We start from the raw sequence: 143,759 nt of genomic DNA, 5'->3' as shown, positions 1-143,759 counted from the left end.
CAAAAGCTTGTTTAGGCGTGTTTCGAATAATTTGAATAATTCTCACGAGATCGCTTTATATAAGAAAAACAATTTATTAGTGAAGGTTAAAACTAATTACTTTGGGAGGGACGGAAATTGTTTTTTTGACATGATTTAAATCTAAATAAATGTATATTAATATTAAACTATAGAGGTATTTTTTATATAGATAGATATCCTAATGTCTTCTATAATCTTTAGTACCAACTCCACAATAAAAAAATGTTTTTAGGTCAAATTAAAAATAGCGTATCAGACATAATTATATTTTTTAAATTCTTAATAAAAAAAACCATGTCTAAGCCTGTATTCTAAAAAAAATGGCCCTGAGATTTTGGGTATAAAAGCTTGAGCATGGGTATTGGATTCTCACAATCGATCCAGCCATGAACAAGTACCAAGAGTCTCAATCTATGTTTGAATCTCCACCTTCTTCTCCTAATAATCGACAAGGATCCAGCAACGGTCAACGAACGCTGAGTCAATTTGTAAAACCCGACCCCGTTGAGATCCTCCTCGATTCTGACGACGAGGAGTTTGTCCAGGACGTGTTGCAGAAACACGTTGTCGGCGTCAACGGGGTTGAGGGGTCCTATCGCTTGAGAAGCGACGGGCAATATTTCGAAACTAAAATCCCCCCGCGAAAAGGGGATTTCTACATAGATATCAGTATATATAAATTTAAAGACATAAAAGACGCCCAGGCGGACAAACTGTGGGAGTGTAGACATAAGCGGCTAAAAAGAGTCGTTGACGCTAAAAACAAAGACGCCGTCAAACTTCTAAACGCTTTCCATCGCTTGGTGGACGACGTGAAGAACGACGCAGAAGCCGCTCAGCAGCCGCCAAGCAAAGTAAGTATCTTATTAACAATAAATTTACAAACCAAAAATTTTGTTCCAATTTTTTTTTATTTCTGATAGAGATTCAAAAAATGAGTTCGAGCAGCGGCAGCAGCGGGAGTGACTCGGAGGGTAGTGGCGGAGAGGAACACGCACAGGTAAACCGGTACTACACAATTGAGCGACAGATTGCCAAAACGAGTCGCAAGTGGCATTGTAAACAAATCGATTTGCGTATAGCTTTCAAAAATCTGGAAGACATTCCAACGCGAGATTTTTTTCGAATTTTTCGAAAAATTCTCGACGAAGTTATACGCAAATTAGTAACCGAGAATCCCGGGTATAATCGGGTTCGATTTGTTTTAAGCTCCCCCGGATTGACGACCCCCGTTAATATTAAATTTATAAAAATTGACAAATTCACCAGTAAGCGAATTATGCGCACCATCTATAGAGTAACGCAATCTAGTCGGGACTTTGTCTTTAATGGCGAAGATTTTCAGTTTGATATAATTTTTCTAAACCTCGATGCAAATATAGGAACTTATTATAAATCTATAAAAAATAGAACTTTGGTTAATTTGGATTATTTCGTTAAACAAAATAACCAATTTATTTTTATGGAGAATAATGATAATCTCTGTTTTGCTCGAAGTTTAGTTCTGGGTAAAGAGATGGCCGATCGCAACTTTTATCAACAAAATAAGCAAGGTCCGCCCTTTAACCAGGACAATTTTAACAAACTGAGACGCAATAGCACTCTTCAAGGTAATATTGCGAAAATCTTGCACAGAAAAGCGGGAGTCCCCGAAGGTTTTGTTACTCTAGAAGATATTCAAAAATTTCAAAATTATTTAGCTCCCCATTATCGAATCGTAATCGTTGATGCTGCGAATAATTTTACCATATTTTTCAAAGGACCCCAAGCTCCTAAATTTATCTATTTATTAAAAATTGGCGACCATATCCACCCCGCGAAAACTTGGCATGGCATGATGGGCGGTGTTACCTCTTGCGATTTATGCTTGAGATCGTTTTACAAACGTGAATTGCTAAAAGAGCATAAATGCCCCGAGGATACAAAACCCTATATATGTTTTCGGTGTCAAGGAGAAGCTTTTCATTTAACCAACGAGGATGTTTTAAAACGTTGCGATGAATGCCACCGCTACTTTTTCCCGGGCCCCTGCTACGAAACTCATTTACTTAATGGCACCTGCGCGAGCCAAAAACGATGTTTAGAATGTGGGCGACTGATGGGTGACGACCACGACTGCAATCCCGAATGCTCTCAATGTAAAATAGTCCATCCGCCAGGTGAACATTTTGTTATGCCTTTGGAAACCAAAATGAAAGCCTCACGGTTTATTTATTACGACATTGAGACTATTCTTAGAAATAATATCCACGTCCCCATTTTATTAGTTTGCGATGTAGAGACTGAAGCTGGCTTTGAAACTAAAATTTTTTACGGCGCTAATTGCGTCGAGCAATTTTTAAATTATTTATTTAGCGTCGAGCAGGTAGTTTTGACTGGACAGAAACGTAAAACGTACCAACCGCGCTTTACTAACACTCAAGTCGTAGCTCATTACGCGAAAGCTTTTGATAACTTCTTAATTCTTAACGCTTTAGTCCATAGACACGTCACCCCTGCCGTTATTTTTGACGGCAGTAAAATTTTAATGATTCATCTCGAGGGACCGCAAATTAGATTCCTCGATAGCTTTAATTACATTAGTCAACCTCTGCGTAATTTCACTAGCATGTTTAGCCTCGGCGATGTGGCGAAAGGATTCTTTCCATTTGATTTTCATACCGAAGAAAATCTTAATTACATTGGCGTCATCCCTGAAGCTTCGTACTTTAACGTAGCTCAAATGAAAGCCAATGATTATCGAGATTTTCAAACTTGGTACGCGTCAATGGAAGGATCTATTTACAACATCAAAGAGGAGCTTATTAAATATTGCATTCAAGACGTCAAAGTCCTAAGACAAGGCGTCGAAGCTTTTAGAAAAATTTACGTAGATCTAACCAAATTAGACCCTTTTTGCTTAAAAAATATTACTTTGGCGGGTGCTCTAACCACTATTTATCTTAACAATTACTATAAACCTTACAGCATGGGTATTGTTCCTTCTAACGGCTATAACGCAAAATTTAATCACAGTCAAATTAGCTTAAAATATCTCGCTTGGGTGGAGAAAACTGAAAATATAAAATTGCGCACTGCTTTAAGCTACGGGGGCGAGTACCGCGTGGGTCGCTATTTAGTCGACGGCTATAGCGAAACTCCTCCCAAAATCTACGATTTCCACGGTTGCTACTTTCACGGTTGTCCATGCCAAAAACTTAATGCCTACAATACCCAACTCAAAGCCAGCAACAGATTTCTGTACGAGCGGACCCTAGATAGAGAGCTGTTTATTAAAGAGAAGATGGTCGGGTATGAATATACCTCGATCTTTGAGTGTCAATTTGCTAAGCTTTTAAAAGAAAACGCCGAAGCAAAGGCTTTCTGCAAAAGTTTAACTTTTCGACCTCAAATATCAGCCCGTAGCGCTCTCTATGGGGGACGGACGGAAAATTTTGTTCTTAACTGCCACGTGCAAGGTGAGGAGAAAATTTTCTACAAGGATATTATTTCTTTGTACCCGAAAGTTTGTCGCGATTGTCCGTACCCTAGCGGCCACCCCATAATCTATAGCAGAGATTTTGACAAATCGCCAGGGTGGTATTTTGGCGTTATGAGTTGTCGTCTGCTTCCCCCTCAAGATCTCCACATCCCCTTAATTCCCTTCCGCAGCGGTGGTAAATTAACCTACGCCCTCTGTCGCACGTGTCTAGAATTGCGAGCGGAAATCTGCGATCACACTGTCAACGAAAGGGCTTTCGAATCAGTCTGGCCAACGGTTGAAGTCTATGCCGCTATGGAACATGGTTATAAACTCCTCGATATATTCGAAGTGTACCATTATCCAAAAACGGAATATTTCTTTGCCCAGTACATGACTGATTTTATCGCCCTAAAAGTGAAGAATTCCGGATTTCCCGCTCACGCTCAAACGCCTCTGCAAAAAGAGGCGTATATCGCTGATATAAACAAGAATGAAAAGCTTTCTCTGACCGTGGCGGATATTCAATCAAATCCTTCACTGCGTAATATCGCTAAAATTAATTTAAATTCTCTTTGGGGTCGCATGGCTCTGAATACGGGAAAGATTCGCAGCATCTTTATCAACAATTATTACGAATTGATACGATACGCGAGCGATTACACTCTGGAATTAGTCGACTTACGGCCAGTTACGGAGTCGATCGCTCTTTTATCGTACAAAGCCAAAAGCGATTACGTTTCGGACTACAAACTGGGGTCGGCCATTGTGGGGAGCTTTGTTTCTTGCTACGGGCGACTCGAATTGAACAAGATGCTGCTTCAATTAGACCGCGCAGCCTTGTATTGTGACACCGACTCGATAATCTACCGCCATCTACCGGGAAAGTTTGACATTCCAACTGGCAATCATATTGGTTGCTGGGCGGATGAACTCGGCGGTGATTATATAACTTCCTTTTGTAGTACCGGTGCCAAAAGTTACTCGTTTCGCACTAGCAAAGGAAAAGAAGTCAAGAAAATTAAAGGGTTGACGTTAAATCGAGAAAATCTTGAAAAACTTGACTTTGAAACCTTTGAAAGTGTAGCGATGAATCCGGAAAAGGAAGTTACAGTCAATGTCCCTTTTAATTTTAAACGGGATAAATACAAGCTGCAGCTAGAGGCCGTTAAAATTACCAAAAGATTTCGCCAAACCTCGAATAAGAGATTGTTGAACGCCGATTTGACAACCAGTCGACCCTACGGTTTCAAAGAGGCAACACCCGCTTCAACATCTCTCTCGCATGAATTACGAGGCTAGGCGAAGACATACTTTTGAGGGCTTGTGGGAATCTTGCGTTCCTATCGAAGCCCTGGCCAAAGACGGTTTCTATCTTGCAGATGTAGAAACACAGACGACGCGCTGCGCCTTTTGCGGCATCGCCTTGTACCAGTGGCGTTGCACGGACCATCCATCGAGGGAACATCGGAAACACAGCCCATCGTGTCCGATGGTTTCCAAAAAACCGTGCAACAACAAACCACTGCGTCAGGGGTTTCCCGAATTCCCGACCAGCGAGGGCGAGGATGTTTGCGAGCCTCTAATCCAAACATGCCCAGCCATCAACAAAGAGCGGTCGGGAACCGAAAAAGTGCGCGTGCGCATAAATCCGTCGTGTTTTCTTCTGTAGTGCGTGTGTACCAACTACCCTCCGAGTCTCGCGTCAACTTTAACCTCCTCAACGTGCAACGCTTCCGCCAGCGTTGTCTGGAATTAGAAGAGAAACTTTTTAAAAAAACAATTACTTCATAGGGGAATTTTTTTTGGGTAAAAGGGTTTCGTTTATATTGTTTAAATATTTTTTAATTTGTGTTTATTAAGGGTCTTTGGGTTTTGGGTTAATTGTATTTTTGATTATATATATATAAACTGTCAATTAAAATAAAAATGTTTATTAATCAAGATGAATCCAACCGAGTCAGTCTCGCATTCTTTAAAGTTCCAAACACCCGCCCAGTTTCTAATCGTGGGGCCAACGCAAGCGGGGAAGAGTTTTCTTTTAAGTAACTTATTGCAAAATCATCAGCTTATGTTTGACCCACCGCATAAAAAGGTTATTTATTGCTACGCCGCCTGGCAGCCAAACTATGAAAAATTGAAACAATTGATTCCGGGAATTCAATTTATTCAAGGCTTGCCAACGGCGGATCCGGACTTTTGGGAAATGAATCGCGACTCCTACTTGATACTAGACGACTTAGCTAGCCAATTATTTAAACAAGCTCATATTGCCGATTTGGTGTGCGTGACGTCGCATCATTTAGGGTATACGGTTATTATTATTACTCAACAACTGTTTCCCAAGGGTAGCCAATCGCGGATAATTTCTCAAAACTCTTCCTATTTTATAATAATGAAAAATCCTCGAGATGTCGCCTCTATTAGATATTTGGCGCAACAAATAAGTCCAGATAACCCGAAGCGTATTACGGAGGCGTACAGACTAGCCACTAGAGAACCCTATAGCTATTTGTTAATTGATTTAAAACAAGAAACTCCGGAAAATTTACGATTAAGGTCGCGAGTTCTACCTCACGAATCACCTATGTATGTCTATGTCGATTAAATTTAATTGTCATTTGAATAATGGCCCCACGCGTTAAACGTCGATCAGCAAAACGCTCCCGGCTCGTCGTAGCGCGTCCCTCGACCAAGTTTGCCAAATTTGTCCCTTATTTACAGAGTTTGCGTCAAACTAGCTGTAAACAACGGCGAACCCTCTTAAACAATAGTAGCGCGCCTCAATTAAAGAGCATTCAGACAATTTGTAAGAATTTAAAGGGCGGGGGCATTTATTTGAGTAAAGATCGCAAGAAAAAGCTAGCAAAGTACAAGAAAATTATTAGACAACTCGGATCAAGTACCTTGTCGCAGAAAAGCAAAAAAAAGCTGTTGTTGCAGCAATCAGGTGGTTTTCTTACAACGTTGCTTGCCGCAATCTTGCCTTCAATTGTCCAAGCCATAGCTGCTAAACTATGAAACAAATGGTTCTCGTGCCCGCTAGCGCAGTAACTTCAACAGCTGCCCAAGAGCACTCTGCTTTGGACCGAGAGATTGAGGATATTTTAAAATCGCCATTGAATGCCTACGATAAATTATATAAATATTTAGACGCTTTTAAGAAATATTTAAGTATTGAGAAACAAATTCCTTTACCTAAATTTGAGGTCGTAACACAGGCAATGTCTAATGTCCCCACGCCGCCATTACCGGTCACCCCTAAAATGCCCCCGCGAAAAAAACAATTGTCATGGCCGAGCTATGCCACGTCATCACCGACAACAAGCGCTTCGGGCAGTTCTTTTACTACGCCTAAACGAGCCGAGCCTCGGCAAAAGGTTTTCAAAAGCGAAACGACTGCGGGGACACCAACACCAGAAGATTTTTACCAACAATTTGGGCCGACTTATGTTGGAGATATGGTGAAACGGCAAGCCGAAGTTCTTGCGAATCATTTGCAAAACACATTTTTCACGCCAAAAAGAGAGCTAGAAGAAGGAGCTGTCGGTTATGCAAATCGTGACGACGATTTACAAGAGGAAATTGCCGATGAGCAAGAGAATTTAGCGGAGGAAAACGGGGACAATTTAACGGACTTGGAAAACCTGTTTGAGACGGCCTCCGCTAAACAGAAGAACAAGAAAAAAAAGAAAAAACCTCGGAAAAAGAAAGACGAGCTTCAAAACTTAGGACCGCTGGTTCCATCTAACGAGAGGAGAAAGAGGCATAATAAATGGCGCGATATTGATTAATAAAAAAAAAATGTAATATTTAGACAAATAAAAAATTGTTTTATTGCGAACAATATCTGTGTACATGTTTTTTTAAATGTAAAGATAAATATAATAAAGCGACATAGTCGTTAAGTTTAAGATTCTGGTCATAGATGGCGTCTAATATCGTCTTTCTAGCTACGCCCTTACAGCGGAGTGCTAGGTACAGACAACAATGGACGCCACACAGTTGAAAAAATGGATGTTGAATTTGTTGTTTATTGTAAACAACTCGTTTCCCGTATCGTTTTAAATTAACTTTATAGTATCGCGGCGAATTTCCGTAAGTGCAAAACATTTCCACCGTGTCATTGTTAGAAAAGCACGCTATCCAATGTTCTCCAGCCTCTCCAGCTGCTTCATTATTGAATATAAAGCAAAATTTGGACCTTTTTGGCCGTTCTGGGAGTCTGTTTACTGGGAAGCATCCTAAATAGTAGGGTCGCGTTCTTTTGTCGCAAGTTAAGAGAGCGTTTATTTGCGAAGTGTTCATAATTTAGTCTCGGGTAACGAGACTTTTTGTAGTTCGGCGCCGTAAAAAACACCCAAAATTTGCTCCCCCTTTAAATCCGCTACGCGATAGACGGGCGGTGACCTGGGTATGACGTCAACAACTCGAAATATTTCGTCAGTAAAGGTGCCTCCCGAGCTGGTTTTTCTAAATACTCTACTAGCTATAGAAAGACGCACGTGATCGCCAACTTTAAGCCTCGGTGCGTATCGATTAATTCCGTTTGATTTCCCGTACAGTTTATTCCAAATGATTGATTCGTTATCTATATTAACATGAACCGGTGCAATTCCAGTAGTTGAATGAACCCGTTCATTATAGGCTTGAGTAATTAAAGGTAAATATTTAACGTAATTTTTATTCCCCGTGGCCGTAATAACCCGGGCAATTTGTTCCTTAATTGTTCTAATAAAGCGTTCCGCTAAACTAGCCTTATGCTGACTCCTGGCAAAATGTATTTGCACATTGTTTCGTTTCAAGAAGGAGGCAAAGTTGCGCGAACTAAATTCCCCACCGTAGTCCGTGTATATTTTTAAAGGGATCCTCTCTCGAAATATTTTTTTAAAAGCTTCGATAACCTCGCCAGATGTTTTGTTTCTAAGAGGTACTGTCCATCCGTAGCGGCTTAAGACGTCAATGACGCACAAAACATAGCGAACATTTTTATTAAAACGTTTTAATTTCGGTAGATCCAACAAATCAGCTTGAAAAACGTCATCGATAGTTGAGGCGTACACTTGGTTAGTTTTGAATCGGAAACGTCGAAATCGATGTTTCGTATAGGCGGGCTGTTTCTCGAGAAAGGCGACTAATTGGGCTTTTGGCACGTCCGGTAAGGCCTTTTGTAACCTGGCTAGCGACCCATAAGCGGCCGGATTTGCCACGTCGTAATAAATTTTTCTAATTTTAGCATCCATGTCTTGACAAGTATAAATAACGACTAAATGGTTTCCCAATAAACAACTTTATTTAATACACGCAAAGGTATTTTATAAAAACAATATCAGTTAAACAAATACGATATATCAATACATTTATCTTAATAGCCATAAATCAAGGCATTCTTTAAATCGGCAAAACTGTTGACAAAATAAGCGTAAATATCCTCTTGATCCTCGATCCATCCATGGTCGGTCTCAAATTGATGCAAAATTTTCTCACGATCCAGTTGAGGCAGCGCTTCGTGCAAATTACGCTCGACTCGATCGCTGAAATTTGTGTCAAATTCCGAGCAGCTTTGAGAGTGGCATATTTGTTTTCGACACTCGACGTTGGCGCAAGTGGAAGTGACGTCAAACAAGGTGGTAGTGAGCTCGTTTAAAATTAATTCGCGCATGCGACAGACAGCTATCCCTTTAGCCTTGAGATCCTCGTCAATCAACGGCTTTAAGTCGATCAACGTCTGCCATCCTGTTTTGTTCAGGCTAAATCCTTCGCTGGTGCTAAAGTTGAGGAAATAACGACTGCCGCTGCCTCGTTCATAGTATCGAAGATCGATTAGACGTTCATCTTTCGAGTTGACGAAGCATTCCAGCTTGATGCGCTCTTTGACGGGCAACCAAATATGATAGCGAGGTATTTTTCCGTCAAAAAAGGACGTGAGTTCATTTTGAAACCGAAACAAAGCGTACCAGGCGTTAGGTTTTAATATAGTTTTTGTACGCGTATCCGATCTTTGAATTAATATTTTAGGTTCAATAGATTCAATGACGCAAATATCGAGCTTTGGCGTGACGGTGTGTACTTGGTGCATCTTGGCTCGCGACTGATATTGTATTTATAAAGTTTTAGTCTTTTATACGTTGGGGTGATTATAAATAATTTCTCTGTTTTTAGATATTATTAATTGGTTGTTTGGAAATTCGGCCATGACAATGCACGTGACGTTTTCGGTTAGCGGAGAGCTAAATCTTAACGATAATCGCAAGTTACCAGTCTGGGGCATGGAATTTAGACCTAACGAAGCGAGATGCTCTCTACTCAAATCAAAAACAACGACAAAAAAGCCCTTCTTATATAAATCGTAAGAAATAATATTTCCTCGGTCAAGACCTAATATCTCGAGACCCTCGAATAAAGAATTGTAACATCTAACGTACTGGTCGTCGTCAAAATTGGGCGTAAAGGGGATATCGGGATAATTTTGCGAATTTAAAGAGAATTGCATGAAATCGAGTTTGAAGTGTTGGAGATCCAGGGGGTTGGAAGTTGCTTCCCCTACAAATTTTTTATTAGTAACGAAAGCCACGACAGTTCGCGAGGGTAATTGCCCCGTAAACAAGCTGTCCCTAATAAAATCTTGCGTTCCGGTGGTTATTAAGAAATTTTTCATAACAATAGAGTTTACTTCGTAGCGAGCGTTTATTCCCGAGTTTAACATCTGGGCGTGAGCTAGTTGCAGTTCGGGATTAACCTCAATTTCGCGCGTAAACAAAGTGCATTCCGTTAAATCAATCTTATACTTTTTGCCCTGCTCATTGTGAATAATAGCGAAATCCGTGGAGCTTCGATGAAGTCTAATTCGCACCTCGATATTATCTAGTAAGAATTTGGGCGTTTTGAACATATCCAAAAATAATTCGCCAATTACATCGCACGTCTTTGATTGGGCCACGCGTTTAGCGCGACGACCAATACCATTATCTTCTTTGTTAATATTGGCGTTATCTAAAGCCGTCGCCGGTTCGATAATGGTATCCAAATAATATAACATAGAAGTTAACCAGGAATTGGCCGCCGTTTGTCCATAATTTAAAAGTATTTTAAAATAGGCCATATATGGGTACATATTATTAGGTTGCTGGACAGCGACGCCATTGAGAAATAATTCTACTTGACAAAATAGCGAGGCAATTATTAAATTTGTCACCGAGACTTTCTTTTCCGCATCTGGAACGGCCGTGCCGTCCTCGTGCAAAACGCGAAATTTTACTCTCAAAAGAGTTTTAGTCAAATCATGATAATTGTTAGAGGGGGGAATGATAAATTCTACATATTTAGCATTAGTTAGTGGGGCAATGGGATAATGAGCAGTCGTTTTAGTCCCAACAATATTATTATTCACCACTGGCTTTTCAAATACTTCAAAGTCGGAAAGAACACTTTCGTAGGTCGACATGTTTAGTCTAGAAAATCGCGTTTAGTGCGTCGCTTAACACGTTTGCTCCGGCTTGTTTTAGCAGTCCTCTTTCGTTTTCGGCCCGTCCCGCTTTGAGTGTTGACGAACCGGTCCACGCCTTTATGTAGTAGGGAATTTATAGATTGTTTGACATTTCTTTTAATCGATTCTCGAGGTGATATTCCGGGGTTTTGGGCATCGCTAATTACTCTACTCGTTAACCCAACAGCTTCGGACGCTAAAGTACTAATGGCCGGCCTAATAAAGGGTGTAATTTTGCGCAATAAAGAATTAAAGATACCGCCAACACTAAAACGACCTCCGGATTGGAAAACGTTTGCGTGTAAAGCCGGAAGGGAGGATCCTCTTTGGAAATACAGAGTGTATCTATTAGGTACCATTGCTTCTGGGCTATTGACGTCGACGCCTAAAAAACAGTTTAATATATACTTTGCCCAAATTAAACGGAATATTTTCCCCGTAATCGGATTTCAATTCAATTTCAATTTCTTGTATATCGCTGGTTGAAATTGGATAAAAGTCGATATTATTAAATATTTCCTGGTTCTCCTCGTCTAGCAGCGAAAAAGCCGGCATTTTTATGAAACGTAGCAGAGGAGCTTGACCACCACCCACTACTTGTTGACGGATAATATTGGTATAAACAAACATGGCATCGACGCCTCTCATGATATCAGCGGGATACTCCGAAGTCTCGTTATTGATATACCGATCCAACTGATTACTACTAAAACCTAGCAATCGTCCCAGTCCTCGGCCGGGTGTTGTTTTGGGAAACAAAATGGAAACCGTATCGTTCAGTTTTGAAACCGTCACGGTTCCGTCTACATTCTGCGTAAATTTTAGACTTTTCCTATGCGCCGGGGACATGGCTTCGCCCATGGCACTTAAAACATCGCTAATATGATAATAAACCCCGGGAGGAATTTCACATGCAAAATTGTCAACTCGTTTGCCTTGAGGGTTATCCTGTTGATATCCGGGTAGGGACGGCTGGTCAGCCATATTTGGGTCTTCTGGAAATCTATCCACATCGTATTCGCTAGTCCAAAAATTATTATCCGCTGTCAGGGTCATTATTCTTAATCGAGGATTTACCAGAGCCACTCCCGAATGACTGTGTTGAAAAAATTCTCCCTCTTCGGGAATGTTAAATAACTTGGCCATTGGTCCAGCTACCGAGACGCGAACACCTGGCTCTATTTCGATACGAACATAAAATCTATCTTCCAGAGCATTTTTGAGAATGTACATTTTAAAATACTGGCGAGGCATATATTCTTGAACCCCCAATAACTGGTTTATGATTTTTAAATGTAAAGAGAAGGGAATTACGGCCCCGCTTGCCGTAAAATCGCAAATATAATCGCCCGCGGGTATTTTGATTTTTGCGACACTAGTCTTAGTAAATAGATACATTAGTGAGTCATGAACGCGATAATTTACAAATGTGTCATTAGTTGTTTTGAAATGCGTAAAATTACGCTCTAAAGGTTTAGTGGATAGAAACGTCCCACCAACGTATTCAGCTTCTAAATTTAATATATCACGCAATTCCTTTGGGAAGAGCATTTCAATTTTTGCCGGACAATGGATTCTAAAATAATGCTCCGCTCCTTGCTTAATAACGCTAAATTCGGCCTGATGTAATCTTAAAGGGTCAAAATTGCGCGCAGTTATTTGGAGGTTTTCGGCAATTTCTTCATAAATCTTATAATCATCTGTCGATCTAAACTCGCCTGACACTTTAAAAAAGAAATAAAGCCAGGGTTCTTCCCAGGGGGTATAGCGCTTTATGGTTCTATTGACTCGATATTCTATGTATGCATTGTCTTTGTCTATAGTATATTCTTCTAACGTCATGCTCAAGGGTCCTAGTTGGTGTTTTCCGGAGTAATATCTATCGGGGTCAGCGCCAAGCAATTTAGCTACTTGGGGAGAAAATTTAATTTCCACCCATTCTGGTGTTTTGAAATTATACACGATAGCATACCCCCAATTATCTACTGTGTGGTATGTTACTTGAATTTTTTTAAATACTAATTTTTCTAAAGTGTTGGCTACGGCTCGATAAAGCCCTTCGGCGTTTTTCTCTGGCGTTTTACTGGCTTTAAAAGTTTGAGGTAAGAACAATACTGTGTAATTGTCATAATCTTCAGGGTTAATAGGCTTAGGCTCTTCGGGAATAATTGGTTCAGGCTTTTTTTTCGGCGGATCAACCGGCTGCGGAAACAAGGGTTTTTCATCAACCGGTGGTGGGGAGGGAGTCGGTAATACGGGTAGCTCTGGAGATGAGGGGGGTGTGGGCGAAGGTGTGGGTGTTAATGGTTCAAAGGGGGCGAGGGGTGGAGTGGAGGGTTTTGGGGGTGGTGGCGGAGAAGAGGTTTTCGGGGGCGGTGGTAGGGTTTGTTTCGGGGCTGGTGGTGCTGGTGCCGGTGGAGGAGAGGGAGGTTTTGGGGGTGGTGGCGGAGAAGAGGTTTTCGGGGGCGGTGGTAGGGTTTGTTTCGGGGCTGGTGGTGCTGGTGCCGGTGGAGGAGAGGGAGGTTTCGGGGGTGGTGGAGGAGAGGAGCGTCTCGGGGGTGGTGGTAGGGTTTGTTTCGGGGCTGGTGGTGCTGGTGCCGGTGGAGGAGAGGGAGGTTTTGGGGGTGGTGGCGGAGAAGAGGTTTTCGGGGGCGGTGGTAGGGTTTGTTTCGGGGCTGGTGGTGCTGGTGCCGGTGGAGGAGAGGGAGGTTTTGGGGGTGGTGGCGGAGAAGAGGTTTTCGGGGGCGGTGGTAGGGTTTGTTTCGGGGCTGGTGGTGCTGGTGCCGGTGGAGGAGAGGGAGGTTTTGGGGGTGGTGGCGGAGAAGAGGTTTTCGGGGGCGGTGGTAGGGTTTGTTTCGGGGCTGGTGGTGCTGGTGCCGGTGGAGGAGAGGGAGGTTTCGGGGGTGGTGGAGGAGAGGAGCGTCTCGGGGGTGGTGGAGGAGGGGTTATTTTGGGTGGTGGTGAAGGTTTTCGTTTTGGAGGAGGGGTTATTTTGGGTGGTGGTGAAGGTTTTCGTTTTGGAGGAGGGGTTATTTTGGGTGGCTGTGGTTGTACAAATACTACGGGTTCAGTCGTAGCAATAGGTATCGGAAGAAAAGGCGTAGTTCGCGGTAAAATAGGTATAGATGGCGGTACAGGTCTATATTCTGGCTGGGGCTTTTTTCTTATCGACGGAACCTCGTGGCTTGTTTTACGTTTAATGGCAGCTTTAGGAATGTACTTGTAGTCAAATTTTTTTTTAAAACTATCTCCAACATTATCAATTTCGATTTCCACGTAATTATTAGTGTAATTTAAACTTATATTTTTAGCATGCTTTGATACAGGATATTTGGATATATATGGAACATCTTCGTAATTATTCTCTTTAAATTCAAATAGCGTGGTCAAGGGGGAATCAGCTGGTATTTTGAACCGTATGTTCTCCTCTCCTAAAACTTGCAGGTAAACGGGAAAGTTTGTATCTAACTGTTTTCCCAGGGCCCCGTCCTTATATTTATTGACTAATTTAAAAGATAATTTGCCTTTTAAATACGGATGACTGTTTACATCATCATTTAACAGCTCGACAAAATTTTGGGGTAGTTCGTACTCTTTGGTCTTGATATAACGATTGACAGGTATCTCTATTTTTTGATATTCAACAGGCTCTCTAACAGCTGCATCGTTGCCATGGTTTGGGTCACTTACAACCTGAATTTCAAACTTGTTAAACTCTTCGCTTATATTCACCCAATGATTTGGAAATATGATTTCTGCCAACCCAACTTCATAATCGCTACTCAAGTTAAGAGGTTGATGCAAATAATTTTTAAAACTTGATTGGGTATTGTTTGGGTATATATCTAAACACGTATTAGACGCTAAAGTTAAAAAGAAGTCGTCATTCATGACTAACGCCTGTTTATCAACTAACCCCAACTTCTTAAACAAACCTTATTTTATACATAAATTTCATAAAAAGATCGGCCATAGCTCGGTAGACTGGCCGGGATTTGAACTCGCCACCTTTTTAGGTATTACATTAGTAGACCCTGCCTTTAACCACTGAGCTATGGACGATCTTAAAATACACGCCGTTTATCTTCATCAAAAAAAACTTTAAAAAATTCTTAAACTTTTAAAGTCGTTACCCTTGAAAAAATCTACGTAGCTAGGTAATTGACCTTACCCGATTCCGATAAAAAAGACAACGCCCTGGTTAGATTGAGCCGGTTTCAACCTGTTTTCAAGCGGTTATTATATAAGACGTTGGGCTTTAATAGTACGTTTCAGGGTGTGGTCGACAGGGTGTGGTCGGTAAAAAATAATTTTTTTATCTAGAGAAATTGTTTAATATTAAATCTGCTCTCGGTCATTTAGTATATAAGCTCTGTGTTTCGCGGAGAAAGTTATCAGTTGCCCAGCTATGCTCTTAAAAGTCCAACTAAAGATGTCTTGCTTTAACTCGTGCCGCTTTTGTTGGGTGAGTAAAGACCAAACTCAATTTTCCAACGGAAAAGGGACCAATTTCGATTATGCCAACTGTCTCTTCTCGGGCATTGCCTGAAAAGGGACCAATTTCGATTCATGGGCTAGATTTACGTAGCTTTTCAGTACAATCCCTGCTTTGCCACATTTGATTGCACCGAAAAGCTGCGTAAATTTGTGTGAAGTCGCATTTTTTTTTCGCGTCCCACCACTCAACGTCGGCCATAGTTCGTGACCAAATGCAAGAGATTTACGTCAGAAATCCGGAAAATTTGGTCACGGATGATGTTGAGGAGGTTCATGAATCGCCCTTCATTGCAGTGTGATATGCGTCCATACAACGGACTATTGCAATGAAGGAAAATCGAGTTTAAATTAAGTCCTGCTACTTCTTCCGCCGCAAGACTTAATTTGACGTGTTTTCCATTGGTCTCTTGAAAGTTGCGTAAAATTTGTGTGAAGTCGGCTCAGCCATTAGAATGCACGAGCAAAGCCTTTTGGTTGTGGTTCGATTTCTTTCGCAAGGTCGGGCTGACACTGCAATGAAGGAGAAGTTCTGGCTCAAACAACCAGACCAGAACAAGACGACCAGACCCCACAGTGGCTCGGATGTAACTTCCTTCGGGAGGTAAAGGGTCAACGAAGAATTTTATAGGACATGGCCCGTACAACCCGACAAGCCCTGCCACCGCATAAGGTTCTGCGTACCCTGCACCAAATGGAGCACGTTCTCTTCAGTGAGGCCTTGACTTCGATGTCCTTCTCAAACTTAACAGCTGTTCGCTCGATCAACGTGGATAGGATTCGGAGCCGAAAGGCCCAAGATCTTCATGAATCAATGGAGGCATGTACCACCAGAGTGCCTGAAAAAAAGCTAGTGGCCGACGCCCCGCTAGAGTGAATGCCACGTTGATGTCGTGAAATTGTTAATAAAACGCGGCGCTAATTACGATTTAAAGAGCGGCTTTCAGTTAAGATTTTGACTAAAATATCAAGTTTTGAAAATCAAAATGTCACTTTGAGCAAGATGCTTTTTACGCCAGAGATAAAAACAACTACCTTCAAAATTTCGATTTAAAGACATTAGCGGTAAAAGTAGCGGTAAATATTTCTGGTTTTAATTTAATTTTTGTTTATATTTATATTCTTGTTATTCTCTATTTTATTGTATATATTATTTGGTATTTGTTATTAAAAAATCTTTATTTATATATTTGTCTTTGTTTCTCAGACATACTTTAAAGGTTATTTTTTATGGCGGGAAATTCAAACAAGAATCTTACAAAATAACTAGACTGGTTTATTAAAAGAACTACAGCCTCCGAGGGTTAGCCGAGCTTGTTTTGGGGGGAAAAATGGGTAAAACCCCTCTAAAGAGTCATAGCAGGCTGGAAGGTAGGGTTGATCAGGTAGGAATTTAGCTTAATCTTTGTTTGCAAGTTTGGTGGATGAGGAGAGGTCGGCCATCTTGGGGTGGCGGCCATCTTGGATGTCTGCATATCTAGGTAGTCCCTACTACTAAGATAAACAACAATATTTTGGAAAAGGCGTACTTTCGTACGCTCAAGATATAAACGCTGTAATCAAAATGCGTTAAAACGAGAAATGGCTATAATGGCAAACGCGTTTATGAAAAAGCCGTTTTGGACAATGCTGTTTTGATAACACGCCCAATCGATAACATACCGTTAGTATTATCAGAAGCTAATAGAAAACAAGCTTCTGGTATGATATTCTACGGTTCGGGCTACCTAAATAAATGAGAAATATTATACCATAAAGGACTTAGACCATCGATGGGGATTTCTGGGCAAGGAGTTCAAGGCCTATACTAAGAAAAGATTATAAAATAAATATGGAAAAATTAGAAGCAAATCAAATTAGATAAATATTTTGTCATTTCAACGGAAACTTACAATCCCAGAATTTTATAACAAGTTTACTATAACAAAGATCACTATGTATTAGCAAAACAGTTTTTCAAAATAAAGATCAATTAAATGTTAAAATAAAATACGTGCAATGTATTTAAACGGTTTTGTTTATTTAGTTAATATTAAATCAAAGTTACAAATCAATTGCTATTTCCTGATTTTTGTTTCGTCTTCGAGACTTTATAAATCTTCGCCTAATTAATTTATGTATCGCAGACAACCAGATTTACGTAAAACAATTGATTATTATATCCGTGACAAGAGTATCCATTAATTTCGACGTTGTTTTCTAATCTGCCATAGGGCATGTCCAGGCACCTGTTAGCCCCTTTCCCTTGGATTAGTACAGCTGGACCACTGGGTACTCTTTCTTTTATAACCCATTCTTGATTATCAGAGTTTGCAAAATCATTGAACGACAGGTCAAGTGAATCTCTGTCCCCTGGAAAATTATCGAATACGCATTGAATATAAATCCGCTCACAGAATTTAAAGGAACAATCAAGTAACAAAACATTATAGCTTAAAAAGAACGGCCTTTTTTAAATATGAAAGGAAAAATGTTAAAAAATAAGATCTCTTATTACAAATTAATTAGAATTAAAACGAGGACCTCTGCGTCACCATTGGTTTAGTGGCGTCTACCAAATCGAACCACTTACCCCTACCATACTATCCGCCGGTGAGAATTCAACCAATCTAGTTGAGGTAAGAGGTTAGGTTTTGCAGGCGCCTCTAAACCAATGGCTGCGCAGCAGTCCACGTCTTTAAGACTAATTAGGCCTAAATGTTAATTATTTTGTATTAAGAGATAATTTTTTTGTTATTATTTTTCTTTTTATATTTAGAAGGCCGAAAACGTTTCGTTTAAGTGAAACGACCTTCATGAAATGAAAATCTAACGCGTTGAATCTCGAATTTAAATTCTGATTTATTCCTATCAATTTGCATTTGAATGTTGGCGTTTAAAATATCTTAGTGGACTTTCGCTTTGTTAGCAAAGGCTTTCAGTTATTTTACGAAGGTGGTACTTACAAGATAAGAATTGATCTTTGTCGATGTTCTGAATATTATAGGTGTTTTCGGCTACTTTTAAAAAGCGGAATTTTTGTACAGGTATCCCTAAGTAGTCAAACTGAACTAATTTCGTCAAATCGCTCGCTCGAGTCAGGGCTCTCGAGCTATCTTTACTTATAATGGCATAGCATTTCTCCTGGGTCTCTTTGGCATGAATCGTACTTGCGAGCGTCAAAATCAAAGTCATAATCAACATCATCTGCAAATTATTAAATCCAAACGTTCAATGTCTGAAATTGCCATTCTTAAACCGAGTTATTGTTACTCCATTAATTCATATCAAAAGAATGTTTCGCAAATCTCCGGGAATAAAAACTACGACATCACAGTTTAAAAATTTTTTTTGGAAGTTTCTTTTTATGCTAAACCAAAATAATCAGGCCCGGAAATAAGCACAGTACACTGAGCATTGTCCAATGACAATTTAAAACGTCCCATAATTTTTTTTATGTCTAAGGGGGTCAGTGGGCATTTTGACCAATAACCTTTTCCAAAGTTTTGATAGCTTGACTATGAAGATGCAACATTATTTTTGCACGCTCCAGTGGACAAAGACCTATAAATTTTCCAGTCACTGGACACTTGTCATATTGGAAAGTTTTCTTATTTCCGGCCCTGAGCCAAATTCCACTCTATCTTTTATGTATTTGAACAGGGAGTTGAAAAGGAGAAGAATTGTGGAGCGAACTTGTGGGACGAATGGTATTCTACACCTCGAGTCTAGATTCCCAGGGTTTTTCCCACAGTGGGATAATGAGGGTCGAATGGTGTTAAATTAGTTCCGTCTTATCACGTGTGTTAGTGTTTTTATATTGAGCTTTTCAAAAAGTCTCGTGTTGATTTGCAAAAGCATAGCCGACGGATGTTTTGTCTCCTTATCAAGACTCGTTTTAGGAGACTCTGATGCCGCTTTCCACGAGATAAGCGAAAATTAACTACACTCGGTCAATTTTGCAGTCCATCTTCCTATTTCGGTATGAGACAATTTGGTCTCGCCGTTATGGTCTCGCCGATTTGGTCTCGCCGTTTTGGTCTCGCCGTTTTGGTCTCGCCGTTTTGGTCTCGCCGTTATGGTCTCGCCGATTTGGTCTCGCCGTTTTGGTCTCGCCGATTTGGTCTCGCCGATTTGGTCTCGGAACAAATGGGTCTTGGGACAATTGGGTCTCGGGACAAATGGGTCTCGGGACAAATGGGTCTCGGGACAATTGGGTCTCGGTACAATTGGGTCTCGGTACAATTGGGTCTCGGGACATATGGGTCTCGGGACATATGGGTCTCGGGACAATTGGGTCTCGGGACAAATGGGTCTCGGGACAATTGGGTCTCGGGAAAAATGGGTCTCGGGACAATTGGGTCTCGGGACAATTGGGTCTCGAGAGAAATGGGTCTCGGAACCTAACCCAACCCAACCTTGTTTGGAGGTAAGAATATTATTTATATGAGTATTAAAAGCCCGCCTCTTAATACGAACAATTTATTAGCAATAATAGAAATATTTGGGAAAAGGTGTCAGATAATTAATATGATAATATTTTGGAAAAGGTGGCAGATAATTAATTGGAGAATATTTTGGGAAAGGTGGCAGCTAACTATTAGGAGAATATTTTGGAAAAGGTGGCAGCTAACTATTAGGAGAATATTTTGGAAAAGGTGGCAACTAATTAGCAGGAGAATGTTTTGGAAAAGGTGGCAGCTAATTAGTAGGAGAATGTTTTGGAAAAGGTCGCAGCTAATTAGTAGGAGAATGTTTTGGAAAAGGTGGCAGCTAATTAGTAGGAGAATGTTTTGGAAAAGGTGGCAGCTAATAAATAGGAGAATATTTTGGAAAAGGTGGCAGCTAATTAATTGGAGAATATTTTGGAAAAGGTGGCAGCTAACTATTAGGAGAATATTTTGGAAAAGGTGCAGCTAATTATTAGTCGAATGTTTTGGAAAAGGTGGCAGCTAATAAATAGGAGAATATTTTGGAAAAGGTGGCAGCTAATTAGTAGGAGAATGTTTTGGAAAAGGTGGCAGCTAATAAATAGGAGAATATTTTGGAAAAGGTGGCAGCTAATTAATAGCAGAATATTTTGGAAAAGGTGGCAGCTAATTAATAGCAGAATATTTTGGAAAAGGTGGCAGCTAACTATTAGGAGAATATTTTGGAAAAGGTGGCAGCTAATTAGTAGGAGAATGTATTGGAAAATGTGGCAGCTAATAAATAGGAGAATATTTTGGAAAAGGTGGCAGCTAATTAATAGCAGAATATTTTGGAAAAGGTGGCAGCTAATTAGTAGGAGAATGTTTTGGAAAAGGTGGCAGCTAATAAATAGGAGAATATTTTGGAAAAGGTAGCAGCTAATTAATAGCAGAATATTTTGGAAAAGGTGGCAGCTAATAAATAGGAGAATATTTTGGAAAAGGTAGCAGCTAATTAATAGCAGAATATTTTGGAAAAGGTAGCAGCTAATTAATAGAAGAATATTTTGGAAAAGGTGGCAGCTAATTAATAGGAGAATATTTAGGAAAAGGTGGCAACTAATTATTAGGAGAATATTTTAGAAAAGTTGGTAACGAATTATTGGGACCATTGCTTTTGAAAAGAAGGCAACTAATTAGGTAAGCAAATAATCACGATACCAAATAGTCACGAGACCAAATAATCACCATACCAAATAGTCCCGAGACCAAATAATCACGAAACCAAATAGTCCCGAGACCAAATAATCACGGTACCAAATAGTCCCGAGACCAAATAATCACGGTACCAAATAGTCCCGAGACCAAAAAATGACGAGACCAAATAGTCCCGAGACCAAAAAATCACGAGACCAAATAGTACCGAGACCAAATCGGTGAGACCAATTAGTCCCGCGACCAAATCGGCGAGACCAAAATGGCGAGACCAATTCGGCGAGACCAAATTTTCCTGTTCCGTCCTATTTAGTCAGTACTAAGCGTTTGACAGCGCCTCACCACTGGCGTCGCTTTACCTCGAATCTATGACCTATGTCACTTCATGACAAGCTCTCAGTAATCACTGACAAACTTAGGGAACATATCTAATGAACTTATGATATAACCTAATTGCTTGCACTATGAAATCCTACAAAACAAAATAAATATCCCATTTTTCAATAAGAAATATATTTCTGGTTAGGCTCCCTGTTGTGCGCCGAAGATACGAAAGAACTCCATAATGTACATACCATTTCTTTGGTTTGCTGCATCTTCCTTGTTCTTTTACTTGGATGGATACAGTTCTGACGCTCACCTATTTCATTACATTCCTTTTGTACTATCCGAAATTGCCACTTTTCAATGATTAAAAGCTGATAAATTGAAGGTGACACTTTATCTGTCTGACATATTTTTGAATTTTGTGCAACGATATGCTAATTTTTTAGACAGATGTATATTTTCTCGAGACATCATAGTTTATAGGAACTGATATGAACAATAAATTAATTTGATAATATTTAATTTATTTATCGCAGATTAGAGAGACCTTTCTATTTACTGGTTCCTTGTTCAGGTTACCTACCCTAATCTAAAGGCCCATTCACACAAGACTAAAATCTTACGTTGACGTCGGTGAAGTTGCTTTCCTCGCTTAACACGTCTCAAAGACTAGCTTAGATTGAAAATTTTCAGTCAGTGATCGGGTGAGCGCTGCTTTACCAGACGATTTAAAAAACGTTTTAGGATTCTTGGCGGTATTTTCAACTTTTTTCTCGCCTATTTTAGCATTCAAAAGTCTTTGTTCAAAAATCACCATATTCGCTTTGGTCACAGCGCTTCATTGAATTTTCACTGAACGTTGGAATCACTTTCACATGCACTTGCGAGCAATCTCTCGTAATTTTTGGTGCCCAATCTCATGGAAGTCCTGACGTTAAGGAAAGGAGGCGTTCCACCAAAGACCTACAGATTGGAACTTAAAGAGGATGGTTTGATTATGATTGTTCCTAGAATTGAAAGAGAAATTACAATACTAGAAACAGTTTTAAAATTATTTTTGAGATTATATGGACTGTCACTTTTATCTAGCAAAGTAGGCTGTGAAATTTGGATTTATAATACAACGTTTTCCACTCAAATACCCCGTTTCATTTATACGATATTTTAAATTTCAATTTGAACTGACAGTCTTCTTTGTTTGTTCCGAAAGGACGCTTTTAGGCCTATAGTTCGGCCAAGAAGTGATATCTAGTTTATTAGGGAGAAGGTATAAGATGCCTATGTATTCGCGCGCCATAGCCCCAGTCCCCCTTTAAAAATACAAGGGAGGGACGTAAAAGGAGGTCGCGCTATTTTGCTTCTCCTCGCGTCGGAAAATACGTAATTTTCGTCATTCGTGTCGCGCTGACGTGAGTTTTCAAGAACCAATGAGACGCTGGTTGTAATATAGAGGCGGGGATTAACTCCGGATCTACGTTTCGACTGGAGATGTGGCGAATTTATAGCTTCTCCCTAATAAACTAGATATCACTTCTTGGTTCGAAAGAGAGTCCTTGTTTCACATTGGATTGTTTATAAAAGCTATACGAGGTAAACATGTTTTGTGTAAATGTACTTAGCATGTAATGCAGAGAAACATTATTTTCTGGGTCTCCAATCAATTACTTATTCGTGGAATTATAGGGAAAAAAACACTTCAGACCATGTTTTCTTTCTTTCACGCTATTAAGCGGTAGGCCAATATTACATTTCATTCCCCCCTTTTAGCTTTTGGACTTGTTTACCCCATTATCATTTCACCTGACTGTATACATTCTAAGAACAAAGGAAAGCAACAGGTGCTGTGTGTGGAATCGGTCGGATATCATTAATACGGTTCTGAACGTAAGGAACATTAATGCCAAAACTGTTTTCAACGGAACTAGATTTACCGGTAATATATAGAAATGCCTGTCCATTTATCAGAAAAACTAAAACTAAAACGGTTAAGTTTAACTTGAACAGGGAGCCCAGTCAGGAATTTAAATTCCTTATATAGGAAAAATTGGAACTTTTTTCCGAAATTATAGGGTTTTATAGGAGAAAAAATGTGTTTTTATAGGAAAATATGGGACTAAAATGCGAGGGGCTAGCCACTTACGAAATATGGTGTACAAGCCTTAAGAAATATATTTCAATATTTCGAGAAATATCGTAATATAATTCCTCTAAAGCAAATAAGCTAGTACTTCTACATCATCGGTTTAGAGATTTCAACTCTCTTTCCACAAGCTCGTAGAAAATACCCTGTCGACGTAAACTTATAAAGATTATTAAGGATTTATTTGCGCTCAAGTATCTTTAGTACCATATTTCAAATTAAACGTTTCCAACTTTTATGACTTTTTTGAATGTTTATTCTACATAAATTAGAAACTTTCCACGCTCTCCGGTGCAGTTGCACTAAGAGGTCCAGATAAAAATTAGCCATTAATGTCAATTTTAAAGTGTAAAGCGTATGCGATAGCAGTTTAACAATATTTTTTTTTTTATTTTACACTCTCCAATATAGTCAATAATATCCCATAAAAACCAGTGGTCACAAAATACTAGCACATCTCCATACAAGAGGTATTGCACTGTAAATTGCATTGTTTTGGTGAATTTCCACACCCGTACAACGACTTCACAATTAAACATGGACATATCTGACTGGAAGCGTTATAGCCGAAAATTTGAACTCTGGATCTTTAAGGTGATAAATCTTTTAAATCAAAATGAGAAAAAACATAAGAAATAGAAAAAAACATTTTGTCTCAAGAAATCCGCTTCAAAGTTACGGGTGTACATACCTTGTTTGTAATAGTAGTTTTGGTGTGTTAGTATGGTTCACGGGTAGTTGAGCGGTTTTCAAAAGAGCGTTTTGGAATAAAGCGGTTCCTAAAACAGCGGTTTGCAAAACCGCGTACAAGCAAAACCGCGGTTGCTGTTTCCGCGTTTCTCAATACAGCGCTATTTCCCAAAACAGCGGTTGCTGTTTCCGCCCAAACTGTGATTGATAGGGAGGGAAATATCTATTATAGGACAAAGAACAATATTATGCAAAAAGGAGTAATGTTATATCGGAAGTAAATATAAAATATAATTTTTTGGAAAAGGCATATTATTTTGGGAAGTTAATGAAGATAAACAACAATATTTTGGAAAAGGCGTACTTTCGTACGCTCAAGATATAAACGCTGTAATCAAAATGCGTTAAAACGAGAAATGGCTATAATGGCAAACGCGTTTATGAAAAAGCCGTTTTGGACAATGCTGTTTTGATAACACGCCCAATCGATAACATACCGTTAGTATTATCAGAAGCTAATAGAAAACAAGCTTCTGGTATGATATTCTACGGTTCGGGCTACCTAAATAAATGAGAAATATTATACCATAAAGGACTTAGACCATCGATGGGGATTTCTGGGCAAGGAGTTCAAGGCCTATACTAAGAAAAGATTATAAAATAAATATGGAAAAATTAGAAGCAAATCAAATTAGATAAATATTTTGTCATTTCAACGGAAACTTACAATCCCAGAATTTTATAACAAGTTTACTATAACAAAGATCACTATGTATTAGCAAAACAGTTTTTCAAAATAAAGATCAATTAAATGTTAAAATAAAATACGTGCAATGTATTTAAACGGTTTTGTTTATTTAGTTAATATTAAATCAAAGTTACAAATCAATTGCTATTTCCTGATTTTTGTTTCGTCTTCGAGACTTTATAAATCTTCGCCTAATTAATTTATGTATCGCAGACAACCAGATTTACGTAAAACAATTGATTATTATATCCGTGACAAGAGTATCCATTAATTTCGACGTTGTTTTCTAATCTGCCATAGGGCATGTCCAGGCACCTGTTAGCCCCTTTCCCTTGGATTAGTACAGCTGGACCACTGGGTACTCTTTCTTTTATAACCCATTCTTGATTATCAGAGTTTGCAAAATCATTGAACGACAGGTCAAGTGAATCTCTGTCCCCTGGAAAATTATCGAATACGCATTGAATATAAATCCGCTCACAGAATTTAAAGGAAAAATCAAGTAACAAAACATTATAGCTTAAAAAGAACGGCCTTTTTTAAATATGAAAGGAAAAATGTTAAAAAATAAGATCTCTTATTACAAATTAATTAGAATTTAATTAGTCTTAAAAACGAGGACCTCTGCGTCACCATTGGTTTAGTGGCGTCTACCAAATCGAACCACTTACCCCTACCATACTATCCGCCGGTGAGAATTCAACCAATCTAGTTGAGGTAAGAGGTTAGGTTTTGCAGGCGCCTCTAAACCAATGGCTGCGCAGCAGTCCACGTCTTTAAGACTAATTAGGCCTAAATGTTAATTATTTTGTATTAAGAGATAATTTTTTTGTTATTATTTTTCTTTTTATATTTAGAAGGCCGAAAACGTTTCGTTTAAGTGAAACGACCTTCATGAAATGAAAATCTAACGCGTTGAATCTCGAATTTAAATTCTGATTTATTCCTATCAATTTGCATTTGAATGTTGGCGTTTAAAATATCTTAGTGGACTTTCGCTTTGTTAGCAAAGGCTTTCAGTTATTTTACGAAGGTGGTACTTACAAGATAAGAATTGATCTTTGTCGATGTTCTGAATATTATAGGTGTTTTCGGCTACTTTTAAAAAGCGGAATTTTTGTACAGGTATCCCTAAGTAGTCAAACTGAACTAATTTCGTCAAATCGCTCGCTCGAGTCAGGGCTCTCGAGCTATCTTTACTTATAATGGCATAGCATTTCTCCTGGGTCTCTTTGGCATGAATCGTACTTGCGAGCGTCAAAATCAAAGTCATAATCAACATCATCTGCAAATTATTAAATCCAAACGTTCAATGTCTGAAATTGCCATTCTTAAACCGAGTTATTGTTACTCCATTAATTCATATCAAAAGAATGTTTCGCAAATCTCCGGGAATAAAAACTACGACATCACAGTTTAAAAATTTTATTTGGAAGTTTCTTTTTATGCTAAACCAAAATAATCAGGCCCGGAAATAAGCACAGTACACTGAGCATTGTCCAATGACAATTTAAAACGTCCCATAATTTTTTTTATGTCTAAGGGGGTCAGTGGGCATTTTGACCAATAACCTTTTCCAAAGTTTTGATAGCTTGACTATGAAGATGCAACATTATTTTTGCACGCTCCAGTGGACAAAGACCTATAAATTTTCCAGTCACTGGACACTTGTCATATTGGAAAGTTTTCTTATTTCCGGCCCTGAGCCAAATTCCACTCTATCTTTTATGTATTTGAACAGGGAGTTGAAAAGGAGAAGAATTGTGGAGCGAACTTGTGGGACGAATGGTATTCTACACCTCGAGTCTAGATTCCCAGGGTTTTTCCCACAGTGGGATAATGAGGGTCGAATGGTGTTAAATTAGTTCCGTCTTATCACGTGTGTTAGTGTTTTTATATTGAGCTTTTCAAAAAGTCTCGTGTTGATTTGCAAAAGCATAGCCGACGGATGTTTTGTCTCCTTATCAAGACTCGTTTTAGGAGACTCTGATGCCGCTTTCCACGAGATAAGCGAGAATTAACTACACTCGGTCAATTTTGCAGTCCATCTTCCTATTTCGGTATGAGACAATTTGGTCTCGCCGTTATGGTCTCGCCGATTTGGTCTCGCCGTTTTGGTCTCGCCGTTTTGGTCTCGCCGTTTTGGTCTCGCCGTTATGGTCTCGCCGATTTGGTCTCGCCGTTTTGGTCTCGCCGATTTGGTCTCGCCGATTTGGTCTCGGAACAAATGGGTCTTGGGACAATTGGGTCTCGGGACAAATGGGTCTCGGGACAAATGGGTCTCGGGACAAATGGGTCTCGGGACATATGGGTCTCGGGACAATTGGGTCTCGGGACAAATGGGTCTCGGGACAATTGGGTCTCGGGAAAAATGGGTCTCGGGACAATTGGGTCTCGGGACAATTGGGTCTCGAGAGAAATGGGTCTCGGAACCTAACCCAACCCAACCTTGTTTGGAGGTAAGAATATTATTTATATGAGTATTAAAAGCCCGCCTCTTAATACGAACAATTTATTAGCAATAATAGAAATATTTGGGAAAAGGTGTCAGATAATTAATATGATAATATTTTGGAAAAGGTGGCAGATAATTAATTGGAGAATATTTTGGGAAAGGTGGCAGCTAACTATTAGGAGAATATTTTGGAAAAGGTGGCAGCTAACTATTAGGAGAATATTTTGGAAAAGGTGGCAACTAATTAGCAGGAGAATGTTTTGGAAAAGGTGGCAGCTAATTAGTAGGAGAATGTTTTGGAAAAGGTCGCAGCTAATTAGTAGGAGAATGTTTTGGAAAAGGTGGCAGCTAATTAGTAGGAGAATGTTTTGGAAAAGGTGGCAGCTAATAAATAGGAGAATATTTTGGAAAAGGTGGCAGCTAATTAATTGGAGAATATTTTGGAAAAGGTGGCAGCTAACTATTAGGAGAATATTTTGGAAAAGGTGCAGCTAATTATTAGTCGAATGTTTTGGAAAAGGTGGCAGCTAATAAATAGGAGAATATTTTGGAAAAGGTGGCAGCTAATTAGTAGGAGAATGTTTTGGAAAAGGTGGCAGCTAATAAATAGGAGAATATTTTGGAAAAGGTGGCAGCTAATTAATAGCAGAATATTTTGGAAAAGGTGGCAGCTAATTAATAGCAGAATATTTTGGAAAAGGTGGCAGCTAACTATTAGGAGAATATTTTGGAAAAGGTGGCAGCTAATTAGTAGGAGAATGTATTGGAAAATGTGGCAGCTAATAAATAGGAGAATATTTTGGAAAAGGTGGCAGCTAATTAATAGCAGAATATTTTGGAAAAGGTGGCAGCTAATTAGTAGGAGAATGTTTTGGAAAAGGTGGCAGCTAATAAATAGGAGAATATTTTGGAAAAGGTAGCAGCTAATTAATAGCAGAATATTTTGGAAAAGGTGGCAGCTAATAAATAGGAGAATATTTTGGAAAAGGTAGCAGCTAATTAATAGCAGAATATTTTGGAAAAGGTAGCAGCTAATTAATAGAAGAATATTTTGGAAAAGGTGGCAGCTAATTAATAGGAGAATATTTAGGAAAAGGTGGCAACTAATTATTAGGAGAATATTTTAGAAAGTTGGTAACGAATTATTGGGACCATTGCTTTTGAAAAGAAGGCAACTAATTAGGTAAGCAAATAATCACGATACCAAATAGTCACGAGACCAAATAATCACCATACCAAATAGTCCCGAGACCAAATAATCACGAAACCAAATAGTCCCGAGACCAAATAATCACGGTACCAAATAGTCCCGAGACCAAATAATCACGGTACCAAATAGTCCCGAGACCAAAAAATGACGAGACCAAATAGTCCCGAGACCAAAAAATCACGAGACCAAATAGTACCGAGACCAAATCGGTGAGACCAATTAGTCCCGCGACCAAATCGGCGAGACCAAAATGGCGAGACCAATTCGGCGAGACCAAATTTTCCTGTTCCGTCCTATTTAGTCAGTACTAAGCGTTTGACAGCGCCTCACCACTGGCGTCGCTTTACCTCGAATCTATGACCTATGTCACTTCATGACAAGCTCTCAGTAATCACTGACAAACTTAGGGAACATATCTAATGAACTTATGATATAACCTAATTGCTTGCACTATGAAATCCTACAAAACAAAATAAATATCCCATTTTTCAATAAGAAATATATTTCTGGTTAGGCTCCCTGTTGTGCGCCGAAGATACGAAAGAACTCCATAATGTACATACCATTTCTTTGGTTTGCTGCATCTTCCTTGTTCTTTTACTTGGATGGATACAGTTCTGACGCTCACCTATTTCATTACATTCCTTTTGTACTATCCGAAATTGCCACTTTTCAATGATTAAAAGCTGATAAATTGAAGGTGACACTTTATCTGTCTGACATATTTTTGAATTTTGTGCAACGATATGCTAATTTTTTAGACAGATGTATATTTTCTCGAGACATCATAGTTTATAGGAACTGATATGAACAATAAATTAATTTGATAATATTTAATTTATTTATCGCAGATTAGAGAGACCTTTCTATTTACTGGTTCCTTGTTCAGGTTACCTACCCTAATCTAAAGGCCCATTCACACAAGACTAAAATCTTACGTTGACGTCGGTGAAGTTGCTTTCCTCGCTTAACACGTCTCAAAGACTAGCTTAGATTGAAAATTTTCAGTCAGTGATCGGGTGAGCGCTGCTTTACCAGACGATTTAAAAAACGTTTTAGGATTCTTGGCGGTATTTTCAACTTTTTTCTCGCCTATTTTAGCATTCAAAAGTCTTTGTTCAAAAATCACCATATTCGCTTTGGTCACAGCGCTTCATTGAATTTTCACTGAACGTTGGAATCACTTTCACATGCACTTGCGAGCAATCTCTCGTAATTTTTGGTGCCCAATCTCATGGAAGTCCTGACGTTAAGGAAAGGAGGCGTTCCACCAAAGACCTACAGATTGGAACTTAAAGAGGATGGTTTGATTATGATTGTTCCTAGAATTGAAAGAGAAATTACAATACTAGAAACAGTTTTAAAATTATTTTTGAGATTATATGGACTGTCACTTTTATCTAGCAAAGTAGGCTGTGAAATTTGGATTTATAATACAACGTTTTCCACTCAAATACCCCGTTTCATTTATACGATATTTTAAATTTCAATTTGAACTGACAGTCTTCTTTGTTTGTTCCGAAAGGACGCTTTTAGGCCTATAGTTCGGCCAAGAAGTGATATCTAGTTTATTAGGGAGAAGGTATAAGATGCCTATGTATTCGCGCGCCATAGCCCCAGTCCCCCTTTAAAAATACAAGGGAGGGACGTAAAAGGAGGTCGCGCTATTTTGCTTCTCCTCGCGTCGGAAAATACGTAATTTTCGTCATTCGTGTCGCGCTGACGTGAGTTTTCAAGAACCAATGAGACGCTGGTTGTAATATAGAGGCGGGGATTAACTCCGGATCTACGTTTCGACTGGAGATGTGGCGAATTTATAGCTTCTCCCTAATAAACTAGATATCACTTCTTGGTTCGAAAGAGAGTCCTTGTTTCACATTGGATTGTTTATAAAAGCTATACGAGGTAAACATGTTTTGTGTAAATGTACTTAGCATGTAATGCAGAGAAACATTATTTTCTGGGTCTCCAATCAATTACTTATTCGTGGAATTATAGGGAAAAAAACACTTCAGACCATGTTTTCTTTCTTTCACGCTATTAAGCGGTAGGCCAATATTACATTTCATTCCCCCCTTTTAGCTTTTGGACTTGTTTACCCCATTATCATTTCACCTGACTGTATACATTCTAAGAACAAAGGAAAGCAACAGGTGCTGTGTGTGGAATCGGTCGGATATCATTAATACGGTTCTGAACGTAAGGAACATTAATGCCAAAACTGTTTTCAACGGAACTAGATTTACCGGTAATATATAGAAATGCCTGTCCATTTATCAGAAAAACTAAAACTAAAACGGTTAAGCTTAACTTGAACAGGGAGCCCAGTCAGGAATTTAAATTCCTTATATAGGAAAAATTGGAACTTTTTTCCGAAATTATAGGGTTTTATAGGAGAAAAAATGTGTTTTTATAGGAAAATATGGGACTAAAATGCGAGGGGCTAGCCACTTACGAAATATGGTGTACAAGCCTTAAGAAATATATTTCAATATTTCGAGAAATATCGTAATATTGAGAAATATCGGAAATATAGGGAAATATCTGAAATATAGGGAAATATCTGAAATAATGAGAAATATCGGAAATATTGGGAAATATTGGGAAATAATGAGAAATATCGGAAATATTAGGAAATAATGAGAAATATCGGAAATATTAAGAAATAATGAGAAATATCGGAAATATTGGAAATACGAAGGAATAATGGAAATATTGGAAATTTAAGGGAAATATCGTGAAAATATTGGAAATTTTAGGAGAAATATCGGGAAATAAAGAAATACAAAAATAATAGAAATACTGAGAAATATTAGAAATACGAAGGAATAATCGAAATATTGGAAATTTAAAGGAAATATAGTGAAAATATTGGAAATTTTAGGAGAAATATCGGGAAATAAAAAAATACAAAAATAATAGAAATACTGAGAAATATTAGAAATACGAAGGAATAATCGAAATATTGGAAATTTAAGGGAAATATAGTGAAAATATTGGAAATTTTAGGAGAAATATCGGGAAATAAAGAAATACAAAAATAATAGAAATAAATCGGAAATATTTGGAAATAAGAAATCTGGTGTACATTTTTTGGGGAAGTGAGTAGCCCCTCGCTAAAATGCTCATATATAATACAATTTTGGGGCTTAAACTATGTAGAAAAATCTCAAAAAAGGAAACAAATAACAAATTGGACTTGACTTCGAAAATTCAGAGGAATGTAATTAAAATATTAAAATATTTAAATATAATATTAAATTAGCCTAGCTTGGCTAATTTAATGGACTTCTGATATAATATAAAAATCCTAAGCGAGCTCCGCAATTTCGGTGTCTATTCAAATGTGATCTCGATAAAAACAGCTAAATTTTGATAAATTTGATGCTAAACTATAGACGAAAAATTCGACTAAGTCAAAAATATAGGATATTATAGGACTTTTCATGAAATTATAGGACAATATAGGACTGGTTCAAAAATATAGGATTTTATAGGAATTATAGGACCACTGGACTCCCTGCTTGAAAGACCATTCATTTAGTTGACCACTTTTTCGATTTTTCAAGCGTGAAGCCATGTAGAGGAATCAAAAAAAAAATCTTGATTATTCAAGGAGAACTGTGTATACAGAAGAAGCAAGTAACCTCCTGTTGTGCTTGAAGCTTTGACGAGCGTGTTTAAGAAGTTTACACTTACCCGAACCGAGTTTATTGATTTGAAGACAGCAGTATATAGGCAATACGGCTTTCCTATAGTAATGTTTAAAACCATTACATATTTAACATAATGAAATCGTCAGTGACGTATGTACCAAAACCAAACGTGTACAATTATGGCAAGGCCATAAATGTGCACATTTGGGGAGTGGCAAAACTAGGTCTTACGAAACATTTTTTCCTTTCCTTATTCTCCTCAAATCCAAGGCCAGAAATTTCGCGAATCCAATGACTTATCGTATTTTTTATCGGGGCTAAGACTCAGAGTTAACCAATATATGTTTGAAAACTTTACCTCCTAGCTTCATAGTCATTAAAGGTAAGCTATAATTTTCTGAATTTTTTTAAATAGAAAGACCGTGTAAATAGTGATGAATACTATAAATTTAAAACGTGTATCCATCTATAGAATTACAGAAGAAACGAGAAATAAAGTTGACCTCTACGCGTTTGACTTCTCCCCGAAGAGATCGCCAGACTACCCCCTATAGACCTTTTCACCAGTAGAGCGAGGGTGAAAACGGAGTAAAATTCTCGAGAGATGAGCATGCGCAGAAAGAATTTTTGGGTCAGTGTCGTATTCTGTAACCATTGCTTTTGCCTTCGAATTCGAGTTTATTTTTATAAAACTGTGTTTTATTACCATTTGTAAAAGTATTTATTGAACTTCCGATGTGAAATTTTATCGAATTCAATTGATAGACGTAAAATTGGAGACTTGGAGTAGTTAATGAAATTCTACACAGCAAATTGGGCGCCAAGGCTTACGAGAATGTTATACGTAGCGCTTTCGGCACGGCATCGGCATTCGGCGACGGATATCTCCGATGAAGGGATGATCCCATATCCGGTTAATACGCACGTAAAAATGGGACCTTTAAAACACGTTGCTCAGAAACTATAGCTGAAAGGCATATTGGTCAAAGGTTTCTCTAAGTCGAATACACGAATTCTAGGAAACTTTTCTCAATGGCTGGAGTCAAGCCAACGAGAGGGCCTAATAGGTTGTGGACATCTTGTTTCCGTGTCTTTAGGAGTAAATTCGAATGCTTAAGGTCCTGTAATTAACAGTGTTTCTTTAACGCTGTTTTTGCACGATCTAGATTACCTTTACTTCATTTCCATAATGTTTATCGATCTATCCTTGATAGGTTTAGAAAATACATGGTTGTTTACTTCGCTGCTTGACGTTTATATTCCGTTATCGTACCAAGTTATTAATAAAACAAAGGCAAAGATAATTTAGTTGCACGAAGACTAGAAGCGTTTCTCATCAAGAACCGCATGATAAACTTGTAGCTATATTGTCCAATAACTTTTCAAAATGTAACTGGTAAAATATAATAACGATCAGTTTGAAAATATTGGTATAATCAAAGCTCGTATAGTGATGGTTGTGTCTTGATACCTATATAACGGAAATAGCAAACTTTTTTTAATGTTAAGTAACGTCATTATGAAATTCCTGATTAGTTTATGTTGAAATTAAGTTCAAGATAATTGGATTTTTTTAGATTTTGCTAGATTAAGAATTTCAAATAAATTAACTGCATTTTCTAGGTGTAACTAAATGTTCTTTGGTTAACTGTTATGTTTTTTCCTTCAGGTATGACAAATTAACTGAAACCTAGAAAGGAACCAATCTGAGTTTTAATAATTAACCACATTTGGAAGGTTTTGGGGAAAATTAAGCTTCATTCTTATACCAAGGCTTAAGAAGATGGACCAATCTAAGACGGTTTCGCTATACACGGGATATACTGTGAGTAATCTTATATGAATCTATTACTAATTGAACATGAAGTCAAGAATATTAAAATTAATAAAAGTTAAAGAATGTACATCTGTATATTTGGTTAAAATTTGAGGGAGGAAAATGAAAACTTCCGAATAGTCTCACTTAAATTCAATGAAGTCAAATCTCTTACTAGATATAGTACACTTCCACCATGAAATGTCAACAGGTATGAGACTATGTTTACAAAATCTTAAAATTTAGCGTAAATTAATCAGTAGCTGACAATTGAAGTTGATATTGACGGATGTACGACATTTTCTCCGCACTGTTTGTCAGAAGCCGCTTACTTAACGCGTCGCATAAATTAGATACTGTACAATTTTAAAACCATTGAGATCAATTGGAATTAGTCTAATATTTTCTAATTGAATTAAATACATAAAATTATAGAGGAAAAATATTATATATTTTAAATTTATAAAATAAGTTATACTGGATGTTTCTGATAAGCATGCCATAAATTATAGGGTGTGTTCATTGGGGCAAACTGAGTCAAAAGTGTCAAAGAACATGGGGTCTAAAACGTTTAGTTTCGGAGTTACGGGCCCACAAAAAACGTGAAAAATGTCAAAGATGAGGAGGAAGACATATCAGCTTGCCCATCTTGTTTAGACATTTCCGATAACCTCACATCTAAGAAATATAATGAACCATTTTCCAGTAGAAGTGCATTATAAAAGGTAAAGGTGCAAGGACTTTTCAATAACGACAACGAAAACTTGAAGGGTGTGAAACAATGCGAAACACGCCAGGCATCTTTCAACATGTCCAAGAATCGCAGGCACATGTTTTTATTAATGCTAATGGCGGGAATTTTGAACAATACCTCTAAAACTGCTGCTAACTTGGTACATGTACGAAAAAAGATACATTAACTGGAAACTTGTCACCTTTTAATGACCAGTGACCTGTTCTTGCACACTTCTACCTTTAATAATACACTTCTGCCAGAAAATGGTTCATTATAATTCTTAGATGGGAGGATATTGGAATTGTCTAAATAAGATGAGCAAGCTGATGTATCCTTCTCCTCATTTGTGACATTTTTCACGTTTTTTGTGGGCTCGTACCTCCGAAACTAAACGTTGCAGACCCCATGTTCTTTGAAACTTTTCAATCAGTTTGGGCTCTGCCCCATTGGACCGAATCGCATTCGGCCGAAACCAGTCCCAATCAACCGAAAAACCCGCACTTTTGGCGGATTCGGTCCAATGGGACAGTCCCATTGGAGCGAAAACCCGCACTTCTCCGGGTTTCGGATTCGGTCCATTGGGACAGTCCCATTGGAACGAAAACCCGCACTTCTCCGGGTTTCGGATTCGGTCCATTGGGACAAGTATGCATGCGCATATACACCCGATGGAACTAAAATTAATTTAATTCCCGAGAGCGCAAAGATTGCATCAAGCAAACAATTTCTTTGACTTATAATAAAATAATGGTCAAAGAAATTGAGCACCATACGCGAACATTCTGTAAAATATTGAGCACCTATTTTAGTTTAGAAGAACCAAATACTTTCATATCCCCGAAAATTTACTTTTTAAAGGGAATTGTAGTTTTTTTTATTATTTTAAGTCATATTTATCACGTTATCAGCTAATTAATAGGAGAATATTTTGGAAAAGGTGGCAGCTAACTATTAGGAGAATATTTTGGAAAAGGTGGCAGCTAATTAATAGGAGAATATTTAGGAAAAGGTGGCAGCTAACTATTAGGAGAATATTTTAGAAAAGGTGGCAGCTAATTAGTAGGAGAATGTTCTGGAAAAGGTGGCAGCTAATTAATAGGAGAATATCTTGGAAAAGGTGGCAGCTAATTAATAGCAGAATATTTTGGAAAAGGTGGCAGCTAATTAATAGGAAAATATTTTGGAAAAGGTGGCAACTAATTTATAGGAGAATATTTTGGAAAAGGTGGCAACGAATTATTGGAACCATTGTTTTGGAAAAGGTGGCAGCTAACTATTAGGAGAATATTTTGGAAAAGGTGGTAGCTTATTAGTAGGAGAATGTTTTGGAAAAGGTGGCAGCTAATTAATAGGAGAATATTTTGGAAAAGGTGGCAGCTAACTATTAGGAGAATATTTTGGAAAAGGTGGAAGCTAATTAGTAGGAGAATATTTTGGAAAAGGTGGCAGCTAATTAGTAGGAGAATATTTTGGAAAAGGTGGCAGCTAATTAATAGGAGAATATTTTGGAAAAGGTGGCAACTAATTAATAGGAGAATATTTTGGAAAAGGTGTCAACGAATTATTGGAACGATTGTTTTGGAAAAGGTGGCAGCTAACTATTAGGAGAATATTTTGGAAAAAGTGGTAGCTATTTAAAGGGAGAATATTTTGGAAAAGGTGGTAGCTAATTAATAGGAAAATAACCTAACCGAACCGAACCTAACCTACCCGAAACCAAAATAAAAAAATTTTAATTTAAAACTTAAAAATTGATGGAACTACCATTAAGATTATACTTCATTTTAAGCACAATTTGTTTATTATTTCTAAATATCTCTTGCCTTGAAAGGAATGAAAGTGAGCGTTTTAATTAGTATCACGAAACATTTAATTAATATATTTTAAAACTACACCACCGAATCGCTGACGGCTATCGTGTTTCAAGTTATATTGATGTACTTTTTAGGGCATATTCGGACGATTGGGATTTCGGTCCATCGGGAATATAGCCATTGGGCTAGATTTTGAAATTCTAGCCAAAACTTTTCTGTCGAATGCGATTCTGTCCATTGAGATTCGGTTGAATGGGAACCCCCCTCAGTTTGACCCAAAGAACACACCCTTTAATTTCTGACATGCTTATCAGAAACACGTACCCTGCGCAACATTCAAGTGTAAATTTGATTTCATATTCTTTTTATTTTATGCGTGTCAAGTATTATCCCTTAATTGTTCGTAAACCAGGAAAGGCTTTTGTCAATTCTGTAATTGAGGACTACGAAGGAATTATAGCTGATATCATGATCGCTGCTCGAAAAAATCTGAAGTAAATATTCACGAAAATAATATTTAACAAATTATTTTATTTAACTTTTTATCTAAAATGGATGCCCTATGAATACATATATCGTTCCACGAGGGATCCATGTAATTTTAGAAGCAGGAATAGAGAACGGTTAGCCTTAACTTCAGGCTCTCTTCAACACGTAATGAAAATATTAAATTTATCGATTGTATACCAAAATCCCCCCAGCCAAAATCCCCCCGGCCAAAATCCCCCCAAATCATAAGTAACGGACAAAATCCCCCCAATGTAGGACAAAATCCCCCCAAATCATTAAAACAAGACAAAATCCCCCCAAATCAATATAACAAGACAAAATCCCCCCAAATCATTATAACAGGACAAAATCCCCCCAAATCATTATAACAAGACAAAATCCCCCTAATAATTATAACAAGACGTAACATTGTTAAATGATTTATAAAATATTACTAGCCTAACCAAACCTAACCTAACATAACAGTAACGTTTTGGAAAAGGCGTAACATTGTTAAATGATTTGTAAAATACTACTAACCTAACATAACAGTAATGTTTTGGAAAAGGCATATTATTTGATAAGTCAATGATGCTAAACATTTATATTTTGGAAAAGGCCTAACATTGTTAAATGATTTATAAAATATTATTTGAGAAGTCGGTAGGATTTCGGTATGAGGTCAAAAATCATTTTAGAGCAAAATCAAGCACACCATTCGGTAGGGCGTAAAATTTAGATCTAAAATATTCCCCACTTTTTTCAAATTTCCAAAAAAAAACCAAAAACATTTTTTGCAGTATAGGTGAACAAGGTCAAAAACAGTGTGGAAAACATCAGAGGGCCAATAATTTGGCACCTTTTCCAACCTAACCTAACCTAACCTAACCTAACCTGACCTAACCAAACCTAACTAAACCTAACCTAACCTAACCCAACCCAACGTAACCGGACCTAACCTGACCTAACCAAACCTAACTAAACCTAACCTAACCTAACCTAACCTAACCTAACCTAACCTAACCTAACCCAACCTAACCCAACCTAACCTTACCCAACCTAACCCAACCTAACCTAACCTAACCTAACCCAACCTAACCTAACCTAACCTAACCTATTCGGCCTCTTAAGTGAAAATGAACCCTAACGTTAAACATCAATATTTTGGAAAAGGTGGCAATTCTTATGGGGGATAAGACTTTTTTTTTTTTGGAAATTTGAAAAAAGCGGCGGCCATTTTAAATCTAAATTTTACGCTCTATCGAATGGTGTGCTTGATTTTGCTCTAAAATGATTTTTGACCTTATTCACTCATACCGAAATTGTACCGAGAACTCAATGAAGCATAACATCAATATTTTGGAAAAGGCGTAACGTTGTTAAATGATTTATAAAATATTACTAACCTAACTTAACCAAACCTAACCTAACCTAACATAACAGTAATGTTTTGGAAAAGGCATATTATTGGGGAAGTCAATGAAGCTAAACATCAATATTTTAGAAAAGGCGTAACATTGTTAAATGATTTATAAAATATTACTAGCCTCACCAAACCTAACCTAACATAACAGTAACGTTTTGGAAAAGGCGTAACATTGTTAAATGATTTTTAAAATATTACTAACCTAACTTAACCAAACCTAACCTAACATAACAGTAATGATTTGGAAAAGGCATATTATTTGAGAAGTCAATGAAGCTAAACATCAAAATTTTGGAAAAGGCGTAACATTGTTAAATGATTTATAAAATATTACTAACCTAACCTAACCTATCCTAACCAAACCTAACCGTTAAATATCATTTGGAGGGATTTTGTCTTGTTTTAATTATTTGGGGGGATTTTGTCTTGTTATAATGATTTGGGGGGATTTTGTCTTGTTATAATGATTTGGGGGGATTTTGTCTTGTTATAATGATTTGGGGGGATTTTGTCTTGTTATAATGATTTGGGGGGATTTTGTCCTACATTGGGGGGATTTTGTCCGTTACTTATGATTTGGGGGGATTTTGTCCGGGGGGATTTTGGCTGGGGGGATTTTGGGTCACACCCAAATTTATCCTATTGGCTCACTTAAACTACGTTTTGATGACGTTGCTGACGTTTACGGAGAAAAATACGTGGTTCCCTTTTTACCTCTGTGGCTATGACCCGCCTCTTCTTTCATAACTCCCCCCCCCCAGTCCCCGTGAAGGGGGTCGTGGACTTTGACACGCGCAAAAATTACCATGTTCTCTATTGCTGCTTATAAAATTACATGGATTCCTGGTTCCACTCAAATTTTATCAGATAAAAAAAATAATGGAGAATTTCATAATTTTTAAAAATTCTCTTGAAAAAATTATATACTTTTCATTCTTAATTTTTTTTCTTTATTATAGCCTCACGTTTAAATATTTCTATTCGGTAAGTTAAGATTATAAAATAACCCTTTTTAATATATCTGCACATAATAATAGCAGAGAGTTTTTCTTATGTCTCGGATTTGGCAAAATATTTTGCAATGCAGTTGCTTTAAATTTAAAATTCAGTCATTAAAAAACGGTAAATTTTTATTAATTTGGTTAAATATAATTCTGATATTATTATTAGTTTTTTTATTAAAAACAAAACGACGTCATTAAAAGCAAGGTGAAAATCTAAAACGATGATAGCATTCGAACGTTAAATAAATACAGTTTTTTTGTGAATGACATTCCACTAAAAATTATAATTACTTAAAGTAAGATACATGCCTCGTAAATTATGGCAATATGGCCTATGAACTTAAAGGGTCTGTAAAAATGTCAAATACAATTGGGTCAATGACGGCGCCTTTGTTATTGCTACGGTCGACGGTTCAAGCAAACACTGCAGGGGTCACGGACTTTCGGGAGTGGGGACAACCAATCACAAGAGAGATTAACCTGATGGGAGGAACAGCTTTACAACCACAAAATAATTCCTCTTTGATGCGTTTTACATTAGCTGATGACATCAATAAGAACGGGTCCGTCGACATTTTTACAGTCCCTTTAAAGGTTTCACTATGGCCTCACTAAATTGCCAGAAGTTATAACCAGAAGTGTTTTAAATAAAATTAACTTCAATGGATGTATATAGGTACAGAGTATACATTTTAATACCGCACTTTAAATTTTCAGTATGAAGAAGAGTGGGACATAGAAACCTACCCTCATTCCTTTACGTACGGTGTTCTGCAAAAATATAAAGCATCAGCTGAATTATACTACTCCAAAATAGTCATGTTTTCTGAACTAACATCAACTCAACGTGGGAGCTTTTTAATCAATCTTATAAATATACCGTTATGGGTATGAAAATTCAAGACTAAATCTCATCTATTTTAGAATTCTTTTAACCAGAACAATATTTTTGTGACATTACAGTTCTTGGGACTACTGTTTGTGACAATATTCGTTTTGTCAGCTCTGTCAAAGGGCTTTGAAAAATCAAGCAAATTCGGATCTTTATATTGGATGTACTTCGCTCCAATATTTCAACAAAGTAATGTAGCGATACATTTATGGATAAGTTGAATTTCGTGAGAGCATAAGTTCAAAAGATAAGTTTGTCTTTGTTACTGAGAACTTGTCTTGAAGTGACAAAGGTGAAACGTCATAGATTTCTCGCCTGAAAGATTTGGCCCGAGCAGTTGTCTCTTGAATACAACCCTACCCCTATTTACTGTTCCTGCCCAGATTTTTCATGTCTAAAGAAAGTTCTTGACACTTTACATAATGCAAGGTCATATCAGCCTGAGATAACTCTAACCTCATTTATACTGTATAATGGTTATTTTCCACTCTGCAGAGCTTTCGTAATAGTTTTGAGACTAGCGTAAACAGCTTGACTCATTTCAGGTTTCCCTTTAAGAATCAAACACTTCGTTTCGGCTCACTTGTTAAACATATGGGTCTTCACATCAATAGTGCTGAACATCGTCGTCACATCCTACATCACGGCTGACGTTTTCATTGGACAAAAGACAATTATAAATCATCCGGAAGACATACTTAAAGTCAAAAATCTAAGATACAATGCTCCTGGTCATACATTTAGCGTAAGTTTCTGTTGTTTTTTTTTGGTTTTTTTTTCAGATAGCTCTGAAAAATTTGAATTTCGCAAGGGAAAACATTTGCTTTTTGTTTGTTTCAAAGTTGTACAATGTCGGCAAGATTCCCAAAGGTGGGCGTTTATGGTGGGTCGTTGCATGGCTGCTAATCACAGCTAGTCAACAACGTTCTACACAATCCAGTGTACTTGAACCCCTTCTTGAACATTACTTTCGCGGCCCGAAAAATAGGTTTTTTGAACAATTAAAAGAGGGTGAGGGTAAAGCGTTACAAATTTGCAACTATGACTTTAAAGGAGGGCTGGTTTTGCAAAAAATTATGTCACATTAAATTTAGAAGAGATTTCTACTAGGGATGCACCGATATGGGTACAGCCGATATATCGGAAATTCGTAGCCGATATATCGGCCGATATTATCGGCCCATAAAAAAATAATATTTTTCCCTGAATATCGTTTTCAAGAGTAGAATCAACAGTTTTTTAGGACCATTTACGTTTTTACTTTGTTTTATTAGAGACATGTGTCACATCTATGTCGTTCAATGTGGTACCGCTACATATTTTAGCCTTAACCCCCTTCCTTAAAAAATGGTGTGGTCTAAGTTAAATCCTTCCTTGGTGTTTAGTAAAAATGCAGCTCCTTTCTTTGTTCAACAAGAAGTAGCGTTATAAGCAAAATTATTGACCACAAGTCAAAAATTCAAAGTGTACATTAGTGACACCAAACGCATTAGGGAGCGTCAGTGTCCACTTCGATTGTTTGTGGCAGGTATGGGAAACTAGGGAAATTACTTTCTCATAGTCATGAACAACGGGATAAAACATAGATTGTGGAAAATCTTGCATTTTTAAACGGAAATGTTAAATTATGGGAATGAATTTGTGTGATGTACTTCAATTAGTATTCATTGAGTACCTTATAACTTGTTAAGTTTTTTCTGAAAATATCGGTTCACATGAAGCCGATATTGGCCGATACCGATATGAAAAAGACAGGCCGATATATCGGTAACCGATATATCGGTGCATCCCTAATTTCTACTCTTTTAATCGTTTTACAAAAACCATGCAGTTACGGAGCTAAATAAGAAATAGCTTTGTGTGTAAATATAAATAGCCTATGGAAAATCAAATGTACGTTGAAACGGTACACGACAATATGGTCTCGGACAAATGGGTCCCGGGACAAATTGGTCCCAGGACAATTGGGTCTTGGGGAAAATGAGTCTAGGGACGCTTTGGTCTCAGGACAATTGGGTCTTGGGGCAAATGAGTCTAGGGACACATTGGTCTCAGGACAATTGGGTCTTGGGACAAATGAGTCTAGGGACAAATTGGTCCCAGGACAATTGGGTCTTGGGGAAAATGAGTCTAGGGACGCTTTGGTCTCAGCTCAGACCACCTACCCATGGACAGGCATCCCCGTGTTAAACCGCGGTTTTCGAATTGAAACGCGTAGCACGCGCCCTCATGTGTCGGCGGACCGCAATATATCTCCACAAACACGTGATCATTTAAAGAGACAAAATTCGTTTTTTGGCCAAGGCTTAATATTATATTCGTCTTATAAAGTAACCCAGAGTTATAGTTACTAAACTATTATAAATATAACGTGTATAAATCTTTAATTAGATGAACTAAAAATAAACAAATGATAAGGTTTATTCACTTTGGAACATTAATAAGATTTTTGGCATCTATTGACGCCTATTAGGCCACTGTTCTCGAGGGAGCAAGAATAAAGAATTAATATTTTTCACTTGAGTCTGTTTGTGGAGATGAATTTCCAGTAGCCGCCACCGCGGCGCTTTCGTCAGGCGTTACACTTTGCTAACCTAGCTCCCTATCCTCATGCCTGTCCATGGGTAGGTGGTCTGAGGTCTCAGGACAATTGGGTCTTGGGGCAAATGAGTCTAGGGACACATTGGTCTCAGGACAATTGGGTCTTGGGACAAATGAGTCTAGGGACAAATTGGTCCCAGGACAATTGGGCCTTGGGGCAAATGAGTCTAGGGACACATTGGTCTCTGGACAATTGGGTCTTGGGACAAATGAGTCTAGGGACAAATTGGTCCCAGGACAATTGGGTCTTGGGGCAAATGAGTCTAGGGACAAATTGGTCCCAGGACAATTGGGTCTTGGGGCAAATGAGTCTAGGGACAAATTGGTCCCAGGACAATTGGGTCTTGGGGCAAATGAGTCTAGGGACACATTGGTCTCAGTAAAATTGGTAATTAATAGGAGAATATTTTGGAAAAGGTGGCAGCTTATTAATTGGAGAATATTTTGGAAAAGGTGGCAGCTAATTAATAGAAGGATATTTTGGAAAAGGTGGCGGCTTATTAATTGGAGAATATTTTGGAAAAGGTGGCGGCTAATTAATTGGAGAATATTTTGGAAAAGGTGGCGGCTTATTAATTGGAGAATATTTTGGAAAAGGTGGCGGCTTATTAATTGGAGAATATTTTGGAAAAGGTGGCGGCTTATTAATTGGAGAATATTTTGGAAAAGGTGGCGGCTTATTAATTGGAGAATATTTTGGAAAAGGTGGCAGCTAATTAATAGAAGAATATTTTGGAAAAGGTGGCAGCTTATTAATAAGAGAATATTTTGGAAAAGGTGGCAGCTTATTAATAAGAGAATATTTTGGAAAAGGTGGCAGCTTATTAATAAGAGAATATTTTGGAAAAGGTGGCAGCTTATTAATAAGAGAATATTTTGGAAAAGGTGGCAGCTTATTAATAAAAGAATATTTTGGAAAAGGTGGCAGCTAATTATTGGGACCATTGTTTCGGAAAAGGTGGCAACTAATTAGGGAACCAAATAATCACGAGACTAAATCGTCCCGAGAACAAATAATCACGACACCAAATAGTACCGAGACCGTAAGATCACGAGACCAAATAGTCCCGAGACTAAAAAAATCACGGGAGCAAAAAAATCACGAGACCAAATGGTCCTAAGACCAAATCGTGCGATCAATTAGTACCGCAACCAATTCAGCCAGATCATATTTTCCTGTTCGGGACCGTCCATAAACTACGTCACGCGAAAAAAAGCATTTTCTGACCCCCCCCCCGTCCCCCCATATCACGCTTCGTCACGCTTTTCTCAGACCCCTCCCCTAAAAACCACGTCACATTTCTTTAACCCCCCCCCCCTCCGCACTATGATTTGTCTTAATTTACAATTTTAATTTGATTAATATCTTGAGTGATATGCCGCCCCCTCAGAAATATTTTGCTCGGCTGAAAATTCGAAGTTCTCTTCCGTTTTAAGCTTTTTCCCTCTGATTGACCTTTAGAATTTTAAAGTCTGGATGTGCTTTTTATAAGCTTCAAAAAGTTCCATAAAGCTTAGTTAAAGGGGCACACTTTTTAGGTTTCGACACTGTCACCGAAAACCGACTAATCGAGCTTGAGATTTAGAAAATTTGCCAAAGAAACGAAACCATTTCAATCGGCAGGGGGATTTGATTCATCCTCACAAATAATAGGGGCGAATAAACAGAAACGTAAGAGTGTTTACGCTGTTTATTTTAAATGCGCTATTTAAATTGGCTATAAAAAGGTGTAAATAGTAGATAATTGCTTACATTTTCTATTTAAGCGTTGATGGAATAACAATTTCGGTAAATTACTGTAACGGTGGACTTTGGAATGTTGTGTTTCTTCTTCTATAACATAAGAGAGCCAATCGGCCTCTTACTGACTTCGTAACAAAATCAATGCTAAATGTGACGTCACGCATCGAAGAACCCCTCCCTCCCCCTTGTCACGGACTGTCACAAATTTAGAAACCCCCTCCCCCCATAAGAGTGTGACGTAGTTTATGGACGGTCCCTTCCGACGTTCGAACTAAATGCCTGGGAAATATTTACTGGCATTTCCTTAGATTTTTTTGTGTCACCATGTTTGGTTAGAGCATATACGAGACCACCCCCATAAGCATTAGCATATCATGGACTTAGGAATCAATCAGTGCTTTTCATTAATAAAATTTTAATTTTAAGGGCATATTAATTCCTTCTCACTCTAGCACAGAACATAAAGTGCTCAGAACGAGATATAAACTGATTGTATCTATTTAAAGGGATACCCAGGGGAAATTGGTGAAAGAATACGAAGCCGATATTTCGATTGGTCTGGAGTGTCTTGGGACAAATTTTTCTCAAGAGTTCTGTCTGGCGATATGGTGTATATCACGTGGTATGAAGAAATCCAAAATATCGATGAATATTGTAAAAGAGTGCCGAGCAGTAGTATTCGACCACGTTTTTACATGTCGCCTTTCATCGTTAAATCTGATCTTATTGGATTTTATGTGAACAAAAATCACTCCCTTGATAAAGACGTCTTGGCTGGATTTAACAGGGTGTAAGTCATATTCTATCTCATTCCAAGAAAAACGAAAACCTTTTTATTATGGTCTACTAATTTACTAATAAGGCTTAACACAGAATTCGTTAAGGTGGAACTATCTCCACTCAAACTCCGATATGGCAGTCTGTCTTACTGACACTAACCAAAGGTTCTCTCAAGCAGCTGAATATTGCATTTTCGAGTTATGTAATGCTGCGCTATTTCGACCCACAACAGCGGTTGTCTAAACAGCGGTTTAGCAGTACAATGTTTCATAATCATTAGCAAAAGTAAATAGATATCAAAAAGTTAATAGCTTTAAGTCAATCATACCTTCCCGCCTGCATGCTATGTAAAATGAGTATCGAGTATCACGTGGCTTGCTTGTAACCAATAGGATGTTCGCATGACGTCATAGAAGCGACAAGAGATATTGGAAATTACAAATTACTGAGCATCATGGGAGTAAATTGAGGGAAATATCATTGGTAGCCGCGCTTACGTGATGGAAAATGGCGCCGTAGTAGTGCGGGTAATTGCTGAATTATGGTAAATTATATTAAAACACTAAAGTCTAAAACTGTAATTAGTTTCATAATGCCGCGTAAAAAACGATTTTAGTTTCGCCTTCGGTATCGACCCAGTGCAATTTTTATCTGAAACCTACGAATAATTCCTCATACTCTTCCATCATGTTGCAAAGAAAAGTTTTCAAACGTCCTTGGCTCTCCCAACATTGTAGTATTGTTTTACGTTCATCTTTTTTTCACGAATTCGTCAAAATCATATTTCTTATCCATTTTTCATATTACTATTTTATCACATTCATAGGCAATCACATGTAGTCTTCACAGATTTTGTACTAGGCGTAGGCTATACTGTTACAGTCTCACAGCAGACAGCTGATTGAAATTACCTTTAGAACGCATGCGCGTCGATTAAACCTTCAACAACCCGCACTACTTTGTCTGAGCGGCGTTAGGTACATGTCAAGTGGTTTGCTAGGTGCTACGCCATTTGTGCGGTGCCGCGGAATAGGAGCGGGAATCTCAACTTTCATAACGCGCCCATGCCGGGGAGATATTAACTTCTTGTTTATAATCTATTTACTTCTGTCATTAGTCATACCCGATTTGAGCAGCAGTTCTAGAAACATCTAATTTGAAAAAGAAAAAGCTGTCCCTAGACAACTTTTTCTAAATCTGTAAATTATGCAGTCGTATGACTCTTCACTTATATAACTTGATGATTTCCAATTAACACGCGTTACTTTTAAAGCATTTCTAATTTTCTAAACCTTTTCTTGTTGATTTTAGGATCCGGTACGCTGCTTCTGCTTGTCTCGGAGAAGAGGCGATAAACAGAGCTTACTGGAAGGTGGGATGCGTCACGTCAGAAGATGTGAAAGACAGGAATACAGACGACGAAGAAGAATGTAGAATCTTGATGACCATTTTCGTTATAATCCAAATTCCATCAATCACGATTTTAACCTACGAACTTATCCGAAAACTATGCTGTCATAAGTGTAATAATAATCAGAGCACAAAGCGAAGAATCACTTACCGCTTTTCCAAGTCAACTACATTTTTCCAAAACACAGTTTACATCAAACGTAAACTATAAACTTTGGCCGTGCTGTAACAAAATACGCCTGATATGATATAATATGCTAAGACATACAATGATACCTTAGAGCTGTCTACTCAAAATGTTCAGCGACGTCTTAAGATTTAAAATATGATGGTGAAATTTATCCTGTACCACGACTCGAAAAAATCTAGGAGGATATAGGGGTGAAGGAGTCTTCGACTGCCCAATCTTAGAGCTCAGGCTAGGAAATTAAGGTCCCATCGCAGGGCCCTTCAAGTGAACCAATTTTAGTTTTGAAGGGCACTTTGCTAAAATTAGAATAACTGTGATTACAATAACATGTAAAACGTTCTCACCACGTCGAGAAGTGTAGAGCTCGGCATTATCGAATAAATTATCCGCTTTATTTTATCTTTATCCGAAATCTAGAATTATCCACAGAAGCACCGTGTTAAATCGCATTATAACCGCCAGTTTTGTTTGTAAATAATCGGTTAATCACTAATTTTCGGATAACGGTTAGGTAATGCCGAGCTCTAGAGAAGTGTTAGTAGCTTAATTTATATTTGAATAATAATTTGTGTGTGAGTGAATTTTACAAATAACAATTTGCTCCAAAAATGGTGGTAGAACAGAACTATGGGTAAAATTTAAGATTTTGAAAGCCCATACTATTTAAATTAAATTACTTGATTTGAATTTCGCATGTTTAAAATATAGTCTATTAAAAGGAGAGAGTTTGTTTGATTCAGGCATATTCCTTTTGTACCCTCTCATTTGCATAGAATAAAATCTGAAGTAGAGCTCGGCATTACCTAACCGTTATCCGAAAATTAGTGATTAACCGATTATTTACAAACAAAACTGGCGGTTATAATGCGATTTAACATGGTACTTCTGTGGATAATTCTAGATTTCGGATAAAGATAAAATAAAGCGGATAATTTATTCGATAATGCCGAGCTCTAATCTGAAGTCCCAAACGTATTTATTTACTCCCTATATTAGAAGCCTATAATATAGTTTAGTGACGTCATCCATTGGCAGTATTTTGAAGGAAAGTGGTGGTCTGATCTTTTCCACACTGTTTAGTACAGCTTTACTCAATTCCGACTGAAAATTGTCAGATCATGCCCTAAACAGTTGGTGACATATGCATCCAGAAAAGAAACACCAAGAGAAAAGGTAAACAAGCTGCCCCAGCCGAAAGGACAGTCGTACGGGATATGTAAGATATTAAAAAAGTGAAACAACAGGGGCTGAATAAGCGAGCATGAGGTAAAAATACTAGAAGAATATTTTGGTCGAACCGTTTTAAGAACTTTTCCTTGTGGTCTCCAAAAAGTACTACTCGGATTAAGAAAAGAAAACTCAACTCCACCATCACCTATTCCATAATTTCCATTGTTTGAAGAGATGGATCATACGTTTGTAATGTCCGCCCGATCAAGTGGCCATTCCGAAAAGCCTGTTTGAACCATTCAAATCTCAAAACGTCTGTAATCAAGGAGCCCAAATATCCCGTCGTTCAATTAAAAAGCATCAACAGAAAACAACGCGCTCGGACTTTTTAACCGGCTGATTTCGTAAACGCGATGCCCTTCAGTGTCAATTAATAAAACGGACTTTCAACTAGCCACAAAATTATAGAGCACCGCAGAATTCCGGCAGAGTTCCGAAGAGGCTGTTTGAACCATTCTAATCTCAAAAACCTTCGTATTACAATATGTCAGTATCCCTATCCTTTTTATTTTTCTTACGATAGCTTAAGTTAATTCTGCCCGACCGCACACAGTGTTTCTGATAAGCATGTAGAAACCGTCAGAAAAGTAACTCTAACCCAAGTCCACCCCCGAAAATGCCCAATGATGATACTAGCGTAATTTTAAAGAACTCAAAGCTATCTCTGGCAAAATAGACGATATGCAATGTGACCTAAAATCAATTCGTACTGACTTATCTAACACCCAAAAGAAAGCTGACCAAATAGAAAATAAGCAAACCAGTTTTGAAACTATCCTAAGCAAAGTCCATTTAGAAGACCAAGATATTGCCCCACTTAAAATAAGAGATACCGAACCTGAAGATGACCTAGTAGATGCAAGGAAGCAATCTGTATGCGAGGTCACAATTAGGCGAAAAAACTTGGTAATTAGAGGTGTCAAAGACAGCGATACCGAATCACGCGACCAACAATGCAAAAGCGTTAACAACCTACTCAACAAAAAACTTGGAAGTTGAGGTGCTCGTAACACCAGACAACGTGTTTCGTAGAGGCTCATTTTCTAACGGTCACGATAGGAAAGTAAGCCAAATCATACGATCTTAAAAAGCGCTCAATTTAATTAAGACTCCGATCATATTTCATTCTAATTAAGACCATTAGAAAATAATGTATTATTTTCTTATGTTAAAACTAATAATTACTATAATATTTCAATATAATTGAGATTAATCTAGGCTAATTAACTGGAGAAATTAGAGAATTTACCATTCTGGAAGCAGGCGCAGAAATAAAGAGCACTCATTAAATTTCGTTACGAGAAAACAAGAAATAGCCATAGGGTGACGTTACAAACGCATAATTATCTAATAAAAGTTGTAAAAAATAACTACTTTTAAAAGACGATAAATAGTTAGGTTAATCATTATTTTTATGTAATTTTAGAGCTATAAGTAATATTTTTAATCATAAAAGAATTTAATTTAAAAATTACCTGAGAACTTGCGGCAAAACCAAACGCCGTCAAACTGTGCCCTCTATTCACGGAAAAGTATGCCTAATGGTTATTAATGTAATTACCTGTATCTAATTAAATGATTAAAAACAACAAGACAATATTAATTTAACAAATAATTCGAAATGGATCAAACATTTTACATAAATGAAAGGAAAGAAATTAGTTTCAAAATCACAAACTCTGTTAACTCTCAATATTTAATATTGTGCTTTATTTTGTAAAATTAAATTTGGTTACCTAGAAAAACAGTTGTAATTCGTAATTAATTTGTTCTAATGTTTAATCTTTTATTAATAATAGATACATCTTCACATTAATTAGAAATATATAACGTTGCATATCGTACTAGATATTCATTCCAAAATTTTAAAGATATTATTCAGGCAGGGCAGGATTAAAGGGGGGGCGAGAGGGCACTGGTCCCGGGGCGCAAGGCTTTTTGGGGGCGCATTGAGCCCCCCATCCAACAATACTAAAATCTTGGGATCGAGTAAACTGAAGACAATTAATTGAGAAACGCGTTCACTAACATACTCCCCCATAGGAATATCATTACACCCAATTTTGGAGGCTCATAACTCTGGTTCTACAAGAGATAAGGAGATGCCCTTTGAGTATGTTATAGTCCTATTTGCCCCCCTTCCAACCATAGTAAATACTTGGGGATCCAGTAAAAAGGGGCCGAATAATAGAGAAATAGTTCATAAAGAGACCCTCCATAGGAATAGCATTACACCCAACTTTGGAGGCTGATAACTCTGGTTCTACTAGAGATAGGGAGATGCCCTTTTGAGTATGTTATAGTCCTATTTGCCCCCCCCTTCCAACCATAGTAAATACTTGGCGATCGAGTAAAAAGGGGCCGAGTAATAGAGAAAAAGTTCATAAACAGACCCTCCATAGGAATAGCTTTACACCCAACTTTGGAGGCTGATAACTCTGGTTCTACTAGAGATAGGGAGATACCCTTTGAGTATGTTATAGTCAGGGCCGGATTAAATGGGGACGAGGGGGTACTGGCCCACCTACGTAACGCTTGTTGGGGGCACATTGAAAAAAACTATTCTCCCTTACCAACATTTGGTGTACCTTTTTGTTCGACTTAAGGGGGCGCACATTATCTCGGCCCCCGGGTGCAAAATTGCTTAATCCGGCCCTACATGCAGGGTTCGTACGGAATCGAGATAACCTGGAAAAGCCGGATAAGTCAGGGATTTGGAAAATGAGGGAAAATTCAGGGATTACGTTTGCTTTCGAGCTCTGCTGAATATGGGCTAGGTTGCTTTGGACTCTGGTAAACATCTTAAAATTGGCAGCGATATTGGCAAAAAATAAAGAATAATCTCTTCCCACTCCCATAAAACACCATACCATTACGATGTAGCCTTAAGTTCATAAGATAAGTTCCATAAGTTTGTTACTTGTTACTGAGAGCTTGTCATGAAGTTACGAAAATGAAACGTCATAGATTCACGTGAAGTGACGTGTGGTGAGGCCCTGTCAATGGTCTAGTACAGACTAAATAGGAAAATGGTCTGCAAAACTGCGTGAAGTCAATTCTGGCTTCGGTCTCGTACTATATAGTTCAAGCTTAAGTCTCTATCATTACGAAGTATGGGTAGAGCTCGGCATTACCTAACCGTTATCCGAAAATTAGTGATTAACCGATTATTTACAAACAAAACTGGCGGTTATAATGCGATTTAACACGGTACTTCTGTGGATAATTCTAGATTTCGGATAAAGATAAAATAAAGCGGATAATTTATTCGATAATGCCGAGCTCTAAGTATGGGTAATGTCATACTTCCAGAACATATATTATGATGTAAATAATAGAGCTCGGCATTACCTAACCGTTATCCGAAAATTAGTGATTAACCGATTATTTACAAACAAAACTGGCGGTTATAATGCGATTTAACACGGTACTTCTGTGGATAATTCTAGATTTCGGATAAAGATAAAATAAAGCGGATAATTTATTCGATAATGCCGAGCTCTAAGTATGGGTAATGTCATACTTCCAGAACATATATTATGATGTAAATAATAGAGCTCGGCATTACCTAACCGTTATCCGAAAATTAGTGATTAACCGATTATTTACAAACAAAACTGGCGGTTATAATGCGATTTAACACGGTACTTCTGTGGATAATTCTAGATTTCGGATAAAGATAAAATAAAGCGGATAATTTATTCGATAATGCCGAGCTCTAGTAAATAAGAGGGAAAGTCAAGGGGGTAAATCTACGCCTTCCATCTCGCTATTTGGCGCCAGCACTAAAGTCATTTTACATCATGAGAGTGCACAGAGACGGTATCAACCTGTGTGCCCCGATGCAGAGGGTTGCCTAAATCCCCTTTTTTACGTCGAAAAAGTCTGTGTTGTGTCAACAACTCAACATAGACAGGAAATTCTTCTCGCTTTCCACCGTTTCAACGTTGGAAACATAGTACGTGTTTATAGCGATTTTTACTGGATGCTACATGAGCGCTCTCAGGGTTGAGAAGATTTCATTGCTCTTCGAGATTGTTTCGGAATCAACCTAGATGGCGCTAGGGTTTAAGTAATGTACCTCTCTCTCCATGTATAAGATATACATGTATTTTGTAACGAGTCTGAACTCATTTTGTGAACCATTAAAACGTACTGTGATTTTCTCCAATAAACTTAAATTCATTATAACAAATAAGATAATGAAACATGGTGCCAGAAGTGGTTATTGGCTTTATGTGGCGTTCCTCGTAATCGTTACTTAAAAACTGACTCATTTTACCAGTTCTTGAGGTAAATTTGCTAACTTATCCTAACTGTAGCCGTGTCCAAGGCTTAGCTTCGGTGTGTACGTCGTACGTTCCCACCGTTTAGTTTTGGTTTGCTTTTGTTTCGCGGGTCGCTTGCTAGTTCGTCATGGCTTCGGCCAACATTCCGCCGCCTACTCCGGTGTCTTTAGAAGGGGATGTATATACGAATTGGAAACTTTTTCGAGCGCAATGGACAAATTATTCTACAGCTACAGGTATGGCCACTAAAACTGAAGAAGTACAGAAAGCTACTTTTCTTACGGTCATGGGAACTGCATGCTTCCAAGTTTATCAAGATCTTGAACTAACGGCTGCGCAAACTGCTACACTCGTGTTACTAACAGCAGCTTTAGAAGATCATTTTGCACCTATGAAGAATACTCTTTATGAACGGTATGTTTTCCATACGGCGTCTCAGCAGCCTACGGAAACTATTGACCAATATATAAACCGTTTGAAGAAACTTGCCAAAACATGCGATTATGGGCAAAACGTGGACGAATTTGTTCGTGATAGACTAGTATTGGGTATGTCAGATTCAAGATTTAGACCTCAACTCTTGAATAAACCCAATCTGACGTTAAATAAAGCACTGGAGATGTGTAGAACAAATGAACTTACATGTAGACAAGTGCAACATCTAGGCGATACTGACTCTTCAAATAACTCCTTGACAGTCCACTCTGTCAATATGGCGGATAAGAAGTTCTCTACAAAACAGTCAGTAAGTCGCGCTAAGAAGATGTTACAAAAATCCTGTCATTTTTGTGGAACTATGCATGTACAAGATCGTCAAGCCTGTCCTGCGTATGGAAAAACGTGCCGCAAGTGTGACCAACTAAATCACTTTGCAAAATGCTGCACTGATCAGAATCGGAAACGACAGGGGAAGTTCACCAAGACAAAACCGGGAAAACAGGTTCACGCAGTCGACACTAGACAGGTGCCAGCCTCTCCCGAGACAGCTGATTCTGACGAATCTACATACGTTTTAAACTTGGTGACAGTCAAGAAAACCAAGCATGGGAAAAAGTATTTCACCCAGTTGCTTGTGGAAGATAAGGCAAAGAATCAGTCACAGATGGTTAAGTTCCAGATTGATAGTGGATCAACTTGCAATGTAATTGGCAAGAAGCTTTTCGATTCCCTCCCAGAAAGTCAGAAGCAGATAGAACTTGATGAGTCTCGTTTAAATTGCTACAACGACTCAGTTTTAAAGGTCATGGGAGTTGCGAGTATACAAGTCCTATATAATTCCCAGGCGTTTACCTTGGAATTTCAAGTGGTCAGTAGCGATAAATTACCACTGCTCTCTGGGGAAACTTGCGAAGAGTTAGGACTGTTAAAGTTTAATACGCCATTTACAAGTACGAACTCGGAAGAAACGCTGGCTACAGTCAACACCACAGACTCAGTCACAATACCAAGTCCGTTGACCAAGGAGAAAATTCTAGAAGAGTATGCCGATGTTTTCACAGGATTAGGGTGTTTACCTGGATATTGTCACCTAGTAGTAGACAAAACTATCCCTCCTGTACAACATAGACCAAGGAAGGTTCCGGTGGCACTCCGCCAACCCCTAAAAGATAAACTAGCGGAACTAGAAGCTTTAGACGTTGTGGAAAAAGTTACGGAACCGTCAGAGTGGATCTCAAGTATGGTCGTAGTCCGCAACCAAAAGAAGAGTATGCGCATATGTTTAGATCCTAAAGATCTAAATGTCGCTCTGCAAAGGCCAAAATATCCTTTACCAACTATAGAGGAGATACTACCTAGGATTGCCAAGGCTAAAGTTTTTTCCGTCTTGGATGCCAAGGATGGATTTTGGCAAGTCCGACTAGATGACGAAAGTAGTAAGCTTACCACTTTCTGGACTCCTTTCGGCCGCTATCGTTGGAAACGTATGCCCTTTGGCTTATCTGTCTCACCAGAAGAATATCAAAGGCGCCAACATGAAGTGTTGATAGGACTACAAGGTATCGAGAATATAACTGATGACATTGTCTGTGTTGGATGTGGCGACACACTCGAGGAAGCTATAAAGGATCATGATGCTAATCTCATCGCGCTCTTACATCGCGCCAGACAATGTAACTTCAAATTAAACAAGTCCAAGTTGAAACTTCGCATGAACCAAGTCCCATATATTGGACACCTATTGACGTCTACAGGAGTCAGGCCAGATCCTGAAAAAGTACGAGCCATCAAAGACATGCCCGTACCACATAATGTACAGTCCTTGCAAAGCTTCATCGGATTCGTAACATATCTTGCGAAATTTCTTCCCAAACTATCGGCTTATACAGAACCACTTCGAGAGTTGATCCGAAAGGACGCTGATTGGGTGTGGGATGACAGACATACCGATGCATTTGAAGCAATTAAAAGTCTTGCAAGCTCTGTTCCAGTCCTTCGCTACTACGATCTAGAAGAAGACGTCACTCTCCAATGTGATGCAAGCGAGTTTGGATTAGGAGCAACCTTATTGCAGAAGGGACAACCAGTTGCGTTTGCTTCTCGATCGCTAACGCAGACAGAAAGAAAATACGCTCAAATAGAAAAAGAGTGTTTGGCAATAGTGTTTGCATGCACCAGATTTGATCAATATCTATGCGGACGCGAGAAGATAAACGTCGAAACAGACCATAAACCGTTGGAAAATATATGGAAAAAACCTCTTCTTAATGCTCCAAAACGATTGCAGTGTATGTTACTGAAGTTGCAAAACTATGCTCTTCACGTTCAGTATAAGAAAGGACAGGACATGTACATAGCAGACTGCTTATCACGCGTACCACTACCTCTGCATGGGAATGAAAAAGATACTCAGGACCCCATTGTTTTTCGATTAGACCGCGATACCAACTCTAGCAACTATTTTGCGGGTATACAACACTCAGACTACCTACGAGTCTCTCTCGGTCGCCTTGAGAAGTTGCGCAAAATGACGCAAGAAGATAAAACACTCCAAACGCTTAAAACCGTTATTCTACAAGGTTGGCCGAATTCCAAAGCCAGAACACCACCTGATGTTAGAGAATATTGGAATTACAGAGAAGAACTCACCGTCGACTCAGGTCTCATCTATAAAGGCATTCGTGTGATTGTTCCTCACAGCATGCGTTCGGACATGTTGAAGATCCTGCATTCGAGTCATTGCGGTATACAAGCTTGCCTCCGCAAAGCCAGAGAAGTAGTATACTGGCCAGGCATAACGGAACAAATTAAACACACCATTGGTCAGTGTCAAATATGCAACGAGTTTGCCACGGCACAAGCTAAAGAGCCTCTTATGACCGTCCCACTTGCCTCATTACCATGGCAAAAGATATCACTGGATCTCTTCACTCTTTCTGCAGACTCAAAGAAATATTTGGTAATGGTGGATTCATATTCGGATTACTGGGAAGTCGATCTACTCCCTGATACCACTGGAGAAACAGTCGTCGAATGTTGCAAGCGCCATTTTAGTCGTTTTGGCATACCCGAAGTTGTCATGTCCGATAATGGCCCTCCATTCAACGGCAGAACATTTCAAGAATTTGCAGACTTATGGGGTTTTCGTCATGAAACCTCATCCCCTTTTCACGCTCAAGGAAACGGAAAGGCAGAATCGGCTGTGAAAATTGCGAAGACAATGCTCAAGAAGTACGAAAAATCGAAGGAAGACCTTCACATGGCTTTACTAGACTGGAGAAATACTCCGACAGAAGGTATTGGATCAAGTCCGGCCCAACGCCTCATGTCTCGTCGTCTTCGTTCAACCTTGCCATTTGCCGACAAACAGTTACGACCCAAAGTAGTCACGAAGGTAACTACACAACTGAAGAAACGCCGTCAACAATACAGACGAAATCGCATAGTACTCCGTCCAGCTCTCAAGGAACATTCCTCCTCCCTTGTACCTGAACCTCTCGCAAACCTTCCTCTCCCTGCTGTTTTACCCGTGCAGTTGCCAGTCACTACAATGCCGAGTTCTAGACCACCTCCGGATGAGTCCCAACCTCAGGCAACAGCAAGGCCAACAACTGACCATCCTCAGAGTCACATGCCGTCCAGTGTTCCTAGTCCTCCAAGAAGTCCGTCCGGCAGCTCCTCATCTCCGTTGACTACCAGACTTCTCCGTCAATCACGCAGTGGTCGCATTATACGACCGCCACTCAAACTCAATGACTATGTTTAAACTAACTAAAAGAAAGGGGGATGTTTCGGAATCAACCTAGATGGCGCTAGGGTTTAAGTAATGTACCTCTCTCTCCATGTATAAGATATACATGTATTTTGTAACGAGTCTGAACTCATTTTGTGAACCATTAAAACGTACTGTGATTTTCTCCAATAAACTTAAATTCATTATAACAAATAAGATAATGAAACAGAGATAATATGTCATACACACTCGAGCACTGTCGCTTCGTCGTCGAAGTTTTCAGAGAAAGAAAGAGCAATTCTCGGACAGTTTGGGCCGGTGGAAAACGCGATTCTTGGCGAGTGTTGCACTCGAGTTCCCATAGGGTGTAAATAAATTCGTTTGGGACTACAGATTTTATTCTATGCAAATGAGAAGGTACAAAAGAAATATACATGAATCAAACAAACTCTCTCTCTGTCTTTAATAGATTCTATTTTAAACATGCGAAATTCAAATCAAGCAATTTAAGTATGTGCTTTCAAAATCTTAAATTTCACCAATAGTTCAGTTCTACCACCATTTTTCGAGCAAATTGTACATTTGTAAAATTCACTCACTCACAAATTTCAAAGATAAATTTAGCTACTAACACTTCTCGACGTGGTGAGAACGTCTTACTTGTTATTGTAATCACAGTTATTATAATTTTAACAACGTGCCCTTCAAAACTAAAGTTGGAGCACTTGAAGGGCCTTGCGATGGGACCTTCTTTTTTTCGAGACGTGGTACAGGATAAATTTCACCATCATATTTTGGTGGATTCTGTCTTTAAATCTTAAGACGTCGTTGAACATTTTGAGTAGACAGCTCTAAGACATCATTGTACGTCTCACCACATTATATCTTAGTGGAGTATTTTGTTACCGTACGCCCAAAGTTTTCAGTTTACGTTTGATGTAAACTGTGTTTTGGAAAAAGGTAGTTGACTTGGAATAGTAGTAAGTGGTTCTTCGCTTTGTGGTTCGATTATTATTATACTTATTACAGCATAGTTTTCGGATAAGTTCGTAGGTTAAAATCGCGATTGATGGAATTTGTATTATAATGAAAATGGTCATCAAGATTCTACATTCTTCTTCGTCGTCTGTATTCCTGTCTTTCAAAATTTCTGAGGTGACACATTTCACCTTCCAGTAAGCTCTGTTAATTGCCTCTTCACCGAGACAAGCGGAAGCAGCGTACCGGATCCTAAAATCAACAAGAAAAGGTTTGGAAAATTAGAAACGTTTATAATATCAGGTGCGTTAATTGGGAATGCGCGATTTAGAAAAAGCTGTCTAGGTACAGGTTTTTCTATTCCAAAATAGCTGTTTCGAGAACCGCAGCTCAAACCGAGTATGTCACACGATTAGAGCTCGGCATTACCTAACCGTTATCCGAAAATTAGTGATTAACCGATTATTTACAAACAAAACTGGCGGTTATAATGCGATTTAACACGGTACTTCTGTGGATAATTCTAGATTTCGGATAAAGATAAAATAAAGCGGATAATTTATTCGATAATGCCGAGCTCTACACACGATTATGAAACATATTACTGCTAAACTACTGTTTAGGCAACCGCTGTTTGGGAAATAGCTAGCGCAGCACTACTCGAAAACAGAAAATGTAATATCCAGCTGCTTGAGAGAACGTTGGTTAACAGGAATACGATTATTGACAGTATGATAGACCGCCATTTTGGAGTTTGAGTGCAGATAGTTCTACCTTCGCATGAATTCCGTGCCAAAATTGACAATACATTCTCTAAAATAGCCTTATGAGTAAATTAGTAGACCATAATTAAAAATTTGTGTTTCTTGGAATGAGATAGAACATGACTTACACTCTGTTAATTCCAGCCATGACATCTTTATCAACGGAGTGATTTTTGTTCACATAAAATCCAATAAGATCAGACTTAACGATGAAAGGCGACATGTAAAACCGTGGTCGAATACTACTGCCCGGCACTTTTTTGCAATACGCATCGATATTTTTGATTTCTTCATACCACGTGATAAACACCATTTCGCCAGACAGCACTCTTGAGAAATAATTGTCCCAAGACATTCCAGACCAATCGAAATATCGGCTTCGTAATCCAGGGTATCCCTTTAGATATATAAGAGAACTTTATATCTGGTTCTGAGAATTTCATGTTCTGTGTTAGAGTGAGAAGGAATTAAAGTGCCCTGAAGTTCAAATTATTTTAATGAAATGACCTGAGTGATTCCAAACTTCTACATATTCAATATGCTCATGGGAGTTTACTCGCATGAGCTCTAACAAAACATTTTAGCACAAATAAAGGATATTCCAGTAAATGTTTCTCACGCATAGTTCAAACGGACATTTGATTTTCCCTAGTCTATTTATATTTACACGCCAAATCTATTTCCGATTTAGCTCCGTAGCTCACTGTGGTTTCTTTCAAACGATTAAAAGATTAGAAATCTCTGCTCGGGGTGTAAATTTAATGTGGCAAGTTCAAAGCATGAGTTTTATTCATGCAATGCTTTATACCCTCATCTTCTTTGATTTGTTCAATCCACCTATTTTTCGGGCCTCGAAAGTATTGTTCAAGAAGTGGTTGAAGTTCATTAAAGCGTGTGGAACGTTGTCGACTAACTGTGGATAGCAGCCATCAGAATTTTATGACTTCTTATCCTGGGAAGTAATGGACTCTAACCATATCCAGAACAATCTCTGTTAGCCAACTTCTTATTAGGTCCGATCACCGCGCCACCTACGGCATTTCCCTCATTTTGAGTTGGAAGGCTGATTTGCGCGCCAGCAGCGGGCAAGAAACGAAATTTTAAGGTGTGTCCGGTGGTTTGAGGTAACGAATCAGAAACGGTGACAAGAACAGCTGTTTTAATAGACTGCTAGAAATTCCGGTCAAACTAGTGTGGGGTCCTAGGCCCACGGATTGTAATGGATTTTCATAGAGTTCTAGCCAGACGGCTTTTCAACGATTAGCGCTGAAGAAGTTTTGAACAAGCCCCTCAGTTTGAGTGCCACAGCCTCTCGGCGTGGGATTTTTTTCAGTAGATAAGATAGTTTTACAAGTGGGGAGGAAAATTTCGACCCTCTTTTACGATTGCCATAGGCAATTTTGACTTGCAGGGATGGATACTATATAATGCCTTAGTGTCCAATACTTCCCAGGATAAGAAGTCATCAACTTCTGCAGCCATGCAACAAGCAACGTTCGCCTTTGGGAATCTTACCGACATTGCACAACTTTGAAAAAAGCAAAAAGCAAATGTTTCCCATGCAAAATTATAATTTTACAGAGCTATCTGATAAAAATAGAAACTTACGTAAAGTATATGACCAGGTGCATGGTATCTTAGATTTTTGACTTTAAGTATGTCTTCTGGATGATTTATAATTGTCCTTTGTCCAATGAAAACGTCAGCCGTGATGTAAGAAGAGACGACGATATTCAGTACTATTGATGTCAAGACCCATATGTTTAACAAGTGAGCCGGAACGGAGTGTACGATTCGTAAAGGGAAACCTGAAACGAGCCAAGTTGTTTACGCTAGTCTCAAAACTATTACGAAAGCAGAGTGGAACAAGTTGGGAAAACCAAAATATTACCTCTCCGAGTCAAGACGACTACTTACAAACTTATTTGCCCAGATATGGAAATGTTTCTTAAGTTATAATTTATGAAATATTAAAGCAGTATACAAAGCATAGCAAATATACTGTAAATCAGACGACATTTTACATCCAATAATGATATACTTGTACACATTAAAATCATCCGATGGGGGGAAAAACGGGAAATGAAGAGATAAAACTTTTGAGGGATATTACCTTTACGTGTTTGTAAAGGCCTGATTTTCTACTCCTCAACTGTATGCCCTCTATGTTCAAAGCCATATTCACAACAGGGTTGTCATGTAAACACTATCCTCTCGTTTCACCTCAACAATTTTCTTAGTTTGTCAACATGACTGTTAACGTTACAAACACCAAAGCTTATTTGTGGCTACACACACTGAAAGTAAATGCGTACCATAAAAAGCATGAAAACACGAAGCTATTATCCGATTACGATCAGACCTTTCACTGGTCTGGGCTGCGTTCAGCAGAGCTCACCAAAAAAGACAGCGGATTTTGGAAATGTTTACCGGTGAGCTCTGTCGTCATAGCTTTTCTCCGGTCATCGGCGTTTTATAAATGACGCTAGCGCAATAAAGCGTGCAAGGTACCAAGGCTTAACAAAAATTGTATGATAACATATTTATAGAGATAGATAACAACTTTTATAATTAAAATTAGAAACTAACATATCTCTTAAAATTCTCGCGTGATCAACTGGTTTCACGCCAATTAAATAGCTATAGTCCCATAGAGCTATTTGTATTAATTCCTCCATGGTTTTTTCGCCAAGCTGAGAACTACGCGTTTTACGTCACGTTATCCAAAAAGCCGACTATTTTCTTTGAAGACCGCGCTAGCTCAGCGCTAAACACCGTGACGTCACAATTCAAAAACAAAATCCCGTTATGCAGGATACTGCTAACAGCGCTGGGCTCTGCTGAACGCGGCCCAGATTTCCACCATGATTATAAAGGGTGCGTTCAGTAACGCTCAACGGATACCAAACGCGTTGAGCTCCGTTGATCAACGTGATGTCATGTGACGTATTAGGCTACTGAACGGTTTTTGCAAACTTTGCGTTGCATCATCTGCTTACAGTTCATGGAAATGCAAACGCAAGGACCTGCTAGCCGAAATAAGAGCAAACTCTGACCCGTAACTTAGCCAAGGCTTAAACTTTCAAACCCAATAACTTTTAAAGCTTCATAGATATAATCGAAAAAATTTCATAAAATAATTAACAGACACTATTCATTCGCATTCAGTCGATGTTACACCGATTTTATAAATAGTTCCGAAATTTTCCATCAAATTAACTTCTCGAAATCGTTCAGGGAGATAAGTTTCCTCCATTGCTGCTCCGTCACAAATGCGTTGCTCAACGAAGTAATCGGCTCTTACAGCCGATGACTTCGATGCCTCTTCGCTTACAATCGTGACGTCAAACCGGAAGTTCCGAAAATCGTTCAGTGGCGAATGCGCATTCAACGGAGCCTCCGTTGAGCGTTACTGAACGCGCCCAAAATCTAAGCCTAATTATTTAAAAGTGTATTTAACTTTCGGCTCACTCTGAACCGTTAATGTCTCTGCATTACAGAAACGAAAACCAAACCCAAGCGTTTACTTTTTGGTTCACTAGGCCTATTGACAAATAAAAGTTCATTTGACCAACATAGTAGCGTTGTGCTTGTATTCACTTTAGAAAGGATTATGCTATAAACAGATGTAGTATAGCTTAAGTAATATATAAACATCCATTTTAAATAATAATATTAAAAAAAACCTTTGGAATATCAAAATGAAATAGAGCTTTAAAGCTACAAAAGTACTAAATGCATCAAAATTACGAAAAATATTTCCACATATTCACTTTATATATATTAAGGATAAAGGGAATATTATGGTTCTGTAGGATTTCTTTACACATCAAAACAAAACGAACTTTTAACTTTTTAACAACGGACGGACACACACAGACAAAAACATAGACTGCTTTTTAACTCTTTCCGTATTAATTTTGAATTGAGAAACAAGATTATCTTAAATATTAAAATAAATATAATTAATATTTAATAATTTCTTCGTTAGTTATTCGCCTTATTGAACGTTACATCGTTTTAAAAAAGAACAATTAAACAATCTTGAGAGACTTGACTAATATTGGCGTTTGAAATGAAGCATACGCCGGTTGCTTGGCCTTACTCAAATAGGTAGTATATAAGGGTGTTGAACTACAGCTAAAAGCAAGAACAACCGCAATTGCGAAAACCTTTGGTGGCGATCCCACCTTAGGGAGGCTAGACGTTTCTCGTAACCCTAGCTGATCGCCGCGAATGTCTTAAACCCAACGATGACGATGGAGTAGAAGCCAGGTGTACAGACTGGTGTCCAAGTGGAATGGACGAAGACCAAAAGATGGTGGTGATTAGAAGCCAGTATGTACAGACTGGTGTCCATGTGGGATGGACGAAGACCAAAAGTTGGTGGTGAATAGAAGCCAGTATGTACAGACTGGTGTCCAAGTGGAATGGACGAAGACCAGAAGATGGTGGTGATTTGAAGCCAGTATGTACAGACTGGTGTCCATGTGGGATGGACGAAGACCAAAAGAGGGTGGTGATTAGAAGCCAGTAAGTACAGACTGGTGTCCGTGTGGGGTGGACAAAAACCAGAAGATGGTGGTGTGAGAACTCAAGTAGAGGAGCCATTTCCGTGACTGTGAAAGCAGTTCGGATATGGCGAACACGTTTGCTCCGATTTGGAAACTGCGAACGCGGTCACGTGGGTGTAACAACAGACACACACACACACAGACAGACACACACACACACACACACACACACACACACACACACACACGATCGTTACAGAACCTCTCCGTGACATACGTCACTCGGAGAGGTAAAAACCATATAACCATATAAATGAGGTTAGAGTTATCTCAGACTGACATGACCTTGCATTATGTAAAGTGTCATGAAAGATCTGGCGAAGAAATGGGCTGGGATTCAAGAGACACCTGCTCGGGCCAAATCTTTCAGGCGTCACTTTGCGAGAATCTATGACGTTTCATTTACGTCACCCCATGAAATGCTCTCAGTAGCCAGTGACAAACTTATCTTATGAACTTATGCTCTCACGAAATTCAACTTATCCATAAATGTATCGCTACATTACTTTGTTGCAATATTGGAGCAAAGTACATCCACACTAAAGATCCGAATTTGCTTGACTTTTCAAAACCCTTTGACAAAGCTGATAGAACGAATATTGTCACAAACAGCAGACCCAAGAACTGTAATGTCAGTAAAATATATTTAAGGTTAAAATAACATTATAAAATAGTTGATCTTTTGTCTGGACTTTTCATACCCATAACGGTATATTTATAAGGTTGATTAAAAAGCTCCCACGTTGAGTTGATGTTAGTTGAGAAAACATGACTATTTTGGAATAATATAATTCAGCTGGTGCTTTATATTTTTGCAAAACACCGTACGTTATGGAATGAGGGTAGGTTTCTATGTCCCACTTTTCCTTATTCTGAAAATTTAAATTCTGCTATTAAAATGTACCCTCTCTATTATGTACAACCAAATTGAAGTTAATTTTATTTAAAGACAATACTAGCAATTTTGTGAGGTCACAGTGAAGTCATTATAAAGTCAGTAAAGAAGTCGGTGACTCCCCCCCTCCCTTTGATGTAAAACTGTTTGACTGTGTTTGTCAATGAAGAATTATTTCGTAGTTGTAAAGCGGTTCCTGACATCCGGTTAATTTCTCTTGCGATTGGTTGGGAGCAGTCCCGTTCAGGCTAGGAAATAAGACAGGTTTACAGGTCAAAAACCAGTTTATTAATAGCTTGGACCACATTTTTTATTCTAAACGTGAGGGTCACTGGTCCCAATGACTAGTTTATTAATTCCTACTTTTATTAAAAATTGATATGGGGACCTCTTTAATTATTTTCATTTTAACATAAATTTCGACTCCATGAGTCCAGTTGTGTATACAACCCTAAGCCGAGAGAGATTTTTTTAGAAGAGAGAACGACCACAAGTCCTGGGACCAGTAGAAAAATAAATAGGGGAAGGGTCACTGGTCCCGGGACCAGTTTCATATTTAAGACATCAGGGGTCACTGGTCCGGAGGACTAGTTCAGAAATAAACCTTATTTCCAAGCCTGGTCCCGTTTCGGAGTTTCCCAATCCTCACTTCCGAGACCCCTGCTGCGTTTTTTAGTACCCTTGACCATAGATGCTGTGATTGGCTCAATTGTATCACCTGCATAATAAGGCTGACTAACACAGAAAAGGAAAATGCTAAACTCTATTTTCCCGGAAAGAATGAAAGACTTTCGTTGTCTTACCCCCGGGGGTCAGTCAATAATGACTTTCTAGCCACATCGTATATACGATGGGCTATTAGTTTGACCACAAGGAGATAATCAACATCAAGGAGATATCTCTCCAGATTACGAATGAGGGTATTGTGTGTCAGGTTCTCGCTGACGAACGTCTCATCTCGAGTGTTTATAAAAGTTAACATCCCAAGGCGAGGCCGAACGTATTTACTGTAGAGTAAACCACAGTTGAAAAACCAAAATTATTCTCTCCTAAAATATTTTCTCCGATCGAACTACAGTTTGCCACATTCCGTGGGTCCCCCTGAAAACATTCGCCCCCCTCTCCCTAAAAGGCACGAGACTAAAATTTTTGTACTGGAGGTTTGTTCCGCACGTGATGAGCTACTCGTTCAATAGGTTTCACTTCTAAAATGGTTTTTTTTTATAATATGAGTTTCAAATTTTGCTTTATCTCTAATCTCGTTAGCTAAGGCTTCTAATCTATACATTATGTTTAAAGAAATACCGTCTTTAAAGTAAAAGAATATTAGCACGCCGTCGCCGCTAAAAAATGTAAATAACCATGCTTGAACTTAGTCAGACTAAAATTAGCCCCGCCTGTTTTACTTCACTCTCCACCGCTGTGGAGCGCTGCTTCAAAAGTTCGTACTCGGTCTTGACCGATGGCCAAGATTTTAGAAATATTTCTCTCCATTCACCCGAGCTCCGTTGGAAACATAAAAAATCTCAACGTCACAACTTTCAGAACTAGAGGCTACGGTAAAAATTCTGAGATATGACCTTGATGTTAGATTATTCTCTTTGTGGTTTGACTTGGTGTGTAGAAGAAGAAGAAGAAGAAGAAGAATAACATGATGATGATGATGATGTAGAAGATGTTTCGTTTGTTATTTCTAAAAACCACTTCTAGGTGGCGTTGGCTCCATAATTTTCTTGTCAACGACTTTTAAATTTATAAAATTTAGTTTCATCTCCACCGCCACCGGGAACCGAACCCAGGACCTATGGCTGCAAGGTATCGATGGAACTAATAGTTTTACCTGAGTAGTAGTAGTGGTGGTCCGCCTACCACTTTACAGACCCTATAAGTTCATCAGCCATATTGCCTTTATTTGGTCGGCATCTATCTTTCTTTTGGCAATTATAATTCTATATCTATTAGTTAGTGGAATGTCTTTTACAAATAAACTGTTTTGTTTAACGTTCGATCGCTACTATTGCTTTGTATTTTCAGCTTGCCATTAATGATTTCGTTCGGCTTTTCAAATTTTCCGTGTGTTTTTGACTGAATTTTAAAATGAAAGCAACCGTATTTCAAAATATTTTACTAAAGCACCGAGAAATAAGCAAAACTCTCTTCAATTATTACGTGCATGTCTAATTTGTGAATCTGAACTTACCGAATACGAATATTTAAACGTCAGGCTAAAATAAGGAAAAAAAATTAGAAGTTTGAAAAATATTAACCAATTTTCAAGAAAATTCGAAAAATTAAAACAGGTCATGGAATTCTCCATTATTTGAGTGGAACCTAAGACCATTAACTCACAACGCAATAAGATCCTCGTATTGAAATTTCCGCCTCTAGGAGTTACGGCTGTTTTCGCGACAACGGTGCCACCAAGCGGCAACGGATAGAAACTTGTAAGGTGTACAGAACTTCCGTTTCCGGATATCACTTAAAAAAAGAAATAGGATCGTCTTCTTCTAAATTCGGAGGCCGAGGCCGCAACGGTTTAATGTACAATTACGATGAAATAGCAAAAATAAAATATCGCTAAATTAGCTTGATATCTGTAATATGGTATAGTTAAAAATATATGTAAACGTTAACATTTTCATTCTCATCTGCTTCGTCGTGATTCGCCATTTTTAAATAGCAAAGAGGAACCTGTAAACCGGAAATTCGGTAACCCCTAAAAGTTTCCTCAATAAACCGCAAGGGTCGCTAGGATCGCGCGTAACAGAAAACCACGAAAAGTAGAAAGCTCGCGTTGCGAGTCCCGGGGGGGGGGGGTTGTTAATGGTCTTAGGTGGAACCAAATACTTTATTATTCATAGGTCATCCAATAAAATTAAAAAGTTTTATAAAATAACTATAGGTAAATATTTACTTGAGATTTTTTCGAGCAGCTATCATGATATCAGCTATAATTCCTTCGTAGTCATCAATTACAGAATTGACCCAAGCCTTTCCTGGTTTACGATCAATTAAGGGATAATACTTGGCACACATGGAAATAATTTGATATCATTATGATTGAATGTCATTTAACTTATTTCATAAATTTAAAATATCTAATATTTTTCCGCCATAATGTTCTGTATTTAATTCAATTGCAAAATTTAGGCTAATTCCAATTCAGCTCAATGATTTGGAAATTGTACAGTACATCTAAGTTTATAACGCGTAATGTAAGCGGCTTCCAGATAGTACAATATTATTGATACGTCTAACAGATGCTGCGACGATACGATAATGTAATACTCGACAAAGCTAGGGCTCCAGACGAAATGTCGTGTATCCGTCAATATCAACTTAAATTGTCAACTACTGATTAATTTACCCTAAATTTTAAGATTTTGTGTACATAGTCTCATGTACCTGTTGACATTTCAAGGTGAAAGTGTACTAGGTACATCAAGAGATTTGACTTCTTTAAATTTAAGTGAGACTATTCGGAAGTTTGCATTTTCCTCCATCAAATTTTTAACCAATTGTTTTTGTTTATTCTCTAACTTTTATCCATTTTATTTTTTTTTTTTTGATTTCATGTTCAATTAGTAATAGATTCTTAAAAGATTACTTACAGTATTTCCCGTGTATAGCCAAACCGTCTTAGATTGTTCCATCTTCTTAAGCCTTGGTATACGAACGAAGCTTATTTCTCCCGAAAACCTTTTGAGCGCTATATCGCTACAAATATCCTTTTTATACATAAGTTTCCTTCTAAATGTGATTAATTATTAAAATCCAGATTGGTTTTTTTCTAGCTTTCTGTTAATTTGTCATACCCGAAGGAGAAAACATAACAGTTAACCAAAGAACATTTAGTTACACGTAGAAAAGACAGTTAATTTATATCGAATTCTTGATTGAGAAAATTATTTTGAAATTAATTTCAACATAAACTAATCATGAATTTCATAATGACGTTATGTAACAGGACCAAACGATAGCTATTTTCATTGGAGAATAATCAAAACACATTCATCCCGATGTAAGGTTACCCCAAGATGGCAGTTATTTAACATTTGCAATGCTTTCTATAACCGTATTTTCAAACTGATCGTGCAGTACTACATTTTTTAGCAGTAACATTTTGAACGTTGTTCGCTATATAATATAGCTTCAAATTTCACATGAAGTTCTGGACGAGAAACTAAACCTTTCATAGCATAAGCTTCTAGTCTTCGTCCAACTAAATAGTCTTTGCTTTTGTTTTATTAATAACTTTATACGATAACGAAACAACGCGTCAAGCAGCGAGGTAAGCAACCATTCATTTTCTAAACCTATCAAGGACAGATCGATAAACATTATGGAAAGAAGTAAAGGTAAGCTATCGTGCAAAAATTGCGTTAAAGCAACACTGTTAATTACAGGACCTTAAGCATTCGTATTTACTCCTAGAAATACAGAAGCAAGACGTCCACGACCTGTTAAGCCCTCTCCATCGCGTGACACATTGTGTACATTTTTTCTAGAATTCGTATATTAGCCTCACAGAAATCGTAGACTTAAAGAGACTATATGTAGCGAACCGTTAATTTTTTTAGAAAGGTCTCCCACTATCCCCACCCAATCATTAACGTCAGCAGCTGATGTAAAACGCGTCAAAGAGGAATTATTTCGTGCTTGTAAAGAGGATCCTCACATCCGGTGAGCCTCCTTCAGAGGCTGCGCCGTTTCGGCGTCACCCCAGTCCCCACTTCCGATAGCCCGAGATCCCTGCTGCGTTGCTACAACCGCTGACCGTAGCATTAGCAAAGGCGCAGTGATTGGTCTAATTGTTTCACCATACCGGATATAGAGCTGATTAACACATAAATGGGAAAATTCCTTAACACTAAGTTCCCAGCAACAAGGAAAGACTTGCTTGCGTCTATAACAATTTTTCCAACAATAAAAAATTCAATGGTCAACAGTTCAACTCACAATGCATATTCTGACTACAACATTTAAATACCTCTTTCCGCAAAGGTTTCTGAGCAAATAGTTTTAAAGGTCCCGTTACTTGTGTATCAACCGGATAATAGCGAGGGTGTGAGGTTTTGGTGTACGTGATACCATATAAGCGAGCGATTTTGGTATGATGACTATGGCGGTAGTTCAGTTGACTTCAGGGAAACTTTCAGTAGGTTTTAGAGTCCAATAAGGGTAATCTGGCCTCCTCTTCGGGGAGAAACCTAACGCGTACAGGTCTTTAAGGAAACTTCATTTCCAATTCGTCTATAATCCTCTAGATAGTTATTGAAATATTGGTCACTATAGGTATATATATACACGCTCTTACGAATTAAAACAAGTTGGGAGACCAAAATAAACCTCTCCGAGTCGAGACGAGTGCTACCTACCCACTTAAGAGGTTTTTCTTAAATAATTAAATAAATATAATTGATATCAATTATTTTAATCGTCAAAAATGTACCTTAATTCTAGTTTAGTTGTTTTATGAAACGTTGTTCCTAAAATCATTTGAAACATAGCTATTGTAGACGCTTGAATTCTAGCGTATGCCTTTTTTACAATTCTTGGAAATTTAGGGTATATAAGGAGTTTGATGCATAGTAAATGATATGAAAAGCCACAATTGCCTAAACCATTGGTGGAAGCCCTGACATTTGGGAGACTAGACGTTTCTCGTAACCCTAGCAGATCGCCGCGTGCATCATAACATTAACGATGATAATGGAGTAAAAGCCAGTATTGCTTGCTGCGAACGCGTTTGCTCCGAGTTGCCAACTGCGATTGCGGGGACAGACAAACACAATGACACGTCCAGTGTAATACCTCTCCCTGACGTCATCGTGATTCGGAGAGGAAAAAAGTTCATAGTCCAAACCTATAAAGGAGGTTAAGTTTTCAATAAATGTTGGTTAACTCTGAGTCTTAGCGCAGATAAAGTTAAGATAAGTCATTGCATTTTCGAAACTTTTAGCCTTGGATTTGAAGATAATAAGACAAAGAAAAATCGATTCCTGTTGCAAGAAAAATCGAATGAGCAAATTTATGACCTTCCCTTATTTTTGCACGTCTTGCTTTGGTACACACGTCACTGACGGTGTAATTACGCTCTGGTTATTCTTTTTATCGGTACTTAGCAAAGCCATATTGCCTACTGCTGTTTTCAAATCAATATACTCGGTTCGGTAAATGTAAACTTCTTAAACACGCGCGAAAAAGCCTCACACAACAGGACGTTAACTTGCTTCTTCTATACACACAGTTCCATTCCAAGAATCAAAATGTACTTAGTTTCTGATTCCTCTACATGGCTTCACGCTTAAAAAATAGAAAAAGTTATCAATTAACTGAAATGAGTGTCCTTTCATGATAAAATTAATAGAATCCCACTTCAATTTTCTAATGAATTAACAGGCATTTATAAATATATTTCCGGTTAATCTAGTTATTTGAAATTCGTTCAGCAATAATGTCCCTTACCTTAATTATTTCCGATCAATACACCTGTGGCTTTCCTTGTTCAGGTGAAATTATAATGGAGTAAACAAGTTCATAAACCTATAATAGCAAGAAAAATAATGGCAAGAAAAAAAGTACTCAAATTAAAAGTAACAATTGGCTTACCTCTGAATAGCGTGAAATGGAAAAACACATGGTCAGATGTATTTTTTTCCTAAAATTCCCATGAAAAATAATTGATTGGAACCCGATAATGATGTTTTTCTGCATTACATACTAAGTACAATTATACAAAAACAAGTTTGCCTCCCAGTCCCCGTGAAACTGCATTTATAAGCAGTGCATTTTGAAACAAGGACTCTATGTCAAACTATAGGCCTGAAAGCGTCCTTTCGGAACAAACTATTCATATTGAAGCTTAAAAAATCAGTTCAAAAGTTCATAAGGTATGTTCCATAAGTTGTCTCTGGTTACTGAGAGCTTGTCATGAAGTGACGTTGGTGAAACGTCATACATTCTCGTAAAGCGATGCCTGGTGAGGCGCTGTCAAAGGCTTAGTACAAACTAAATAGGAATATGGACTGCAAGTGTAGGCAGTGTCATAATTATGGAACGTATCTTATAAACTTATGATCATATGAATAAAACAACCCAGGCTTTTAGATGCAAACACATATCATGCTTTTTAAAACGTTTTCCGTGGCGCCGATCATGTGGGGACAGTTTGGGAAAAATCAGAGGAGCTGTGAGGAATTCACATTTAATTTGTGGGCCACTGTGAGTCGCCCGGAATTGGTCTGGAGCCCCCACACTCCTTCTTTTGACACTAAGGAAAATAGCACTGGCCTTTTCCTGTTGCAATAATTGAGTTAATTACTTTAGTCTATTTCATTAATCACGTTTAGGTCTCTATTTACATCGGCATAGCCATCACTATCAGCTAATATACCCTTATAAACATTTTCTACTTATTATGGAACTAGCGCGACTATTTTCAGAACAGAGGTGCTCAAAGTTTTCAGACTGGTTCTGGAATACCAATTTCTAGAAGTTCGAAACTATTTGGAATCCTTTAGAAACGCCAATCAGTGACAACAAAAAGGAGACTCGGAGGGACCAAATTCTTCGTCAGCCCCCTAAATCGGTATCCCTGAGTGGAATACGCACGTAGGCCATGTTGAAAATAAGTGTTTTGGATTTGAATCAAAGTGTATTTTTGTGTGAGTGTTTTAAAGAAAGAGGCCTAATTCACGCGCGAGAAAAAATATCCAGGTTCTTTGTTTTGTAATCATTTGTGTTTTATATATTTTTGTAAACTTTGGATATCAGTTGGATATTTTGTGTAAGAAAATAAGTTTAACTGCTTGAAATAGAATATTTGACCGAAGAATGGGATCGGTTCCCTTGAAAAACAATGTAATAAAATTTGTTAGCTTGGATAGGACAGTTCAAAGATTCAGGGTATTATATGGCATGAACGTGCACTGTTTTAAAGTTTAGAAAAATAAAAGAGAAAATGAGGGGATGGAATAATAAGGGTAAGGGCCGATAGCCTGGCTATAAATGCATTTTGGTAAAAACAAAACTGAACTTTGATCATGGGGTGGAAATAGAAAATTGAACTTTGAGACCTAGCAAAAAGCAAGGAGTCCAGACTTGGACATAAGAGAAAAACAGTTGCAACAGGGCTACCGAAGAAAAAGTCCTTAGCAGGACATAAGAAAATACTTCGTTATGGGCTAGCAAAGAAGCTACAAGTCCTTAGTTGGACATATGAAAATAATAGAAATGGAGCTCAGACCAAGGCAAGGAGCTATAGTCTTCGGACTTAATAATTAAAGAACGGAAATTGGAAATTTGGAAACGGTAGTCTTCGGACATAAATTGAAAAGGTAGTCTTCGGACATTAATTGAAAGGGTAGTCTTCGGACATTAATTGAAAGGGTAGTCTTCGGACATAATAAGAAAAGAATTGAAAAATAAGAATAGAAGTGGAAAAGTTTAGATTCCACGAAAAGAATAATGCAAAAGAAAAGTTTAAGTAAAGGAACAGTTTGAATTAAAAGAAATTGAGTTGATTGGAATTAAATAAAGCGTTGAATTCGTCCAAAGCAAAAAACTGAGTGACTTTGTTATTGATTGGAGTGATTCTTATAAGTTACGCGACGAACGGGGACTTATGGTTTCGATTTTTTAGTCGCTTGGAACATTGGAGAAACTGCATGGAGTTTATAGCTTTTCTCGATAAGCGAAAGTAAAGTTTTGTGTTTGTGAGTGCGTATGTGGAGGGGGATGTATTTTAGTAGTACGCTTTCTTGTAACACTCAAGAACTAAATAAAAGAGTTTTAGTATTTCGAAATGTTTTTTCCAAAACAATCGTTATTGCAATACATTAGTGTTGAAGCTAAGACCATAAACTTAGATGGACTAGAATGGAGATACGACGCGTGGTTCTTTAAGAGCAGCGCCTCTCTAGCGCCACGGTGTGACCAATATTGAAACATTTTAGCCTCTAACCATAGTCGAAAAGTTTCGGGACTCTCCCGCTAGAGGTGCTGACAAGCGATTCCACTAGAAGATCAAGGGTTTTAGCTTATCAATTCAGTCCATGTGTTTTATGGTCTTAGGCAGATGGAACGTTGCATCCGAAGTGCTACAACTAAAACCCGTTTACACACGCTTAAACATAGCGAAGGAAGGCAGGCGTATATTAACGGAAATAAGAGTTCTATTCAAACCTTATTCCTTATATAGTTAAATGAAATAATGAATACTTACATTTTGAAACATAATAAGGGATAATTTTTAAAATATAGAAAAGGTAACAAATTTTTTTCCTGGGCTTATTTGAAATCTCCGTGAGTATTGATTTAGAGGTGTTAATTCGACTTTAATTCCAGTGTATGATAGATCGGTGAAGAGAAACACCGCTTTATTTAACGAGGAAAACCATCCAATCTCGAGAACATAGGTAAGTTTAGCAAAATCAAAAATTTTAATGATAAGTTGTAAATTATAACAAGAGAAAGGGTTAAAATGTAATTAAAAACCGGTTTTTAATACAAGATGTATCATTAGAACCTAATATAGTGTACTAAATATTCCATTCAATTGATTAACGTATGAAAAGGTAAAGAGGCCAACGTAATTTTTAATTAGAAGCAAATTACATAAAAGATTATTTAGATAAAGAAAATTTGTATTAATACTAAATATTTATTTTTACTTTCTTTTTAACCCAGAAAATAAATTCCATAAAATGCTTAATGATACAGTAATTAGAATATCCTTGTATCAGCCGGTGAGTATAAGTACAACCATACTGAATACACCGTTACATTAATGGGGATAGGAAAACCATAATAGTCGACAAAGACCAAATAAAAATATCTAAATAGACTAGTCAAGCTTTCACTATTTTGTGGATTTTAAATTTCGTTAGTCCGGCAGCCCCGGTAACGTGCACCGCGTTTCGGCTATCGGCTATGCCTTGGCTTTCTCTCCTGCAGTAGCCATAGCCCACTCGATCACGCGCACCACGACGCAAGCTGCTTGCGCTATGCTAAATAGAAATTAATTAATAGTATGGCGCGAGCAGCGCCACGCCCGTGAACGCCGATCGAGTGGGCTATGCTTTGGCTAGGTAAACGTCATCGCAACTTTAAAAGCCAAGTCTAAATGCGCTCAGTGCTTATAATCATGGAGATCGGTTTACTATCAGAAACCGCACTAAAGGCCTAGCAGCCCGGTTGTATGAAAGCCCTACTTTCTCGAATAGAGTGGGGGAAAGCTATTTATGGAATAAATTAGAGATGGCCGATACCAGGTTTAACCCGATACCGATCGATACCGGTACAAACATGAACCGATACCGATATGGTATCGGTTCATCCCTACAGGCGCGTACTAAGAAAGATTTTCGCTTATTAGTTGTTAGATAAACTGAATTCAGGTACTTTTTATATAAATGTGAACTCGTCACGATTGAAATTCATAGAAATGAGATATTATCACCATCATTACGTTACTAAAAGACCTAAAAATGTCATGTAGCGTCATATAACGCATTTTAAACGAGTATCGGTTTAGTATCGGTATCGAACCAACCGATCCGATACTATCGGGAAACGTGAAGACCAGACTTGTAAATAGGGGGTACCAGGGAGCCTTTGACATCCAAGAAAATTCACAGGACACCCTGAAAAAATATTTTTAGAGGGAGTCGGGTACCAACCGGGTACCCAGAAAAATTCGGGGCGATGAGAACTCTCCCCATAAAGACCATTCAAAAAAGGGGAAAAAATAAAATGACGAATATTTCCCCTCAAAACTTTGGCCGGAATGCATCCTTCCCTCCCTCACATTTTGTTTATTTGCCCTTGTCCACTAGGCAGCCCCCGGTACCCAAGAAAGTAGGGCTTTGGGGGGCGGAGCCCTGATGAAATTTTCACTATTTACAAGTCTATTGAAGACCAGACTGTCAGCTTGAAGGGAACCAACAACCTAGGGCTGGGCCATAATAGTAGCCACATCGTTATCTACTAAATTAGCACATACATAAAAGCATGAATTTATCATGTTATTCAGGGATGGGAGGGACCTTTCTATTACACACGCGTTTAACGTCATCGCGGAGCCAATCAAAATCAAGACACCTAGAAGTTCGAACAGCAGACGACAAGTTTATCACTATTGTCTGAGCGGACTGAGCCTCATACAATTTTCGGTTATTTTTACCAAACTGCATCAATTTAAGGCCCCTTCTGAGTTTGGGTACTCCGTCGATGACCTTGAGGTTTTTACCAAGGAATATACAGTTTTACTTGATATACTATGTAGTCCTTGCAGTTCACTTTCGCGAAGAAGTAAGTGGGAGAGAATAGTAATAAAAAAGGGAGCTCTTAACAACCCCATACCCCTAGGGCACGGCCACCTTTTGTCCGGTTGTCCCGCTCGTCGGAGCCTTATCTAAACATCAATAGATTCAGTATCTTTCTTCCTTCTAATTTTCAAGAATAGCGAAAGTAGTTTTACTACAATAAACGAGAAGCTAAATTACTATAGAGCATCCTGCATGTTTAGACGATATGGGACGAGAGAAATTGAAGCACTACTTTCGCTGATTCACCGATCTGTGATTCAAACGAAATAATATAATTTGGTATAGTTGCAGATCCTAACTTGAAGTTGAGCCAGTTTCAGTAATATATAAATAAAAATAATTCAATGTGTATTATTCGAGCCGCGTCTAGGTAAACGTCACACCCGATATTTCACTTCACAACTTAGTATCACTTTTAGAGGCTTCTTTCTTTAGTTTCAGTTTATTTTGGGCCTCGATTATGTAAAGCGGATCTTTACAAATCTGACCTTTCGGAATTTGTGGGTCCAGAATTTCAGGCAAAAGGCAATCGTTAAAAAAAGCACAAAGTTTAGGAAGCATTACGTTTTGCCATAAATGCCCATCTCTCTCTATCTCTTCCACAAAAATTGGGTTATTTTCGTCTATGTACACAACGAAGAAACACTTGTTTTTATCAGCGATATTTAATTGCCCCTGAATTTGATAAAAATAGGCGTGTGATCTCTTCAGTGTAATGTTGGTTTTCCCGTCCTCATCGGTTGTTAGGTTTAAAAATTTTATTTTTTTGTTTTTTATGGCCTCAGTTAAGTTTAGGCCTATTGCTGATGGTGCCGTTTTCACTTCAACCAAAGCTTGTTCATCGTCTATGACGCCTGTAAAACCGAGACATATTTTTAAAAACCCGCTGACCAACAAATATTCCTAAAAAATTAACATACCATCAGGACTCGCTGCTAGGTATCCGTGTTTCAGGTCAACGTACAGACCGCTTGGTCTAACAAAATAGCCCGTTTTGTCCATGAAACATCTAATTGCCACAGTTTCGTTGGTTTTTCCGTATTCCGTACACTCTGATGAAAACGTTTGCTTATACAGTATGCTCTTGACAAGGTTGTGACACGATGTGGTCGCTTTACGTTTCATGCAAAAGCCAAAAGTGGAGGCAGTAAGGCGATGCTCTCTGTGCGCGACATAGACTGGGTTTGCGTGTTGACCGCGGGATATCTTTTCGATTTCAATTTGTTCAGAAATTGTAACCTGTAGAATACGTAATATACATGAAATATTACATTTACGTGAAACATATACGCCACCAAAGCTTTAGGGTCATTGTTGACCAAATTGACCTACCTGAAAATTCTCCAGTCTACTGGCTTTCTTTGCCTCAAACTGGTCCAGAGTTAATGGCACCGTATCCGCTTTAGGTCCATAGTCTTTTTCAATTGGTAGTAGAGTGGCCATCACTTTTCTGCGTTTCTCTTTTGGAATGTCTTCTTTTTTTCTGTCAACTTCTCTCTTTCTTTTTCTCTTCTCCATGAAGGTTTTGAAATGAGCTCCAGGACTCTTTCCCATAGCGTTCTTCCACGGACTTCCGTGCCAAGAAGAACCTTTCTGGTAGTTGAGTCCAGATAGCAACGATCTTCTTTGGTAGCTTCCTTTTTGAGAAAAGTTAATTCTTTTACCCGAGTTAATTTTGGCTAGGATGCTCATAAATAGCTCGGCTCGATTGCTCGTCTCGTTGGCGTATAGGCGGTCAGCCTTCGCGGCCAAGGAATCGACCGACGCCATTATAAACGGGAATATCCCGTTCTTCTTTAACTCGGGTAAAATGTTTTCTTCTCCTTCTTTGTCACCTTGACAGAAATAGGGACGACATTTAGCATGATCGCCAAATACGTGTGCCGGTCCATTATGTAGGTCATGACGTAAGTTAGCCACAGACGAATCGCCTTTTGAGTTGTGCGTGATTGCTCCCCGTGCGGCAGCTGTTAGTTTGTGTATTTTACCTCTCAACCTTTTTCTACCATTGCAAGGAAGCTTTGTGTTGAGGCTAATTTTGTGCAGTGCCTTAGTATAATTTTTAACCGCGTGGTTGGCACACTCCAGTTTTTGCACTTTGCGTCCGTAAGGCACTTTTTCGATTATTCGACACTGAACGCTGGAGTCACCATCAGCTATAAATTTTAGGTACCGAACACCGTGCATAGCCTCGCTACATTTAAATCCTTCAACTACGATGTCGGCTTCCATAGCTGAGGAAGATTTGTCCCAGTTTCGATAGCAAAGGTGTTCTTTAGGCGTCTCATTTCTGTTGGCAGATAAGGCGCAGGCATAGCAATATTTATTACGTACGCCTAGAAACAGAAGCTTTTTGGTCGCTCGTCCAATAATACAAGCCTTTCAAATTTATAAATGATTAAATATGATGCGAGTATTACTCTTAATTGTAGTATTTTAATTATTACCACGCCAGAGGCGGCGTTGTAGTTATGACCGTAACTTCTTTTGCACCAACCACCATCAAGATAAACCGTTATACATGGAACACCATCATCGTCTACGTGGTTTTGGGCAAGAGCTAGCTCCCTTTCGTCGTTCCCAGCTTCGGTCATGGAACGAAGTAAAGATTCTTCCCAATACTTGGCAATTATACGAATGGTTTTTCAATTTAAAATTAACCAATGCGTGGAGTAAGAATTAGTACCTTTTCGAGGAAGCGTTCTTGACCAGAAAACTTATTCCAAGTCATGGATGGAATGTCCATTATTCCAAACCATTCGTCAAGTTGGGAGTATCCGTTACCAACTGAAAGAGTGGCCCACACGGCTTTTGAATTTATGTCAGTTTTCTTTCGGGTGGACATAGTTTTTTCATTGGGCGATTCGGATGTTTTTAAAAATCGTTTTTTACAAGTTCGGCATTCGAACACGAATGTGCTTTGAATGCCACGTCTCTTTTCTTCTAATAAATCAAAATACCCCAGAGTGCAAATCAACCGATGATCGAAATTTAGCTTGAGACACCAATTTAAAAAATAATCTATTTCAACTATTCTATATCCTTTAATAATTGACTTTTCATTGTCTTTGCAAGGGCTACCAATGACTAACTGGTAGTTGTCGAGATCATTATTTTCCGGTCTAAAAGATTTAATTAGTTTTACAAGCCTTGCCTACATTTAAATTTATTTTAATTACTTACGATGAAATTTCGATTCTCCTCCTCGCCAAGCTTTTCGCTGATGATTTTGGCGTGCTATGAATTCTTGATGAATTTTGACCGACGGAACAGATCGCGCCTGAATTATCTAAATCATCACTAATCACTGAACACGACACGCAATCAGAAATCGTTTTGCAACAGTTGTAACATGTCTGTGTCGATGTGGACACGAAATGTATTGGGGAAATGATTTTGTTTTTACTAGAAAGTTGGGGGTCAAGCGGTTCTTCGAGTTCTAATTGTTTTCTCTCGGCGAAAAGTTTTCTATGCGTTTTAGCGCGTTTAGTTTTAGCTTTCTTATTACGCAGAGCTCCTTTGCGATTACCCATTTTTATGTTTTAGCGAAAAGGTTTTTTCAAAAATAAACAGACAAGCGATGCAGTTCGTTTCAAAAATAATACTGAGCCTCTGAGCTTGAAAAGATGTAGGTCTATCTATAGATATTCGTATTTCACCCCGTTGTCTTGAACATATTTCGACGAAAAAAAGTCAGAAACTGCATAGGGTGTTATAATACGGTGGAGTGATATATAATGTGAAACCCCATAGAATTGGTATACATTGGCTATAGACGGGCTGGGGAGACGGCAATAGCTTTTACGACCTGTCGATGAATCTTTGTTGTGCCGCGGACCCATTAGGCTGGGGGTGTTAAGGGGTGTCATAATTGGTAACAGAGGCCGACGGATGCCACTGATTTTGAAACTACCCCCCTTTATTTTTTTTTTCTTGACGTCATTTGTGGGTCAGCGACGTTTTTTTGACAACGGCGAACGCTTGAACTTCTTTTAATTGAGGGGGAAAAGATCATACAACTTGAAACCTTATTTACTTTCAGTAGGAAAGAAAGGGCGGAACAGGGTTAACTTTATACTTTTCAAAGAAAAGGCCTTTGGTATTGTTGGCGCTGACAGGCAACATCAGTTCTTGAATAGAATTTGTATTACGTTGGATTTAGCTCAATAATGTTTTGACTTAAAATTTTTTTGAAAATGATATATAAGGAACAAAAGCATTTTCTATGGGATATGAGGTTCTCAAGAGGATCGGAAGAAAAAATAATGTTCTACGGTCAAAAAAGCAAAACAAAAACACCTCGAATTACAATTAAATGTCTGTTAAGTTCATAAGTTTTAAAACTAGAAATCTATAACTTTCAGAGGCCGTAGCTCGAAAGATACTTCAAATTAAGACACTTTCCCTGTTGAAATAGGATTACTTCCGTAGGAGATGTTTCCAACGGAAACTTTTCAAGTTTGAACACTTTATAATTAATTTATAAAACAACTAACCCCTTAAATCGCGAGTCGATTGTTTTATACGAAAGAGAAATTTGTTTTCTTCATTGGGTACCCCTCCCATCCCTGAATATGTAGTTTAACTAGTCAATGCACATATATATTCATGTTAATAAATAAATTCATGATAAAAGGGAAAGGAACATTTAAGAAAATGAGATTCGTACTTTTATTCCAAAATTTGGCGGCCATTAGAGTCCGACGCCGCCGATAGTACGCCGGCGCGCCGCCACATTTCTAGTTTTTAACCCCGCCGCCGCCGTACGTACTTTTAATCAGCGCGCCGCCCCGCCGCGACGCCGAAATATCACCGGCGTACGCCGGCGTGCCAACCAGTCTTGGAAATAGCACAGGTCCAAAACCAGTTTATTAATTGCTCGGACCAGTTTTTTTTATTCTAAATCCGGGGGTTACAGGTCCTTGGGATCACTTTATTAATTGAGAACTTTTAAGAAAATTGAGGAGGGACCAGTTTAAAAATTCTAGTCATTATAAATTTGTACTCCACGGATCTAGACTCCTAGCCTTGGCTGGGGCTCATTTCTGCCTTCCTTGCTACAACCACAGCCCACTGGATCACTATTTGGCTTCCCACGCCAATGTTTTTCCTATGTAAAAGCGCGTGTTGGTAATTTTGGGCTTTATGGCTTGAAAAATCGAAGGAGCCATAGGCCGGCTATGGGAGGAACACAGTTATTTAGCCTGAATGTTGAAGCTACTGGTTCAAATCTCTGAAAATTTTAAAGAGATGTGCAAAACAACGTTTGCTATTATTTAGAATTTTTCATACCATTTACTTTTATAGTTTTTTATAAATATTAAAACGAAAATTAGCCCTAATTAAAGGGCTTGGTCTTCGAACGGTTTAAAAGTTTTATGTGGTTTCACTTGATCGAATCTCTTGAAATTTTAGTGAGAGGCATATTGAAGGGTTCAAACGAACCATTCACTTCCAAAAAGTTCAATAAAATTTTGTTTGTGCATAATCCTACAACCTATTTAGTCGCTTAGGAAAATTTTAGGAAAAGAACTATTCGTTTCAAAATTTTGAAATATTGCACGATAATTTAACACCTTTCAATATGCCTCTCACTAAAATTTCAAGAGATTCGAACCAGTGAAGCTGAAGGAAACAAATTTAGACTGTTTGAGACTAAGCCATTAAATTATGGTTAATTTTCGTTTTAATGTTCTTACAAAAAGCTAGGAAAGAGAAACATTTTAAACTTCGCACAAAAAATACCAAACATTATTTTGCAAATCACATTAAAATTTCAAGAGATTTCAGCCAGTATTTTCGAACATGGACTGATGTTGTGAACACCACCACTTCACAACTGAGAACTGCATACGTCATTATTCACTCTTTGTTAACTTACACGCCTCTAACGCCGCCGCCGCCAATAAAATTGTATGCAGCGCCGCCGCCGGTTTATAGAACGGCGCGCCGGCGGCGCGCCGTCGCCAATATGCCTAAACTGTGCAAACGCCGCCGCCGACAACTTTTTAGCGGCGTCGGACTCTAGCGGCCATGACTTTTCTTAGGGTAAAAGTTGAGCAATCGTATGCAATCTTAAGCACGTATAAAATATTCAAATAAATAAGTATCCGAGCCAGCAAATAAAGAAGAAACCACAGATACAAATACAGATGTCTACTCCGATCCCACAGATACAGATACAGAAGTATCCGGAATAGGTATCCGACCTCCGGCAGTTTAGCTCAAGTAAACAAAGACAAATCGTAGGTTCTATCAGAAGTTTATAATATATGTTCCATAAGTTTGTCATTGGTTACTGAGAGCTTGTCATGAAATGTCGTAGGTGAAACGTCATTGATTCTCCTTAAGAGACGCCTGTTGAGGCGCTGTCAAAGGCTTAGTACAGACTACATAACCAAGATCGACGTGCAAATCCAAGTGTAGTCAATACTCGCGTGTCGTTCTCGAACTAGCTCTCAGTAAGTCTCTAATACCACGAAATATAGGTATTGTCATACTTATTTAACATATCTTATAAACTTATGATTCTATTAGGTCTCTAAGGTACAGTTTTAGAGCATCTTACTATTGTGAGAGCAACTCCTGATTTTACGTGGTGATTGGCGTAAAATCAGTTACCCATATTTATCTAACTTTTTAACCTACAAATATAAATGAATGTACAGTTGGAAATTATTATGTGATACAATGGTTTGTTTAAAGTTCTCTAAATTTAACTATTTGTTTGATCATAAGAAACAAAGTCAATTTAAGTCATTAGCAAATGCCCCTAACTGAAAGTGTAGCTTGTTTTCATCTTGTAACTTAACTTAATCCTCCACGTAAAGATGACAATGACCGCTTTTATTTTTCTCCGCCATTATATTTAAAGTATGTGACATGATTTTACCAAATAAGCAGCGATGTAAACGGTACCCGCCGCCATTCCCCAATTGTGAAAAAGTTGAAAGTCCTATCCTAACTTCCGGTATACGCAAACAGCCTAGGAATTATAGATGGTGCTTTTATCGTACCCACCAAATTTTCAAAATGTTAATACGAGTACAATGCCGGTAGTATAGGACCTACTTGGGGACTCATACTTATGGGGACCTTACATAATAGACTTATGGTTTGATTTCAATTCACATGCAGTTCTTTCCATTATTCTATCTGAAACCGAATGGCAATATAGATCGTCTTGGCGACCACGATGGTTCTATTACGGATATCCTTAAATCTATCGAAAAGCATTTAAAGTAAGATTTACTTCAACATTTTGCGAAGGAAATTTTTCCTCTTAATAAGAAGAATCTTAATATTAAAACACAATTTCCGCGGAGTTTTGGCAGAGGTTTTTCAAACTCGCGTTATAAGTTTTCTTACTTACAAATCACGTGTAAAATTTATATTTTTGAAATCATTAGCTCTATTCCTGAAAGATTTTTGTACCAGGATAACTTAACAATTCGCAACAACAACAAACTGAAATGATCTAAATAAGTCAGCTTTTCAATTACATGTCTTACACCCTTATCTTTGATCTAATTAGGTTCGAAAACATTTAATTATGAAGATTTTTGGTTTCCCACTACAACGTTCGCAAGTAGTACCATAAGCCAATCATCCTCTTAAAGTACCCATCTCTGTGGCTATTTGTAGACGCGTCTCTTCCCCTTTCATTTATGTCAGCGCTTCCAAGAGATCGACTGCCGAAAATGCAAAAGAGATTTTTCTCTTCATCTTAGTAGGAGGTTTAGTAGATGCAGGGTGTTGGAGCTGGCCCAGTGGCGTGATCTGGCGTGAGAAATTGGCGTGAAAGTCATGATGTCAGACTTAGCGTGAAACCTCATGATGTCGTGTAATCTCATGACGGCCACTCGAGATAAGGTTATCTATTCCCCTTGGCGTATCTTATCTTAATTTTTCGAAAATGTTAAACGCATGGCCTCACTGATAAGCATTGAATTATGAAGTTTGAAACCCATGTTCGGGGAGTTAGGCTTAAGATGACGTCATATTGACTTTCAACAACGTGGCTGTCAACGTTATGGTAAACCCACGCCAAGTATTAGGCTTAAGACCATGTGTCATATTGACTTTTCACGATGTGCTTCCGACGTATAAAAAGCGTGGTAGGTTTTAGGATAAGGCATTTTACGAGTCTTTAAGCGCTCATCGAAATGTAAGTATACTTTCTCCTTAAATTTTTAGTGTTATGTTTAAATCTTAGTTTGCGTCTTAATTCTGTTTTATGTGAATATTTAGGGATAACTCCAACTTTTCGAGATTTCCTCAACTTATTCAGTCAGTGTAACAGCGGACTGTAATATGATGGTTCTACGGCGATTATATACCTGCAATGGTTGCATTAAAGACCGCCCATGGCAGATGCAACATGACTGCGTAATGGAGTGAACGTGTGGATAGTGATTACTGTAATGCTGTGTCAAATTTAAATATAGAGATGATAGTTAACATATTTAATAATTCTTCTGCCTTTAGTTTTCAATTCTGTAAACAAATGGTCTCTAAAAGTGTATCTAGCTCAAAAACCTTTTTGTGAAATACTGTATTGACGTTTATTTAAATAATACATTTAAATTTAATATTTTTTCTTTATTCTAAATATAAGAATATTTCCAATTTTTAGTAATTAATTTATTTGGGGTGTAGACATATTTTAGAACAATTATTGCAGAGATAAGAAACAGAAATGTAAATAATTACAATGGGATTGGAGTGAAGGAAGGGTTTGTTTTGGTTATGAAACGTTTATTGATGAAAAATAAATAGAGGCAACTTGTTGATAAGATGCCGGTTCATGGAAACACCCAGTTATGAGTATGCCATCCAAAATTTGAGATATAAACCATGATAGACGTCTCTGATGGTAGGTCAAGTAAACAGTTAAAGTCGGCAATAGTATGGTAAATAATTTAAGTCTTCTGGCTCCTCCGGTGGTTGACCTCCACCCTCTTGTTGATCTATGAAGCCTTGAATGTCGCGCTTCTCCTGACTCGAAAGTTCCGGAAAGTCCAGCTCCTCCTCCTCTCCGTCCATGAAACGGTTAAGGTCGCGTACCTCCTGGCTCGAAAGGTCCGGAAAGTCTCCCTCCAGGCTAGTCGTATCGGCTGTGCGCTCCTCGGCACCTCGGAAGTGCTCGCGCATGTGTATATCGGACTCGTTTTGGCCGTCGAACCACTTGTCGCAAATATAACACGCGATCCGAGGTGATGGGGGAGTAGCTTCCAGTGTGGCGACTTCGACGTCATCCTCTTCCCGCTCCATGAACTCGTGCAGCGCACGATTCAAATCGTCGGACAGTTCATCTAGATTTTGGGGTGAAAGGTCCGACGGCATGGTGTCGCCGGAACTAGAACCAAAAACGAGGGGAGAGGTGGGGGAGAATAGGGTTTGGAGTGGAATGGGTAAGTTTCGGCCGCTTGCCCTCGGTAGGAGTGGGAGGGGTTAAACGGTTTTCCCTACTCATGATATGCTCGCGCATAGTTCGGGCATAGCTCAGGCTTCCTGGGCATTCAACTTTTCCATGCTAATAGGGAGATAAAGAGATGGGAGGGGAGGGGACCGACTATTTTCTCTGCTCCTGATGAGGTCGTGCACAGCTTGAGCCTCCATGCTATCCAACTCCACCATGCTAATAGTGTCCAGAGAAATTAAGGGATAGCCTGCTAGGGTACTCGGTAATGTGCGGGACCGGGAGGATAGAGGCTGGGGTTGGAGGAACTGGAATGTTCGTGGGGGAAGGAGAGTCGGAAGTTTGTGGTACAGTAATGTCCTTAAGGGTAGGAGAATCGGAGCTAGAGCTAGATAAGTTAAATCAAGTACGCTTGTTACCTTTTAAGTTGTTGCAGGCCACGTGGGAAGTTAAAGTAGAGCGTCTCGTGACATTGGGTACACTTAAACAAAATCCCCTCATGATTCTCCATTCTATGCCTCGTAGGGTCCCATGATCTAACGTACTCGCGCTCGCAAATATCGCACTTAAACATTCTCAAAATTAACTCCCTCTTAAAGGCAGTAAAAATATCTATCTTAATCTCAGTCGTAAAAGTTTTTCTAACCTGCTGCAGAGACTTCTAACAGAAACTTGGGAACAGTCAGGACGTCGTCCAGAACAGAAAATGAATAGCTAATGTACACGCCGGGACTTTTATACTCTTGGCGTGATAAGATGTTCAACTATCGTAGATAAGGGAATTTTACACCTGTATCACGTGACAATCAGCGTCATGCTTCGAAACGGGGATTTTAAACTTCGATCTAGTTGATTTTTTCGCAAGCCTCCTATCATAAACATAAATTATTTACCCAACTATTGCCGACTTTAACTGTTTACTTGACCTACCATCAGAGACCTCTATCATGGTTTATATCTCAAATTATTGATGGCATTGACCTTCTATTTACTCATTTCCATGAACCGGCAACTTATCCACAAGTTGCCTCTATTTACTTTTCATCAATAAACATTTCTTAACCAAAACAAACCCTTCCTGCACTCCAATCCCGTTGCAGTTATTTACATTTCAGTTTCTTATCTCTGCAATGCTTGTTCTAAAATTTATTTCTATCCCAAATAAAGATAAACTATTAAATTTGAATATTTATTAATTTTAACTAATTACTAAAGAATGGAAATATGCTTATATTTAGAATAATGAAAAAAAAAATATTAAATTTAAATGTATTATTTAAATTAACGTCAATACAATATTTCACAAAAACTTTTTTGAGTTACACTTTTAGAGACCATTTGCTTACAGAATTGAAAACTTCAGAAAGAAGAATTATTAAATATGTTAACTATCATCTCCATATTTAAATTCGACACAGCATTAGAGTAATGACTATCCACTCGTTCACTCCATTCCATCATTACGCAGTCATGTTGCATCTGCGATGGGCGGGTATTCTTGATTCCCTCAGTCAGTTGCTGTGTAACTATTTCCTTAATCGCGCTCTCTACACGTTTTGATTCCGTAAGGAATCGAAAAATTCATTTATGGAATCCCTCATCCCATAAAGTTGTGTGTACTGATCCTCACTTAATATAATCCACGTAGAACCATCGGTCATTCCTAGTCAAATATTACAGTCCGCTGTTACACTGACTGATTTAGTTAAGGAATTCCCGAAAACGTTGGAGTTATCCCTAAATATTCGCGTAAAACAGAATTAAGATGCAAACTAAGATTTAAACATAACACTAAAAATTTAAGGAGAAAGTATACTTACATTTCGATGAGCGCTTGATGAATCGTAAAATGCCTTATCCTCAAACCTACCACGTTTTTTATACGTGGGAAGCACATCGTGAAAAGTCAATATGACACATGGTCTTAAGCCTAACACTTGGCGGGTGTTTACCATGACGTTGACAGCCACGTTGTTGAAAGTCAATACGACATGGTTTTAAGCCTAACTCGCCGAACATGGGTTTCAAACTTCATTATTCAATCCTTATCAGTGAGGACATGCGTTTAACATTTTCGAAAAAATAAGATAAGATACGCCAAGGGGAATAGATAACCTTATCTCGAGTGGCCGTCATGAGATTACACGCCATCATGAGGTTTCACGCCAAGTCTGACATCACGACTTTCACGCCAATTTCTCACGACAGATCACGCAACTGGTCCAGCTCCAAAACTCTGCTTCTAGCGATTTATATTAAACCAAACAAGCACATAGCTTCATATTATCTGTTCCATAAGTTTGTCACTGAGAGCTTCTCATTAAGTGAAACGTCATAGATTCTCGTAAAACGACGCCTGGTGAGGCGCTGTCAAAGACTAAGCACAGACTAAATGGGAAGATGGATTGCAAAACCACCTATAGTAAATTCTCGCATCGTTCTAGAACTAGTTCTCAATAAGTCTCTAGCATTACGAAGTCACACTTATGGAACGCATCTTATAAACTTATGGTATAGCGTTTAAGGATAAGGCCTCTTTCTTTGAAATTCAATTAGTCTTCTATAGAAACCTGCTGTTAAACATACCAAGTAGTTTTCAAAACATTGATTTCTAATTGTGTACTTTTTGAAAATATTTTTGCAGCGTTACATTTGAAAATGTAAGTAATTTAACCCTTTAATTTATCCATTTCGCAGAATCAATATCAGTGAAACCTAACGTTCGAGCAATAGGCAAAGAAAATCTTATTACTGTCACATTTTTTAGAATAATTCCCTAAACCACTTTAGTAAGTAAACACGAGGCAGATGTAGCTTATAATTATGTGTTCATTAATCGTTATTTATGTTTTTTCTTCCTTTTTTCATTGCAAACATTTATAAGATTATTTTAACAGAAAATAGTTGCAAGTTTACGAACGTTCAAGACAGAGGGTTACAAAAATGAAATATCAATTGTTATTTTGTATAAAACCATTTGTAATTTTTTTAAGGTTAGGTATTGTTATTGAAAGACGAATAGTTATAGGTCAAGAAAGGTTAGATTATGTTAGCGTTGTACTTAATAGGTATGGTAAATTGTAGGGTTAAAAATTGTTCAAAACTTAACTGTAATTTCGCAAAAGTAGTTCTTAGGTTAAGTTTTGACTAAAACAGCAGTTTTAAAACACGCCGCTGTATTATGTAATAGCTCTTTTGGGAACTGCTCATGCAAGGTACAGTGTACATCCGTTAAAGTTATACCTTACTGATAGCGAATTAGTTCTCTTTTAGTTACAGTTTCCTTATTTTCTTATTAGTAATATTATGTGGTTGTTAAAAATTATAGTCCTATGAGTTGTGGGAATTGAATGCATACCCCAGCGCTATTTCGTACAAACGGTCAAAGAAATACGAATCAACGGCAGAGCTGTATTACACCAAAGCCATAATGTATTCTCAACTATCTCCCACGAAGCGGGGAACCTTCCTTACAAATATTTTCACCATACCTTCATGGGTGAGCAAACATTCAATTTACTTCTTCTCAACTAATTCAAAAACTAAAGATGAAAATTCAAACTCCCATTGCCATACTAAAATAACTTGAAAAAGAGAAACCTGGGCCGCCAATGAGGTATCCCCCTCTCCCCAAGAAGCTCCGCCAGATCTCTGAAAAATTGAGCTGTAGAGGAATTTAAATTTTTATATTTTAAAATTGAAAATATTGCGAATCGGAAAATTGCATACGCCGTTTGACTGTGATGTAGTTATTAGAGTCAAAAAGATCTATTGCTTGATCGTGATCATTTGAGAGATATACAACACGTCAATTTTTGAAAGTTCGAAAACTTTAAAATTAACGAACACGTTTTGTTAAGTTTTCATACTTATTTTAGTTTTATTTTGTCTGCTATCAATGCTTTTCTGTCCATTTTATTCTCCTTATATACTCAAACTAACCCTAAATATTATAGAGAAAATAAAATGCGTGCGTTTACTATATCGAAAATTATGCACATATTTCATGATAAAATATTTTACTTAAAAAATTTTTGTGAAAAAAAAACGAATATAAGAAAGTTTTTCAAATAATTGAGGTTTTGTAATCGTGTCTCTGAAAATGAAAATTTTAATATCTGGTACTTCAAACAATTAATTTTCTACACTTATCTTTAACTTTGTCTATTTATAATTATTTGCGGTGATAAATGCAATTTTCGTGAAATTGTGTAGTAAAAGTTGTTCACAATGTAATTTTGATCAAGTGAACCCTTATTATTCAGTTCCTTGGACTGTTATTCTTGACAATTTTGATTCTCGCCGCTTTGACGAAATGGTTTGAAAAGTCGAATCAATTTGGATCATTCATATGGATGTACTTCGCTCCTCTGTTACAAAAAAGTAAGTTTTAAACAAAGAATTTGTTTCAATTCCCTCTTCCAACTGTTTTCTAAATTTCCGCAGGTTGGGTTGTAAAACTGAATCATGGAATATCCAAGCATTTACTGAATATTTGGTTTGCTACTTTAATCGTGACGAACAGTGCTCTGTTGTCATTCATCACCGCTGATGTTTTGATCGGACAGAAAACAATTTTTAACAATTTGAAAGACATATTGCTAGTAAAAGACCTTAAATTCTACACACCTAAGTATTCCGCTGCTATGATTGACTTCTTAAAAGTAAGAAACATTTTGGTGCAATTGCGACCAAGAACCAATATAGATCGAGTCAGTTAAAATTATGCCAAAGCCATCATTTATATCACAATTTCTTAAGATATGTTTAATAGATTTGTCATTGGTTACTGAGAGCTTGTCATGAAGTGAAGTAGGTGAAACGTCACAGAATTTCGTAAAGCGACGCTTTACGTACAGACTAAATAGAAAGATGAACTGTAAAACCGCGTGTAGTCAATTCTCGCGTGGTTCTCGAGCAAACACTCAGTCTCGTTTATAATTTTGCAAAAGTATATCTTTGACATCTTTTTCCATAAAGTCCATACCTGGAACTGAAGGCAAGCAAATCCGCCGTAGACGTATAAAGGAAAAACCTGTTATGAGAGATTATCTGTCGAGTGTGTCGACGGGAAAGGGAGTGTATGTCGTCTGGAATGATGAAATCGATGATGTGGAAGACTACTGCAAGGAAACTCTCACGAAAGAAGATGCCAGACCCTTGTTTTACAAGTCGCCATTTCCCTTAACAACGATTTCTACGGCGTTTCAAATCAAAAGAAATAATTCCATCAACAAGGACATGTTGGAAAACATCAATAGAATCTAAGAGCTCGCAAAATTGTGTTCTTCTTTTCCCTAAACTAAAAGTCCTGTAGTCGAGCAAAACAAAACCATAAAGTGAAGTTCCAAGCTGAGAAATAAATAAGGATTTGTTCCATAAGTTTGTCCCTGGTAGCTAAGAGCTTGTAATGAAGTGGCGTAGGTCATAGATTTTCGAAAAGCGACGCCTGGTGTGAGGCTATCAAAGACAAAGTAGAGACTAAATAGGAAGATGGACAGCAAAATTAACCGAGTGTAGTCAATTCTCGCTTGTCGTTCTCGAACTAGCTCTCAGTAAGTCTCTAGCATCAAGAAGTATTTGTAGTATCAAACTTATGGAACATGTCTTATAAACTTATGATTTACTCATAACAAATTGATGTGTTTTATGAACTATTGAGAGTGTGATACAAACAAGTAATTACTTTGATAGTAAACACTCTAGTTTGCTTAGTTTCCATAAAAATTAAACTTCATTGTGGCACAATTATGTTTAGGTTTTTATAATCTTATAAAAAAGAAAGTCTTGATTTCCCAAATATCAATCAAATACGCTACTGAAGTAACCTTAAAATCTCAAGCGCAACTAATACAAAATGATGAAAAATTAAATAATATTTGCAGAATTCGATTTGCGGCGTCAGCTTGCTTGTGCGATAAAGCTTTGGAACTGCATTATTGGTGGACAGACTCTAGATGCGTCACTTCGGAAACTAACTTTGAAGATGAAGAATTCAACGACAGTGACGACCAAGCGATTCTCTTAATAATCTTATTTTCAGTCAGTCTTATTCCGGCGGTGTTAGTTTTAATCCATGAAGTCATTAGGGGATTTTTACTGCTCTTGTAGTAGATTACGGAAATTGATATCATATAGGCAAGTTTTATGCTGGGATGAGTCTTAATATGAGAGAAATCGGCCTGCTAACTGTGAAACGGCTCAGGTCCGAAGGAACGCTGGAAAATGGGGAGGAAGCGGGCGGTCTTCCTGATTCGTCTGAGGTAGATCGCCCGCCATTTTCCCGAGTATTCCTCCCCTATTTCTAGCGTTCCATCGCAACTGAGTCCTCCCCCATCATTCTTGATATAAGGTATGAGAATATTTTTTGGAAATTGTATGGTTTCATATGTTATTTCTTTTTGGTATAACATGGATAAGTGATAAAACTTAAGTTATTTTATTAATGTTAATATAAAATAGTGCAACCAACTCTTAGCTAACCTCCTCCACTGCCAGTTTGAATTGGGAAAACTGGTCACGCTTTTCCTTTTACTGTTCAACCCACAAATCACGACAAAATTGTCTAGGTTTGTGTAATAGTAGGATTACACATTATCCTTTTATTAAAATTAAAGGTGTGGCGTGCGTGCGTGCACATCTATTAAATTGGTCTGTAAAGTTTACGCAATGTAATTTTAGCCACATCGTTTGATGTACATCTTGCTTCGTGGCGTTATTAGTATAGTAAAAAAATTTCAGCCTCGTGACCCCGTCGACTGCTACAATATTAGGGCAAGGCTTAGACGTAGAGCGGTGAAGCCAAGGTCGCAGATAGTAAACGTTTTACGCCTCCGAGATATCTAGCCCGTGCGTGTCGATTTTTATGTGGGGAAATATCCCAGTTTCATTTTCACCCAATATATGTACTAGATGGCGCTCTTATTACAGTTGCGAATAAAATTTCCCATAAATTGTCGTTGATATTTTAGGAGCCAATTATAAATATTTTATGAAAGAAAGGTTGCACCCTTCAATTAACGTAACTGTTTTAGGGGCTATTTAATTTTTATTGAATCTTTTGGTTAGATTGTGTGGACAATAAAATTAATTATGAGATTTTAGCATTGTTGTTTTTTTAGTAAATCAAAACTTCTTGAAGTTGCTAATTCACACTTTTATTATACCATAAGAGGAATTTTTTTACTCCTTCGTAACCTTTCATTTTTTCAACCTTAGCTTTTTCATCCTTTACTTCTTTAGCATGATTATTTAATATAGGTCTTCAGAAATTTGGTAAAACGTTTTTTTTACTATCCGCGACCTCGGCTTCACCGCTCTAAGTCTATGTCTTTCCTAATATTGCAGCAGTCGACGGGGTCACGAGGCTGAACTTATTTTTATTTTACGATACTAAAATCGCCCCTAAGCGAGAAAACACTGCGAAATAAATTAGTTAAAAAAATATTCTCCCTTCGCGAATCTCGATAGGCACGGGCCTAGATATCTCGGAGGCTCCGGTTTTATAAAATTTCCGAAGACTCTTATTATACAACCATGCCAAAGAAGTAACCGACAAAAAACAAAAGGTTATGAAGGTGTAAAAAAATTCCTCTTATGGTTTTAAAAAGTGTGAAATAGCAACATTAAAAATTTTTGTTTTACTAAAGAAACAACAATGTTAAAATCTCTTAATTAATTAATCAAAAATGTCTTGATTAGAATCAAGACCTAAAAAGTATCGATAAGACTGAGGTTATCACTTGTCTGAAGGATCAGATATTAATTTTTCTTTTTAATTGAAACTTAAATGCATGCTTAAGAAAAAACAACGTTCCATTACCGTTTTCCGTTGAAATAAATTATTTTACTGCTAATCAATTTCAAAAATTTACTTATCTCGGCTTTTCGACCACAATTCCATTCCCCGAAAACATTTTATCATTACATTAATTACTTTTGGGAGAGTACGTGTATGGTTTAGCGTTCCTAAAGACGTTACATCCCCATTCGAGACCGGCACGATTCGCAGTGGAACATTTTAATTATTCTAAAACCAATGGCGCCAAATTCAATAGGGGCAGTAAGATTTTTACTCGCGGTTTTTGCAAAATGATGTAATATCAAGTGTACTTTAGTCAACCATCGTATTGTTCTCTCTAATAGTTCAGGGCATGATCAGTGTTACTGCCCAATTTCTCTCTCTAGTTTCTAACAATGGTTAGAGACTATTTGACATGGCACGGCACAACGTTATATACATTTGTAAATTCAAAGTAGCACAAAAGGAAAAAGAATCCATTTTTTAATATTTTTGTTTGAAATAAATAAACCCATTAGTTATAACTAATATAAAGTCAAGGGAATGGCACCGGTAATGAGCAGCAAAAAGAGAGGAAAGTTTGCTTCCAGTTAGCAGAGGGACATGGTAGTGAAAATAGTAATCTAGAATTTTGTTCGTTCAAACCTTAATATATCATGAAAAATTCAATTGAGGAGGCAACACTACCTAGAAAGATTGATTTTGGCAGATAACAGCGAAAAAATTATGTTCTGCACACACTGGGACTATGGGGAATTTCAGGGCCGCAGGTCGCACATGATGAAATTTCAACTCCAGTTTACATCAATTCTCCCTGGTCGTACTAGTAGCAGGTTAAGCTATAGTTTGCTCAGGTCCTGTTAGTCTAGAAAGGGTTATATAGTACTTGTAACTTTTAAAAGGTTGTTTTCATGGCTAAACAGACCGCTATTACAGTTTTTTATTGTTTTATAGGTTATTTGAACACGTTATCTCCCAAAAGTAATTAATGTAATGATAAAATGTTTTCGGGGAATGGAATTGTGGTCGTAAAGCCGAGATAAGTAAATTTTTGAAATTGATTAGCAGTAAAATAATTTATTTCAACGGAAATCGGTAATGGAACGTTGTTTTTTCTTAAGCATGCATTTAAGTTTCAATTAAAAAGAAAAATTAATATCTGATCCTTCAGACAAGTGATAACCTCAGTCTTATCGATACTTTTTAGGTCTTGATTCTAATCAAGACATTTTTGATTAATATCTGTTCCTTCAGTCTTCATTTTAATTAAGAATGTTAAGAAACTGTTTTACATTTTCAAAATCTGCACTTAGCAGAAAGATGTATAAAGGGGACCATAACTTTAGCTCAATCAGACATTTATTTATAATGATACTTCAAAAAAAAACGTATATCATTAAAAGTTTGTATTCTTATTGTAATTAACATAGTACAATTTTTTACAATCATTTATTGAAACGCGAGGCGCCCCCTAAAAATTCCAGAAATAGGACCAAATTGACAATTTTTAAAATTTTTAAAAATGCTGATTTATGTCCGTTTAACATTCGCTCAAAATTGTCATAAGCCCAATATGAAATTCGGATATCCTTAAAATTTCACAAAGACGATCCGAGATTGTCAATTTCAAACTTTTTTTGTAGCATAAACTTTTTGATATTAAGCTTAAAACCTTAAACAAAATATAGCCAGGGCTACCCTAAAAGTTCACAAAGATGATCCAAGAATGTTAATACGCCTAAAAAGTGCCATCTTCAAAATATGTAGCCGGGGAAAAGAGAGCGCGATCGAGTGGGCTATGCTAGTGGTTGGAAATCGCTGGGGTTGGGACAGGGATAAGGGAGTTGAGATGGATTGGAAATGATGATGGGCGACCTGCAGAACTGTATCTCTCCCAATGTACCTCGCGCACGCCCCTACCCTTGGTAGGCGATTGCTAAGTGCTGCCGCGTAGCGCCATTTTATTTGTATGAGAACTAGCTTCTATTTTGAAGATAGAGGGAGCGCCCTTTACAATTTCGTCCAGTACGACCCTACCTAACCGCTGAGGATGCTGGGAGGACTATGGTGCCGTAGGTGTATATGGAGTATCCTATGGAGCAAATGTTTACGAAGGAGAGAAGGGGCAAATAGTACTATTACATAATCAAAGGATATGCCCGTATATCTAATATAACCAGAGTTATGAGCTTCCAAAACTTAGTGTAATGTTAATCCTATGGAGGAGGCAAAGTACCTACAAGTACATACAAGCACCCACAAGTACCTACAAGCACCCACAAGCACCCACAATTACCCACAAGTACCTATAAGCACCCACAAGCACCCACAAGTACCTACAAGCACCCACAAGTACCCACAAGCACCCACAATTACCCACAAGTACCTACAAGCACCCACAAGCACCCACAAGTACCCACAAGTACCCACAAGTACCTACAAGTACCCACAAGTACCTACAAGTACCCACAAGTACCTACAAGTACCCACAAGTACCTACAAGCACCCACAAGCACCCACAAGCACCCACAAGTACCCACAAGCACCCACAAGTACCCATTAGCACCCACAAGTACCCACAAGTACCTACAAGTACCTACAAGTACCCACAAGTACCTACAAGTACCCACAAGTACCTTCAAGCACCCACAAGTACCCACAAGTACCCACAAGTACCCACAAGTACCTACAAGTACCCACAAGTACCTACAAGTACCCACAAGTACATACAAGCACCCACAAGTACCTGCAAGCACCCACAAGTACCCACAGGCACCCACAAGTACCCTCAAGTAATCACAAGTACCCACAAGTAATCACAAGTACCCACAAGTAATCACAAGTACCCACAAGCACCCACAAGTAATCACAAGTACCCACAAGTACCCACAAGTACCCACAAGCACCCACAATTACCTACAAGTAATCACAAGTACCCACAAGTACCTACAAGTACCCACAAGTACCTACAAGTACCCACTAGTACCCACAAGCACCCACAAGTACCCACAAGTACCTACAAGTACCCACAAGTACCTACAAGTACCCACAAGTACCCACTAGTACCTACAAGTACCCACAAGTACCTACAAGTACCCACAAGCACTCACAAGTACCCACAAGCACCCACAAGTACCCAGAAGTACCCACAAATACCTACAAGTACCCACAAGTACCTACAAGTATCCAGAAGTACCCACAAATACCTACAAGTACCCACAAGTACCCACAAGTACCTACAAGTACCCACAAGTACCTACAAGTATCCACAAGTACCTACAAGTACTCACAAGCATCCAAAAGTACCTACAAGAACCCAGAAGTACCTACAAGCACCCACAAGTACCTACAAGTACCCACAAGTACCTACAAGTACCCAAAAGTACCTACAAGTACCCACAAGTACCTACAAGTACCCACAAGTACATACAAGCACCCACAAGTACCTACAAGCACCCACAAGTACCCACAAGCACCCACAAGTACCCTCAAGTAATCACAAGTACCCACAAGTAATCACAAGTACCCACAAGCACCCACAAGTACCCACAAGTACCCACAAGCACCCACAATTACCTACAAGTAATCACAAGTACCCACAAGTACCTACAAGTACCCACAAGTACCTACAAGTACCCACAAGTACCCACAAGTACCCACAAGTACCCACTAGTACCCACAAGCACCCACAAGTACCTACAAGTACCCACAAGTACCTACAAGTACCTACAAGTACCCACAAGTACCCACTAGTACCTACAAGTACCCACAAGTACCTACAAGTACCCACAAGCACCCACAAGTACCCACAAGCACCCACAAGTACCCACAAGTACCCAGAAGTACCCACAAATACCTACAAGTACCCACAAGTACCCACAAGTACCTACAAGTATCCAGAAGTACCCACAAATACCTACAAGTACCCACAAGTACCCACAAGTACCCACAAGTACCCACAAGTACCTACAAGTACCCACAAGTACCCACAAGTACCTACAAGTACCCACAAGTACCTACAAGTATCCACAAGTACCTACAAGTACTCACAAGCATCCAAAAGTACCTACAAGAACCCAGAAGTACCTACAAGCACCCACAAGTACCTACAAGTACCCACAAGTACCTACAAGTACCCAAAAGTACCTACAAGTACCCACAAGTACCTACAAGTACCCACAAGTATCTACTAGCACCCACAAGCACCCACAAGTACCCACAATTAACCACAAGTACCCACAACTACCCACAAGTACCTAAAAGTACCCACAAGTACCTACAAGCACCCACAACTACCTACAAGCACCCACAAGTACCCATAGGTACCCACAAGCACCAACAAGTACCCATAGGTACCCACAAGTGCCTACATGTACCCACAAGTACCTATAAGCACCCACAACGACCTACAAGCACCCACAAGTACCTACAATCACCCACAGGTACCTACAAGCACCCACAAGTACCTAAAAGTACCCACAAGTACCTACAAGCACCCACAAGTACCCACAAGAACCCACAAGTACCCACAAGAACCCACAAGCACCCACAAGTACCTACAAGCACCCACAAGTACCCACAAGTACCTTCAAGCACCTACAGCTACCTACAAGCACCTACAAGTACCTACAATCACCCACAAGTACCTACAATCACCCACAAGTACCTACAATCACCCACAAGTACCTACAAGCACCCACAAGTACCCACAAGTGCCTTCAAGCACCCACAACTACCCACAAGTACCCACAAGCACCCACAAGTACCCACAAGAACCCACAAGTACCCACAAGTACCTACAAGCACCCACAAGTACCTACAAGCACCCACAAGTACCTACAAGCACCCACCAGTACCCACAAGTACCGACAAGCACCCACAAGTACCCACAAGAACCCACAAGTACCCACAAGAACCCACAAGTACCTACAAGCACCCACAAGTACGTACAAGCACCCACAAGTACCTACAAGCACCCACCAGTACCCACAAGTACCTACAATCACCTACAAGTAACCACAAGTACCTACAAGCACCCACAAGTACCTACAAGCACCCACAAGTACCTACAAGCACCCACAAGTACCTACAAGCACCCACCAGTACCCACAAGTACCGACAAGCACCCACAATTACCCACAAGAACCCACAAGTACCCACAAGAACCCACAAGTACCTACAAGCACCCACAAGTACCTACAAGCACCCACAAGTACCTACAAGCACCCACCAGTACCCACAAGTACCTACAATCACCTACAAGTACCCACAAGTACCCACAAGCACCCACCAGTACCCACAAGTACCTACAATCACCTACAAGTACCCACAAGCACCTAAAAGAGCCCACAAGTACCCGCAAGCACCTACAAGTATCCACAAGCACGCACAAGCACCCGGGCAAAGCACCTACAAGAGCTCAAACGCCATGTTTCTCTTGCTTAATATCCCTCTAACGGCTTGAATCACGACAAAAACGCCGTAAGTCCAATATAAAAAATTAGGGCTAAAATGCATGTCTCTAACAGTGGTAAAACGCCGTAATTCCTATACCCAAAACAACGTAAGTCAGAGTAAGTGTTAATAATGATAAAAATCAATACTTAAACTTAATTGATCTTAATGAAACTAAGAAAAGGCACATCTATGGACTGTTATCTTTCATTTAAGATGGTTCCCAAACGTAACGAATGATTAGTTTTCTTTATACACGATCCCAATTAAGGTAATTTTTCAAAAAAATCCCATGTTATCTCTATGGAACAATATAGTATTTTTCACCAAATGTCTGATTAATTTTATGGATTCTAAAACCACCCTTAACAACTTTTTTCATTATGGAATTAACTATTTGTTGGATCTCTTTGAAATTTTAACCACATAATTAGGGCCCAAATTTTAGTTCACTGGCAAAATTTCAAAGCAGCAAACACAATACGAAAAAAGTTACGGCCAATCAAAGAACCCTTCTTTAGCATTAGAGGCAGTATCAAGTCTTATCTAAGAGAGCGACCGCTCTCCTAGAATTTTGTTGTCCATACAATCTAACCAAAATATTTTGCAAAAAGTGAATAGCTCCTTAAACAATTCCGTTAATTTAAGAGTGAAGCCTTTCTCTGTCATAAAATTTTTATAATTGGCCCCTAAAAAAATCAACGATAATTTATGGAATATCCCTGTCACAGCGGTAATAAAAGAGCCTCTTGTACAGATATAGGGTAAATCATGAGTGAATCATATACTAGCTCCCTATAAGTTACTCAGCCACACTGGCCTAATGTATCCAGCATTTTCTTCCCGCTGAAAAAGTGTTACCTATATGCGACCCCCAGTGAGAGAAAATAACACTACTCTCGGCACTTACGTATTTCCCGTAAAAAACCGGAAAAGAGGATCAACCAATGAAACTTTGAACTGAAAGGTAGTTAGTATAAGCAGACGACGCTTCAGAAATGTTGTGATTGTTTGCGGACGGTTCACAGTCGTATTTTATCTTCGAAATTATTTTAATGGGTTAAGGTTGGCCCAATAGGAAGTTTTATTTTTCGCATTAAAATTGCAGAATTTTGGATATTTTTTGACTAAGCCCAAATGAAAGAAACTCTTTTAAATTCAGAGGCAGGAACTATTTATTAAAAAATAAGAGCTAAACAACAATTTAATAGTTATCTCGAAAACCTTACTAAACTTTTTAATAATGCGTCTAAAGAACTAATAGAAAAACTTAAAGAAAGGCCCAACCCATTTTTAACGAAGCCTGTTGTGAAACCCAAATTATTTTTAAATTAGCAAAGGAATGAATCTGACGCAAAGAAACCAAAACCGTTAATACCATTTGGAACTACCATCACTTTCAAGTTCTCGATGTATTAATTTCAAAGCCCTAAGAGAGCGCGCCGTCTACTATCACTCTCACCCGCCTCCCCTCCTCTCGAGTATTTGGAAGAAAATGCTGGATACATTAGGCCAGTGTGACTGACTCATGGGTAAATATATTTCCTCTATGAAACTGGGTGTTTCTCCACATAAAAATCGACACGCACGGGCCTAGATAAATTGCAGAGGCTCCGTTTATACCATCCCAGATAAATAAATGGGGAAAATCGATGCGGCTTCCAGTATCTACATAATTACAAATTCAATACTTTAGTAAGGTCATATACCGTGAGATTCTGAACCATCCGCAAAACGTGCTCCAAATAAAACACTTACCGAGAAAAATAATTATATATATATCATAAGTAACATAATTGAGAAACGTATGAAACTCAAGTAAGCATATTAAAGAAGGATTGTTCCACTTAAACTTGATTTCCCTCTCCATACTTGCAATTTATCAAAACTTTTAAAGAAGTGACCACTGGTGATGTAGACGAGGTACTAGGCGTAAATACCATATAAAATGAAACTTCATAGTTTCTTGGAACTGGCAAATCAATTTTTATGCGTAAAACATTATAATCAGGAGGTCATACTTTTGTTTTATTTTACCCGTGATATTACAGTGCACAGAAATGGAGCAGATGTGATGCAGTATTGGATAAACAAAAAATGCACGAGCCCTCAATAGAAAATTAATGGTTGAAGGGAGTAATTACCTTCAAGCCACGTACTGAACATTTCTATCAGAATGCTCAAATAATAATGAAATTGTTTACGAGTTTTCTCGGTGTTCTATACCGCGGAAGGAGATAAAATAAGTTTTATATACAATGTTGACCGAAATGAAGAATAAACTTCTAACTAATATTGGAATTAAGCCCGAATGGCAGTGTCACCAGGAAAGAGGACGCTTAGAGGTTGTGAAAAACAACTTCTGGTTCAATTTAGCATTCAATTACCTTAATATACTCGGATTACTAAAACTAAATCAACAGTTAAGTGTGATAAAATGCATCGTCTTATTTGTGCTCTACTCTTATTGCGGCTTTCAAACGTACCTTTGTGTAGCTGCCGCTTTCAAACTATATAACAATGGTATATTAAAAGACTTTCTCTGCCCTTTAGGAAACGTAATGAGACTATACACCATCACTTATTTTGTCAATGCATGCTTCTTTGGCAAAAACTTAATCTTAAAATGGTTAAATGTAATTCAACTCTGTTCCGATATCGAAATGAAGTTGCCAAATTTAATTAACATTGCATTCGCGTTAGAAGTAGTAGGCTTCATTTCTTTAACAATAATGCAATTCTTGAATGTATGGATCAGTCAACCATTTGTCATCTTATACGTTGAACAGTGTTTGCAGAATTTGGACTACTTAAAACCCCCTCGGTTTCTGACCTCTTTAATAATTAATTTAGATATTATGTTATGGAACTTTTGCTTATTATTAACCCTGGTTGCTAAAGGATCTTTGGCTTTTACGGTAGAGTGTATTAGAATGAGGGTTAAATGTTTGTCGTTGGATTTGGTTAATAATCTTGATGTTCAAGTATTTAGTCAAAAGCATACGGAGGTTTTGGTGGCATTGGAAGGATTAAACGTCACGTTGAAATACGTCCTGTTTCTGTGGCTGATTGAATGGATATCCGTTTTCTGTTTGCATATACCGCTTATTTTAGAAGGGATGCGAATCTCTGATGTATTGACAGAATTAATAATTATATTGGACAGTATATTACCATTATTGAGTGGCGGAATTTTGTTTTCAACAATGAGCGTTTTGGGTGGCGCTAAAGACTCGCTAATTTCAGCCTGTAATATTCGATTACTTAAAACCTCAAATGATTTGTCCGACGCCGATAGAGCTAAGGAAAATTATTTACTTGTTAAGATTAGCAATGGGTGTTTCAATTTCAATTTCATGAAATGCGTTTTGATCAACCAGAGCTCACTTGGTGGTGTCTTAATGGCTGTCATATCGCACTTACTCTTCATTTTATCTCGAACTCAAGTAGAGAATAACGCTAGCTGTTCAAATAGTACACTTTATGTTTAAGGTAATCGGTTAAACATAAAGCAAATTATGGCATTAATGTTATATGTAATTAGTAATTAGTAATTACTATTAATCTGATAATGATCATGAAAAATAATTTTATTATCCTTATTCAATGTCGAATTATGCTTTTGTTCACACCAGATCACTATCTTTAAATAAATGTATTTTCGTATTTCAAATTGTGTAATGGTATAAAAATTATCATTGTTTCAAAATGTGTCTTGTTCCAAACTTCGGCCGTCAATTATAGGGTAATGATAAAATCTGGGCCTCTTTGGTCTTAATTACTCCATATATTGCCTGTCATGCTTTCTATTGGTCCTTTGTCAGGCACTAGTGAACAAATTTGAGGATTTTATGCCGCTTCCATCGCGCCTACACTAAAGAGAAAAAAAATTGGTCGAGTTCCAAAAAATTTCCTATCCCCTTCCCCTCATCCTAAAGCCGCGGAACACTGACACGGGTGCTGAATCTAGTTCGGACGTCTACCGCCACGAGCGTCTCACGTTTTGGAGGGAAAACTCAGAAACTGCTACCAGAGGGCCAACCGTTAGTGTGTTATCAAGAATATTCACTTTCGCCAAGTGAAGAATTTGGTTACCTCAATACTTCTCCCTTATCCTACTTCTGGTTCGATCGCAATGGTCATACCTGCAACGAAAGGACGTACCAAGCGGTTTCTCAAAGCGCGTCTCCGTTGTTGATCCTGTAAAGATTGCTTCCCCGTTCTACAAGGTAAGACTAGCTTAGCTCTGTAAATTTGCAAGTGAATTTTTATGATGACTTTTTTATAAGTTGATCGTGGAGCTTAGAATAGAGTTAGAATTTTGGGTATTAAATATTTCTTTCTAAAATAGTTGTACGCGACCATATCTCGTTCTGAATTTGTTGAATACCGATGAATTGCCTAATTTTTTTGAAATGGTTGCATCGTGAAATTTCTTGGTGAAAAATATCATTTCTTATTTTCGATATTATTAATTCATTAATTAAATTAGAGGTAATTATTGTATTTACATCTTTAATTTCAGTCGACGAACCAATCCTATCTAACGTACTCTTGCACTTAGTTCTAGCAAATTTTGTAAAAATCTAAATGAATTAACGCTAGCACAGATTTACGCAATTGACTTTAATCTAATTTGTTCCCATATAAGATTTTTGGAATAAATATAACTTTTGCAAAAACCTAATATCTATTACGTCCAACATTAATAAATTTAACAGAGCAAAATCCTATTCATAAAATCTTTCGTGGACACGCGAACTAGTTGGTCCGAATACGTGAGGACTTTTATGTTGAAATAGTTATAGCAAAAGTATATAGAAATTAAAAAGTACACTTCGTTGAAACTCGCTCGTGCACAGTGATATGAGAAGCCCTCTTTGATCCAAGAATAGTGTCGACCCCCTCTACGCATGATTACCTTCCCGACCGTTGCACAGGGAACAAGCGTGAATAGGCTCATAAAGTAGTAGCACCAAAAACTAAGGTTCGTATTGCCAGCATCATGTACTACTTTCTATAAACCTATGAGGTCAAGAAGCTCTTCCCTTATTGGTTAGTTCATGTAGGTGGTTGAGAGGAGGGTATTTTGCTTCTTAGTTTTCATGTCGTCAACAAAACAGTCAAAGGCAGGGAATTGTTGTTAATAGAGTGTACTTTTTGTTTTATATCTATACACTTTTGGGTATAGGTAGGGTAGAAGGCACGTTCGTATCCGCTTATTTTTCAAAGACGTGTGGGAAATTGAGAAGTAGTTTGGACTTAAACCTATTAGGCGTTTTTAATTAAGGACATATTTAATCCCTTATCTCCAAAACGTTTCTATTTCCATTAATAGGCGTTTTAAGATAAGGACAAATTTAATCTCCTATCTGCAAAACTTTTCCATTAATATATTAAATTATTTATTTCATTCAAATCTTTCGTGATTCGAAAACACTTTATGTATAATAGAGTCATTGCAGTTCTCATTTTCAGTTAATACTTTATTGCAACATTATCAGTTACACCAAAAGGCCATAACTCGGACTCCATGCACTAAAGTAATTTTTAGATATATGGTTGTGATTCCCAATGACAAATCCTTGTACTAGAAACAAAACAGTTTATAAGATATGTTCCATAAGTATGACACTAGGTATACTTCGTAACGCTTGAGACTTACTGAGAGCTAGTCCGAGAACGACAAGCGAGAGTTGACTACACTCGGTTAATTTTGCAGTCCATCTTCCCATTTAGTCTGACATACTAAGCCATTGACAGTGCTTCACCAGGCTTTGCGAGAATCTCTGACGTTTCCACTGACATGTTTGTTGCAAAAGTATAGCCAGAAGTACATTAAATTAGCCTAGGAAGTAACCAAAAGCGGGGTTTGGGACTATCCTCTCTTGTGTAGCAATACTGAAGAAGGGCGACACATTCGCCACCTCGCGATAACTTTTCTCAAATCAGGTTGCGACTAGTACGCCAAAATTTGCCCTATCGGGAGAGAAAAAACTATTGGCTGAAAATGAAGGCTGTATCTCTAAAGAGACCGGAAAACGCCCCTTCCACTGTAAAACCGAGCCCTCTTTAGCATAATATCAGGAGAAGGGATGGGGGCTGTAAATTTTGGCACATTCAAGGTCATTCAGTTTTTTATGACTCTCCATAAACCTATTGAAAAAAAAATATTTAACGACCGTGGCCTTTTATTTTTTTATTAGGCAACTATTGTAATTGTTTACTTCCTTGGCTAATTTAATGGACTTCTGGTATAGCGTAGAGGGTTAAATAAACATGAAACCTTGCTATACTTAGTCGCTTATCGACCACCCGTAAGATGTTATATTTATATCAACTTTAAGCGCTTATCTTTGTGCACTTCATTCAAGAAATGACACACTTTTCCACGAACTAAACGAATTAATATTTCATTGAATTTTAGATTACGTTAGAGAAAACCTTAATTACATTTGCTACCGTATACAATTAAAATCCATTTTCGGAGTAGTGCGTTGGAGATTTAGACAGTCCGTTATTTAGAAGCAAACCTTAAGGACGAAACTAAGTCGACGTATAGCAAGGTTGTTGGAGATATTGCTTATAGATATTCTTTCAAATGAACGGTTTATATAATAGTACTTTGAAAATATGTTTTTATCCAGTAAGTCCATGGTAATTCTAAATAATAAATTAATTATATTTACTAATTGTGAGGGAAAATACTGTTTTAGGATCATTTTGCGCAATATGACGAAGTGACTCAAGAAATAAGCGGTTTCTATGGATTTATTTTCCAAATCGTCCTCAGCAAATTTAGAAACTTTTTTGGGTAAGATTCATATTTAATGAGCGTCCTTGTGGAAAGACCCTTATAAATTAACGCGTCGTAAACCGTTGAAAGAAAGTTGAATGAAATCTTGGGCTACACATTACACATTCAAAAGGTTCACTAAAACCGAAATTGAAGATTGATTGTTCGATTGAAAAAATAGTTTACATTTTAGGTAATAACTTATCTACTAATCGTTTGTGACGGCTTGAAATATAAATATAAATTATAAATTCGACAAATCGGTACATACAAAAATTTAGCGGTTGAAAATAGACCTTTTCGACGTAAAAAAGGAGGTATAGGCAACCCTCAGTATCGGGACGTTTAAGAGTGTTGATACATTGCCGTCTCTGCGCGCTCTCATGATACAGAACAAAATGGTCTATTTTATATAACGTCAAAATTTGATTGTGACAATTAAAGGGACCATCCAAAAACTAAATCACACTTCAAAATAGGGGTTTCCAATTTCTGAAGGTCCATAATTGTTTTTAACCAATTTAGTTCGCCGTGTTTTCACGCTTGGTGGCGCTTTTAGTATCGTAAAATAGAAATATGTTCAGCCTCGTGACCCCGTCGAATGCTACAATATCAGGGCAAGGCTTAGACTTAGACCATTGAAGCTGATGTCGAGGATAGTAAGCAAACGTTTTAGAGAATTTCCGAAGAACGTTTTTAAACAATTATGCCGAAGTAGTAACCGATAAAAAACAGAAGGTTAAAAAACTGAAAGGTTATGAAGGTTTAAAAGAATTCCTCTTATGGTATAATAAAACTGAGAATAGCTCGATCCATAAAATGCGGCAGAAGTGTTTCCCCCCCCCCCCCTGTTCGAGGCAAGGTGAGAATCTGTGACAAAACTGAGTCACAGGGCTGCCATAGATTTAGCGTATTTTCCTAGAAAATATTTCCCGACTGAATCTCCAAATTTCCCCGTTTTAAAAGTGGGTGGTGCCTACTTGGGCGGGAGAGATTTTCAACGGTCTAGTTCGGCTGCTTAAGTCCGAGGCTTAGTAACTCAAATTGACAGTCTTAGACTGAAAATCTATGTAACAATTTAATTTTAATAATTAACTACCAACATCAATATGTATTACCCGTCTTTCTGTTATTAGATTTATTAATATTTTTTAATAATAAGCTCTTCTAAGTTCGAAACGATGAAAACAAAACAAACGCCGAGTCCCCCGACCTATGACCCGCGAGCAGACGACATAAATGAATCTTACGTTGACTGGCAGCCATGTTTACTATAATTCCCTTAAAAAGCAAGGACTACATGAATAACGACAGTTTCCTGTCCAACATTGAATAGGATACAGCCTCCATGTTACGTCTATGACAGAATTTTATGGATCGAGCTATTAGCAACTTCAAGAAGTTTTGGTTTACAAAAAAAGCAACAATTTAAAAATCTCATAATTAATTTTGTTGCACATACAATCTAACCAAAAGATTCAATAAAAAAATTAATAGCCCCTGAAACATTTACGTTAATTTAAGGGTGAAACCATTCTCTATCCTAAAATATTTATGATTGGAACCTAAAATATTAACGATAAATTTTGACAACGGTAATAAAAGCGCCATCTAGTACACATACAGGTTGAAAATATTTTCTCTATGAAACTGGATATTTCTCCACATAAAACTCTACACGCACGGGCCTAGATAGATTCTGGAGACTCCGATTTACAGAAGATTAATTTTTTTGCTCAAAATCCATGATACTAAAGATAACCTCTCGATTTATTAACTCAAGCTCAAAAAGTCGCGATTTCAGACCAGTTAGTAAATACCTTGGCATGTAATTGTAAATATAATTATTTTTACAGTTCAAATATTGAGATAAACCTGTTAGATGAATATGATAAAGAGTTTGAGACCATCGCGAAAAACGTATGTAGGAACATTATTTCAAGAAAATGTTTGAAGCTTATCTTAAATTTGAAATAATTTCTTTTAAAATTTAGAAATCTCATGTTTCTTTGGCGTTGTTCGGACGTGCCGCATATGAGGAGAGAGAGGGCCGAAACATGGTGGAATTCTCACACGCTATAACACAAACCTTTGCTTACCTATTTTCTGGAAAACCAATATTTGTCCGTAGACAAATGACCACACTATTAGATATTTTTCCAGGCAACGTAAGCGAACTAACCTCCACGACATAAAGTACTGCAAAATACTAGCATCAAGAGGTGATATCTAGTTTATTAGGGAGAAGGTATAAGTTGCGGCAGATGCCTAAAGCTAGATTCCCACTCGACGGAAAACACGACGAAAGCCGGCAGAAAGGGGCTCGACCGAAAAATCTTTACGCCGAGCCCGGCGGAATTACCGTTCGGCCGGGCGTATGTTGTGTTCTATTTTTTCGGTCGTGTTCGGCGTTACGCCGGTGTCTCAGCCAATGAAATTATTATACTGGCTACGTCATAAATTTCAAGAGCGCACGCATACGCTAGATCGATTGATAGCCGCCATTTTTTTGTAGTTGACCAAGGCTTATCGGAAACATACCACCAAGAAAGAAAAATGAAACTAATGGAAGTAAAAAGAGATTAGATAAATAAGGAAGATTTCCCCGGGCCGTCAAATCCGAAAGGCGAAAGCTCGCGCAGCTAAAATTCCTCTAGTAGTAAACAATTGACGCAATCTTCTAAGGAGCTATTAGTAAAATAATATAATACGAACCAAATTGGTTTCACTTAGACCACAAAAATTATACTTACCTTGAAAAATTCATATTTAAATCTAAGTAGGAAATTCAGTTAAGCAAAGGCTTCATTCGAATCGCCGATTCGCCGTGAAAGCGAGCGTTGCCTACGTTAATCAAGGTCTGTGCGCGGTGGCTTCGAAGGGGGCGACTTTTAAGAAACGAGACTTCTTATTTTCTCCCTATTTTACGGCGACATTTCATTGATAGTTGGACCGAAACGCGCGCGAAAAAAGCGCGAGGAAATGAACATTTCATATTGCCAAAAAAAATAAAAATCGGCACCGCGCACAGCCCTTGATTAACGTAGGCAACGTAGCGAGAAACCCGCACGACGTGAGCCTCGAACGAGGGATCAGGCACTGGCGTAATACGCTTCCCATCGTATACCCTCAGAAAGACTTTATTATAGAGTGGCTTTCCCCTCTTCAACGACAATTCGGAGAATGACAATTCGGAGAACGACAACTCGGAGCACGAAAACTGGGTGAAAGACAGTTCGATGAAAGCGACAATTGGGGGAAAGACAATTGGGTGAACCCGACAATTGGGGGAATGACAATTCGGCGAAAGCGACAACTGGGTGAAAGACAATTCGGAGAGTAGGACGACTGGCGGAACGACAATTCGGTGAATTGTACTCCTTGTTTACCGAAAGAATAACTCAGTTTTTTCACCTTAAAAAATTGTTAAATGCAGGAGTGTCATTAAGGCTTTTTCAGGCTTATTATTTTTCAATCGGTATTAAAAAAATTCAGTCAATTTAGACTTATTATTTTTAAATTGGCATTCTAAAACTGAAGTATAAAAGGCAGGAAGAATTTTATTTTTTCTTCATTCCTCCAGTTGCCCCCCAACTCATTAGTAATCTACTCTCAGGTTTAAACTTTTTATTTATAATGGCACAGTTTGGTTTTACGGAAAGGGGAAAACGAAAATTGTTATTTGGTGGCTACGCGTACGTTCGTGAGAAGGATTCCGTTGACAAAACCTATTGGCAATGCGAAGACAAAAGTAATTGCAAGGCAAGAGCTCATACGAAACGCAACCCTTCCGGTAGCGACCAGGTTCATTTACGTTCAGAACATTCGCATCAATCAGACGCCAGCAGAAAAGAAATCCTAAATGCCGTGAACGAAACTAAGACTCAAGCAATCCTAACGCAAGAATCCTGCCACCAAATCGTAACGACAGCCATAAACCGTGTAAGTCTGGCCGCGGCACCCCATATACCAAAAGTGCCCACCTTGAAAAGGAATATACAACGTCAAAGACAAGGAAACGCACCTCCATTACCAAATAGCCTACAAGAACTTCAAATTCCTGAAGAATATCAAAGAACTTTAGACGGAAACGTGTTTTTGATGTTCGATTCTGGTCCGGGACGCAACCGTATTCTCCTATTTTCAACAGAGAGTAACCTTGATGTCCTGCTTGATGCAGTGAACTGGTTCGCTGACGGTACGTTCAAGGTAATTTGATCGTTCACCTTTTTTATATGGTATTTATAGATCTACTTGAAAATAATTACGATTTTGTGTTCCTTTTAAGGTGTCTCCTAACCTATTTTATCAATTGTACACCTTGCACGCTTTCATCAATAACCAGTGCATACCGCTGGTCTACGGTCTCTTACCGGAAAAGAAAGAAGAAACATATGTCAGGTTTTTGAAATCCCTAAATCACCTTCGAAGAATGCACCCTGTGTGACTTTGAAGTTGGTGCCCTCAACGCTTTTACTTGATGCTATCCTAATATTGTTACGAAAGGCTGTCTCTTTCACCTCTCCCAAAACGTATACCGTCGCGTTCAAGAATATGGGCTTCAACGACTTTATAGTGAGAACGTCGACCTCGCGTTGAAAGTAAAGATGTTGCCGGCTTTGTCATTCGTTCCCGTTGATCGCTTGGCCGAATACTTTGATATTCTGATGGACGACTTTCCTAACCTTGCTATGCCAGTAGCAAACTATTTTGAGGATAACTACGTTGGTAGAAATCGTCGTAATAGGGTCAGAGAGGGAACTTTTGCGCTTAATCTGTGGAATATTTATGAACGCGTCCGTGATGACTTACCAAGGTCAAACAACGCCGTCGAAGCGTGGCACCGTAGATTTCATGTCGCACTTTCTTGCGGTAAACCTACAATATGGCGATTGATAAAAGGTTTAAAAAGTGAACAGGCTTTCTATGAGCGTCGACTGGAACAATTGCGAGCTGGACACTCAGCACCGAAGAAAAGAAAATAGGAGGATCTCAACCAGCGCCTACATACCATAGTTGGACGTTTTGCTCAAACTGAACCCTTAACCTATTTAAAAAGTATAGCCCACAACTTGGCCCATTAGTTTTGAAAGTAATTTCAATTATTTTAACTTATTGTATTAACTACAATAAAAAAATTTATTATATTGTTCCTCTATCCGTGAGAAACTGCGTTATTCTTTCGGTAAACAAGGAGTAAAATTCACCGAATTGTCGTTCCACCAGTTGTCCTACTCTCCGAATTGTCTTTCACCCAGTTGTCGCTTTCACCGAATTGTCTTTCACCCAGTTGTCGCTTTCACCGAATTGTCTTTCACCCAGTTGTCGCTTTCACCGAATTGTCATACCCCCAATTGTCGGATTCACCCAATCGTCTTTCACCCAATTGTCGCGTTCACCGAATTGTCTTTCACCCAGTTGTCGTGCTCCGAGTTGTCGTTCTCCGAATTGTCATTCTCCGAATTGTCGTGATCCCCGAGGGATAAGGCACTGGTGTATTCTCCCGGTATTACCTCTTTGGAGTTTAAATGCCGTAACTTCGGGAGATACGCCTACAATCCGATCTAATATTGAAATAAAAACTGTAAAAAGTAATCCCGAGTGTATTTCCACGATATACGGCGTAGTACGCATCCCATCGTACGCCTCAGAAAGACTTTATTACAGAGTGGCTTTTCTCTCGTCAAATTTCCTGTATGGACTAACATTTTTGCAAACGCCATCTAGATGTCGTGTGCAAAAATAAAAAATAAATAAAATAAAATTTTCAATTTGAAACAACTTGTAAGGTTATTGTAATTTAGTTTTAAGCCACTTGGTAAACGTTGGCATTGAAAAGTCATTTTTATTCAAAAAATAAGATAAATTATTAATCCTATCATGGTTCCTAAAAACCTTAAAATTTTATGGATAAATTTAAATTCTTGAAACTATTGTCTTTAAATTTAGATTTGGATGTTTATAACCTTTTCGTACATACTCGCGCCACTTCTCATAATATCAATTAAAAGGAAGTTTCCATCCTGGCAATATTACGTTCGAGGTATATTTTACTTCTTGGCAAAAACTATTGGAAAAAGTAAGTTTGATTTTAATTTCTAACGCATGGTACAGGACAATCTAGAATTGAAATGAAAGTCCTATATTAAAAAGAACTTCAAGTGCTATTGTAGTCTCAAATTGTGTAACAGCATAACAGTTACAATTAGTTCAAGGTAACAAAGTGGATATGTATTAATGTGTGGACATTTATTTCTTTTAAAGCTTTAACTCTAGAAAGTGTGAAGTACAAAATTGGCTTTTTGATGCTCTTTTTCGATATGCCATTTTTGGTTTTGATCAACTTATTCTCTGGAGCAATTTTGGCCCAACTGACTTTACCAGAGAAACCGGTGTATTTTGAGACGTTGCAAGACATCGTTAACCATCGCTCTATAGAATTTTACTATGGAACAACACGTCTATTGATTTATTCACAGGTTTGACATTTTAAGCAAATTAACTTAACCATGACAGAATAGTTCCGGACTTCCGGTAGCATAACCTTACACCTTAAAAAACGGCTTTTTTCCAAATATAAAAGAAAAAATATTAAATAAAATAAATCATCTCTTATTACAAAATAATTTGTATTTAATTGATCTTAAAAACAAGGACTATTGGGCCATCCGCCATTGGTTTAGTGGCGTCTGCTAAATCGAACCTCTTACACGCTGTGAGAATTCAACCAATCCCGTAGGGGTAAGGGATTCGGTTTAGCAGACGCCACTAAACCAATGGCGGTTGGCGCAGTAGTCCTCGTTTTTAAGACTAATTAAATGCTAATTATTATGTAATAAGAGATCGGTAATTATTTTTTACTTAGCAAAAGGCCATTATTTCAAGGTGTAATGTTATTTTACCTTCATTTAGATTAACATATCAAAAATAATAGCAGAAATATATTACCTTACACGAAGTTCACTTCAATAATGGTTAGTACCGTGGACATCATCTATGAAGAAAAAACCCGAAAAAAAAACTTTGCAAGAGTGAAGAGGCGTGAATTTTTCCCCCTCCCGACGCGCGCTAGTCGCGAAGAGAAAAATTTTCCCTCTCGAGAGAGAACTGTGATAAATGGCCACTGCCAAGATAATCTGACGTTTCCTAGAAACGGCGGGATTCAACTGTATTTCGCGCAAGTGAGAAGCCGCTGCATATACAACCATGATAAGATTGTAAGAAAAGCACATTTTTCTCACTACGAGACGCTAGTGTTTATATTTTCACCTCTCTGCCTCGCTGTTCGGGAGGAACGGTACCGTTTCTAGCCTGTAAAAATACTTCATAGATGATGGCCGGCGCGAGGTAGGGAGAAGTGAACTTCGTGTAAAGTAATATATTTCTGATAATAGGTATGAAAACGCCACACTCTCTTTACTCCAGAATTTTACAAGGAAACCGATTGAAAATTAAAAGAATTAGAAGTTAGATATTCGTGTTTAACATGAAATATCGTATGACATTAATTAATGATTTTGTGCCACTAGTCATATCATAAGATATGTTCCTTAAGTGTGACACTTCCTATACTTTGTAATGCTAGAGACTTACTGAGAGCTGGTTCGAGAACGAAGCGAGAATTGCATACTCTCGGTTTTGCAGTCCATCTTCCTATTTAGTCTGTACTAAGTCTTTGACGGCGCCTCACCAGGCGTCACTTTACGAGATTCTATGACCTACGTCACTTCACGAAAAGCTCTCAGTAACCAGTGATAAACTTATGGAACATAGCTTATGAACTTATGGTCATATCACATAGAGACGAATCAGTTCTAATTCCATTTGTCTCTTTTTAAGCAATCGAGTCTATTTCGAGAAAAGAGCGTCAAAGCCAGGTTGTTTAACATATTAGAAGAGATGAAGTTGACCAATCACATTGACTACGTCTATTCTGTTTTGGATAAAGTGAAAGCAGGCACAGGCTGCGCAGGCGTAGATATGGCTATTGTGGCAGCATTTATAAATTTGTTAGATGAATGCGATAACTTTAAGGACTTTGTTTATCGTTCCAAGTCGCACTTTGCCATTTCTCCGCTAACAATGATCGTCGGTAAGGCAACTGATCCCCATGTGAAGGATATTTTTCACAGAACGTAAGTTGTCTCGACATTTGCATCATTTAATGGTAAAGTGTTTGAAATAGAGTAACTTAAAAAGAATTGCGGAAAATTTCATTTTTCAAGCTTAAAGGGTATGAGAAGAGAATTAATTACTGTGAATTCCAAAATACCAAGCTTTTAATTCTCCGATTTCTAGTTATTTGGCAATATGCATTTGAAAATGCTTCAAATGAAATTATTTAAAATCCACTTTTTAAAGTTTTTAAGAAAGGCTACAACGTTTTGTTGTTTTTGACGTCACACACGCGAGATGGTGCCACTCTCTCCGCTATCAAAGCATGGACAGAGCTCGAGACGCGTATAGCTCGCGCTCGCGCGTATAGGTTTCCCGCGCTTTTTTCCTCAACGTCATAGTGATGTCATAAACCAACCGAACAAGCTGATAAGACAAAATGATTTATATATCGAAACTGAGTTTTCGTGATTTTCCAATGGATTTTATAAATAGAAACTTTGGTTCAATTATATTAAAAACTTTATATTTTGAAAGTAGAGACTTGAAAGTGTAATATAATACCACTTTCGTGCTAAAATATGATACGAAATTGTAAATTCCCATACCCTTTAAGCGTGTCTTTTTTGTGGATATTATTATCATCAGAAGTCCATTAAATTAGCCTAGACGAATTTAATGGACTTCTGTTATCATTGATATTAGATGCTTTAAGGGGCATGAGCAGCTAGAGCCTTTTCACGTACATTTCGACGCGCCTGCGGCAGACGGTTGTATTAACGAGACTATACGAGAGTCTAAAACGCGCACCGTCTTGTTTTTCCACTTTCAAGGACAAAATGAAGTTGTATTCCGAGTAATTCTTGCCCCATTTTTAGCGTCCCACCGGACCTAAGCCGTTATACAGTTAGCGCGCCTATATCAGTCTGGGAAATAGCACACTTCCCTTGGTCCAAAACCAGTTTCTTAATTGCTTGGACTAGTTTTTTTAATTCAAAAAGTGTTAATTAAATTGCAAATCTATAGGAGAACAAAGGTGGGGACCAGTTTATTATTTAGGACACTAGGGGCGGGGTCACTGGTCCCAAGGACTAGTTTAAAAATTATCCTTATTTCCCAGACTGGCGCCTATCTCTCTCAGATTTCGCATCCTCCCTCCATCATCCTTGATTTGGCCTTACTGCGCATGACACGCCGATGACGCTTCCACAATTTCCCTCTCTCTTCGAATCCCTCTTAAAACATCTAATATCCCTGTTATTACATATTTTATACTCGACCAAACTACATCTAAATTCTACATATCCTTGCAGGTGTCTGTACATGTTTGAAGGTTACGTAGTCGAGCAGCGTAAGGAATTGCAAGACTTTAAAGATGAAAAATGTTTCAAGCCCACTTTAACGAATACGGAGCCTTTAAAGCCTCTAAACTTGAAAAATATTTCATTTCCACTTCTCATATTAGCTACAGGATACGTTTTATCTATCTTGTGTTTCGTGCACGATTGTGTCGAAAATTGTATCGCAGGAAAATTGTAACAGCAGAAGGGTATAATAGAAGAAGGATGACACTCTGTATCCTCTTAATACTCATGGTTATGTAAGGTCATTCTTCCCAGGTTCACGCATATTTGTTTGCTTTCCCGCTCATGAAACTTCAGATGGACATCGCACCGTGCTAGGGTGAATTCAATAACTGTTTGGTACTAAATCCTCAGATATCAACCCACAAACCCCGTCTTGACGTGAGACGAAAATCCAGAAGCTTGTCTTTGCCAAATAGTTAAGCGCTAATAGAGTAATGATTTATCGCGTATGTGATTCGGTTTAGTAACCTTGCTCCAAATGTTCCGATGTTGGGAAGAATGACGTTACACAAGTCACAATTACCCCGCTTTGTGGAACACTTCTTTCGAGGATAAGTGTTATATACTTCTGGAAACAGTAAAGTGACCCTATACAGAACATAAGCTTTAATGTACCAAGTTAAAGGTATGATAGAAATGGAAATAATTAATGTTAATGCATGTATTTCAGAAAATAAATAAAGTTAATGTGCTTTAGTTAGAAAATGGATGATGTGTAAGCTAGATCCCCACTTGACCGAAAACACGACGGAAACCCGGCAGAAAGGGGTTCGACCGAAAAATCTTTACGCCGAGCCTGACGGAATTTCCGTTCGGTCGGGCGTAAGTTGTGTTCTATTTTTTCGGTCGTCTTCGGCGTTACGCCGACGTCTCAGCCAATGAAATTACCCCACTGACAACGTCATAAATTTCAAGAGCGCACCCACACGCGAGATCGATAGCTAGCCGCCATTTTTTTGTGGTTGACCAAGGCTTATCGGAAACATACCACCAAGAAAGAGAAATTAAACTAACGGAAGTAAAAAGAGATAAGATGTTAATAAGGAAGACTTTACTTAGGTTTGAAAATATCCCTTCTTGTACGATCTAAGCGACAAGGGGACAAAGATACCAATTCAGAGTGTGAAATAGATGTTGTGGAAAGCACTCAAATCTGTCACGTGACCCAAAAATATCTACCGTCAAACTCAAAATTCAGTTGTAGTGTGAATGGTCTACCGCCGGACGCCGGCGTAAGTTAAATTTTCTACCGTCGGCTGTGTTTTTTCGGTCAAGTGGGAATCTAGTTTAAGTCAGTAAATAATCAATGTTAATGCTCTTAAGTCAGTAAATAATTAATGTTAATGCACTTAAGGCAGTAAATAATCAATGTTAATGCACTTAGGGCAGTAAATAATCAATGTTAATGCACTTAGGGCAGTAAATAATCAATGTTAATGCACTTAGGGCGGTAAATAATCAATGTTAATGCACTTAGGGCAGTAAATAATCAATGTTAATGCACATAAGTTAGAAACTAACTAAATTTAATGAACGTAAGATTTAATTCCAAAAATCCACAGAACTTGCATGTTAAATCGTATTATATCCACAACTTTTTTATAAATAATCGGTTATCTACTAATTTGTGGATAATGGATAGAAAATGCCGAGCTCTAATTCCAATAGTATTATACTTATAATGCACAAATTCAAATCCACATTATAACTCTTGGTTCAACACCGAAACAGTGATTTAAATTTGCTTGAACTTTACTCGAGAACTATTTTATAATCAGTGAACAAAAATGATAGACTTTTCTTTTAGATAAATTATCCATAAATAATATATCTAAAAATCCAAATGCGCTGCACATGTGTAAATATATTCACAACTTTTATATTCATATCCGCAACTTACGTATTCGTATAAATATATCCGCAACTTACATATTCGTATAAATGAATACACAACTTTCGTATAAATATAGGGAAATTTGCACAAAATATACGTCTAAATATGTTCCGAAATTACATATAAACGTGTAAAAATCTCCACAACTTACATATTCATGTATATATATTCACAACTTAAATATAAGTATAAATATATTCACAACCTATACCAAAAGTGGATGAGAGGAAAAGAATGAAAATGGCCAAAAGTCGCGAGTCATCAGAGTTTCGCCGTAGTTGACCGTTTTATTGGCGTAGCTATACTGGGCCTGTTCACTCCCTTAAAATAGGTCTTGTGTTATTTCGCGGTTACGCGGTTACCGTCGTCTGCTATTGTGTATGCTAGAACTTCCTCGATTTGTGTTTGTAGTCAGGACAGAGTAGCTGGTAATGTTTTAAAAGGTATTTGAAGGTATAATATGGATTTAAGTAAGGTTATCGAATCAATAGAAGAGCACATAAAACTAGATACGTTTAAAACAAATTTCGGTAATTTAGCTATAGCGGGAGCAGCTTGCGTCATGATGCGCGTGATTGAGTGGGCTATGGTTAAACCAATATAGCCGATAGGATAACCGTATCTGGGAGCACCCAGCCAAGTCGAGCACTGACATCCTTTTCTCGAAGCAATTCGAGGCACTTTTAAGCCCACTGTAACTTCGTGATGGGTATAGGTAAAAGTCTGAAATTTTGCTGGCCGCGAGGACAGTCAATCCTAGCTATAGTTTCCAAATTTCAAGTTCCTACCCTATATACTTTTCGAAATATCGCAGGTGAAATTTACCTTATTTTGTCACTCACTCACTCACTCACCGATCAAAAACATTCTAAGGTACTTCTAGGGGAGATAGAAACTTAAAATTCATGATTTAGTTTTCATTTATTTTATAAAGCACAGAAAAATTAAAACATTCCGAAATTTTTATAAAATTGTTCTTTAGTTCTTTATTTTAAAACTAGATGGCGCTGCCGTTTTTTCAACAGAAATAGTGTTTGTTCTTGATGAAAGGACGTAATGGTCCAAAGTTAACTGAAAGTTAAATATATATTAAAGCTAATAGGAGTAGTGGTTTAAAAGAAATTGTGTCGTAACTGATGCTACATTCTTATATTAGGATATCGCGTACAATCTTAATTACATATTTTCTGCGGGTCGAAAGGGGTAATTCAGCGTAAATATGGACAAACGTTAGCGATTATATTGGCAAACGAAGTACCACGAGAGGGTCTTGTTTTAATATAACTACCGAAGTATAACGAGAGGGTCTACAAAAAGAAGTGAGATCCTATGAAAAACATTAACATGTACAAAAATGGGCCAAGCCTCGCTTCGTGCCCTCTCCGCCGTAAAACGTTCTGAGATCCCATGTAGAGCCAAGTCTGCCTTTTGTTCTCATTCAATCGCCAATTGAACAATTATGTTATAAATTAAGTCCTTTTCCTAATTAATAACCAATATTCTTTGACTCTATCATTATTATACATCTTTGGTCGTATCAAAAATATCGTGACTTGGCAAGCGCATAAGTCACGTGTACATAAGGTTATGCATAACTCGTCTTATAAACTTGTAAATAGGGTTATGCATAACTCACCATTTAATTTGTACATAGAGTTGTACATATCCCCTCGACTATAAACGATTTAGTGAATATCCCATCGATTATTTTAAAATCGGCAACGATTTAGTGAATATCCCATCGATTATTTTAAAATCGGCAACGATTTAGTGAATATCCCCTCGACTTCCTTTTAATATTACTTAACTGCGATTGCCAAGTCACGATATTTTTGATACGAACAAAGATGTATAATAATGATAGAGTCAAAGAATATTGGTTATTAATTAGGAAAAGGACTTAATTTATAACATAATTGTTCAATTGGCGATTGAATGAGAACAAAAGGCAGACTTGGCTCTACATGGGATCTCAGAACGTTTTACGGCGGAGAGGGCACGAAGCGAGGCTTGGCCCATTTTTGTACATGTTAATGTTTTTCATAGGATATATTTTAGATGTAGAAGATGAGTTGTTAGGATTGCGAGCTAATGCTCCGCCAAACAGTGAATTAATGGCTGTGGGTCCTATCCAGAATACAATAGGAGATGGGGAGTTGGTAAAATACTTTTCGTAGGAGGAGGTGGACCAGGCTATTCATCGACTTCGTACTGGTAAGGCGGCTGGCAATGACGGAATTTACGCTGAGTGCTTGAAACACCTTGGTCCTAATGCACGGTCCTGTCTAAGAGGGGTTTTAAATGATATAAGGCGTACAGAGCGCACTCCCGAAAGCTGGCATGTGACGAGGGTATCATTAATTTACAAAGGAAAAGCCAAGGACGAAACAGACCTGAACTCATAGAGGCCGATTGCGGTTACCTCTGTCCTTTATAAGCTGTACACAATGTTGCTTAAGGAAAGGCTCGGGGCTTTCATGGAGGAAAATAACATCCTAAGTGAAGCTCAGGGTGGGTTCCGTAGAGATCGCAGGCTAGCCGACACACATTTTTACATTGACGCATCTCATTGAATTCTCTCGCAAAGAGAAAAGACCACTGGAAGTCACATTTCTAGACCTTAAAAAGGCGTATGACAGCGTAGATCGAGAGAAGCTCTGGGTTTGCTTACGTAATTTGAAACTCCCCGAGGTGGAGATAAATTCTATTATTACGTTGTATGGTCACTGCAGCTATACTTACAGTGTGGGAGAGACGGTAACTAAACCGATACTGAGCAAGGTGGGTCTCCGTCAAGGATGCCCTTTATCGCCGATATTATTTATAATCTTTCTGGACGGTCTGTCTATGGAACTAAATAAAGCTGGGCTAGGTGCGATCCTAAATGGTAAATATAATCACCCACCAATGAGAATAGATTGTCTGCTGTACGCGGATGATATTGTCTTGACGGCGAACTCCTCCAGTAACATGCAGAGGATGCTGGATATATGTTCTACATTCGCTACGCGCAGAGACCTGTCTTTCGGCATGGAAAAATCTAACAGTATGTCTCTGGGCTCCGGTCGCGTGCAGGGGTACACATTACAAGGACATCCAATGACACGGGTAGACTCCTACACCTATCTTGGAGTTACTCTAAGCGCTGATGACAATTATCTGGCAAAAATGGAAGAATTAGTGCTTAGTAAGAGCAGAAAGCTTCGTTGGGCAGTGGAGAACCTTGCAAAAAACTCTTACAATAAGTACACTGTGAGCAGGACGCTGTGGAAAGCAGTGGCTGTCCCCGCTCTTACACATGCCAATGAGGTCATCAGTTACTCGAAACGCACAGTTGAGCTTATGGATCGGGCCCAACGCGATGTTGGAAAGGCAGCGTTAAGCGCTGGCCCGTACGCGGCGGATTTGGCCATACGAGGAGAAATGGGTTGGTCTCTTATGGTTACGAGAGAACCAAGGAGCAAACTTAAATACTTGGGGCGCCTTAAATTTATCCCTGAGGAACGGCTGGTGGCGCGCATGTTTAGTTTTATGCATGCTAATGATTATGACTCAAATTGGTGTCGACGGATAACACAACTAGACCGTGCATACGCGATTGGAACTGAACGACATACATCGCAGTCATATAACGTCTGGGCCCAATATGTGGACAGAGAAGTTATGGCTGCTGAGCAGCAAAGATGGAGGCTAGCGGTAACGAAAAAACGCAGTCTTAGCATGTACGCGGTGATGGAGCCCGAACCGGCTCTCTACTTTCGGGTGAGAGACAAGCGGCTATATTAGGAACATCCCCGGAATATAAACTATGCGGTTATGCGATTGAATACCTCGAGCATATTTTATTGGAATGCCCTGTTGTGGAGCGTGAGTCGCGAGAGATCAGAAACTGGAGAGGCGACAAGTGGGGCACCCCGGTGTCAGAATTAATAGGATTAAACAAGGAGCTGGCTGACTGGGACCCTAATATGATGCGGTGGATCTTGGGGAATTGGGAACAGGAGAAGAAACTATGGAGGAAGGCCAACCTGCATTTAGATGCCCCCAACTAACTAACTACTTTTTTTTTTTACGCTGAGCTCCTTTGGGAGCCGCCCTGTTTCAAAAGGGTGTATATCTTTTATACGGCATCTCTAAACCTGTAAACCTGGAGCATAAATGTCTGAACTACTTTTAGTCGCTAGTTTGCAAGTCCATCAGTCACTAGTAGACTAATAGTTATTGGCGAAACTTTGATGTGCTCGTTTTTAACACAGGCTCTATGGCCATTGTCATAATTTCCCTCTCATCCACATTTGCTTATACGTATCCGCAACTTTTATATACGTATAAATATATCCATAACTTAGAAATAAGTATAATATAACCACAACTTACATGTATGAATAAATATATTCACAACTTACATATTCGTATAAATATAGGAAAATATACACAAATTGTATATAGGGTTGGTACCGGTATTTGGGAACGATTCTAAATGGGAACACTTTTTCTTTAAAATTTTGTAACTTATTTTTGGGCAGCTCAAATTCATTTTTAAAGGGCTCAATTTGTAGATTGAATATCGAGGATTACGATAAAAATGGTTAGAATATTGTAGGAATACGCGGATGAAAGATACGGACCAATATACGCACCAACTCGGACTGATCAACTTAAGTTGATGCCTATTTTAGGTGTTTCTTAATACAGTACCATCGGGGAATAAGCTTTAGCGAGAGTTACAATAATCCCACGATAACAAACCTTTAACCATTGGATAGATCACGTTTTTCGCTATAAAATTGATATTAAAATCTCTGGTTTCGGTTCGGAATTCGATTCAAAACTAGAGTTGGAAAAAACCAAGTAAAAATTGCAAATGTGAACACGACGTTTCAAGGTTAATTCGAATCCTTTTTCAGCTATTTTACTAAAAGTTTAAACGTAACAGTGGTGTAAACAAGCTACTTTCGGATAATATTAACTTTAAAATACATCATTGACCCAAAAAAATACTCAAATTTCGCGCCTTTAGTAAAGTTATCAATTTAGCCGTAAGAGGGCCGTAGCTACCACTACTGATTGGGCGCGAAAGCGGGATCGCGAGTCAGCTGTTATGCTAGGGGCTGAATAAAATGTGACTTCTCAACAAATTATGGAGCATTTTGACTCAGGTATTGTTTTTAACTATATTATCCTATTATCACTTATCAAATCTGCGTAAACTTTAATCCGGGTGCATGAATTTAGGCCCTACGTAATGGTAGCTTTTTAACTAGGGCCTTTTAAATTCCTCCCATTCGATTAGCATTAGTGTTCCCATTTGGGTCCCGCGTTCACTATTTAGGGTCAGGGTGTTTACATTTACCAGCGACTGTTCACATTTGGGTTCCTCTAAGGGGTTTTGGAAATAGGATATTGTGCAAAATTTAAAAGAGTTAAAAAGCTGAAATCATAGCGAATTGTGTCTAAAGAATCAAATTTCATGTCCTGAAAGTTTCAGGTGTCTAACGTTAGCGCCACCGAAGTTATTCAAAGATTTGTAAAAAGTGTTCCCAATTACCAGTACCAACCCTACGTCAAAATATATGTACAAACAACATATAAGTTTAAATTGATTTTTATTTCGAGCTTGTAATTTGAACCTTAATTTTGGTATGGATTTGCAACTCATTTGATTTTTTTTTTTGTATTCCTTAACGTATTATATAAAAAAAACTTGGTTTGCCCAAGCCTTAAAAACAAAACGATAAGAGTTTTTCCAGTTGTCTGAAGACCGGATATTATTATTTTTTTCTATTGAATTTTAAAGACAATCCGTATTTTACTACTCTTTAGAATTTAATTCAATCACCTGATTTTACTGCTAATGGATTAGTTACCTATAAATTAATTGAAGTAAAAAATTACTTATCTCAGATTTTTCAACAATTCCATTTTCCTGAAACATTTTATCATGCATTTATTATTTGAGGGATATCGTGTAAATTTAATCAAATTGAAACTTTCATTTATAATTTCCGAAAATTTTCCTTATACCCCAATTATACCTCTAAAGGCCTTCTCAAACGAAACAAATTTCGACTCAATTAGATGGGTCAAAACGTTGAGTCAGGTCTAAAGCTGACCGAACACGTATCAACCATTTTGGCCAATGTCAATAACATCGGTAGTTGACGTTGATATCAAGCGCGAACACGCTGTCCTCAATCTCATCAATATTGAAGCTGCTTGTTGAGATGACCATACGATAATATTCATCTTTATATGTCATGCATACTAGTTTAATCATTTGTGGTACCTGTATACGGCTGACCCTTGGCATCTAGCCCTAGCAATGAAACTAAGTTTCTTAAAGTAGTCTGTTTTAAAACTCTATTAAAATGACCTTCAGACTTTCGATCCCAAAGTGACCTGTAATCTAAATATTAATGCATATGCAATGAAAAAAGTATAGCTTATAATATTTTATAGAGCACAAGATCTAACGCGAGGCAAACAAAAACATGAGAACAGTCCTTTTTATGTTACTATCTAATAGCCAGGGCTTGCTTGCATCCAACACGCGCTATATTTCCTATCTACACAATATTTATGAACATAGGTGCTTACCTCTATAAAATTCTACAATTATCTTCTCGTGCTCCTTCTTCCACTCATTTCCGGTTTTATCTTCTTTATTTTTCCCCATGTTTTAGGCAAATATCGAACAAAACTACGCAAAAAGAGTTCGCCATATTGCTGCCTCAGCATCTAGGCAAGTGATTAGACATTTCTTAATTGGCTAGTTGTCTCATCAATCGAAGTTCATGTCGACTATCAATATTGATCCTTTAATTAGTTGATATCAACTAATATCAGCGAAAAAACCGTCAATTTTGGCAAAAATTGATACGTGTTCGGTCAGCTTAAAGGTTCGTAAAGAGACATTGGCGGTGGGTAAAAATAATTTGAAACACGCCAAGAAACAAAGAATCTACATGGAGTGGAACTGGACAGGTAATTTTTGTTTTCGTGTGATTGCCTTATTTTTCTTTAATTATAATTCTAGTTAAATCGATTTAAATTCAATTTAATTTTTTAACTATTTTTTTGAAGAAACGTTATTTCTAAAATCATTTTAAACATCGCTATTGTTGACGTTGCTAAGACCATTAAACACAGATCGACTGGAATGAAGATAGGGCGCGTGGTTCTTTTAGGGCAGCGCTTTTCTAGCGCCACGCCGCCACCAATATTGAAACTTCTTCGACTCAAAGCATAACTTAAGACTTATGAGTCGAATTAAGTTTCGGAACTCCCCCGCTAGGGTCGACGACAGGCGATTTCATTAGAAGAACGGGGACTGTTTTAGCTTATAATTTTTTTAGCCCATGTGTTTAATGGTCTTAGGTGTACGTCTATTTCACGATTTTTGAAAATTTAAGGAATATTAATTACCCAACGTATTAATTTGGTCAATATATCTTTATTATTTAACTGAAAGACTTAAATATAATTAACAGCATATCTATATCTATATAAATCAAAGTCCTGACTGACTGACTGACTGACTGACTGACTGACAGACTGACAGATAATCAACGCCCATCCCAAACCGCTTGGCCTAGATGGCTGAAAATTTCCAGGAACGTTACTCTTAAGTAGTAGGCGCGTACTAAGAAAGATTTTTTCATTCCGCCGCCATCTTTTAAAATGGCGGCCGGAAATGTAAAAAACATTCTTTATGCAATAACTTCCTCGCGTTTTAACCGATTTCACAAATATTTAGTACAGGGCATTCCTTTATCCTATAGACAGGCTTTATATCTTTGTGGGTTAAAGTTTTTGCCATCTTTTAAAATGGCGGCCGGAAATGTAAAAAACCTTCTTTATGCAATAACTTCCTCGCATTTTAACCGATTTCACAAATATTTAGTACACGGCTTTCCTTTATCCTATAGACAGGCTTTATATATTTGTGGGTTAAATTTTTTGCCATCTTTAAAAATGGCGGCCGGAAATGTAAAAAAAACCTTCTTTATGCAATAACGTCCTCGAGTTTCAACCAATTTCACAAATATTTAGTAAACGGCTTTCCTTTATCCTATAGACGGGCGTTATGTCCTTTTGGTTTAAATTTTTGCCATCTTTTAAAATGGCGGCCGGAAATTTTAAAAACCATCTCTATGGAAGAACGTCCAGGCGTTTCAGCCGATTTCGCGAATATTTATTACACTGCTGGTTCTCTAAAACCTACAGACGGGCTTTATGCTTCTTTGGGTAGGTACTAAGAAATATTTTTCAAATCCACTTTCATCTTGAAAAATAGTGGTCACAAGTGTGCCTAGCCTTGCCTCTACACAATAACAGTAGCGTTGCTTGGGTTTGAAAATGGAGGGGGGGGGGGCTTAATCTGGGTAAACTACTCGATAGTTCTTATAAGAAATTATTAACAAAATTTTGCGTAATTGGAATATCTGAAGACCTTTATAACTATCCGAAAATTTGTGTCAACGTGAAATTATTCCTATTTTAAAGATAAAAATTCTTCAAAAATTGTACTGTTTGATATTGAAATTCATCCCTACAAAGATGAAACTTAACGACGCCACTCCCAATAAGTTCCATAATCAACCTGCGTTTGAGACTTTTTTACGAATTATTAAAAAAAGCTTTCTTACACAAAGTTCAATATTGTGACGCTTTGAAAAAAATTAAAACCTAGGTCTAAAAAACTAATACGTAAGTCTAAAAAACTAATACCCTCACAATTTTACGGCTTTTACCGCGTTCGGTTCTATTCTTTTGACAGTTGCAAATAAATTTATTCAATAGAGTTCGAGTTGCTACTTATTCTTTTATTTTGAATACTTCAGTTAGTTAATTAACCTTTCGCCAAACAAAGTTTTCCGAATACCACGTGAAGTAAGGTGTATTTGAGCAAAGAAATGGAGTTTCTTAACGTTAATAGCGAGATGGTACCTCACACCATTGTTCCCATCGTTGGTGACGGTGCCTGCCTATTTCGGTCTCTCTCATATCTTATGTATGGCACACAGTCAAGGTCTACGGAGGTGCGTGAGCGCGTTGTGAGGCACGTGGTCAATAACTGGGAGGAGTTTTCTATCATGTCCCACGACAACGACGGCAACAACTACAGTACCTTCTCCGAGTACTTCGAGGACATGTCACGAGCCTCAACTTATGCTGGTTTATGTGAGCTGAAGGCTGCTGGACAATTATTTAATTTCGTCTTTGAGGTGTTTCGCAATGGTGACCTCTATGAAAGCTTCGGATTTGAGGGTCATCCCGTGAGGAGGTTACGCTTTACGGAGAACCTTTCTAGCGGCCATTTTGATGCCTATTTGCCTTCTGAACCAGAAAAAACGACCAATTCACCATCGCTTTCTCAGGCTGAATACGCTTCAAATCTGTCAAAGCCATCATCACCATCGCTTTCTCAGGCTGAATACGCTTCAAATCTGTCAAAGCCATCATCACCATCGCTTTCTCAGGCTGAATACGCGTCAAATCTGTCAAAGCCATCATCACCATCTACTCTCAAAAAGGCCCCTGCAAAACGTCGTGCGAGATACAACGACGATAAACGAAGAAAACAACTTAAAAATGCCGCCAATAAATACGCGCTGAAAAACCCCGACGCACACCGCGCTGCAGTTGCCAAAAGCCAAAAAAGAAACCCCGAGGCGCATCGTGCTGCAGTAGCTAAGTATCAGAAAAGCAACCCCGACACACACCTTTCAGCCTTGGCCAAATGCCAGAAAACAAAACCGAACGCCCACCGTGAAGCGGTATCTATGTACCAAAAGAGAAATCCAGACGCCCACCGTGAAGCAGTATCTATGTACCAAAAGAGAAATCCAGACGCACACCGTGCGGCAGTATCTAAATACCAAAAAAGAAATCCAGACGCCCACCGTGCGGCAGTATCTAAATACCAAAAACGAAATCCAGACGCCCACCATGCGGCAGTGGCTCAGTCGCAAAGAAGAAACCCCGACACCCACCGTGCTGCAGTGGCCAAGTATCAAAAAGAAAACCCCCAGGTTCACTCTGCATCTGTGGCCAAATATCAGGAATGTCACCCCGAAGTACACAGAACGGCAGAGTCTCGGTATGACGAAAAAAACCCTGGAAATCGAGTAGAAAGGCGGGTACGTCCGTGGAAGGTCAAGACTCTCTCAGGCATGGCATATGATCCTGATCTAATTTATGAGGCTGATAGCATGGTAGCTCTGGGAACCATGTCCAAAAAGTGTCACTACTGCAATGCCCTGATGTGGAAGGAAGAAGCCCCGGGAATGTGTTGCAGTGCTGGTAAGGTGCAGCTGCAACCCTTTGAAAATCTACCTGAGCCGCTCCATAGCTTGCTTATGAATATCCACCCGGATCACGCTCACTTCATGGCCCGTCTTCGGAAGTACAACGGCTGCTTCCAAATGACATCCTTTGGCGCCCGTACCGTTGTAAAAGACGGCTTCATGCCTACTTTCAAAGTTCAGGGACAAGTGTACCACTTGGCTGGAGGTCTGATACCAGCAAATCAACAAGAAGCAAAATTTCTCCAAATATATTTTGTGGGCGAGGACGAAAGGGAAGTGAACTTAAGGTGTAGCAACTATCCTGATGTTAAACCTGGACTGGTTAAGCAACTGCAGAAAATGCTTCATGATGTAAACGGATACATAAAGGACCTGAAAATCGCAATGGACAAGGTGCCCGAAACCTGCCAGAATTTTCAAGTCATTATAAATGCAGAAAGAAAACCAGTTGAGGCACATAAAGGGCGTTTCAACGCGCCTACAGCTAATGAGGTGGCTCTGGTCATGGTTGGTCAGCAATTTAACCAAAGAGACATCGTACTGCAGAGTCATGACAATACACTGCAGCGTATCAGCGAGATCCACCGGTCATACGACGCGCTACAGTACCCGCTCCTGTTCTGCCGTGGCGAGGATGGGTACTCGATTTCCATTTTTCAGCACGACCCCGTTACCAAGTTGCCCTTGAAGAAGACAGTCTCCGCAGCGAGCTTCTATTCTTACCGGATTATGATCAGGGAAGGGCAGGCCAATCACTTGATTTTATTTCGATCACTCTTTAGTCAATTTGTGGTTGACATGTATGCCAAAATTGAAACAGAGAGGTTAAACTACATAAGGAATAACCAGGCGCAGCTGAGGGCAGACAGTTATATTCATCTCAGGGATGCCGTGGGACGGCAGGATTCTGATCCTGGTCAGCTGGGTCAGATGGTGGTGCTCCCTTCATCCTTCACTGGGGGACCACGATACATGCATGAACGAACTCAAGACGCCATGACATACGTTCGCCACTACGGCCGTCCTGATCTCTTTATCACTTTCACGTGTAATCCCAAGTGGAAAGATATCACCGATGCACTGTTGCCTGGGCAAAAGCCTCACGACCGCCACGACATCATAGCGAGGGTGTTCCATCTTAAGGTGAAAAAAATGATGTCTCTCTTAGACAAGGGCAGTCTATTTGGGACGGTAACGTGCTTTATGTACTCTGTGGAGTGGCAAAAGCGGGGTCTGCCACACATCCACATCTTACTGTGGTTAGAGCAGCGCATCTCTCCTGACATGATTGACAAAGTCATCTGTGCCGAAATACCTCATCCTCAACAAGACCCTATCCTTCATGACATCATCAAGGCCAACATGATTCACGGTCCCTGTGGAGCCTTCAATTTGAATTCGCCCTGTATGAAAGGAAATAACTGCAGCAAGAGGTACCCCCGACAACTTCTGAAGGACACCCAGACATTTGACGATGGATACCCGCAATACAGGAGGAGATCTGCTGATGATGGTGGCTTCTCGATAAATGTTAATGGAATCGAGCTAGACAACCGCTGGGTGGTGCCCTATAACCCTGTATTGTCACGTACGTTCAATGCTCACATCAATGTCGAGTTTTGCAACTCTGTCAAGAGCATCAAATATATTTGTAAGTACATAAACAAGGGCAGTGATCAGGCTGCATTTGCAATAGAAAATGCAAGGGATGAGGTGAAATTATATGAGAGCGGTAGGTACATCAGCAGCTCTGAGGCTGTTTGGAGGATTTTGGGGTTCCCCATACATGAAAGGTATCCAACTGTGTTACATCTGGCTCTTCACCTTGAGAATGGTCAGCGAGTGTACTTCACCGACAACAACCTAGCCGATAGAATCAGAAATCCTCCTCAGACAACACTTTTGGCATTCTTCGGCCTGTGCAAAATTGACGCTTTTGCAAAAACACTCCTATACTCAGAGGTTGCTTCTTACTTTGTCTACAAAAACAACAAGTTCTCAAGAAGGAAGCGAGGGAAGAATGTCGTCGGCTGGCCAGGAGTGAAGAAGGATCGCGCACTGGGAAGGGTGTACACTGTTCACCCGAACAACACCGAATGCTATCACCTCCGACTACTGCTACATGAGGTGCGTGGCCCGACGTCTTTCTCGGACCTCAAGACCGTGAACGGTATCATCCATTCCACATTCCAAAGTGCATGTAACGCACTTGGCTTATTGGATGATGGAAAACACTGGGACACTACTTTGGAGGAAGCTGCCTTGTGTCAGTCTCCCTTGAAACTGCGAGAACTCTTCACTGTGATGTTGGTGTTCTGTCAACTCCCCGATTCTCAAAGTCTTTGGAACAAGTACAAAGATTATCTCTCAGAAGATATTATTCGGCAAGTGGAGAGGAATTTGCAAGGCAACGCGCAGCACGTAATGGGCGAAGTATACAACCGATGCTTGGTGCAGATTGAAGACGCAGTATTGGCTTTGGGAGGAAAAGATTTAGCACAGTATGGCTTGGCTCGACCGACAAGATCTGGAGAAGTCTTTGGGAACAGGGATTATCTGAGGGAGACGAGCTATGACGTGAACGCTTTGAAACAAGAAGTGCAGAAGAACGAGCCTTTATTGACCCATGAGCAGCGGGCTCTATATTTGAAAATAATAGCAAGCGTTGAGACAGGCGATGGGCAGGTCTTTTTCCTCGATGCTCCTGGTGGTACCGGTAAGACATTCGTCATTACCTTGCTCTTAGCTAAGATTCGAAGTGATCGTGGCATTGCTTTGGCTGTCGCTTCCTCTGGCATCGCCGCTACGCTTTTAGAAGGCGGTAAAACGGCTCACGCTGCGTTTAAGCTGCCACTCAATCTCATTTATGCTGAAACTCCCATGTGCAATATCACAAAGCAAAGCACCACCGCCCAAGTATTGCGAGACTGCAAGCTCATAGTATGGGACGAAAGTACTATGGCGCACAAAGGAGGTTTTGAGGCTCTTAGCAGAACCCTCAAAGACATCAGGGCCAACGACGGTTTGATGGGAGGTGTCACTGTGTTGTTGGCAGGAGACTTTCGCCAAACTCTGCCGGTAGTTCCAAGAGGAACTCGAGCTGACGAGGTTAAGGCGTGCCTCAAAGCGTCGTATCTTTGGCCTCTGATTTGTAAAGTGTCTCTCAGGAAGAATATGAGGGTCCATTTGAGGGGTGATCCCTCTGCTGGGCTATTCTCTGAACTTTTACTCGAAATAGGAGACGGAAACTATCCCGAGTCCGAAGGGAAGATGACAATACCTACAAGCCTGGGATCAGTAGTGAAAACCCTTACAGACCTCACTGCCAAAATTTATCCTGACATAACTAATATCCATGACAAGTCCATGGAATGGCTGTGTGAGCGTGCCATATTGACGCCCAAAAATGACAAGGCTGCCACCATTAACGACGTCTTACTTAAGTCTTTCGAAGGAACAGAGATAGAGTACAGATCTATTGACTCGGTATTGCAAACAGATGATGCCGTCCATTATCCAGCGGAGTTCCTGAACACCCTGAACCCTCCTGGCCTCCCTTCCCACAAGCTTCTTTTAAAAGTAGGCGCTCCAGTGATGTTGTTGCGGAATCTTAACCCACCAAAACTTTGCAATGGCACAAGGCTGCAAGTAAAAGCCCTCCATAGAAACGTCATCGAGGCCACAGTGTTCACTGGCTGTGCCCGGGGAGAGTCAGTATTCATACCGCGAATACCTCTCATACCATCCGAGTACCCCTTCGAATTCAAAAGGCTACAGTTCCCAATAAAGGTTTGCTTTGCAATGACAATTAACAAGTCTCAAGGGCAGACGTTGAAGCTGGCAGGGATTGACTTAAGAGAAGACTGCTTTTCACATGGGCAGTTTTATGTGGCCTGCTCCAGGGTGAGCTCGCCCACCAGTCTGGTAATCCTTGCACCGGAGGGAACAACGAAAAATGTTGTTTACAAAGAAGTTTTGTAAAAGGTAGTGGATTTAGGTCTGACCGTTTTCGAAGCTTTGTACCAAAAATTGTCATAATAAAAAACGTTTTTATTTGGAAATATTTGTATTGAAATTCCGCAATATTAAAATACTATTAACTACAGATTTGATAGTGGGTATGTAATTGCATAAACATGTGCAAAGTCGCTGGCTAAAGCTTTTTGTTACAAAATCATATTAAATTTAAAAAAAAAACCTTACCCCGGGCAACGCCGGGCACTTAGCTAGTTTTATTATAATATCAATCAAATACATTATTTTTTCTTTCCGCCTTTTCTTTGCGAAGCCATTTCCTCTAATTTCTTGTCCAACTTTCTTTGAACATGAATTCTTTTAACCGCGTCCAATTTCTTGGTACTTTCTTTATGGCAACTTGCAATTTCTTTCCTTATGTTGCTTCTCGCTTGCGCTTTAGCTTCATTTCCACATCCGTGTATTTCAGCCATATGATGCGATAGGCAAAATTGCTCTTTACAAAAATTGCAGATTTGCCCTAGTAATTTCACGCTTGTCTTGCATTTTGAAAATGCGCAGACATCTTTGGATTTTGCAATATTTTCCAAAATCATTTCTTCGGAAATTTTATTATCGTTCAAAATATTTTGGGTTTTGTTCTTCGCCACTTTCTTGCCTAATTTTTGACAGTGGTTAATGTGTAGTGTGTAATTATTTTCAGGAACGATTTTTGAACATTTTGGACAACATTTATCAAGGTTGATCTTAGAGGGTTCAGCTCTGGGTTTCGTTGTTGCAAAAGTAGCGGACTTTTGGCTTTGTTGTTTTTCGAAAGTTCCTTCAATTCCACTTACAATTGATTTCGCCACTGTGGCTTTATTCAATAATTCTGCACCATTTTCCGCAGAGATTTTATTCAATAATTCTGCAGCATTTTCCGCAGAGATTTTATTCAATAATTCTGCAGCATTTTCCGCGGAGATTTTATTCAATAATTCTGCACCATTTTCCGCAGAGATTTTATTCAATAATTCTGCACCATTTTCCGCAGGGATTTTATTCAATAATTCTGCAGCATTTTCCGCAGAGATTTTATTCAATAATTCTGCACCATTTTCCGCGGAGATTTTATTCAATAATTCTGCAGCATTTTCCGCAGGGATTTTATTCAATAATTCTGCAGCATTTTCCGCGGAGATTTTAAGCAATAATTCTGCAGCATTTTCCGCAGAGATTTTATTCAATAATTCTGCACCATTTTCCGCAGAGATTTTATTCAATAATTCTGCAGCATTTTCCGCAGAGATTTTAGTCAATAATTCTGCAGCATTTTCCGCAGAGATTTTATTCAATAATTCTGCACCATTTTCCGCAGAGATTTTAATCATTTCTTCGTCACAGGTTTTAATCGACTTTTCTACAGTTTCATTAGCATTAATTTCAATTAGGTTTTGCGAAGAACTTTGTGAAGAAATTGCAGGTTCCTCAACGGACATGAAATCTTTTGAACTCCCTTCATATTTATGGGGTTTAATTACCTCCTTATTCTTAAAAACGATGATTTGTCGATTCTCTGCATCTCCTTCACTGACATGAATTAATTTGAATTTTTCCGCGATTTCATGCACTAACATACGATCAAATGACGATAAACGCGACGGAAATTCTAATTTTGATTGGGCCTTATCCATAACGAATTCTGCAATAGTTTTTTCATACTCGGATCTCCGTTGTTCATCGAATTTAACTTGTTCTTCGGATGATAACTTTTTACTCGATTTTTTAAGGCAATTGCCAGAATTAGGCCTAGAATCATCTACAGTCTTGACCAATGCACCTTTGTTAGGCTTATTTTTCGAGGTAGGTTTTTTATTTTGGTTCTTTAATCTATCGGGCCTAGAAACTTCATTTTCAAGGGAATCAAGTGCATTTCGAAATTCATTAGCGGATCGAACTTCCCCGTGTACATTCAAATAATCGACAAGGTTTTTAAGAAAAGGGTGTCGCGAAACGGTAATTGAATCACATATGACGGCCAAGTGACGTTTAGCTCGTGTAATGGCCACATTGATTCGCCGATCTTCCGACAGAAACCCGACTTCTCCTCGATCGTTCGATCGTACAAGGCTTAAGACAACGACTTCTTTTTCGCGGCCCTGGAACCCGTCTACCGATTTTATTTCAAGCCTGGGGTATTTATGAAGCAATCTAATTCGGATTAGTTCCACCTGTAAATTGTAGGGCGCGATTATAGCGATATCTTCAGGGTCAATACCGCTATTTATCAAATTATCCACGTGAATCGATACTAGATCAGCTTCCCCTTCGTTACCTGAAAGTTTAAATTGATAATCAACACGTGGAAGTTTTCACACCATCATTTGAAATTACACGATTTTTCCCTGAACATTTTAGAAATCTCCGAGATTTTAGGATCGTTTAATAAACTCTGAGATTTTAGGATCATTTTATAAACTCTATGAGATTTTAGGATCGTTTTATAAATTCTATGAGATTTTAGGATCGTTTTATAAACTCTATGAGATTTTAGGATCGTTTTATAAACTCTATGAGATTTTTGGATCGTTTTATAAACTCTATGAGATTTAAGGATCGTTTTATAAACTCTATGAGATTTAAGGATCGTTTTATAAACTCTATGAGATTTAAGGATCGTTTTATAAACTCTATGAGATTTAAGGCTAGTTTTATAAACTCTATGAGATTTTAGGATCGTTTTATAAACTCTATGAGATTTTGGGATCGTTTTATAAACTCTATGAGATTTTAGGATCGTTTTATAAACTCTATGAGATTTTAGGATCGTTTTATAAACTCTATGAGATTTTAGGATCGTTTTATAAACTCTATGAGATTTTAGGATCGTTTTATAAACTCTATGAGATTTTAGGATCGTTTTATAAACTCTATGAGATTTTAGGATCGTTCTATAAACTCTATGAGACTTTAGGATCGTTCTATAAACTCTATGAGATTTTAGGCTAGTTTTATAAACTCTATGAGATTTTAGGATCGTTTTATAAACTCTATGAGATTTTGGGATCGTTTTATAAACTCTATGAGATTTTAGGATAGCTTTATAAACTCTATGAGATTTTAGAATAGCTTTATAAACTCTATGAGATTTTAGGATAGTTTTATAAACTCTGAGATTTTAGGATAGTTTTATAAACTCTATGAGATTTTAGGATAGTTTTATAAATTCTATGAGATTTTAGGATCGTTTTATAAACTCTATGAGATTTTAGGCTAGTTTTATAAACTCTATGAGATTTTAGGCTAGTTTTATAAACTCTATGAGATTTTAGGATCGTTTTATAAACTCTATGAGATTTTAGGATCGTTTTATAAACTCTATGAGATTTTGGGATCGTTTTATAAACTCTATGAGATTTTAGGATAGTTTTATAAATTCTATGAGATTTTGGGATCGTTTTATAAACTCTATGAGATTTTAGGATAGTTTTATAAACTCTATGAGATTTTAGGATCGTTTTATAAACTCTATGAGATTTTAGGCTAGTTTTATAAACTCTATGAGATTTTAGGATCGTTTTATAAACTCTATGAGATTTTAGGATCGTTTTATAAACTCTATGAGATTTTGGGATCGTTTTATAAACTCTATGAGATTTTAGGATAGTTTTATAAACTCTATGAGATTTTAGGCTAGTTTTATAAACTCTATGAGATTTTAGGATCGTTTTATAAACTCTATGAGATTTTAGGCTAGTTTTATAAACTCTATGAGATTTTAGGATCGTTTTATAAACTCTATGAGATTTTAGGATCGTTTTATAAACTCTATGAGATTTTAGGATCGTTTTATAAACTCTATGAGATTTTGGGATCGTTTTATAAACTCTATGAGATTTTAGGATAGTTTTATAAACTCTATGAGATTTTAGGCTAGTTTTATAAACTCTATGAGATTTTAGGATCGTTTTATAAACTCTATGAGATTTTAGGCTAGTTTTATAAACTCTATGAGATTTTAGGATCGTTTTATAAACTCTATGAGATTTTAGGATCGTTTTATAAACTCTATGAGATTTTAGGATCGTTTTATAAACTCTATGAGATTTTAGGCTAGTTTTATAAACTCTATGAGATTTTAGGCTCGTTTTATAAACTCTCCGAGACTTTAGGCTCGTTTTATAAACTCTCCGAGATTTTAGGATGGTTTTATAAACTCTCTGAGACTTTAGGCTCGTTTTATAAACTCTCTGAGATTTTAGGATCGTTTTATAAACTATGAGATTTTAGTATCGTTTTAAAAACTCTCTGAGATTTTAGTATCGTTTTAAAAACTCTCTGAGATTTCAGGGACATTATAAACTCTATGAATTGTCTGGCACATCATAAACTCCCTGACATTTTAGGCTTAATCATAAACACTACTAAATGTTAGGCACATTATAAACTCTCTGACATTTTCGGCACATTTTATAAGCTTAGGGGTTTTCAAGTTACACTTTTATGAGTACTTCAGAAATTAGTTTCATTTAAGCGTAATATCTTCCTGAGATTTGTTTCTAGGATTCTGGGAAATGAGATATCAATTGAAATCATACCTTTGGAATCTTCTTCGTCTACTTCTAACTCGTTCATATGACAACCAGCTGTATCAATCAGAAACAATGGCACTGAAGTGAACTCGTTATCTTGAATGTTGGGCAAATCATTCAGTAAATGAGAAGCGACTGACTCATCCGCCACCAACTTGTCATCGTATAATGTTGATGATGAGATCTTCATGATGTCAAAATGCATTCGATATTGAATTTCCAATAATTTCACTACAGATGGTGTGTGCGAGACCTGCAATGTTATACGCGATAATGTGTATAACAAGGCTTATTTATCGAGTACTTTTGAAAGAACTAAGAGTATTTTGATATGTTCATAAGATATGTTCCATAACTTTGTCACTGGTAACTTAGAAACTGGAGCTTGTCATGAAGTGATTTAAGTAGGTCATAGATTCGAGGTAAAGCGACGTCTGGTGAGACGCTGTCAAAGGCTTAGTGTAGACTAAATAGTAAGATGGACTGCAAAATTAACTGAGTGTAGTTAATCAATTCTCGCTTGTCGTTCTCGAATAGAGTGCTGTCAGAAGCGCCGGTGTGACGTCACCCATGCTGTTTTCCCATAAAGAAAAAACGGTAACTGTCATGGCCGCCCATTGCTAAAGGCTGACTCGTGACGTTTAACCTTGGATCTGACGTCACAACTGACAGCACTCTATTAGCTCGAGCTGTAAGTCTCTAGCATTACGAAATACACATACCGGATATTAATACGTCTTAACCCATAAGTTTATAAGATATGTTCCTTCCATAAGTAACCAATACTTCGTAACGCTAGAGAGTTACAGCTCGAGCTAGTTCGAGAACGACAAGCGAGAATCACTCTGTTAGTTTTGCTGTTCATCTAATCCTATTTAGTCTGCACTAAGCCTTTGACAGCGCCTCAACAGGCGCCGCTTTACTAGAATCTATGACCTACGTCACATTATGCCAAGCTCCACTTAGTAACCAGTGACAAACTTATGCAACATATCTTATAAAAAGAGTCTATAAACTAATGAATAATGAAATCTTCAAAATTATATAATTTATAGATTTGGACGAATTGTTGAATTTATAACATCTATTTTAAAGTGGCTGGCCGTAGCTGTTGGGGTGAAGGGGGGGGGTCTAACTGTTGGTTGGCATATTGCTTACCCGCCCACCGCGACGGTGGCGCCATTCCTTATGACCAAAGAGCTGGGTGTTTTCCCCCTGAACTAAGGGCGGACTTCACCAAACAGCTCCGGTGAGCCCCTTTAAGATCCCAAATGTTCAGAAATAACTTCTTCCCCCCCCCAACAGCGCCGGTGAGCCCCTTTAAGATCCCAAATGTTCAAAAATAACTTGTTCTCTTAATAGTCTGCTACTACGAAATTACTCGTGACGTCACACCCTCCTATCTCTTACTTCGGTTTTGGCGACCACAATAGGAACTATGGAAGTCGTTAGATTAGGCCATACAATTTAGTTTAATACCAATATTGACGTCACGTCCCCATAGCTCCTCCCTCTCAGTACCACTCTATTAATTATCTCTAAGGTAATTAAAAGTCTCAACTTACATTGTTCCTTTGCCTGATTTCATCCATTTTAACTAATCGTTCCATCAAACTGACTTCCAGGCCATTTTGGGCGGCTTCCTTTGAGAATATAGTGGGTGGCAGTTGCATGTGATCTCCGGCTAGCAGACACCTTCTTCCTTTTAAGAGTGGTATCCAACAGGCGGCCTCTAAGGCTTGCGAACACTCGTCAATAATGACCAGGTCAAAATGGTCCGTGGGTAAATGTTTCAAGGGTCCCTCGTCCGAGGCCCCAATCAGAGTTGATAGAATGACATCAGCGTTCTTTAAAACGTCACTAAGGACGTTTCTTTCACGTTCTTTTAGTTCTTTTGATAGACGTTTGCGTTCGTCGCGGGAAACGTATGATTTTGTTGTTCTATCAGATTTTGAGCCTGTCAAATATAAAGGGTCAAATCCTGAGAATATATCGGGCCATAATAGCAGCAAACATCGTACCCTACCAAGAAGTGATATCTAGTTTATTAGGGAGAAGGTGTAAGATGCCCAAGTATTCGCGCGCAATAGTCCCAGACCCCCTTTCAAAATACAAGGGGGAGGGGACGTAAAAGGAGGCCGGGCTATTTTGCCTGTCCTCAGTCGGAAAATATGACTGTAATTTTCGTCATTCGCGTCGCGCTGACGTGAGTTTTCAAGAACCAATGAGATGATTGCTGGTTGTAATTTAGAGGCGGGGATTAACTTCGGACCTACTATACGTTTGGACTGGAGATAAAGCTAGAAATGTGGCGAATTTATACATTCTCCCTAATAAACTAGATATCACTTCTTGTTAATTAGGACTTCTTATCCATGTTTTTGAAAATGGTTTGTTTGTTTGTTTGTTCAGGGTTCGAACTAAACTTTTATATTGAAAATCCCTGACTTTTGCAGGTTATCCCTGACCTAATTGTGCCAATATCCCTGACTTTTCCAGCTTATCCCTGACCTAATTGTGACAAAATCCCTGACCATTTTAAGTACTTGTTTATCAGAGCCCACTTCATAATTACACCTGGACCATATTTAGCATTGCTCGAAGCAATGATTGTTTGATACACTAAATGCCTATGCCTGACATTTTAACAATTAAGAAACTTGAAATCTATATCTATATAAATCAAAGTCCTGATTGACTGACTGACTGACAGACTGACTGATAATCAACGCCCAGCCCAAACCGCTTGCCCTAGAAGGCTGAAAATTTGCAGGAACGTTACTCATAAGTAGTAGGCGCGTACCAAGAAAGATTTCCCCCCAATCCGCCGCCATCTTAAAAAATGGCGCCCAGAAATGTAAAAAATCTTTTCTATGCAACAGAGTCCGCGCGTTTCAACCAATTTCGCAAATATTTAGTACACTGGTTTCCTTTAACCTATAGACGGGCTGAATAGTCTTTCGGGTTCGATTTGTTGCCATCTTTTTAAATGGTGAACAAAAACTTAAAAACCCTTCTTTATGGAATAATGTCCGCGTGAAAAGTAATAAAAAAATGTTCCGACGGGCTGACGGGCAACACCGAGTGCCTTCGCTCCAAAATTGGTCAAATCTGCCCATTCTTTATATCATTTTGATGGAAGTTCTTATTATACGCGAGCGACGCCGCGGGTAACAGCTAGTAAATTATAAATACAACTTTTTACAGTATTTTTCGATTCCTTTTTCAAATAATTACGCATGCGCAGGTAGAGCAAAATTCTTAAGTGTAACACGATTTAAAATATGGGGCTTTTAGTCTTAAACCATTTTCCAGGCGAAAGAAATAAGAATTCGGTGATTAATTACCAACTTAATTACCATTTTCGTAACTTACCCCAGAAAAAGAAAATAACTTACTCTGGTAACTTACCATGGTATTTTACCGATTTAGAACCCTATTGTAAGACTTACCTTGATTCGTTCTTTTGTTTTTCATTGAAAGTTGATCAATTTCCTGTCTGAGTTCCAAAATGACTTGACTTCCGTCACATGTCGAGAGAATATAATCCAAAGAGTACTTCTGCGTCGTCTGCATGACTCTGGCAGGGTGTCCCAATCGTATCAATTTCAATCCCTTCCATCTTGACAAACGTTCCAACAAATTATCAACGGCCATGTTGGATGGAGCGCAAACCAGCATTTTGCAGCCTTGACGCGCCAATTGAAGGATGATTTCAACCACAGTAGTCGTTTTCCCTGTTCCCGGGGGACCATGGATGATTGACACTTCTTTCTGATTCAATGCCAACTTGAAAATAAGGATTTTAATATCATGTCAGTATTAATTGAGCATTTAAAGCAAGAGGTGGCTCCATTATCATCCCTAAGATTCTGGCTAATTCATCTTCCCAAAGGCAGGAACCAATCACACCTAATGCATTAGGTCCGATTGGTTCTATACTATTCATAAAAATCTCATAATATTCATAAAAATTTAAAAAATTCTATAATATTTATAAAATTTCTATAACAGTCAGAAAAATTTCTATAATTGTAAAAAAAATTCTATGTTCCTCATCAAAATAGCCTAATGCTAAAAAAAAAACCTTTCATCGTCATAAAAATCCTATAATCCTTACAAAAACCTTATAATTAACACAAATATCCTATAACTGACACAAAAATCCTATAATTGACATAAAAATCCTATATTCCTCACAAAAATTCTATATTCCTCACAAAAATCCTATATTCCTCACAAAAATCCTATATTCCTCACAAAAATCCTATATTCCTCACAAAAATCCCATAATACAAACCAAAATCTTATAATCCTCACAAAAACCCTATAATCCTCACAAAAATCCTATCATTGTCATAAAAATCAAATAATCCTCACACAAACCCTACAATTGACACAAAAATTCTATAATCCTCACAAAAATCCTATAATCCAAACAAAAATCCTATAATCCAAACAAAAATCCTATAATCCAAACAAAAATCCTATAATCCAAACAAAAGCCTATCATTGTCATAAAAATCAAATAATCATCACACAAACCCTACAATTGTCATAAAAATTCTGTAATCCTCGCATAAATCCTATAATTTTCTTAAGATCGTTTTAATAAAATAAAATTCCCATAAAATTGTACAACTCCTGTAAAATCCAATAGAGTGCTTTCAATAAGAACTATTTGACGTCATTTTACCAGCGGACTTTGTCATCTTGTTTTTAAATCATATTGTAGCGCCATCTTCAGTACAAATGTTTCAGAAACAAACCCCAGACCAAAACATTGAAAACAAACCGCGGCCATTACATTTACCGCTTTTGAGTTATTATGGGTAGAGTTTGCTGTGTAAGTACTTGTCGCAGAAGCAGTAAAAAATATCCCGAGTTTCGCTTTTTTGATATTCCAAGTGTGATTATTAATCAATGAAGTAAAACTAAAGTATTTTCCGAAAAAAGATGCTAAGAATGGATAAAGAAGCTAAGCCTTAGCCCAAGCTCTGTGAAAATCAGAGGGTGTGTTCGGTAACTCTAATGGCCGCCTCAGTAACTCTAATGGCCGCCACGGTAACTCCAATGGCCGCCACGACACCTATTTTGGATCATATTAAGAAATTTTAAAATAGAGATGGCGCTGCAAACCGTGGCAAAAGAATGTTGCCCTAACGTGACGTATTATTAATTCAAAACCAAGGCTTCTGACAGGACTCTATATTCCCAATGAAAATTTACATCTGTTTGTATAAATTAAGAGGTTAAACTTTCAATTAAGTAACATATTCTCTATTTGCTTTTTGTCAATGTTAAAAATCTCTGAAAGGAAAATGAATTATGACTAATTTTTATGATAACTGTAATTGTGAAAGCTGCCTATCAAATTTGAATTTCGATGCAACAACTTGTTTTCTTAGTTCATTCTAATTTTTTTTAAAAAAACTTGTTTTAAGTGCACACCTTAATGGCGTCTTTTTGAGGTTGATTCAAAGCGGAGTTCGTTGGTTTGAATTTTTCATCAAAATTATAATTTATTTCCGTCGGATTTGCAATCCCAAACAAAACGTCAATCATATGAGACGCTGGTCCGCCTTTTTCCTCATATCTTGATAACGATTCTAGGGCTTTCTTCATACGACGATATGTGACATCATTTGACAGTTTCACCAAAGAATATGTCCCTGAATCGGACGACAAATTCAAAAGTTCGAACGCTTGCTCGAACGCAATGTGAATTGATGTGCTGTAGAGGAATAAATTAATAAATAATAGTTGGGAGTTAACAGCGTCAATACCGAGGGGTCCGTCATTCGAAAAAAAAAACGTACGGGATTTTTAAATCCCTCAGATTTTTATGGATTTTTACGTATTTTTTTTTATTTATATGGATTTGTCAATTTTTTTATAAAAATCCAAAATCCAGTAGGATTTTCAAAAAAACCGTTGTATTTTTGAATTTTTTCATGGAATTTCGTATTTTTTGTCAGGATTTTGTATTTTTTTTCGGGGATTTTGTATTTTTTCGGGGATTTTGTATTTTTTCGGGGATTTGGTATTTTTTCGGGATTTTGTATTTTTTCGGGGATTTTGTATTTTTTCGGGGATTTTGTATTTTTTCGGGGATTTTGTATTTTTTCGGGATTTTGTATTTTTTCGGGATTTTGTATTTTTTCAGGGATTTTGTATTTTTTCAGGGATTTTGTATTTTTTCGGGGATTTTGTATTTTTTCGGGGATTTTGTATTTTTTCGGGGATTTTGTATTTTTTCGGGATTTCGTAATTTGTTTTGGGCATTTTGTATTTTTTCGGGGATTTTGTATTTTTTCGGGATTTCGTAATTTGTTTTGGGCATTTTGTATTTTTTCGGGGATTTTGTATTTTTTCGGGGATTTTGTATTTTTTCGGGATTTTATTTTTTTTCGGGATTTTGTATTTTTTTTCGGGGATTTTGTATTTTTTCGGGGATTTTGTATTTTTTCGGGGATTTTGTATTTTTTCGGGGATTTTGTATTTTTTCGGGATTTCGTAATTTGTTTTGGGCATTTTGTATTTTTTCGGGGATTTTGTATTTTTTCGGGGATTTTGTATTTTTTCGGGGATTTTGTATTTTTTCGGGATTTCGTAATTTGTTTTGGGTAAGCATGGGCGAATACCAGTTTTTGACTGTCGAGACGAATATCGAATAGTGAAAAATTTTCTTATCGAAACCGAGACGAATAGTTGTTTGGGAACCGAATATCGAATAATTAGGCTTAACTTAAAATTGCCCTTATCGAATAGTTATCGAATAGTCCTTGAAATAGAAGGATTAATTAAAATCAATTTAAATTATATTTAGAATTTAGATGCGCTATAGAGTAGTAGCACTTCAGGCCTATTTTCCCATAGAAACTTATACATTAAAAAGTGTAACTGCCATTACTTTTTTAAAACATTTTTAGGGTTAATATTTTTGTTTTCTCCAATAGTTAATCGAATATTTAACGAATAGTTAATCGAATATTTAACGAATAGTTAGTCGAATATTTAACGAATAGTAGGCCCGAATAGTAAAATTCACTATTCGATATTCGTTCGAATACCCGAAATGGGGCTTATCGAATATCGAGACGGTTATTCGTCTCGATATTCGTTCGAGTTATTCGTGTTACTCGAGTATTCGCCCATGCTTAGTTTTGGGATTTCGTATTTTTTTTTAGGATTTTGTATTTTTAACTGTAATTTTTATCGTCTTCCTGGATTTGTGAATTTGAAAATTTTGGATTTTTTTGTGGATTTTCACAAAATTTTGGATTTTTTTGTGGATTTTCACAAAATTTTGGATTTTTTTGTGGATTTTCACAAAATTTTGGATTTTTTTGTGGATTTTCACAAAATTTTGGATTTTTTTGTGGATTTTCACAAAATTTTGGATTTTTTTGTGGATTTTCACAAAATTTTGGATTTCTAAAAAAATTCGAACACACTCCCGGATTTAACATGTTATTTTGGATTTCTAAAAAATTTTCGGTATTTTTTGATTTTTTTCTGGATTTTCGGTGGATTTTTGGATTTTTTACATAATTTTATATATTTTGAAACTTTTGAAAGATCTTCGGATTTTTAAAAAAACACAAAATCCTTTTTGTATTTTCACTGGAATTTTGGATTTTTTCCCCGAGCGTACGGGATTTTTTGGCAATGACGGACCCCTCGGTCAATACCTACCCATATTTCTATAAAAATTGAGATATCACCTACCTTGAACAAGCTGTAACAACACCGGAAGCTAAAACTTCTCTCGAGCCTCCATCTTTTCCTCCAGCCCATATGCCAGCGATGTCTCCGCTACTGAACTTGTTAGCTGGTAATATTATCACCCCTGCATTTCCCATCGCCCATTTCGGCTCAAATTTAACGACACAACGACCATACAATCCAGTTTTATACGAAGCCACCTTGAGTTTCGACAAACATAAACCTTTGCTTTGCAATGTTGATAATGAAAGAGTTTCTAAATACGTTTTTTGCTCCTCTATTTCCGCGTTTTTTTCTAGATTTATTAGTTCAAGTTGTTTAGTTACGAATTCTGATATAATTAACGGCTCCATTTTGAGTTAATAATAATTATTTAATTAATTGCCACAGTATTAAATAATCCAATTACTTGTTAATGAAAATAGTGAACCTTAATAAAATAATTTTACAACACCACATCTTGCTTTGCATAACACAAAGCAGACGACACGAAATAGTCCATTTTTAACAAAAAGCTAGGAGTACTGAATATTGACGGGAGTGTAAGTCAAGAATAGAAATAAAGCAGACTTGTAAATAGGGGGTACCAGGGAGCCTGTGACACCCAAGAAAATTCACAGGACACCCTGATAAAATATTCTTAGGGGGGGGGGTCGGGTACCACCCGGGTACCCTGAAAAATTCGGGGCGATGAGAACTCTAGCAAGAGTTCAAGTTAAAAATCCGCGGCTTTTCCTCGACACCAAAATAGTTCTATGCCTCAGTATGATATTCAAGTTTTTTTATTTAATTAACCTTGTCCACTAGGGAGCCCCGGGTACCCAAGAAAATTGGGCTTTGGGGGGGTCGGGAGCCCGCAGGGCTCCCGGTCAAATTATCACTATTTACAAGTCTGAAACAAAGT

The 143,759-nt window shown here is 38.1% G+C and overlaps 11 protein-coding genes across 18 annotated transcripts; 7 read left to right on the top strand and 4 right to left on the bottom strand.

The window, feature by feature from the left end:
* The first annotated feature begins 407 nt into the window (after nt 1–407).
* LOC149647105 (uncharacterized) lies at nt 408–5,431 on the top strand. Its single transcript, XM_089849966.1, has 3 exons — nt 408–875; nt 945–1,021; nt 4,864–5,431. Exons 1-2 carry the CDS (start codon nt 408–410, stop codon nt 957–959), a joined length of 483 nt encoding a protein of 160 aa, XP_089706092.1. The 3' UTR covers nt 960–1,021; nt 4,864–5,431.
* A 1,511-nt stretch (nt 5,432–6,942) lies between these two features.
* Nucleotides 6,943–11,482, top strand: LOC149647104 (uncharacterized). Of its 5 annotated transcripts, XM_089849970.1 has the most exons (11): nt 6,943–8,009; nt 8,103–8,144; nt 8,238–8,411; nt 8,497–8,639; nt 8,718–8,791; nt 8,854–8,903; nt 8,976–9,108; nt 9,231–9,405; nt 9,500–9,580; nt 9,644–9,830; nt 11,155–11,482. In XM_089849970.1, the coding sequence occupies exon 1, from the start codon at nt 6,943–6,945 to the stop codon at nt 7,273–7,275; it is 333 nt and encodes a 110-aa protein (XP_089706096.1). In that variant the 3' UTR covers nt 7,276–8,009; nt 8,103–8,144; nt 8,238–8,411; nt 8,497–8,639; nt 8,718–8,791; nt 8,854–8,903; nt 8,976–9,108; nt 9,231–9,405; nt 9,500–9,580; nt 9,644–9,830; nt 11,155–11,482. The 5 variants fall into 5 exon arrangements, with proteins under 5 accessions (XP_089706096.1, XP_089706095.1, XP_089706097.1 ...); XM_089849969.1 differs by having other exon boundaries at nt 6,943–7,933; nt 8,047–8,144; nt 8,976–9,405; XM_089849971.1 differs by having other exon boundaries at nt 8,976–9,382.
* Nucleotides 11,483–12,747: 1,265 nt separating this feature from the next.
* Nucleotides 12,748–15,663, bottom strand: LOC149647103 (uncharacterized). The gene is made up of 3 exons (XM_089849594.1): nt 15,567–15,663; nt 13,659–14,026; nt 12,748–12,846 (listed from the first exon to the last, which is right to left on the bottom strand). The coding sequence occupies exons 1-3, from the start codon at nt 15,661–15,663 to the stop codon at nt 12,748–12,750; spliced, it is 564 nt and encodes a 187-aa protein (XP_089705720.1).
* A 29,671-nt stretch (nt 15,664–45,334) lies between these two features.
* Nucleotides 45,335–47,312, top strand: LOC149647102 (uncharacterized). The gene is made up of 2 exons (XM_089849703.1): nt 45,335–45,602; nt 46,904–47,312. The coding sequence occupies exons 1-2, from the start codon at nt 45,418–45,420 to the stop codon at nt 47,211–47,213; spliced, it is 495 nt and encodes a 164-aa protein (XP_089705829.1). The 5' UTR covers nt 45,335–45,417; the 3' UTR covers nt 47,214–47,312.
* Nucleotides 47,313–57,272: 9,960 nt separating this feature from the next.
* On the bottom strand, nt 57,273–63,884 carry LOC149647101 (uncharacterized). Of its 3 annotated transcripts, XM_089849700.1 has the most exons (4): nt 63,445–63,884; nt 60,233–60,432; nt 58,753–59,021; nt 57,273–58,112 (listed from the first exon to the last, which is right to left on the bottom strand). In XM_089849700.1, exons 3-4 carry the CDS (start codon nt 58,977–58,979, stop codon nt 57,785–57,787), a joined length of 555 nt encoding a protein of 184 aa, XP_089705826.1. In that variant the 5' UTR covers nt 58,980–59,021; nt 60,233–60,432; nt 63,445–63,884; the 3' UTR covers nt 57,273–57,784. The 3 variants fall into 3 exon arrangements, with proteins under 3 accessions (XP_089705826.1, XP_089705827.1, XP_089705828.1); XM_089849701.1 differs by lacking the exon at nt 63,445–63,884 and having other exon boundaries at nt 60,233–60,468; XM_089849702.1 differs by lacking the exons at nt 60,233–60,432; nt 63,445–63,884 and having other exon boundaries at nt 58,753–59,192.
* Nucleotides 63,885–74,709: 10,825 nt separating this feature from the next.
* Nucleotides 74,710–80,003, bottom strand: LOC149647100 (uncharacterized). The gene is made up of 6 exons (XM_089849965.1): nt 78,607–80,003; nt 78,110–78,545; nt 77,871–78,044; nt 76,756–77,802; nt 76,344–76,662; nt 74,710–76,277 (listed from the first exon to the last, which is right to left on the bottom strand). Exons 1-6 carry the CDS (start codon nt 78,954–78,956, stop codon nt 75,820–75,822), a joined length of 2,784 nt encoding a protein of 927 aa, XP_089706091.1. The 5' UTR covers nt 78,957–80,003; the 3' UTR covers nt 74,710–75,819.
* Nucleotides 80,004–86,953: 6,950 nt separating this feature from the next.
* Nucleotides 86,954–90,201, top strand: LOC149647099 (uncharacterized). Of its 2 annotated transcripts, XM_089849699.1 has the most exons (5): nt 86,954–87,504; nt 88,173–88,343; nt 89,110–89,227; nt 89,291–89,508; nt 89,825–90,201. In XM_089849699.1, exons 2-5 carry the CDS (start codon nt 88,275–88,277, stop codon nt 90,110–90,112), a joined length of 693 nt encoding a protein of 230 aa, XP_089705825.1. In that variant the 5' UTR covers nt 86,954–87,504; nt 88,173–88,274; the 3' UTR covers nt 90,113–90,201. The 2 variants fall into 2 exon arrangements, with proteins under 2 accessions (XP_089705825.1, XP_089705824.1); XM_089849698.1 differs by lacking the exon at nt 86,954–87,504 and having other exon boundaries at nt 88,072–88,343.
* A 17,901-nt stretch (nt 90,202–108,102) lies between these two features.
* On the top strand, nt 108,103–109,539 carry LOC149647098 (uncharacterized). The gene is made up of 2 exons (XM_089849697.1): nt 108,103–109,104; nt 109,184–109,539. Exons 1-2 carry the CDS (start codon nt 108,532–108,534, stop codon nt 109,340–109,342), a joined length of 732 nt encoding a protein of 243 aa, XP_089705823.1. The 5' UTR covers nt 108,103–108,531; the 3' UTR covers nt 109,343–109,539.
* Nucleotides 109,540–125,186: 15,647 nt separating this feature from the next.
* On the top strand, nt 125,187–129,778 carry LOC149647097 (uncharacterized). The gene is made up of 2 exons (XM_089849593.1): nt 125,187–129,689; nt 129,749–129,778. The coding sequence occupies exons 1-2, from the start codon at nt 125,187–125,189 to the stop codon at nt 129,776–129,778; spliced, it is 4,533 nt and encodes a 1,510-aa protein (XP_089705719.1).
* Nucleotides 129,779–129,947: 169 nt separating this feature from the next.
* Nucleotides 129,948–130,562, top strand: LOC149647096 (ATP-dependent DNA helicase PIF6-like). Its single transcript, XM_089849592.1, has one exon. The coding sequence runs from the start codon at nt 129,948–129,950 to the stop codon at nt 130,560–130,562; it is 615 nt and encodes a 204-aa protein (XP_089705718.1).
* Nucleotides 130,563–130,612: 50 nt separating this feature from the next.
* On the bottom strand, nt 130,613–143,340 carry LOC149647095 (DNA-binding protein SMUBP-2-like). The gene is made up of 6 exons (XM_089849964.1): nt 142,859–143,340; nt 140,579–140,861; nt 138,580–138,916; nt 136,693–137,084; nt 135,134–135,380; nt 130,613–132,870 (listed from the first exon to the last, which is right to left on the bottom strand). The coding sequence occupies exons 1-6, from the start codon at nt 143,206–143,208 to the stop codon at nt 130,838–130,840; spliced, it is 3,642 nt and encodes a 1,213-aa protein (XP_089706090.1). The 5' UTR covers nt 143,209–143,340; the 3' UTR covers nt 130,613–130,837.
* Nucleotides 143,341–143,759: the final 419 nt, after the last annotated feature.

This window comes from Phalangium opilio, unplaced genomic scaffold (genome assembly GCF_054372755.1).
Source record: "Phalangium opilio isolate 3A_F unplaced genomic scaffold, DU_Popi_V2 ptg000089l_1, whole genome shotgun sequence".
NCBI classification, from domain to species: domain Eukaryota; kingdom Metazoa; phylum Arthropoda; class Arachnida; order Opiliones; family Phalangiidae; genus Phalangium; species Phalangium opilio.
Note: the sequence above shows the minus strand (reverse complement) of the source record. Positions and strands in the feature narration are given on the sequence as shown.

What these genes read in the sequence shown, in the direction of transcription:
- LOC149647105 (XM_089849966.1), top strand. Translation starts at nt 408, where the DNA reads ATGAACAAGTACCAAGAGTCTCAATCTATGTTTGAATCTCCACCTTCT.
- LOC149647104 (XM_089849969.1), top strand. Translation starts at nt 6,943, where the DNA reads ATGGTGAAACGGCAAGCCGAAGTTCTTGCGAATCATTTGCAAAACACA.
- LOC149647103 (XM_089849594.1), bottom strand. Translation starts at nt 15,663, where the DNA reads ATGGCCGACGTTGAGTGGTGGGACGCGAAAAAAAAATGCGACTTCACA. An exon ending in AATGTGGCAAAGCAGGGATT is followed by an intron (nt 14,027 to 15,566) that starts GTACTGAAAAGC and finishes CTGAACCCGTAG; the next exon opens with TATTTGTACAACCACAGCCA. An exon ending in AACCTCCCTCTCCTCCACCG is followed by an intron (nt 12,847 to 13,658) that starts GCACCAGCACCA and finishes TGACCCCGATAG; the next exon opens with ATATTACTCCGGAAAACACC.
- LOC149647102 (XM_089849703.1), top strand. Translation starts at nt 45,418, where the DNA reads ATGGTGTATATCACGTGGTATGAAGAAATCCAAAATATCGATGAATAT. An exon ending in TTGGCTGGATTTAACAGGGT is followed by an intron (nt 45,603 to 46,903) that starts GTAAGTCATATT and finishes TGTTGATTTTAG; the next exon opens with GATCCGGTACGCTGCTTCTG.
- LOC149647101 (XM_089849700.1), bottom strand. Translation starts at nt 58,979, where the DNA reads ATGTCTTGGGACAATTATTTCTCAAGAGTGCTGTCTGGCGAAATGGTG. An exon ending in ATGGCTGGAATTAACAGAGT is followed by an intron (nt 58,113 to 58,752) that starts GTAAGTCATGTT and finishes TGTTGATTTTAG; the next exon opens with GATCCGGTACGCTGCTTCCG.
- LOC149647100 (XM_089849965.1), bottom strand. Translation starts at nt 78,956, where the DNA reads ATGGGTAATCGCAAAGGAGCTCTGCGTAATAAGAAAGCTAAAACTAAA. An exon ending in AGGAGAATCGAAATTTCATC is followed by an intron (nt 78,546 to 78,606) that starts GTAAGTAATTAA and finishes TAAATCTTTTAG; the next exon opens with ACCGGAAAATAATGATCTCG. An exon ending in ACAACGCCGCCTCTGGCGTG is followed by an intron (nt 77,803 to 77,870) that starts GTAATAATTAAA and finishes TAAATTTGAAAG; the next exon opens with GCTTGTATTATTGGACGAGC.
- LOC149647099 (XM_089849699.1), top strand. Translation starts at nt 88,275, where the DNA reads ATGTATTCTCAACTATCTCCCACGAAGCGGGGAACCTTCCTTACAAAT. An exon ending in CGCTCCTCTGTTACAAAAAA is followed by an intron (nt 89,228 to 89,290) that starts GTAAGTTTTAAA and finishes AAATTTCCGCAG; the next exon opens with GTTGGGTTGTAAAACTGAAT. An exon ending in CTATGATTGACTTCTTAAAA is followed by an intron (nt 89,509 to 89,824) that starts GTAAGAAACATT and finishes TTTTCCATAAAG; the next exon opens with TCCATACCTGGAACTGAAGG.
- LOC149647098 (XM_089849697.1), top strand. Translation starts at nt 108,532, where the DNA reads ATGGCACAGTTTGGTTTTACGGAAAGGGGAAAACGAAAATTGTTATTT. An exon ending in TCGCTGACGGTACGTTCAAG is followed by an intron (nt 109,105 to 109,183) that starts GTAATTTGATCG and finishes GTTCCTTTTAAG; the next exon opens with GTGTCTCCTAACCTATTTTA.
- LOC149647097 (XM_089849593.1), top strand. Translation starts at nt 125,187, where the DNA reads ATGGAGTTTCTTAACGTTAATAGCGAGATGGTACCTCACACCATTGTT. An exon ending in GAGGAACTCGAGCTGACGAG is followed by an intron (nt 129,690 to 129,748) that starts GTTAAGGCGTGC and finishes AGTGTCTCTCAG; the next exon opens with GAAGAATATGAGGGTCCATT.
- LOC149647096 (XM_089849592.1), top strand. Translation starts at nt 129,948, where the DNA reads ATGGAATGGCTGTGTGAGCGTGCCATATTGACGCCCAAAAATGACAAG.
- LOC149647095 (XM_089849964.1), bottom strand. Translation starts at nt 143,208, where the DNA reads ATGGAGCCGTTAATTATATCAGAATTCGTAACTAAACAACTTGAACTA. An exon ending in GTTGTTACAGCTTGTTCAAG is followed by an intron (nt 140,862 to 142,858) that starts GTAGGTGATATC and finishes ATTCCTCTACAG; the next exon opens with CACATCAATTCACATTGCGT. An exon ending in CTCAAAAAGACGCCATTAAG is followed by an intron (nt 138,917 to 140,578) that starts GTGTGCACTTAA and finishes CTTATTTTCAAG; the next exon opens with TTGGCATTGAATCAGAAAGA.